The sequence below is a fragment of the Salvelinus fontinalis genome, chromosome 18 (assembly GCF_029448725.1).
Source record: "Salvelinus fontinalis isolate EN_2023a chromosome 18, ASM2944872v1, whole genome shotgun sequence".
Taxonomy (NCBI): domain Eukaryota; kingdom Metazoa; phylum Chordata; class Actinopteri; order Salmoniformes; family Salmonidae; genus Salvelinus; species Salvelinus fontinalis.
The window spans coordinates 53,007,127-53,151,305 of record NC_074682.1 but is presented as its reverse complement, the minus strand read 5'-3'; the positions used below and the strand labels follow the sequence as shown (position 1 = coordinate 53,151,305).

The 144,179-nt window shown below is 44.9% G+C and overlaps 2 protein-coding genes and 1 long non-coding RNA gene across 3 annotated transcripts; 1 reads left to right on the top strand and 2 right to left on the bottom strand.

The window, feature by feature from the left end:
- Positions 1–88,972: 88,972 nt before the first annotated feature.
- Positions 88,973–92,398, bottom strand: lsm3 (LSM3 homolog, U6 small nuclear RNA and mRNA degradation associated). Its single transcript, XM_055869844.1, has 4 exons — positions 92,298–92,398; positions 91,273–91,383; positions 90,780–90,875; positions 88,973–89,551 (listed from the first exon to the last, which is right to left on the bottom strand). The coding sequence occupies exons 1-4, from the start codon at positions 92,316–92,318 to the stop codon at positions 89,471–89,473; spliced, it is 309 nt and encodes a 102-aa protein (XP_055725819.1). The 5' UTR covers positions 92,319–92,398; the 3' UTR covers positions 88,973–89,470.
- A 619-nt stretch (positions 92,399–93,017) lies between these two features.
- LOC129815754 (uncharacterized) lies at positions 93,018–94,243 on the top strand. The gene is made up of 2 exons (XR_008753467.1): positions 93,018–93,144; positions 94,129–94,243. It is a non-coding gene; the product is annotated as an uncharacterized LOC129815754 (long non-coding RNA).
- A 5,053-nt stretch (positions 94,244–99,296) lies between these two features.
- Positions 99,297–143,834, bottom strand: LOC129815752 (podocalyxin-like protein 2). Its single transcript, XM_055869842.1, has 9 exons — positions 143,543–143,834; positions 115,737–115,877; positions 115,280–115,477; positions 112,059–112,825; positions 111,430–111,504; positions 109,270–109,426; positions 108,990–109,051; positions 105,271–105,450; positions 99,297–102,771 (listed from the first exon to the last, which is right to left on the bottom strand). The coding sequence occupies exons 1-9, from the start codon at positions 143,571–143,573 to the stop codon at positions 102,529–102,531; spliced, it is 1,854 nt and encodes a 617-aa protein (XP_055725817.1). The 5' UTR covers positions 143,574–143,834; the 3' UTR covers positions 99,297–102,528.
- Positions 143,835–144,179: the final 345 nt, after the last annotated feature.

Sequence of the window (144,179 nt, the reverse complement as noted above, 5' to 3'; positions counted from 1 at the left end):
AAAACATATTTTCAAAGCTTTACTTGTTTGTTAAAAGCTTGTTGAAAGCATACAGTACCTTCGGAAAGTATTCAGACCCCTTGACTTTTTCCACATTTTGTTACGTTACAGCCTTATTCTCAAATTGTAAAAAATATTTTTTTCCTCATCAGTCTACACACAATACCAAAGCAAAGCAAAAACAGTTTTTTTTTTATGTTTGCTAATTTACATGATTATAATTTTTTTAAATGTAACATTTACATAAGTATTCAGACCCTTTACTCAGTACTTTGTTGAAGCACCTTTGGCAATGATTACAGCATCGAGTCTTCTTGGGTATGACGCTATAAGTTTGGCACACCTGTATTTGGGGAGTTTCTCCCATTCTTCCCTGCAGATCCTCTCAAGCTCTGTCAGGTTTGCTGGGGAGCGTCACTGCACAGCTATTTTTAGGTCTCTCCAGAGTTGTTTGATCGGGATCAAGTCCGGGCTCTGGCTGGGCCACTCAAGAACATTCAGAGACTTGTCCCAAAGCAACTCTTGCGTTGTCTTTGCTGTGTGCTTAGGGTCGTTGTCCTGTTGGAAGGTGAACCTTCACCCCAGTCTGAGGTCTTGAGCGCTCTGGAGCAAGTTTTCATTAATTATCTCTCTGTACTTTGCTCCGTTCATCTTTGCCTTCGAAAACTGGGTAAATTGGGTTGTCGGCCTGTTACCCCTTTCAGTATGTCAGTAAATCCTATGCACATTCCATGTGTTTTTGATGATGCTGTTGCTGTTTATAAATATTGTTCTCCCAAATGCTACTCAGGCCTGTTGTTTGGTAGGCACGTAGATCCTACAGTATTTTTCAATCAACATCCCTTGTCTTCATCGGCCAACTAACCTTAATAAACACTGACTGACAGACTTACCTGGTGTCATTGTGGCGTCCAACAGTTAGAGCTGCTGACCCTGGCACACATACTGTATATGCCAGTATGCGTGTTGGTATGAGTTGAAATCCGACCCACTGCCCTCAAATTCCTCCTACCTCTACTGTCCCATCTTTTCAAAAAAAGCACAAACAATATGAAAGGAGTGGCCCACTCTTAAAATAAAAAAACAACAACGAAGATATGGTTTTAACAAGCATGATTCGCTACACCCGCAATAACATCTGCAAAACACGTGTATGTGACAAATAACATTTGATTTGGTTAGATTTGAAATGAGCCCTCTTGGATAGATACATGATAACAAAGTTAGCTACTTTTACTTTCAGAGGATAAGAAAATAATACCGGAGAAATTAACAAACAAAGCCTTTTTTTGTTAGGATACACTGAAACAGAACTTAAGGCTGAATGACTGGGTTTGAAACAACGTTCTCTAAACAGCAGTAGACTTTTGCTGTTCATAATCAACTCTTAATAGCAATTTTCCCTGTCCCACAGCAAGAGGATAATACTAGCCTGCTACCCAATGTCCAGAGAGAGAGCGAGAGAGAGTGGCGTGTGTTTGCTCTGAGTGAACAGAACACTGAAGATCAGAGATAAGTATCAAGCAGACAGAACATCCTGGTATTTTAGCTCCCACCTCATTTCCTGTCAGCACAGGAAAGATCAGGTTGCAGATTTCTGACTGTTGGGTGAAACACCCAGATATCACTCCTCACCCTCCACACGGATTGTGTCCCAAATAGCACCCTATTCCCTATATAGTGCACTACATTTGAACAGAGCCCTATAGAACCCTATTCCCTATATAGTGCACTACATTTGAACAGAGCCCTATGTGCAAAAAGACATGTTGTGCTGCAATCTTCATTGATCTTGCGAAAGCATTTGACACTTCGGACCATTCCATTCTTGTGGGTCGACTAAACAGTATTGGTGCCTCTGAGCAGTCGCTGGCCTGGTTTGCTAATTACCTGTCTCATAGAGTACAATTGGTTAAATCTGAACATCTGCTCTTTCAGCTCCTGCCTATCGCTGAATCCTAGGCCCCACGCTCTTCTCAATTTACATCAACAACATAGCTCAGGCAGTTGGAAGCTGTCTAACCCTATTCCAACTAATCCACTGAAAGAGCTGCTTCCTGTGCTTGGCACTCCAATGTTGAACATAATAAGCTGCTCTCTATCCACCGGATGTGTACCAAACTCACTAAAAGTGGCAGTAATAAAGCCTCTCTTGAAAAAGCCTAACCTTGACCCGGAAAATATAAAAAACTATCGGCCTATATCTAATCTCCCATTCCTCTCAAACATTTTTGAAAAAGCTGTTGTGCATCAACTCACTGCCTTCCTGAAGACAAACAATGTATACGAAACGCTTCAGTCTTGTTTTAGACCCAATCATAGCACTGAGACTCCACTTGTGAAGGTGGGAAATTATCTTTTAATGGCGTCAGACCGAAGCTCTGCATCTGTCCTCGTGCTACAAGACCTTAGTGCTGCTTTTGATACCATCGATCACCACATTATTTTGGAGAGATTGGAAACCTAAATTGGTCTACACGGACAAGTTCTGGCCTGGTTTAGATGTTATCTGTTAGAAAGATATCAGTTTGTCTCTCTGGATGGTTTGTCCTCTGACAAATCAACTGTAAATGTTGGTGTTCCTCAAGGCTCCGCTTTAGGACCACTATTGTTTTCACTATATATTTTACCTCTTGGTGATGTCATTCGGAAACATAATGTTAACTTTCACTGCTATGTGGATGTAACAGTTTAGCTTCCGTCCTTCTCCTCGCCCCTACCTGGGCTCGAACCAGGGACCCTCTGCACACAGACAACAGTCACCCTCGAAGCATTGTTACCCATCGCTCCACAAAAGCCGTGGCTATTGCAGAGCAAGGGGAACAACTACTTCAGGTCTCAGAGCCAGTGACGTCACCGACTGAAACGCTATTAGCGCACACCACCGCTAACTAGCTAGCCATTTCACATCGGTTACACGGACGACACACAGCTGTACATATCGGTGAAACATGGTGAAGCACCAAAATTGCCCTCCCTGTGTTTCAGACATAGGGAAGGACAAAACAGAGATGCTAGATCTAGGTCCCAAGAAACAAAGAGACCTTCTGTTGAATCTGGCAATTAATCATGATGGTTATACAGTCGTCTCAAATAAAACTGTGAAGGACCTTTGCGTTACTCTGGACCCTGATTTCTCTTTTGACGAACATATCAAGACTGTTTCAAGGACAGCTTTTTTCCATCTACGTAACATTGCAAAAATCATAAACTTTCTGTCCAAAAATGCAGAAAAATGAATCCATGCTTTTGTCGCTTCTAGGTTAGACTACTGCAATGCTCTACTTTCCGGCTACCCGGATAAAGCACTAAATTAACTTCAGTTAGTGCTAAACACGGCTGCTAGAATCTTGACTAGAACCAAAAAAAAATATTATATTACTCCAGTGCTAGCCTCTCTACACTGGCTTCCTGTTAAGGCAAGGGCTGATTTCAAGGTTTTACTGCTAACCTGCAAAGCATTACGGGGAGCTCTTTCGATTGGTTCTGCCGTACATACCTACACGTAAGCCACGGTCACAAGACGCAGGCCTCCTTACTGTCCCTAGAATTTCTAAGCAAACAGCTGGAGGCAGGGCTTTCTCCTATAGAGCTCCATTTTTATGGAATGGTCTGCCTATCCATGTGAGAGACACAGACACGGTTTCAACCTTTAAGTCTTCACTGACGACTCATCTCTTCAGTAGGTTCTATGATTGAGTGTAGTCTGGCCCAGGAGTGTGAAGGTGAATGGAAAGGCACTGGAGCAACAAACCGCCCTTGCTGTCTCTGCCTGGCCGGTTCCCCTCTCTCCACTGGGATTCTCTGCCTCAAACCCTATTACAGGGGCTGAGTCACTGGCTTACTGGTGCTCTTTCATGTCGTCCCTAGAAGAGGTGCGTCACCTGAGTGGGTTGAGTCACTGACGTGATCTTCCTGTCCTGGTTGGACTCCCCCCTTGAGTTGTGCCGTGGCGGAGATCTTGGTGGGCTATACTCGGCCTTGTCTCAGGATGGTAAGTTGGTGGTTCAAGATATCCCTCTAGTGGCGTGGGGGCTGTGCTTTGGCAAAGTGGGTGGGGTTATATCCTGCCTGTTTGGCCCTGTCCGGGAGTATCATTGGACGGGGCCACAGTGTCTCCCAACCCCTCCTGTCTCAGCCTCCAGTATTTATGCTGCAATAATTTATGTGTCGGGGGGCTAGGGTCAGTCTATTATATCTGGAGTACTTCTCCTGTGTACATTTTAGTATGTTTTCTCTAATTCTCTCTCTCTTTTTCTCTTTATTTCTTTCTTTCTTTCTCTCTTTCTTTCTTTCTCTCTTTCTCTCTTTCATTCTTTCTTTCTTTCTCTCTCTCTCTCGGAGGACTTGAGCGCTAGGACCATGTCTCAGGACTACCTGGCCTGATGACTCCTTGCTGTCCCCAGTCCACCTGGCCGTGCTGCTGCTCCAGGTTCAACTGTTCTGCCTGCGGCTATGAAACCCTGACCTGTTCACTGGACGTGCTACCTGTCCCAGACCTGCTGTTTTCAACTCTACTCTCTAGAGACAGCAGGAGCGGTAGAGATACTCTGAATGATCAGATATGAAAAGTCAACTGACAAAGGTTTCTTCCTAGGTTCTGGCCTTTCTAGGGAGTTTTTCCTAGCCAACATGCTTTTACACCTGCATTGCTTGCTGTTTGGGGTTTTAGGCTGGGTTTCTGTACAGCACTTTGTGACATCAGCTGATGTAAGAAGGGCTTTATAAATACATTTAATTGATTGATTGATCCACTTCTATGGAAATAATCACATAATGTCACTAATCACATAACCAAGCTGCAGGCTAATGTTAAATCTAGACTCGGTTTTATTTACCGCAATTGCTCCTCCATCACCCCAGCTGCCAAACTAACCTTTGATTCAGATGTCCATCCTACCCATGTTAGATTACGCAGACGGAATTTACAGATCAGTAGGTAAGGATGCACTTGAGCAGCTAGATGTTCTGTACCATTCGGTCATCAGATTTGCCATCAATGCTTCTTATAGAACACGTCACTGTGCTTTGTATTCCTCTGTAAACAGGCCTTCTCTTTATATGAGATGCAAAACCCACTGGTTAATGCTCATCTACAAAATCCCTCTTAGGCCACACTCTCCCTTACCTGAGATACCAACCCTTATCCTATACACACAGCACCCGTTCCAAAGCAAACATTCCTGTGCCGCTGCTTTTTCAGTTTGCTGCAGCTAGCGACTGAAACGATTTACAAAAATCCCTTAAACTAGAAAATGTTGTCTCTTTCCCAGCTTTCAGGGACTCGGACTTTGACATTTTTCCTGAGTTGTAGCTGTTTTGTGAACTAAAAACTGTTGCTAATATTATTTGGTGTCTGCCCACTCAAGTTTAACATTGTTATCATCTATCGCCCACCAGGTGCCCTTGGAGAGCTCCTCAATGAGACTTACACCTTGGTAAGCTAATTTCCTGATGATAGCTCACCTCATCATACTGGGCGACTTCAACCTCCCTACGCCGGACTTCAATTAACTTCTTTCCACTCCTTTCGTCTTTTGACCTAACCCTTTCCCACTCACCTCCCACTCACATTGCAGGCAATAAGCTTGATCTCATCTTTACTAGAGGCTGTTTACCTACTAATCTTACTGTAACCCCCCTCCAGGTCTCTGATCACTACTTTGTTTCCTTTTCTGTCTCTCTCTCCTCCAATCCTACCCACTCAGCCCCTACCCAGATGGTCATTTTGCATTGTATTGTATTGTATTGTATTGTATTGTATTGTATTGTATTGTATTTATTATGGATCCCCATTAGCTGCCAAAGCAGCAGCTACTCTTCTTGGGGTCCAGCAAAATTAAGGCAGTTTATACCATTTAAAAAACATTACAATACATTCACAGATTTCACAACACAGTGTGTGCCCTCAGGCCCCTACTCCACCACTACCACATATCTACAGTAATAAATCCATGTGTATGTATAGGGCATATGTTATCGTGCGTGTGTGCGTGTGTGTGTGCGCGTGTGCGTGTGTGTATGTGTATGTGTATGTGTATGTGTATGTGTGTGTGTGTGTGTGTGTGTGTGTGTGTGTGTGTGTGTGTGTGTGTGTGTGTGTGTGTGTGTGTGTGTGTGTGTGTGTGTGTGTGTGCCAATGTTTGTGTTGCTTCACAGTCCCCGCTGTTCCACAAGGTGTTTTTTTAATCTGTTTTTTAAATCTAATTTTGGTGCTTGTGTCAGTTACTTGATGTGGAATACAGTTCCATGTTGTCATGGCTCTATGTAGTACTGTCACGCCCTGACCTTAGAGAGACTTTTTTTATTCTCTATTTGGTTAGGTCAGGGTGTGACTTGGGTGGGCAAATCTATGTGTTCTAATTCTTTGTTGGCCGGATATGGTTCCCAATCAGAGGCAGCTGTCTATCGTTGTCTCTGATTGGGGATCATACTTAGGCAGCCTGTTTCCCCACCTGAGTTTGTGGGATATTGTTTTTGCATAGTTGCTGTCTAGCCCTGCAGAACTTTACGTTAGTTTATATTTTGTTGTTTTTTGGTGTTCTTCTAATAAAGTACGATGTACGCTTATAACGCTGCACCTTGGTTTTATTCCAACACCTGACGTAACAAGTACTGTGTGCCTCCCATAGTATGCATGGGTGTCCGAGCTGTGTGCCAATAGTTTGGACAGACAGCTAGGTGCATTCAACATGTCAATACCTCTCGTAAATAAAAGTAGTGATGAAGTCAATCTCTCCTCCACTTTCGCCACTGCAATCTTCACTCTCTCTCTCCCACTACTCTCCCCAATTCTATCCTATCCTCTCTTCCTTCTGCTAAATCCTTCTCCCTCCTGTCTACTGATGCTGCCTCTTCCACCCTATTCTCTTCCCTTTCTGCATCCTTTGACTCTTACTGTTTCCTTTCCTCATGGCCAGCCCAACCTTCCCCTTACTGTGTGCTAACAGAGCAGGGCTTTAGGCAGCTGAGCGGAAACGGAGGAAAATTAAACTTCCGAAGGACCTATTATCCTTTCACCCCCTCCTCTGTATCTTCTCTTCCTCTGTATCCGCTGTTAAAGCCACTTTCTATTAGTCTAAATTTCAAGCTTTGCCTCCAACCCTGGGAAACTCTTCTCCACTTTCTCATCCCTTCTTAATCTTCCACCTCCTCCCCCTCTCTCCTCCCTCTCTGCGGATCATTTTGTTAACCTCTTTGAAAAAAAGGTTGATGACATCCACTCTTTCACTCAGCCCACTGAGTCTACTGGTCCCGCTCACACAGAACTACCATGCGCCTTGACCTCTTTCTCCCCTCTCTCTCCAGGTGAAATCCTGCGACTAGTGATGTCCGGCCGCCCGACAACCTGCCCACTTGACCCCATCCCCTCCTCCCTTCTCCAGACTATTTCTACAGACCTTTTCTCATTCCTCACTTCCATCATCAACTCATCCCTGACCACTGGCTGCGTCCCCTCTGACTTCAAAATGGCCAGTCGCTCCCCTCCGCAAGAAACCAACACCTGACTCCTCTAATGTCAAAAACTACAGACTGGTATCCCTTCTTTCTTTTCTTTCCAAAACACTTGAGCATGTTGACTCTAACCAACTCTCACATTATCTCTCTCAGAACAATTTTCTTGACCCTAACTAGTCAGGCTTTAAGGTGACTTTCCACCCTCTCAGGGCTGGGTGTCTCAGGCTCTGCACACTCCTGGATTGCATCCTAACTCGCAGGTCGCTCCTACCAGGTGGTGTGGAGAGGATCTGTGTCTGCACCACGTGCTCTCACTATTTGTGTCCCTCAGAGTTCGGTTCTAGGCCATCTCCTCTTTTCTCTTTACACCAAGTCACTCGACTCTGTCATATCCTCACATGGTCTCTCCTTTCATTGCTGTGCAGATTGCACTCAACTACTCTTCTTCTTCCCCCGTTCTGACAACCAGGTTACAACACACATCCCTGGAAAGCTCATCACCTCCAGCTCAGCCTCGACAAAACAGAGCTGTTCTTCCTCCCGGGAAAAGCCTGCCCTGTCCAAGACCTCTCCATCACAGTAACAACTCCACAGTGCCCCCCCCCCCCACACAGAGTGATCTTGGCGTGGCCTAGGACAACACCCTGTCGTTCTCTGTAAACATCAAAACAGTGACTCGCCTTTGCAGGTTCATGCTCTACCACATCCATAGAGTCCGACCTTTGCTCACACAGAAAGTCTTCCTAAGTTCTCTCATGTCACCCTAGTTCTCCACTCATTCCACTGGCTTCCAGTCGAAGCTTGCAGCATCTTCAAGACCCTGGTGCTTGACAACAGAGCGATAAGGGCAACTGCACCTGCTTACCTTCAGACTATGTTCAAACCCTACATCTCAACCGGAGCACTCCGTTCAGCCCCCTCTGGTCTCTCACCCCTACAGGAGGGCAGCTCCGTTCAGCCCCCTCTGGTCTCCCACCCCTACGGGAGGGCAGCTCCGTTCAGCCCCCTCTGGTCTCCCACCCCTACGGGAGGGCAGTTCCGTTCAGCCCCCTCTGGTCTCCCACCCCTACGGGAGGGCAGCTCCGTTCAGCCCCCTCTGGTCTCCCACCCCTACGGGAGGGCAGCTCCGTTCAGCCCCCTCTGGTGTCCCACCCCTACGGGAGGGCAGCTCCGTTCAGCCCCCTCTGGTGTCCCACCCCTACGGGAGGGCAGCTCCGTTCAGCCCCCTCTGGTCTCCCACCCCTACGGGAGGGCAGCTCCATTCAGCCCCCTCTGGTCTCCCACCCCTACGGAGGGCAGCTCCGTTCAGCCCCCTCTGGTCTCCCACCCCTACGGGAGGGCAGCTCCGTTCAGCCCCCTCTGGTCTCCCACTCCTACGGGAGGGCAGCTCCGTTCAGCCCCCTCTGGTCTCCCACCCCTACGGGAGGGCAGCTCCGTTCAGCCCCCTCTGATCTCCCACTCCTACGGGAGGGCAGCTCCGTTCAGTCCCCTCTGGTCTCCCACTCCTACGGTAGGGCAGCTCCGTTCAGCCCCCTCTGATCTCCCACTCCTACGGGAGGGCAGCTCCGTTCAGCCCCCTCTGATCTCCCACTCCTACGGGAGGGCAGCTCCGTTCAGCCCCCTCTGGTCTCCCACCCCTACGGGAGGGCAGCTCCGTTCAGCCCCCTCTGATCTCCCACTCCTACGGGAGGGCAGCTCCGTTCAGTCCCCTCTGGTCTCCCACTCCTACGGTAGGGCAGCTCCGTTCAGCCCCCTCTGATCTCCCACTCCTACGGGAGGGCAGCTCCGTTCAGCCCCCTCTGATCTCCCACCCCTACGGGAGGGCAGCTCCCGCTCAGCGCAGTCAAAGCTCTTCTCTGTTCTGGCACCTAAATGGTGGTTTCCCCTAAAGTCAGGACAATGGAGTCCCTGCCCATCTTTTGAAAAATGTCAGAAACCCTACCTCTTTGAAGACTATCTTAAAAAACTCTCACAGTGCCTCCGACTCCTTTACTACCCACCCCCCACTACCACTAACTTTGCTGATACATTTGCCTAGAACTAACGCTACAGATAGCAATACTGGGTGATTTGAAAAGCCATAGTCAATCAATCAATAATATAATAATTATTTTAGCCAAAAAAATATATTTTTAATTTACAATCTGTAGAAGCTATGATAATAGGAAGGTTCAATTATTTTGTGAAGCATCACAGCACAGCTGACAAATATATGGCAAATAGAAATCCGAAATGGATGATGTTGAGAGATAGATGGGAGGGTTTGAATGGAGCCTGTCTGTCTCTTTGTCTGTCTCTGTGTCTCTGTCTGTCTGTCTGTCTGTCTGTCTGTCTGTCTCTTTGTCTGTCTCTCTGTCTGTGTCTCGCTCTGTCTGTCTGCCTGTCTGTCTCTTTGTCTGTCTCTGTGTCTATGTCTGTCTGTCTGTCTGTCTGTCTGTCTGTCTGTCTGTCTGTCTGTCTGTGTCTCGCTCTGTCTGTCTGTCTGTCTGTCTGTCTCTGTCTGTCTCTTTGTCTGTCTCTCTGTCTGTGTCTCGCTCTGTCTGTCTGCCTGTCTGTCTCTTTGTCTGTCTCTGTGTCTATCTCTCTGTCTGTCTGTCTGTCTGTCTGTCTGTCTGTCTGTGTCTCGCTCTGTCTGTCTGTCTGTCTGTCTATCTGTCTGTCTGTCTGTCTGTCTGTCTGTCTCTGTCTGTCTCTTTGTCTGTCTCTCTGTCTGTGTCTCGCTCTGTCTGTCTGCCTGTCTGTCTCTTTGTCTGTCTCTGTGTCTGTCTGTCTGTCTGTCTGTCTGTCTGTCTGTCTGTGTCTCGCTCTGTCTGTCTGACTGTCTGTCTCTTTGTCTGTCTGTCTGCCTGTCTGTCTCTTTGTCTGTCTGTCTGTCTGTCTGTCTGTCTGTCTGTCTGCCTGCCTGCTTGTCTGCCTATCTGCCGGTTTCTGTCAGTCAGTCAGTCAGTCTGTCTGTCTGTCTGTCTGTGTCTCGCTCTGTCTGTCTGTCTGTCTGTCTATCTGTCTGTCTGTCTGTCTGTCTGTCTGTCTGTCTCTGTCTGTCTCTTTGTCTGTCTCTCTGTCTGTGTCTCGCTCTGTCTGTCTGCCTGTCTGTCTCTTTGTCTGTCTCTGTGTCTGTCTGTCTGTCTGTCTGTCTGTCTGTCTGTCTGTCTGTGTCTCGCTCTGTCTGTCTGACTGTCTGTCTCTTTGTCTGTCTGTCTGCCTGTCTGTCTCTTTGTCTGTCTGTCTGTCTGTCTGTCTGTCTGTCTGCCTGCCTGCCTGCCTGCTTGTCTGCCTATCTGCCGGTTTCTGTCAGTCAGTCAGTCAGTCTGTCTGTCTGTCTGTCTGTCTGTCTGTCTTTTAGAAAGCACCCTGGAATTATACTCCAACCTGGAGAGAAAGTCTTGATATCCTGTCTGTCTGGCATCAGCTGACATTTTCCATCCTGTTGCTTGACATAATCCTTTTCAAAACTGCACCAGCATAAACAAAAAATTTCAGTTGTATTACATTGAAATGAAACTACAATTTACAGCATTTTAGTACTTTTACATTATGTTTATAAACTTAAAATACTTCAGGCCCTATTCAGTCAAAACCTCCAGCCAGGTTTCTGGTATAGGTCAAAAACAATGCACTCTCATTCATGTACTGTGTGTTAACAGTGTGAAAGAAATGAACCCTTATTGGATATTCCAGTGATTTCAGACATGCTTCCTAGCTAGGTTGATAATAATATTGTTTTGTATTAACAATAGTTCAATCAGGACGGCTGGTTCTGAATGGATCGTCACTTTCCATTCATCTAGTAAACTCATTTAATTCACATCGCTTCCAATCTCACTCATCAGCATAATGTTACCTGATCAGCACAATGATACCTCATCAGCATAATGTTACCTGATCAGCACAATGATACCTCATCAGCATAATGTTACCTGATCAGCATAATGTTACCTGATCAGCATAATGTTACCTGATCAGCATAATGATACCTCATCAGCATAGCATGTGTCTACAATGTAGACACATGCTATGTAGACACATGCTATGTAGACACATGCTAGACTCTACATAGTAGTGTCATAATGTTACCTCATCAGCATAATGTTACCTGATCAGCATAATGATACCTCATCAGCATAGCATGTGTCTACATAGTAGTGTCATAATGTTACCTCATCAGCATAATGTTACCTGATCAGCATAAGGATACCTCATCAGCATAGCATGTGTCTACATAGTAGTATCATAATGTTACCTCATCAGCATAATGTTACCTGATCAGCATAATGATACCTCATCAGCATAGCATGTGTCTACATAGTAGTATCATAATGTTACCTCATCAGCATAATGTTACCTGATCAGCATAATGATACCTCATCAGCATAGCATGTGTCTACATAGTAGTGTCACGCCCTGAACTTAGAGATCCTTTTATTTCTCTATTTGGTTAGGTCAGGGAGTGATTAGGGTGGGCATTCTATTTTTTTCGTTTCTATGTTGGCCTGGTATGGTTCCCAATCAGAGGCAGACGTCTATCGTTGTCTCTGATTAGGGATCATATTTAGGCAGCCTTTTGTTTGTGGGATCTTGTTTTTGTGTCTATATAGTAGGGTCATAATGTTACCTCATCAGCATAGCATGTATCTATGTAGTAGTGTCATAATGCTACCTCATCAGCATAGCATTTTTCTATGTAGTATTGTCATAATGCTACCTCATTGCCGATTAACCTATGGGGGGCTTCGATGCCAGCTGCCCAGCATAGGGCAACCTGTCATCAGCATCATGCTCTAAGGAGCATTCCTCGGAGACTAGGCCTGTTGTCATACAGTTAAGCCTATAATCGATCTAGCTGGATTTCAATCTGATTTCAGTGTATATTTCTGTATTCTAATGTGATTGCTTTTGTACTTTGATGAAATACCTGGTTGTCAAACATGGAACATGCCTGTTGTTATGGGGCCATCACCTTTCAATATCCCTTTTATAGAAAATACCTGGTTGTCAAACATGGAACATGCCTGTTGTTATGGGGCCATCACCTTTCAATATCCCTTTTATAGAAAATACCTGGTTGTCAAACATGGAACATGCCTGTTGTTATGGGGGCATCGCCTTTCAATATCCCTTTTATAGAAAATGCCTGCTGCTCTATGATTTTCTGTGAAAATGGTACCATCTGATAATACTTTTAAAGATTTACAATGTGTCTGCTGACTTTTGATGGTAACTATTTCTAGCCTTAATGCGAAATCCTAAACAGAGTAGAAAACACAGTCGTGTTATTATGAAATCAGTCGTGTGATTATGAAATCAGTCATGTGATTATGAAATCAGTCATGTGATTATGAAATCAGTCATATGATTATGAAACACAGTCGTGTGATTATGAAATCAGTCGTGTTATTGTAAAATCAGTCATGTAATTATGAAATCAGTCTTGTTATTGTAAAATCAGTCACCTTAATTATGAAATCAGTCATGTTATTGTAAAATCTGTCACATTAATTGTGAAATCAGTCTTGTTATTATGAAATCAGTCATGTGATTATGAAATCAGTCGTGTTATTGTAAAATCAGTCACCTTAATTATGAAATCAGTCATGTGATTATGAAATCAGTCGTGTTATTGTAAAATCAGTCACCTTAATTATGAAATCAGTCATGTGATTATGAAATCAGTCGTGTTATTGTAAAATCAGTCACCTTAATTATGAAATCAGTCATGTGATCATGAAATCAGTCGTGTTATTGTAAAATCAGTCACCTTAATTATGAAATCAGTCATGTGATTATGAAATCAGTCGTGTTATTGTAAAATCAGTCACCTTAATTATGAAATCAGTCATGTGATTATGAAATCAGTCGTGTTATTGTAAAATCAGTCACCTTAATTATGAAATCAGTCATGTGATTATGAAATCAGTCGTGTTATTATGAAATCAGTCACCTTAATTATGACAGTCACATTGGAGAAGTACCTTGTACCTTGTTATTTCCAAGTCAATTTAGTTTCTGTTGACTAACTGAGAGAACATTTACAATACCCCCCAGCTGTTGACCAAAAAGTAAGAGGGTGCTCACTTTGTTGTTATTTGAATCCCAGCATATCCCTTTAATAACAGAGCTCAAAATGTGACTTATTATCAAATCAAATCAAATTGTCACATGCGCCGAATACAACAGGTGTAGACCTTAAAGTCAAATATTTACTTATATGCCCTTAACCAACAATACAGTTTTAAGCAAAATACCCCCCCAAAATGTTTTTTTTTTTTAAAGTAACAAATAATTAAAGAGCAGCAGTAAAATAACAATGGTGAGGCTATATATACAGGGGGTACCGGTACAGAGTCAATGTGCGGTGGCACCGGTACAGAGTCAATGTGCGGGGGCACCGGTACAGAGTCACTGTGCGGTGGCACCGGTACAGAGTCAATGTGCGGGGGCACCGGTACAGAGTCAATGTGCGGGGGCACCGGTACAGAGTCAATGTGCGGGGGCACCGGTACAGAGTCAATGTGCGGGGGCACCGGTAAGTCGAGGTAATTGAGGTAATATGTACATGTAGGTAGAGTGATTAAAGTGACTATGCATCATAATAGACGTTAGCAGCAACATTATGTACAAAATAAGTTACAAACAATGCGAAAAAACAAACAAAACAGCCCGGTTGGTTAAGAGCCCATAAAACGGCAGCCATTTCCTCCGGCGCCATTACCAGCTCTGATACGAGTTGGTGAAAAAAACAGTCCTGTGGAGTCGGGTCCTGTCCTCAGGGTGCTTTGCAGTACCTCATTAGCAAAACGACTATCAGCAGGGGTCATATACACACACACACGCACACACGCACACACACCCACACACACAGAGAAAATCACCCAAAAAAACACTATTAGTAGGGGTCATTGTGGTCACTGGAGCTGTCTCCTTGGCAGAGCAGCCACGGTTGAGACTTGCAGGGCTTCATTGAGGAACCCGTACAATAACAAGTGGTTACAGATGGAAAGCCAACAATTATTATTATAATCCATGGGATGAGTCCCAACTGCCACCCAATTCTTTATATACTTCACTACTTTTGACCAGGGCCTATAGGGTTCCAGGGACAAGGCTATATAGTTCACTACTTTTGACCAGGGCCTATAGGGTTCCAGGGACAAGGCTATATAGTTCACTACTTTTGACCAGGGCCTATAGCGTTCCAGGGAAAAGGCTATATAGTTCACTACTTTGGACCAGGGCCTATAGGGTTCCAGGGAATAGGCTATATACTTCACTACTTTTGACCAGGGCCTATAGGGTTCCAGGGAATAGGCTGCCATTTGTGACGCGGACCATGTCAAACATGATAACTGGGAGGCATAGTTACATTTGAGGACTCTGTAGTTTGACTCTGTGAGGTTTGATGAAGGCAGAAACACGTCCATAACATGTGGCGGTTAAACTTTGCTTACGATCGCTGTCCATCTTCATAATAGTCAGAATACTACTGGGCTACAGCCCCCAAACACTCATTAACTTAATGCTAACGACCTTTGTTTGAGTAAGCGTCGCAAAATTAAATTCCCTGGTTTTCAAGAAATCTGTGTTGGAGGATTCAGGATTTCCTACTTATTCCCTCCTGGATCTGGGAATCGTCCAACTGAGATTTCAGGAAAACCAGGGATTTGATTGAAAGTTCCCGAAGTTCCCACGAGAGAGGTGGATGTAATGTGGCCTCAGTATGTTGTAAATCCTCCTCTGTGTGGACTGCTGACAGGCAGGTACTCATGTTTCACAGAGATAGGGGAGTAAAGCGAGAGACCTTCACGGCTTCATCACACTGAAGTGAGTTGGTAAAACAAACAACTCTGTGCCCAAAATAACTCAGACACACACAGACACACACACAGAGAGAGAGAGAGAGAGAGAGAGAGAGAGAGAGAGAGAGAGAGAGAGAGAGAGAGAGAGAGAGAGAGGAGAGAGAGAGGAGAGAGAGAGAGAGAGAGAGAGAGAGAGAGAGAGAGAGAGAGGAGAGAGAGAGAGAGAGAGAGAGAGAGAGAGAGAGAGAGAGAGAGAGAGAGAGAGAGAGAGAGAGAGAGAATGTGTTCGTGCAGGGATTGGGCTATATATATTCTCTGGTGACACACACATCCCACAACAAATAAAGTACAACGGTAGTGAAGAGGGATTCATGTCTGTGGAGAGACCAAACATTAGCTTCCATTTTGTCTGGATGACAGCCACAATACTCATTATATGACCCTGTGGACCTGCTGACTTGACCTTCAATAGATCCTGGACTATGAACAGTATTCTTTATGGTTGAAATGTATCTGAACAGTAACTGTGTTGTTCTGAACAGATTGGTTGTCTGCTGTTAGCATGCATAGACAATTGCTCAAATGGCTCCTAGGTGAAGTATCCCCTAGGTACTAATCTAGGGTTAGCTTCCCCTCCTATTTATACATTTTAGTCAATTAGAAACTTCTATTTATACATTTTATCCAGAGAAATTTACAGTAGTGAGTGTATACATTTTTCATACTTTTTCATACTGGACCCCCCCAATCCTAACCTTAAGTGGAGGAAACGCAAAACTCACCCAAGATCAGTACCTAGAGGCAACTGCACCCTACTCTATGCTCTAAGGCATGAAAAACTATGAACAGAATGTGAATCAACAAAGGTAGATTTAGGAGCACGTCTGACTCCACAGAACAATCATGTAAATCTCCTTCCCCTGTGGGCATACATCTTCTTCTTTTTTTTTAAGTCTACAGTTTGGAATTACAGTTGGATTACAGTTGGCATTCACATATAACAGGGCGTCAGGTAGCCTAGCGGTTAGAGCGTTGGGCCAGTAACCGAAAGGTCGCTGGTTTGAATAGCTGAGCGGACAAGGTGAACATTTGTCAATGTGCCCTTGAGCAAGGCACTTAACTGTAATTTGCTCCAGAGGCGACATACTGACACTTTAAAAAAAATGTATAATGAATCATTTCATTGCGCCTTGTATGTGGCAATATTTTTTTTTTAATGGTCATGGGGTGAGTTCCAAATGGTACCCTATTCCCACCAGGGGTCAAAAGTAGTGCACTATATTTTGGGACGTAGATTCAAGGCTAAGGTCTTGAATTGCATCAATGATGGTGGATTACATTTGGCCTTCACAGATTTTAGTGAACTGTATCACAGTATTGTCACGGCTCCTCCTCTGCATTGTAGGGATGGTTCCTCCTGCAGGCAGAGGAGGGTTGTTAGTGATTGGAGTCACCTGGGCTCAGGGTATTTAAACTTGCTTCACTAATCTCTCTCTCTCTCTCTGCTCCTCCAAGTATGATCCTGTTTTGTTTGTTCCTTTGTAGTTTTGCATAGTTTTCACTCAGTCATGTTCACACACACACAGATTCACGCATCCCTGCACTTTACATACACCTTACATTACGATACGTCCACACCTCATTCCTATTTCTTTGTTTAAAGTTAATAGTTTTGGTGTAGAATAAAGAACCGTTTTAATTGGCCTATACCTGTTGTTTGTGTCCCCTCATTTTTGTCACATTTTTGTCACATGCCGCTATGAGCCGGCCTGTGACAGTATTGAGACAAAAAAAAACGATCTGTCTATATTTGGCACAATCTGGACATCATCATGACAATCCATTAACATTAATACACATAACATGTTTTAATCCCTCTAAAAAATCTCAGATCTTGTGTAAACTCTTTGAAATATATCATACGGCACATCGTCTAGAAATCTGTCTCAGGTTCAGCTTTTGGGTTAACATTTAGCAACCAGTAACAAAGTTTAGTTACATTTTTTTATTATGAACCCAGCCACCACCCCCCCCCCCCCCCCCCGCCCCCAACCCCCCCCCCCCCCCCCCCCCCCCCACCACCCCCCTCGGAGGACACATATATATACACTGCTCAAAAAAATAAAGGGAGCACTTAAACAACACAATGTAACTCCAAGTCAATCACACTTCTGTGAAATCAAACTGTCCACTTAGGAAGCAACACTGAATGACAATGCATTTCACATGCTGTTGTGCAAATGGAATAGACAAAAGGTGGAAATTATAGGCAATTAGCAAGATTAGCACCCCCAAAAAAGGAGTGATTCTGCAGGTGGTGACCACAGACCACTTCTCAGTTCCTATGCTTCCTGGCTGATGTTTTGGTCACTTTTGAATGCTGGCGGTGCTCTCACTCTAGTGGTAGCATGAGACGGAGTCTACAACCCACACAAGTGGCTCAGGTAGTGCAGTTCATCCAGGATGGCGCATCAATGCGAGGTGTGGCAAAAAGGTTTGCTGTGTCTGTCAGCGTAGTGTCCAGAGCATGGAGGCGCTACCAGGAGACAGGCCAGTACACCAGGAGACGTGGAGGAGGCCGTAGGAGGGCAACAACCCAGCAGCAGGACCGCTACCTCCGCCTTTGTGCAAGGAGGTGCACTGCCAGCGCCCTGCAAAATGACCTCCAGCAGGCCACAAATGTGCATGTATATGCCAAATAGATTTAAACTCAGATTTTCACATTTAATCCTAGTAAAAATTCCCTGTCTAAGGTCAGGTAGGATGACCACTTTATTTTAAGAATGCTAAATATCAGAATAATAGTAGAGAAAATTATTTATTTAAGCTTTTATTTATTTCATCACATTCCCAGCAGGTCAGAAGTTGACATACACTCAATTTGTGTTTGGTAGCATTGCCTTAAAATTGTTTAACTTGGGTCAAACATTTCCGGTAGCCTTCCACAAGCTTCCCATAATAAGTTGGGTGACGTTTGTCCCATTCCTCCTGACAGAGCTGGTGTAACTGAATCACGATTGTAGGTCTCCTTGCTCGCGCACGCTTTTTTAGTTCTACTCACAAATGCTCTATAGGATTGAGGTCAGGGGTTTGTGATGGCCACTCCAATACCTTGACTTTGTTGTCCTTAAGCCATTTTGCCACAACTTTGGAAGTATGCTTGGGGTCATTGTCCATTTGAAAGACCCATTTGCGACCAAGCTTTAACCTCCTGACTGATGTCTTGAGATGTTGCTTCAATATATCCACATAATTTTCCTTCCCCATTAAGCCATCTAGTTTGTGTTGTGCATTAGTCCTTCCTGCAGCAAAGCACCCCCACAACATGATGCTGCCACCTCCGTGCTTCACGGTTGGGATGGTGTTCTTCGGCTTGCAAGCCTCCCCCTTTTTCCTCCAAACATAACAATGCTCATTATGACCAAACAGTTCTATTTTTGTTTCACCAGACCAGAGGACATTTCTCCAAAAAGTACGATCTTTGTCCCCATGTGCAGTTGCAAACCGTAGTGACTTTTTTATGGCAGTTTTGGAGCAGTGGCTTCTTCCTTGCTGAGCGGCCTTTCAGGTTATGTCGATATAGGACTCGTTTACTGTGGATATAGATGCTTTTGTACTTGTTCCTCCAGCATCTTCACAAGGTCCTTTGCTGTTGTTCTGGGATTGATTTGCACTTTTTACACCAAAGTACGTTCATCTCTAGGAGACAGAATGCGTCTCCTTCCTGAGCGGTATGACAGCTGCATCATCCCATGGTGTTTATACTTGCGTACTATTGTTTGTACAGATGAACGTGGTACCTTCAGGTGGAAATTGCTCCCAAGGATGAACCAGACTTGTGGTCTACAATTTTATTTCTGAGGTCTTGGCTGAATTCTTTTGGTTTTCCCATGATGTCAAGCAAAGAGGCACTGAGTTTGAAGGTCGGCCTTGAAATACATCCACAGGTACACCTCTAATTGACTCAAATTATGCCAATTAGTCTATCAGAAGCTTCTAAAACCATGACATCGTTTTCTGGAATTTTCCAAGATGTTTAAAGGCGCAGTCAACTTAGTGTATGTAAACTTCTGACACACTGGAATTGTGATACAGTGAATTATAAGTGAAATAATCTGTCTGTAAACAATTGTTGGAAAATTGCCTGTGTCATGCACAAAGTAGATGTCCTAACCGACTTGCCAAAACTATAGTTTGTTAACAAGAAATTTGTGGAATGGTTGAAAAATCTGTTTTTGAGTTTAAGCATAATATTTGTTTTCATATATTTTCTGGAGGATAGAACTGAAATTGTAACCAGATTTGTATGGCTTGTTTAAGAAAGGGACATACTTTCAACAACATTTCATTTTCAATTGGTCGGAAATGAGAAGTTGTAATCTCTATGAAGGCTATTTTGGAAAAAAGGATGAGCCTTTCTTAATAATCTACTGGAAAACCATTTGGGGTTTAAGTATAACTTATGTGCGAGTGATGTTTTTAGTGAGAGGTTTAAAGCTTTAATATTGAATCATTTTAGCTCACCAAACACATATTCATTATATAAATAGGCATGTTTAATTTTGTCTGGTTTAGCATTCCAAATAAAATGAAATCTGTTTGCTCATATGATTTAAAAAACGAGTTGTCTGGAGTAGGCAGCGCCATTAGTAAGTAAGTAAACTGTGATAGGACCAAAAGTTAATCAATATAATTTTGCCATAATTAGACAAGTATCTACCTCTCCATGGTTGCAGAATCATTTCTATTTTGGCAAACGTTATATTCAAATTGATTGTGGTAAGTTAATTTATATTTTTGGAGATATGAATACCATATGAATACTACGTCACCATCTGCCCATTTTATTGGTAAACTACAAGGTAGTGTAAGCACTGTGTTTTTAACAATCCAATACGTAATATGGTACACTTGTCATAATTAGGTTTTAGTGCAGAGAGGCTAGAAAACTGATCTTCAATGAGACTGTGCAGGGATCCAGATTGCGAACTTGACTCATCGGCATACATTGGCACTTTTGTTTTTATCCCCTTCATTTCAAATTCCTAAAAAAAAAAATTGATAGCATTTCAATGGCCATAATAAATAGATAGGGAGACAACATACAGCCTTGTTTAACTCCTCTTAAAAGCTCAATACTTTCTTTGACCATTATTTGCCATTTTATTTTATTCTACTGGTATACTGTCAAGCCCTGGTGTTTTTCCAGACTGAAAATATTTTATTGCCTGAAAAAGTTTCTCTTCTGTAAGGTGGCCTTCACAGGTCTGTAAATGTGTTGATTTTACCTTATTATTATATTTAGAAAATACATCCTTACGGTTAACATCATTCAGTGGGAATTAAATCCACTAACACCTCACTACACAACACCTCACTACACCTCACCTCACCTTATTTTTCCACACCACACCTCACCTAATTAGGTGAGGTGTGGTGTGGTGTGGTTAGGTAAGGTGTCGTGTGGAAAGGTAAGGTGTGGTGAGGTGAGGTGTGATGTGGTTAGGTGAGGTGTGGTGTGGTGTGATGTGGTTAGGTGAGGTGTGGTGTGGAAAGGTAAGGTGTGGTGAGGTGAGGTGTGATGTGGTTAGGTGAGGTGTGGTGTGGTGTGATGTGGTTAGGTGAGGTGTGGTGTGGAAAGGTAACACCTCACCTAACCACATCACACCTCACCTCACCTCACCTCACCTTACCTCTAACCACACCACACCTCACCTCACCCCACCACACCTCACTACACCTCACCACACCACACCTTAACTCATCTCACCACACCACACCACACCTCACCTTATCTCACCTCACCTCACCTTACCACACCACACCTTACCACATCTCACCTTACCACACCTCACCTTACCACACCACACCTTACCTCAACTTACCACACCTCAACTCATCTCACATCAACTCACTACACCTTACCACACCTCACCTCACGGCACCTCACCTCACTTCACCTTACCTCACCACGCCTCACCTCACCTAACCACATCTCATCACACCTCACCACACCTCACCACCTCTCCCCTCACCACACCTTACCACACCTCACCACACCTTACCACACCTCACCACCCCTCACCTCAAATCACCTCACTACACTTCACCACACCTCACCTCACACCACTACACCTAACCACACCTCACCTCACCACCTCTAACCTCACCACACAACAGCTCATCTCAACTCACCACACCACAACTCACCTCACCTCACCCCACTACAGCTTACGTCAACTCACCACACTCTCCACACCTCATCTGACCTCACTTACCCCACTACACCTCACCTCACCATACCTCAGCACACCTAGCCACATTCAACTCACCCCACTACACCACACCTCAATTCACCTCACCACACCTCCCCACACCCCACCACACCTCACAACACCACACCACACCTCACCTCCTCTCACCACACCACATCCCACCCCACCACACCCTACCTTATCTCACCTCACCACACCTCACCACACCTCACCTCACCACACCACAGCTCACCTCACCTCACCACACCTTACCACAACTAACGTCACTACACCTCATCACACCTCACCCTACCTCACCTCACCATACCTTACCACACCTCACCTCACCTCAACATAGCTCACCACACCTCACCTCACCTCACACCACTACAACTCACCTCATCTCACCACAGTTCAGCTCACCACATCTCACCTTACCACACGACACCACAGCTCACCTCAGCACACCTCAGCTCACCTCACCACACCTCATCTCACCACACATCACCTCACCTCACCACACCACAGCTCACCTCACCTCACCACAGCTCACCTCACCACACCTCACCCCACTACACCTCACCACACCTCACATCACCTCACCACAACTCAGCTCACCACACCTCACCACACCACAGCTCACCACACCTCACGTCACCACACCTCACCACACCTCAACTCAAAACACCACACCTCAACTCAACTCATCTCACCTCACCACACCACACCTCACCACACCTCACCACACGTCACCTCACCACAACTCACCACACCATATCTTAGCTCACCTCACAACAACTCACCTCACCACACCACAGGTCATATCACCTTACCTCACCACACCACACCTTACCACATCTCACCTTACCACACCTCAACTCACCTCAACTCACCACACCTCACCTCACCTCACCTCTCCCCACCACACCACACCTCACCTCACAACACGTCACCTCACCTCCACTCACCTTACCTCACCTTACCACACCTCACCTCACCTTACCACACCTCACCACACCACACCTCACCTCATCACACCTCACCTCACCTCACCACACCTCACCGCACCATATCACACCTCACCTTACCTTACCACACCACAGCTCACCACACCACACCTCACCACACCTCACCACACCTTACCACATCACACACAATGTCACCACACCATATGCATCACCACACCACACACAATGTCACCGCAACACACACAACGTCACCACACCATATACATCACCACACCACCCACAACGTCACCACACCACCCACAACATCACCACACGTCACCTCACCACAACTCACCACACCACACCATATCTTAGCTCACCTCACAACAACTCACCTCACCACACCACAGGTCATATCACCTTACCTCACCACACCACACCTTACCACATCTCACCTTACCACACCTCAACTCACCTCAACTCACCACACCTCACCTCACCTCACCTCACCTCATCACACCTCACCTCACCTCACAACACCTCACCGCACCATATCACACCTCACCTTACCTTACCACACCACAGCTCACCACACCACACCTCACCACACCACACCACACCTTAACTCACCTCACCTCATCACACCTCACCTCACCACACCACAGCTCACCACACCACACCTCACCACACCTCACCACACCTCACCACACCTTACCACATCGCACACAATGTCACCACACCATATGCATCACCACACCACACACAATGTCACCGCAACACACACAACGTCACCACACCATATACATCACCACACCACCCACAACGTCACCACACCACCCACAACATCACCACACCACCCACCACGTCAACACACCACACAACGTCAACACACCACACCACACGCACCGTCACCACACCACACACAAGGTCACCACACACAACGTCACCACACCACACACAAGGTCACCACACACAACGTCAACACACCACACACAAGGTCACCACACACAACATCAACACACCACACACAACGTCACCACACACAACGTCAACACACCACACACAAGATCACTACACCACACACAAGGTCACCACACCACACAAAAGTCACAACATCACACCCCACCACACCAGACAACGTTACCACACCACACAGACAACACAACACCCCACACCACGTCACCATATAAGGGCTCTGGCATGGCACTAGCCCTCTTGTCGTTAGAGAAATGTGCCTAGCCAATTCCACGACACGCCTGTGAACACAATGACATCACTGCTGCAGCCTGCAGTGGCTAGGAGGTCACATGCATAATGGTGGTCTGAGGGTGCGTCACCAATGGCACCCAATGGCACCCTATTCTCTGTATAGTGCACTACTTTTGTCCAGAGTCCTATGGGCCAAAGGGAACAAGGTGCCGTTTGGGGCTCAGCCTGGGCTTGGCAGGTTAGTACGGCTGTAAAAGGAAGCTATCTCAGGCAGTGGCACAACACAAGATAAGGGATACCTCCTGAATGGCACCCTATTCCCTATATACAATACTACTTTTAACTAGGGCCCATAACACCAAAATAGGGAATAGGGTGCCATTTGGGATACACACAAGATAAGAAGAATGCACTCGGACATAACAGTCTCTTGACTCGTATCTGTATGTTATGACAGAGTGAAGCGGAAGTGTAACGAGAGAAGAGCTCTTAGGGTTTTATAGCTCATGGTTTGCGTCCCAAATGCCTTCTATCTGAAGTGTGCACTTGCTCACTCCCTCTCGTTGATATAAGAAGCATTGGCTTGATTTTAGCAGGGTGACCCGTCAAGAGTGAGCGGCCAAACAGGATTAGGGCTGAGGTTAGGGTTTTGTTTGGCTGCCCACTTTTGGCTGCTCCCGTGACTGCTGGAAATGAATCTGTCAGCCAGCCAGCCCTAGTAACTAGAAACACTTGGTATTGTTCAAATTCCTTATAGATAAAGACTTGATGAGTTTGTTTACAGTGTTGGTGAGTAAGTAGGCTTACCAGAGGTAGATTACAACACCTTCCAGTTTATGAACATATCTGGGTAAATGGAAGACCTCGGTCAAAACATAATGTCTAATTATTTTAAATACTTAGAAGTATTTGAGGAGCACCTGATGATTCATTTGAGAGTTTTGATTAGGATAGAAAATTTCACAGTAACTTTCCCAGATTTCCCTGAATTCCTGGTTGCATTTCCTAGATTTATTTTATTTTTTATTTTACTAGGCAAGTCAGTTAAGAACAAATTCTTATTTTCAATGACGGCCAAGGAACAGTGGGTTAACTGCCTTGTTCATGGGCAGAACGACAGATTTGTACCTTGTCAGCTCAGGGATTTGATCTGGCAACCTTCCAGTTACTAGTCCAACGCTTTAACCACTAGGCTACCTGCCACCCCCACTTCTTCTTCCAACCATGATTTATAAGAAAACTGGGGAATTTTGGGTAGGTTTGCCCGATAGGTACAATGGCATCCACAGAACAGTGAGAACTAGAGTTGCAAACTTCTGGTAACTAGTTTTCACTTTCAAAAATGTTCTGTGGATGCCATTGTACCTACCGGGCAGTGCAAGTATTTGAAAGTATGTATTTCACTCAGGCTGGAGTCATGTCACTTGACTTGTTTTGGTTGTGTCCCAAATAGCATCCAATTCCCTATATAGCGCACTTGTCTTGACTAACAGAAACAGAGCCCTATGGGCCCATGACGACCTCCCGGGTGGCGCAGTGGTCTAGGGCACTGCATCGCAGTGCTAGCTGCGCCACCAGAGTCTCTGGGTTCACGCCCAGGCTCTGTCGCAGCCGGCCGCAACCGGGAGGTCCGTGGGGCGACGCACAATTGGCATAGCGTCGTCCGGGTTAGGGAGGGTTTGGCCGGTAGGGATATCCTTGTCTTAGTATGTAAATGGAATAAAATGTATGCACTCTACTGTAAGTCGCTCTGCATAAGAGCGTCTGCTAAATGACAAAAAATGTAAATGTAAAAAATGAAGACTTGGTTGTGATTAACAGTACAGTAGTAGTGCCTGCAGATTGCCTGTAGATTCTAGTAATCTTTTGCACATGTTCTCGGGTGTATGTAATATACAGGTATACAATACCTTCTGAAAGTATTCAGAACCCTTGACTTTGTCCACATTTTGTTACTTTACAGCATTATTCTCAAATTTATTAAATTCTATTTTTCCTCATCAGTCTACACAAAATACCCCATAATGATAAAGCAGAAACAGGTTTTTAGAATATTTTAGCTAATTTATGAAACCTTTTTAAATTTTATTATATCACATTTACATAAGTATTCAGACCCTTTACTCAATACTTTGTTGAAGCACCTTTGGCAGCGATTATAGCCTCGAGTCTTCTTGGGTACAAGCTTGACACACCTGTATTTGGGGGGTTTCTCCCGTTCTTCGCTGCCGATCCTCTCAAGCTCTGTCAAGTTGGATGGGGAGCTTTGCTGCACAGCTATTTTCAGGTCTCTCCAGAGATGTTGGATCGGGTTCAAGTCCGGGCTCTGGCTAGGTGACTCAGGGACATTCAGAGACCTGTCCCGAAGCCACTCATCCATTGTCTTGGCTGTGTGCTTAATAAGGTCGTGGACTTGTGAACCTTTTCCCAAGTCTGAGGTCCTGAGTGCTCTGGAGATGGATTTCATCAAGGATTTCTCTGTACTTTGCTCCGTTCATCTCTGCATCGATCCTGACTAGTATCCCAGTCCCTGCCACTGAAAAACATCCCCACAGCATGATGCTGCCACCACCATGCTTCACCGTAGGGATGGTGCCAGGTTTCCTCCAGAAGTGAAGCTTGGCATTCAGGCCAAAGAGTTCAATCTTGGTTTCATCAGATCAGAGAATCTTGTTTGTCATGGTCTGAGAGTCTTTAGGTATCTTTTGACAAACTCCAAGCTGGCTGTCATGTGCCTTTTACTGAGGAGTGGCTTCCGTCTGGCCACTACCATAAAGGCCTGATTGGTGGAGGGCTGCAGAGATGGTTGTCCTTCTGGAAGGTTTTCCCATCTTCACAGAGGAACTCTAGAGCTCTAGAGCTATTCTGTGGACTTGAAAGTCCAGTCGTCTGTTCTGTTCTGTGGACTTTAAAAAGTCCAGTCATTGAAATGTTGGTCATGAAAACATGAAAGAAAGGATATATGTTTAATTTGCCTTCATATCATACCATGGTTAAGTGTGTATTGTCACTCCAATATGTGCAATACACGTGACTTGAAATGCCTTCAAGTGACTTCACGATCCAACAGAACTAAAACAATGACAGGCAATACTGTATATGTCAAAGTCTCAGGGACATAGAGATAACATATCTCTCTAAGTGGGGCTCGTAGCACATCACAGGGACTAGTTTTGCCAAGGCCAGCCGAATGACTTCACCCTTTCACTAAGTCAGTCAGTCAGTCAGTCAGTCAGTCATAGAAAAGCTTTGCATCTACTGGGAAAGTGTCAAAGCCCTGAGCACACTAACCCTAACCTTAACCCTCCTCCCTCTTGGTTTGAGCACACTAACCCTAACGCCAATCTTAATTCTCCTACTCCTCTTCCACCTCCCCCACCTCCTCCTCCCCACCTCCACCTCCTCCTCTTCCACCTCCCCCACCTCCTCCTCCCCACCTCAACCTCCTCCACTTCATCCCCACCTCTTCTTCCATTTCCACCTCCTCCACCTCATCCCCACCGCCTCCTCCTCACCTCTTCCACCTCCTCCACCTCATCCCCATCGCCTCCTCCTCACCTCTTCCACCTCCTCCACCTCATCCCCACCGCCTCCTCCTCACCTCTTCCACCTCCTCCACTTCATCCCCACCTCTTCTTCCATTTCCACCTCCTCCACCTCATCCCCACCGCCTCCTCCTCACCTCTTCCACCTCCTCCACCTCATCCCCATCGCCTCCTCCTCACCTCTTCCACCTCCTCCACCTCATCCCCACCGCCTCCTCCTCACCTCTTCCACCTCCTCCACCTCATCCCCACCGCCTCCTCCTCACCTCTTCCACCTCCTCCACCTCATCCCCACCGCCTCCTCCTCACCTCTTCCACCTCCTCCACCTCATCCCCACCGCCTCCTCCTCACCTCTTCCACCTCCTCCACCTCATCCCCACCGCCTCCTCCTCACCTCTTCCACCTCCTCCACCTCATCCCCATCTCCTCCTCCTCACCTCTTCCACCTCCTCCACCTCATCCCCACCGCCTCCTCCTCACCTCTTCCACCTCCTCCACCTCATCCCCACCGCCTCCTCCTCACCTCTTCCACCTCCTCCACCTCATCCCCACCTCCTCCTTCTCACCTCTTCCACCTCCTCCCCACCTCCTCCTCTTCCACCTCCTCCACCTCATCCCCACCTCCTCCTCTTCCACCTCATCCACCTCATCCCCACCTCCTCATCCACTTCCTCCACTTCCTCCACCTCCTTCCGACCTCCTCCTCACCACCTCCTCTACCTCCTCTTCCTCCTCTTCCTCTACCTCCTCCTACACATCTTCCCCACTTCCTCTTCTGCCCCACCTCCTTCAGTCAACCCTCCTGTTCTGAGCACACTAACAAACAAGGAGACCTCTTGGGGGGAGGGGAAAATACGGCACTCGCTTGTTTTGTAGATGGACAAACCAGTTGTCCTGGCAGATCTAAAACTGCATAGTTGTGTTCACAGCCCAGAGTCCCAAATGGAGCCCTATTCTCTATCAACCCTCCTATCAACCCTCCTCTCTAGTGCGCTACTTTAGACCAGGGTTAATCCCAATAAATTATACTACTTTAGTCCAGGGTTATTCCCTATATAACTACTTTAGACCAGGGTTATTCCATATAAAGGATACTACTTTAGACCAGGGTTAATCCCTATACATTATACTACTTTAGACCAGGGTTAATCCCTATACATTATACTACTTTAGACCAGGGTTAATCCCTATACATTATAATACTTTAGACCAGGGTTAATCCCTATACATTATACTACTTTAGACCAGGGTTAATCCCTATACATTATACTACTTTAGACCAGGGTTAATCCCTATACATTATACTACTTTAGACCAGGGTTAATCCCTATACATTATACTACTTTAGACCAGGGCCCCATAGGGAATGAGGTGCCATTTGGGACACAACCTCAGACAACAACATGAATGCACCTCAGTATCAGACTGCAACAATGTTGTTTTATCCAATGTGATTTTTATCAAGAAAATAATCATCTTCTACTAATTAGAGCTATTGGTAATAATAATAATACTTCACTCGATGGCAATATTATGGCGATGTGTCCAGTCTGTTCTCTGCTGGTGCGTCATAGACTGCTTAGTAATGAAGCTTTTCCTTTTTTACACCCCCCCCCTCCCCGAGTCACTGCATTACTCATGCTCACACAGTATTATGCAATCAAGCTGTATGCATTAGGTCAGGATTTAACAGCGCACAGAGCTTGAGTTTCCTATTGAATATTCATCTCACAGAATAAGTACGAGTATTATAAACTGGACATTTGTCATTTAAAATTAAACTAAATGCAAATTTCCAATTCTGCACGTTTCTAAACAGGAGGTTGGTGGCAGCTTAATTGGGGAGGATGGGCTCTTGGTAATGGCCGGAGCGGTATGAGTGGAAAGGTATCAAACACATGGTATCTACCGGTATGTGTCTGATGCCATTCCATTTGCTCCGTTCCAGCAGTTATTATGGTGAAACCCAAGGAAGCTATGTATGCAGAGCACAAGTGAAACAAAGGTTCCTTGACCTTCATGTCTGTAGGCCTGGTGAAGATAAGGGCATGCATACAGGGAGGTGGGACACGCAGTACCTCTCAAGACCTCACTGCAGGGTCAAGGCCCTTCAGCAACAAACACTCTTGGGCACCCAGCTCTGGTCAAAAGTAGTACACTATGTAGGGAATAGGCTGCCATTTTTGGACGCAAGCTTACAGTTCCCTCCAATGGCACTATCGCAAGCTACAGATCCACATCCTGCTGTTTGAAAACGTGATTATAACATTTTTTTTTAAACATATATATATTGTTTTCAATGTGAATCACATTTTTATTTGGCGTACCCCCGACGGCATTGTGCAAACCCCAGCTTGATGTACCCTATCTAGGATGTACCCTGTCTATAATGTACCCTATCTATGATGTACCCTATCTATGATGTACCCTATCTATGATGTACCATGTCTGTGATGTACCATGTCTGTGATGTATCCTATCTATAATGTATCCTATCTATGATGTATCCTATCTATGATGTACCCTATATATAATATACCTTATCTATGGTGTACCCGGTCTATGATGTACCCTATCTATGATGTACCCTATCTATGATGTACCCTATCTATGATGTACCCTATCTATGATGTACCCTATCTATGATGTACCCTATCTACGATGTACCCTATCTACGATGTACCCTATCTATGATGTACCCTGTCTATGATGTACCCTATCTATGATGTACCCTATCTATGATGTACCCTATCTATGATGTACCCTATCTATGATGTACCCTATCTATGAAGTACCCTATCTACGATGTACCCTATCTATGATGTACCCTATCTATGATGTACCCTGTCTATAATAATAATATCTATCTATGATGTACCCTATCTATGACGTACCCTGTCTATAATAATAATATCTATCTATGATGTGCCCTATCTCTGATGTACCCTGTCTATAATAATAATATCTATCTATGATGTACCCTGTCTATGATGTACCCTGTCTATAATAATAATATCTATCTATGATGTACCCTATCTATGACGTACCCTGTCTATAATAATAATATCTATCTATGATGTGCCCTCTCTATGATGTACCCTGTCTATGATGTACCCTATCTATGATGTACCCTATCTATGATGTGCCCTATCTATGATGTACCCTATCTATGATGTACCCTATCTATGATGTGCCCTATCTATGATGTACCCTGTCTATGATGTACCCTGTCTATGATGTACCCTGTCTATAATAATAATATCTATCTATGATGTACCCTATCTATGACGTACCCTGTCTATAATAATAATATCTATCTATGATGTGCCCTCTCTATGATGTACCCTGTCTATGATGTACCCTATCTATGATGTACCCTATCTATGATGTACCCTATCTATGATGTGCCCTATCTATGATGTACCCTATCTATGATGTACCCTATCTATGATGTGCCCTATCTATGATGTACCCTATCTATGATGTACCCTATCTATGATGTACCCTATCTATGATGTACCCTATCTGTGATGTACCCTATCTATGATGTACCCTATCTATGATGTGCCCTATCTATGATGTACCCTATCTATGATGTACCCTATCTATGATGTACCCTATCTATGATGTGCCCTATCTATGATATACCCTATCTATGACGTACCCTGTCTATAATAATAATATCTATCTATGATGTACCCTATCTATGATGTAGCCTGTCTATAATAATAATATCTATCTATGATGTGCCCTATCTATGATGTACCCTATCTATGACGTACCCTGTCTATAATAATAATATCTATCTATGACGTACCCTGTCAATGATGTACCCTGTCTATGATGTACCCTGTCTATAATAATAATATCTATCTATGATGTGCCCTATCTATGCTGTACACTATCATTGATATACCTTATCTATGACGTACCCTGTCTTGGTCACCAAATTATGATATAATGTTTTTTCCTTATTCTCCTTTTCTTTGAGGTTTATCAGCAGTTGGCATCCAATATGTTGCATCACCGCCCCCAACGGAACTATAGTACAAATCTATTACACTTTGTGATACAAAATAGGAAAGGGTAACCCAAAACAAATCTCTCTGTATATATATCAGGTATGAAGGTAAGATTCGGATGCAGACAACGTCAAATTAACAATGATTTAATAATCCAAAAGGGGCAGGCAATAGACAGGTCAAGGCAAGCAGGGATCAGTAAATCAGAGGTGGGGCAACCGTACCGGACAGCAGGCAGGGTCAGGGTAGGCAGACGAACTGGCAACAGACAAACAGAGAACACAGGTATAAATACACAGGGGATAATGGGGAAGATAGGCGACACCTGGAGGGGGGTGGAGACAATCACAAAGACAGGTGAAACATATCTGGGTGTGACAGTACCCCACCCCCCCACCCCCCAACCCCCTCCAGGCACATAAATGGCTGACCGGGGTGCCGGCGGTGGAAGATGGCGATGAGGGCTGGGTCCAGGATGTCTCCAGCGGGGACCCAGCACCTCTCCTCCGGACCATAAACCTCCCAGTCAACCAGGTACTGGAAACCCCTGCACCGTGATCGAACACTCAGGAGGCCGGAAGGCCATCGACTCAGGAAGCCGGATGGCCATCAATGATACAGGGAGGAGGGGGGGCGTGGAAACAGAAGACAAATGGCTGTGAGACACGGTCTTAATCCTAGACACATGGAAAGTTGGGTGAATACAGAGGGTACGGGGTAACAAAAGACGAACAGCAGTGGGGCTAATGACTCTAGAGTTGGGGAACGGGCATATGAAACTGGGGGGAAAGTTTACGGGACTCCACCTGGAGGGGGAGAGCCGATAGCGTGGAGCAAGGATGCGGTGGCGATCCGCTTGTCGCCTATACCTGGTAGTGGTCCTCATCAGAGCGGCCCGGGATCTCTAAGAGGTATGGCGACAGTGGAGGATGAACATCTGGGCAGAGGGATTGCTGACTTCTTCCTCTTGTTCGGGGAAGAGCGGAGGCTAATATCCCAAGGAACACTCGAAAGGCGAGAGACCCGTGGCATAGCAAGGAAGGGTTTTGCAGGCGTACTAAACCCATACCAGTTGCTGACTCCAGGTGGTATGGTTGGCGGAGACTAGGCAGCGATTCAACATGTCGTGGAGAACATCATTCACCAGAGCCTGGAATACTTCAGGGGCGTTGGTGAGACCAAATGGCATGACCAGATATTCGTAGTGGCCATGTTGAAGGCGGTCTTCCACTCGTCCCCCTCTCATATCCGCACCAGGCGGTAGGCGTTACGTAGATCCAGCTTGCAGAAAAAAAGTGGCCCCCTGGAGCAGCTCAAAGGAAGAGGAAATGAGGGGTAGCAGATAACGCTTCTTCAGAGTAATGTCATTGAGTCCCTGGTAATCAACACGGGCGCAGGGTCTTGTCCTTTTTCTCCACGAAGAAGAACCCTGCGCCAGCGGGAGAGGAAGGACGTATAAATCCAGTAGCTAGGGAGTCCCCAATGTAGGTCTCCATAGCCTTGGTCTCTGGTCCCGACAGAGAGTACAGACGTCCCGGGGCAGCCTGGTGCTAGGGAGAAGGTCAATCCTGCAGTCATAGGGGCAGTGGGGCGGAAGGGAAGTGGCCCGGGACTCGCTGAACAACTCCTGGAGGTCCTGGTACTCCGCGGGAATGGCGGAGAGGTCCGTAGCAGCTTCCGAGCCGCCAGGAAGACGACCAGGGGCAGATTGCGCCGACTTCAGACAATGGGCGTGGCAGAACGGACTCCAGCCCATGATAGCACCCGTAGACCAGTTGATGAGGGGATTGTGTCGCTGTAGCCAGGAGAATCCCAAAACCATGGGAATCTGGGGGGACTTGATGAGCAGGAAATGAATGGTCTTACTGTGATTCCCTGACACATGTAGGTTTATGGGAGTGGTGTTATGGGTGACCCGACCTATAGAGCGCCCGTCCAGCACTCTAACATCGATGGGAATGGAAAGGGGCTAAGTGGGGATGTTCAGCTCGGAAGCCAGTGTGGCGTCCAAAAAGCACTCATCGGCTCCAGAGTCAATGAGGACCCGGAGAGATTTTGACTTTCCCCACAGGAGAATGACAATGAAAAGGGGTGTGAGTAAGGGAAGCAGAAGATTTCTTCATATGGCCCACCAGAGTACCTCTCCTACCGGTGAGCCTGGTCTTTTACCGGGAAAGAGGACACAAAATGACCAAAAGTCCCGCAATACAGAAAGCTCCTTGTGTTGATCCTGTGTTGCTGTTCCGCTGGTGACAGCTCAGCTCTGCCTGGTTGCATAGACTTGGGAAACAGTGCCCTGGCCATCTTCGGTGAATCTCGAGGAAGGTCGGGAAACCTCGGGTGCTCTCGGCAACGGGACCATCGGAGACTTCCGGGATGACTCGGAGGCGAGGTAGAATCCCTGGACATTCGAGCAAAATCAAATTTCCTCTCTCTCCGTCAGTCCCGCAATCACCCATCGATGTGGATGGTCAAAGCAATGAGGGAGTCAAGATCCGTGGGTAACTCCCGAGCAGCAAGCTCGTCCTCAACCTCAACCACCGTGCAGGAACATGTCGAACAGTCCTTCCTGGTTCCAATCACTCTCCGCTGCCAACGTGCGGAAATCCACCGCATAGTCGGCCACCCTGCGGGCGTCCTCCCGGAGCTGGATTAACTTCTCTCCCGGAGAACGGGGCATCATAAACCTTCCTCACCTCTCCCAAGAACCCTTCCAGACTCATGTACATGGCCAGCTGTTGTTCCTATATGGCGTTAACCCAGTTGAGAGCCCACCCAGACATCACCGTGATGAGGTAGGCTATCTTGGAGCGATCCGAGGGGAGGAAGGAGAGCTGAAGCTCGAAAATGAGGGCACATTGAGCTAAAAATGCCCAACGGGTGCTCTGCTCTGCATTAAAGCGTTCCGGGGGAGGTAAACAGTAAACAGGGCTCCCGGGAAGGTGGAGTGGCCGGTGGGGCGGCACTGCTCTAGGAGACAGAATGCGTCTCCTTCCTGAGCAGTATGACGTCTGCTTGGCCCCATGGTGTTTATACTTGCGTATTATTGTTTGTACAGATGAACGTGGTACCTTTAGGCGTTTGGAAATTGCTCCCAAGGATGAACCAGACTTGTGGAGGTCTGCAATTTTATTTCTGAGGTCTTGGCTGATTTCTTTTGATTTTCCCATGATGTCAAGCAAAGAGGCACTGAGTTTGAAGGTAGGCCTTGAAATATATCCACAAGTACACCTCCAATTGACTCAAATTATGTCAATTAGCCTATCAGAAGCTTGTAAAGCCATGACATCATTTTCTGGAATTTTCCAAGTTGTTTAAAGGCACAGTTCAGTAATTGTGATACAGTGAATTATAAGTGAAATAAACTGTCTGTAAACAATTGTTGGAAAATGACTTGTGTCATGCACAAAGTAGATGTCCTAACCGACTTGTCAAAACTATAGTTTGTTAACAAGAAATTTGTGAAGTGGTTGAAAAACGAGTTTTAATGACTCCAACCTAAGTGTATGTTAACTTCCAACTTCAACTGTATACAAAAATAACAAATACATATATTTTAATTGCCCTACCAACTAACGTTATTCTAATTAAAACCCATCACCTTATTTACTTATTTTTTTAACCTTTATTTAGCTAGGCAAGTCAGTTAAAAACAAATTCTTATTTACAATGATAGCCTACCCCGTCAAACCCGGACCACGCTGGGCCAATTGTGCGCCGCCCTATGGGACTCCCAATCACGGCCGGATGTGATATTCCACTACCTCAACCCTATCTGATCCTACCCCAGGCCAACGGCTGAGAAGACGGGACACAGCAGGCTGCTGACGGAAGAAGGGCTCATAATAATGTCCGGAACGGAGCAACTGGAATGGCACCATGTGTTTAATGTATTTGATACCATTCCACCTTTTCCGCTCCACTCATTGACATGAGCCCATTCTCCCCAATTAAGGTGCCACCAACCTCCGGTGCACTCAACACGCCCTCTAACTCTTCTGAAGTTAAATCTCGTACCCCCAAGTACTTCTCTACAGCTGCCACCATAAGGTTAACACACACAAATGTATCCACCGAACCTTCACAATCCTGCTGTACATTTCCCACATTGTGGAATCTCCCTCCTACACACTGCTGCGACATGACCATAAACGTTTCACCTGAAACACTGCAGTGGATTCGCCACAAGCGCTCTAATAGGATATCTGATATATCCGAATATTACCATGGAGGAATAATGCCATCTATCAGAGGGGATAGATGGAGGAATAATGCCATCTATCAGAGGGGATAAATGGAGGAATAATGAGAGACTATCTATCTGAACTCTAGCCACCATCGCCAGCCTCTGACCAGTTACCGTAGCTGCTTTCCAAATGGCCCCCTATTCCCTATGTAGTGCATTTATTTTGATCCATTGTACCCTATCTATGATGTGCACTGTCAATGACGTACCCTATCTATGATAGGATGCTGTTTGGTATACAGACATCATAACAATGTTATGTATGACATGACAACGATAGGAGAGTTGGCTACAGTATATATACAGAATGGCACCAGGCTAACATTGTAATAAAAGCTTATGGTCTTATATTATCTGAAATATTGTAACAGTGTTAAAAAAAAAATGTCTGTATGTTTTTCACTAATCTCGTTCCCAGCTGGCTCTCTCTCTCTATATATATATATATATATTGGGTAGCTATTGAGCTTGGGGACAAGGTTAGTTTTTCACTGAACAGGAATCAAGTAGTTTGAGAATGAAAGAGTATTGCTTTGGGTTGGTTATGCCTGTTTCTGCTGCATAGAGATGCCCATCCCAGCCCACAACCTTCTAACCAGAACTCATAAATAGTTCAAATGAGGACAATCTAGAGTTTGTTTCCATCGTTCTCAAGGAGTAATTTATGAGCATATTATTCAAACTTATCTTTGTGGGGGTTTTTAGACAACTTTTTATTTTTTACTATCCAAGGCCGCTGAGTATTCGCCACAAGGTTTAGTTCTATTCTCGATTACAGATCAAGGTTTCACTTTACGTGTGTGTGTGTGTGTGTGTGTGTGTGTGTGTGTGTGTGTGTGTGTGTGTGTGTGTGTGCGTGTGCGTGTGCGTGCGCGTGCGTGTGCGTGCGTGTCTGCGTGGTAGGTGCTTGCGTGTGTTTAAAGGCAATCTCTCTAAAAACGTCAGTAATGATTTTGTCATTTTGTTCCTCCTGATATAACGTCAGATGTCCTTCCAAGGCCGCTGAGCCTTCACCAATAGAAACAAGGCCCAGTTCTCTTTAGCTTTATACAAAGACAATTTCTAAAGACTTCAGTGATGATTTTTCTCATTTTGCGAGTTCTGTTGTACCTTCCAAAGCCACAATATTTAGTTGTCTTGTCCATTACATACATACCGAGGTTCAGCTTAACTTAGTCTGTAAACATGTTTTTATTACCAGGCTGTTAGTCACTTCTCGTTAGAGATCAAACCGATTCCTCTATCCACCCCACCCTTAAAATAACTCTCTACTTAAATGCAATACTTCTCTCTTTGAATACAGCTCAGCTATGCAGCGCTGCCCTCATTTCTCATAAAACAGGAGTCAAGGGCATTGTATACAGCCCTGCCAATAGCAGAATAGGCCCGCTTGCCTCAACACCATCGTAATCCGATAGATAGAAGGGCCATTGGAGTGTTTTCTACGAAAGGTGCAGTAAGCCACGTTTCCATCCACAGTTTTTAAACGAGTAAAGTCATACCATATACAAAAAATCATGATAGCTGTGATGGAAACAGGAAGTTTGGGTACAATTTTAAAAAATACCAACAGATACAGTAATTTGTTCATTCGACATGGTGGGATCTTTTTGTGTCGGTAAAAGTAATTATGGAGGTGGAAACGCCTTCATGACAAATATTGATATACTAACCATCATATCGAAGTGAAGTTGACAAGCGATGATATGGTGCGTGCTCCTCCCACTACGACTCATGAAAGCATGACGTTTATTAGGCTACAGACTAAATAAATGATGATGAACTTCACATGGTGGGGAAAGTGCACAGTGATGAGTTTGATGCTTGATGCTCCTTTGCGATAAATATCGAGGGTCTTATTCTGGTGACGTGAAGATCAATGATTGACTGCCGTTTAACAAATACAAGTATTCTCACTCTTATCCATAATAATCTCAAGATATTGGCTAGAGCGCACGTACCAAAACCAGAGTGGGCACATTTGCTATATAACGCAACAGGTTTTTTTTGTGACAAAACTATCAATAGAGTTGAAAATGAGATGGAAACACAATTAACTTTATATTTTTATTCGGTACATGAAAACCTAAGTGATCAAACGAATTCCTCTACCCTTAAAATATGATATTTTCATGTTTCATTCCCGCACTGATTTTAATATGCAACAAATCAGTTTGATGGAAACATACCACTGAGAAAATGCGCATATTTTATTAATGCAGATTTTTGAATATTCGCATGAAAATCTGTTCGCCAATTGGATGGTAGAAATCTACCTATGGAACCCGTGCCTGTTCACCGGACGTGCTACCTGTCCCAGACCTGCCGTTTTCAACTCTCTAGAGACAGCAGGAGTGGTAGAGATACTCTGAATGATCGGCTATGAAAAGCAAACTGACATTTACTCCTGAGGTGTTCACCTGTTGCACACTCGACCACCACTGTGATTATTATTATTTGATCCTGCCGGTCATCTATGAACATTTGAACATCTTGGCCATGTTCTGTTATAATCTCCACCCGGCACATCCAGAAGAGGACTGGCCACCCCTCATAGCCTGGTTTCTTCCTAGGTTCTGGCCTTTCTAGGGAGTTTTTCCTAGCCACTGTGCTTCTACACCTGCATTGCTTGCTGTTTGGGGTTTTAGGCTGGGTTTCTATACAGCACTTTGTGACATCAGCTTATGTAAGAAGGGCTTTATAAATACATTTGATTTGATTTGTCACAGCTCACAGATACAGTGTGGTTAGGCTAGTCTACATGCTGAGGTTATTATGGATAAGAGCAGGATTATTTGTATGTGTCAAACGGCAGCCAAGCATCGATCATCATGTCACCAGAATAAGACCTTCAATATTTATTGAAAGGAGCATCAAGCTCATCGCCGTGCACTTTCACCACCCTGTGAAGTTCATCGTAACTTATTTAATATATAACCTAATAAACTGCATGGTTTCCTGACGAGTCGACGTGGGAGGACAACACACCATGTCATCGCGTGACTCCATGTTTACTTTGATATGATGGTCATTATATTAATTTTTGCACATAAAGGCGTTTCCACCGCCATTTCTCGCATAGATCATTTTACAGACACAAAAGGATCCCACCTTGTCTAGCGTATTTTCTTTTGGCTTACAACCAGTGGAAATGGATAGTTGTGTACTTTGTCTAAGGCCTATGTTCTATGCTGACCTATCGACCACCATATTGGTTTTAAATAAATAACACATGAATAGAAGGGCAATGATGATTATGTGATATCGTGCAGATTAAGAATATTACTGTCTTTATCCTATTGCACAAAGTATCACTAGCAATGTCTGTTAGTTTCATGTGGACATATGGTTGTCATACAGTAGGTACATTCTGGATGGAACAATGGAGAAAATACACATTTTCCTAACTGCATGTTCTACTGTCACTTTGCCCATTTAATAAATGTAAATGGCCTCTCAACTACACATCCAAAACACTGGTACATTTATCTACCACTCAATTTCAGTTGTCTTGACTGTCACTGTGCTCTAGCAATTGGGGCTAAAAAACAGATTGCCCTACTTTACTATGTTATTATCTTAAACGTTCTTGGAATTCAACAAACTCATCTGGCTGCTGCTGCTGCCATACAGACCAGAATAGAGGTCTGGTGTTGGGGTTGGTTGGGTCTGGCAAATCGTGTGGTTACTACTAAAACACATGATTGTAAGCTCACTCACGTGTCACAGTTTCACAACAGTTTGTGTAAACAATGAAAGAATTCCCATGAGCACTCAACACAGTAGCTAGTTATCTTCCTACAACAGGCACCATTAGTTATCTTGCTATAGCTGGCACCATTAGTTATCTTCCTATAGCTGGCACCATTAGTAATCTTCCTATTGCTGGCACCATTAGTTATTTTCCTACAGCAGGCACCATTAGTTATCTTCCTATAGCTTGGACCATTAGTTACCTTCCTACAGCTGGCACCATTAGTTACCTTCCTTTAGCTAGCACCATTAGTTACAGTACCTTCCTTTAGCTGGTACCACTAGTTACCTTCCTATAGCTGGTACCACTAGTTACCTTCCTATAGCTGGCACCATTAGTTACCTTCCTTTAGCTGGCCCCATTAGTTATCTTCCTATAGCTGGCACCATTAGTTACCTTCCTACAGCTGGCACCATTAGTTACCTTCCTTTAGCTGGCACCATTAGTTACAGTACCTTCCTTTAGCTGGTACCATTAGTTACCTTCCTATAGCTGACACCATTAGTTACCTTCCTATAGCTGGCACCATTAGTTACCTTCCTTTAGCTGGCACCATTAGTTACCATCCTATAGCTGGCACAATTGGTTACCTTCCTTCAGCAGGCACCATTAGTTACCTTCATATAGCTGGCACCATTAGTTACCTTCCTATAGCTGGCACCATTAGTTACCTTCCTATAGCTGGCACCATTAGTTACCTTCCTTTAGCTGGCACCATTAGTTATCTTCCTATAGCTTGGACCATTAGTTACCTTCCTACAGCTGGCACCATTAGTTACCTTCCTTTAGCTGGCACCATTAGTTACAGTACCTTCCTTTAGCTGGCACCATTAGTTACCTTCCTTCAGCAGGCACCATTAGTTACCTTCCTATAGCTGGCAACATTAGTTACCTTCCAATAGCTGGCACCATTAGTTACCTTCCTAACGCTGGCACCATTAGTTACCTTCCTAACGATGGCACCATTAGTTACCTTCCTATAGCTGGCACCATTAGTTACCTTCCTATTGCTGGCACCATTAGTTACCTTCCTATTGCTGGCACCATTAGTTACCTTCCTATAGCTGGCACCATTAGTTACCTTCCTATTGCTGGCACCATTAGTTACCTTCCTTTAGCTGGCACCATTAGTTACCTTCCTATAGCTGGCACCATTAGTTACCTTCCTAACGCTGGCACCATTTGTTACCTTCCTAACGCTGGCACCATTAGTTACCTTCCTATAGCTGGCACCATTAGTTACCTTCCTAACGCTGGCACCATTAGTTACCTTCCTAACGCTGGCACCATTAGTCACCTTCCTATTGCTGGCACCACTAGTTACCTTCCTATAGCTGGCACCGTTAGTTACCTTCCTTTAGCTGGCACCATTAGTTACCTTCCTATAGCTTGGACCATTAGTTACCTTCCTATAGCTGGCACCGCTAGTTACCTTCCTTTAGATGGCACCATTAGTTACCTTCCAATAACTGGCACCATTAGTTACATTCCAATAACTGGCACCATTAGTTACCTTCCTTTAGCTGGCACAATTAGTTACCTTCCTTTAGCTGGCACCATTAGTTACCTTCCTATTGCTGGCACCATTAGTTACAGTACCTTCCTATAGCTGGCACCATTATTTACAGTACCTTCCTATTGCTGGCACCATTAGTTACCTTCCTATAGCTGGCACAATTAGTTACCTTCCTTTACCTGGCACAATTAGTTACCTTCCTATTGCTGGCAACATTAGTTACAGTACCTTCCTATAGCTGGCACCATTAGTTACCTTCCTTTAGCTGGCACCATTAGTTACAGTACCTTCCTACAGCTGGCACCATTAGTTACCTTCCTATTGCTGGCACCATTAGTTACAGTACCTTCCTATAGCTGGCACCATTATTTACAGTACCTTCCTATTGCTGGCACAATTAGTTACCTTCATATTGCTGGCACAATTAGTTACCTTCCTTTACCTGGCACAATTAGTTACCTTCCTATTGCTGGCAACATTAGTTACAGTACCTTCCTATAGCTGGCACCATTAGTTACCTTCCTTTAGCTGGCACCATTAGTTACCTTCCTATAGCTGGCACAATTAGGTACCTTCCTTTAGCTGGCACAATTAGTTACCTTCCTTTAGCTGGCACAAAATAATTTGCAATGTAAAGCCTGCATCCTAAATGTACTCTATTCCCTATGTAGTGCACTACTTTTGACCAGGGCACATAGGTCTCTGGTCAAACACTGTGCACTATATGGGGAATCGGGTCCCATTTGGTACACAGACAAGCAGTCAATGGACTATTTACTGTTCCATTGCCAGCAGGACTGAAATGCTCTGTTTTTAGCCCACTTAATCCAGCTGGAAGTCAGTCGGAGCAACTGTGTTTGTTAGCTGTGCATCACAACACGACAGTGTTAACCTGCTGATCTAAAGCCTAAAACAGGTATGGGCAACTCCAGTCCTCTGGGACCTGATTGGGGACACACATTTGCCCCAGCCTCTGCTAACACATCTAACCATGGTCTTCAGTTTAGAATGCAATTTTAGGCGAAATTAATAACACGAGGAGTAACGATAACTTGGCTACCAATACAGAGTCGATGTGCAGGCATACGAGGGAATTGACGTAGATATGTACATATAGGTAGGGATAAAGTGACTAGGCAACAGCATAGATAATAGACAGTGGTAGCAGTGTATGTGATGAATGAAACGAGTGCAAAAGGGTCAATGCAGATAGTCCGGGTTGCTATTTGCTCAACTATTTAGTAGCATTGTGGCTTGGGTGTACAAGTTGTTCAGGTTCCTATTGGTTCCAGACTTGGTGCATTGGTACCACTTGCCGTGCGGTAGCAGAGAGAACAGTCTATGACTTGGGTGACTGGAATCTTTGGCAAATTTTAGGGCCTTCCTTTGACACCGCCTGGTAAAGAGATCCTGGATAGCAGGGAGCTCAGCCCCAGTGATGTACTGGGCAGTACGCGGTGTAAATCCCAGCAGTGGAAAAGATTTCAAATACAATTTCAAACCAGGTCTGAAGGTTCTACAGTGGCCGCTCCACTCCCAACCTGATTATCCCACGGCATGACCTAATTCAGCCTGGGCTCAATTAGTGTATGATTAGATTAGATAGAGAGAGAGAGAGCGAGGGAGCGAGAAAGTGAGTTTAGTTTAGTTTATCAGGATCCCAAATAGCTACTGCAAATGTAGGAGCTACTCTTCCTGGGGTCCACATAAAATGTACAGTGCCTTGCAAAAGTATTCATCCCCCTTGGCGTTTTTCCTATTTGTTGCATTACAACCTGTAATTTCAACTGATTTTTATTTGGATTTCATGTAATGGACATACACAAAATAGTCAAAATTGGTGAAGTGAAATGAAAAAAAGAAGTTGTTTCAAAAATTCAAGAAAATATAAAACGGAAAAGTGGTGCGTGCATATGTATTCACCCCCTTTGCTGTGAAGTCCCTAAATAAGATCTGGTTCAACCAATTACCTTCAGAAGTCACATAATTAGTTAAATAAAGTCCTCCTGTGTGCAATCTAAGTGTCACATGATCTGTCACATGATCTCAGTATATGCACCTGTTCTGAAAGGCCCCAGAGTCTGCAACACCACTAAGCAAGGGGCACCACCAAGCAAGCGGCACCATGAAGACCAAGGAGCTCTCCAAACAGGTCAGGGACAAAGTTGTGCAGAAGTACAGATCAGGGTTGGGTTATAATATATATATATATTTCTAATAATAATAATAATAATTAAATCTATTATTAAATAATCAGAGTGGCGACATCCAACTTGAAGGAGCTGGAGCAGTTTTGCCTTGAAGAATGGGCAAAAATCCCAGTGGCTAGATGTGCCAAGCTTATAAAAACATACCCCAAGAGACTTGCAGCTGTAATTTCTGCAAAAGGTGGCTCTACAAAGTATACGTTCGCAAGGCACTGTACAAATACATGACAAAGTACAGAACAGTTATAGACAAGAACAACTTAAGATATTACATTAAATTCAAAATAAAAACCGAAATATATGAATATTCATATGTATATATATATATATATATACACTACCGGTCAAAAGTTTTAGAACACCTACTCATTCAAGGTTTTTTGTTTATTTTTACTTTTTTCTACGTTGCAGAATAATAGTGAAGACATCAAACTATGACATCAAACACAAAGAATCATGTAGTAACCAAAAAAGTGTTAAACAAATCAAATGAGATTCTTCAAATAGCCACCCTTTGCCTTGATGACAGCTTTGCACATTCTTGGCATTCTCTCAACCAGCTTCATCTGGAATGCTTTTCCAACGGTCTTGAAGGAGTTCCCACATATGCTGAGCACTTGTTGGCTTCTTTTCCTTCACTATGCGGTCCAACTCATCCCAAACCATCTCAATTGGGTTGAGGTTGGGTGATTATGGAGGCCAGGTCATCTGATGCAGCACTCCATCACTCTCCTTCTTGGTCAAATAGCCCTTACACAGCCTGGAGGTGTGTTGGGTCATTGTCCTGTTGAAAAACAAATGATTGTCACACTAAGCCCAAACCAGATGGGATGGCGTATCGCTGCAGAATGCTGTGGTAGCCATGCTGGTTAAGTGTGCCTTGAATTCTAAATAAATCACAGACAGTGTCACCAACAAAGCACCCCCACACCATCACACCTCCTCCTCCATGCTTCACGGTGGGAAATACACATGCCGAGATCATCCGATCACCCACACCGCGTCTCACAAAGACACAGCGTTTGGACCCAAAAATCTAAAATTTGGACTCCGGACCAAAGGACAAATTTCCACCGGTCTAATGTCCATTACTCGTGTTTCTTGGCCCAAGCAAGTCTCTTCTTATTATTGGTGATCTTTAGTAGTGGTTTCTTTGCAGTAATTCGACCATGAAGGCCTGATTCAAACAGTCTCCTCTGAACAGTTGATGTTGAGATGTGTCTGTTACTTGAACTCTGAAGCATTTATTTGGGTTGCAATTTCTGAGGCTGGTAACTCTAATGAACTTGTCCTCTGCAGCGGAGGTAACTCTGGGTCTTCCATTCCTACGGCGGTCCTCATGAGAGCAAGTTTCATTATAGTGCTTAATGGTTTTTGCGACTGCTCTTGAAGAAACGTTCAAAGTTCTTGAAATTTTCCGGATTGACTAACCTTCATGTCTTAAAGTAATGATGGACTGTCTTTTCACTTTGCTTATTTGAGCTGTTATTGCCATAATATGGACTTGATCTTTTACCAAATAGGGCTATCTTCTGTGTAACCCCTTACCTTGTCACAACACAACAGAGTGGCTGGAACGCATTAAGACGGAAAGAGATTCCACAAATTCACTTTTAAGTTAATTGTTTATTGTTAATTGAAATGCATTCCAGGTGACTACCTCATGAAGCTGGTTGAGAGAATGCCAAGAGTGTGCAAAGCTGTCATCAAGGCAAAGGGTGGCTAGAATCTCTAATATAAAATGTATTTTGATTTGTTTAACACTTTTTTGGTTACTACATTACTACAAGTGTTATTTCATAGTTTTGATTTCTTCACTATTATTCTACAATGTAGAAATAATGAAAATAAAGAAAAACACTTGTATGAGTAGGTGTTCTAAAACGTTTGACCGGCAGTGTATATATTAATATTTATATATACAAATTAATATTCATACAGTGGCTTGCAAAAGTATTCACCCCCTTGGCATTTTTCCTATTTTGTTGCCTTACAACCTGGAATTAAAATGGATTTTGGGGGGGTTTGTATCATTTGATTTGCACAACATGCCTACCACTTTGAAGATGCTAAATATTTTTTCTTGTGAAACAAACAAGAAATAAGACTTGAACGTGCACAACTATTCACCCCCCCCCCAAAGTCAATACTTTGTAGAGCCACCTTTTGCAGCAAGTACCGCTGCAAGTCTCTTGCTGTATGTTTCTATAAGCTTGGCACATCTAGCCACTGGGATTTTTGCCCATTCTTCAAGGCAAAACTGCTCCAGCTTCTTCAAGTTGGATGGGTTCCGCTGATATACAGCAATTTTAAATCATACCACAGATTCTCAATTGGATTGAGGTCTGGGCTTTGACTAGGCCATTCCAAGACATTTAAATGTTTCCCCTTAAACCATTCAAGTGTTGCTTTAACGGTATGCTTTGGGCAAATCTCTCAAATCTCTCAAATCTCTGGAAGACTTAAACAGGTTTCCCTCAAGAATTTCCCTGTATTTAGTGCCATCCATCATTCCTTCCATTCTGACCAGTTCCCAGTCCCTGCCGATGAAAAACATCACCACAGCATGATGCTGCCACCACCATGATTCACTGTGGGGATGGTGTTCTCAGGGTGATGAGAGGTGTTGGGTTTACGCCAGACATATCGTTTTTCTTGATGGCCAAAAAAGCTACATTTTAGTCTCATCTGATCAGAGTACCTTCTTCCATATGTTTGGGGAGTCTCCCACATGCCTTTTGGCAAACACCAAATGTGTTTGCTTATATTTTTCTTTACGCAATGGCTTGTTTCTGGCCACTCTTCCGTAAAGCCCAGCTCTGTAGAGTGTATGGCTTAAAGTGGTCCTATGGACAGATACTCCAATCTCCTCTGTGGAGCTTTGCAGCTCCTTCATGGTTATGTTTGGTCTCTTTGTTGCCTTTCTGATTAATGCCCTCCTTGCCTGGTCCTTGAGTTTTGCTGGGCAGCCCTCTCTTGGCAGGTTTGTTGTGGTGCAATATTCTTTCCATTTTTTAATAATGGATTTAATCGTGCTCCATGGGATGTTCAAAGTTTCAATAAGTATTCAATCCTTTTGTTATGTCAAGCTTAAATTAATTCAGGAGTAAAAATGTGTGGGTCAATGTCCAGGCAGACAGGTGAAAAGTTCCTGGGCTGATCTCCTCAGCCCCTGGCCAGGAATTAAAGAAGACTGATAAGTGCCACACACTACAATTAAACTATTGGGTCTCATGCACTTAATGCAGTATGAATGGATGATACAGACAGATACAGTGCTTTGAGCGGACGTGATAAAACTGAAGAGAGCTTTTGGGGTTATACTTTGCCTGCATTATGTAATGCAAACCCTCCCAGTGCTTACAACATAGAGGAGTCCAGGTATCAAACTATTCTATTCTATCCTATTTTATTCTATTGTATTCTACTCTATTCTGTTCTGTTGTATTATATTGTATTATATTATATTGTGTTGTGTAGTGTATCAAGCCAAATTAAATCCAGAAAGTATCAGATCAAGTACAGCTATTGGCAGTTGTCAAATGAGACACTGTACACGTTCAGCCAGGTCACTTGTGATACAAGTCAGTATTCGACGTCTATCCTTGTCTGAGGATGTCGGGAGATTATGCCAAACCCGGCCACTAGGGTCAACAGTGAGCCCTGTTACTTTAAAGTAAGTTTGGCATTTGCTATGGCGTTGTAGACTGGAATACGCATCTGCCTTTGGTGCCAAAGGCTCCATGTTTGAATCGAGTGACAGCAAGTTTTCTTTGAAATGTTTTTTAAAAACCCATCCCAAACCTTAATCTGGGTCTGGGAAACGGTTACAGGGGGATGAGAAGGGGTTTTAATCTGGGTCTGGGAAACGGTTACAGGGGGATGAGAAGGGGTTTTAATCTGGGTCTGGGAAACGGTTACAGGGGGATGAGAAGGGGTTTTAATCTGGGTCTGGGAAATGGTTACAGGGAGATGAGAAGGGGTTCGTCTGGGTCTGGGAAACTGGTCTTTAGAAGGTATTGTACAGCATCTGACAATGGAACAGGCATATTGGTGTATTCCATGTAGCTATGTTGTAATAATCTGTGTCTCAAATGGCACCCTATTCCCTATAAAGTGCACTACGTTTGACCAAAGCCCTATGGGTGCACTAAATAGGTAATAGGGTGCCATTTGGGACTCAGGTATAGTGTTTGTATCAAGAGGACGAGAGGATAAGAGGATAAGAGGATGATAGGATGATAGGACGAGAGGATGAGAGGATGAGAGGATGAGAGGATGATAGGATGATAGGACGAGAGGACGAGAGGATGAGAGGACGAGAGGATGAGAGAGAGACAGAATGAAAAGCAGTGAAAACATATGGTCTACAGACCCGGGTTCAAATACTATTAGAAATCTTTAAATGAATTGAAAGGTTTGCTTTTGGCCTTTCTGCGGTGCCAGATGACTGTTTTTTGGGGGACTATTCCATTGTGCCAGGCAAGCACCGTCAAGCACAGATCAAGTATTTTAAATCATTTCAAATACTATTTGAAACCAGGTCTGCCACAGACAGACTGTAAGGTTCCGTGCAGCAGTAGACACCAAGCCACAGACTATTAGCACTGGCTTGACCACAACCACAGCCAGAGATATTCCTTGGCAACTTGTCCTTATTGCTTTACTGAGTTGTTTTGAAGTCGAGTTCACATGGAAAAGTAATACGGTTTGTGGCGAGACAGAGTTATCCTGAGAATGTCCCACGAACCCTGCTCTGTTTTGTTTTGACACACTGGATATTTTTCTTTCTGTCCAGCTCCCAGAGTTGTAGACCATTATCGAACGATGGAGTTTAGGCATTAACTTCGAAATCTTAAGGTTAGGCATTAACTCCGAATGATTAAGGAAAGGGTTAAAACCCTTTCTCATCCCCCTGTAACCGTTTCCCAGACCCAGATTAATAACCCCTTCTCATCCCCCTGTAACTGTTTCCCAGACCCAGTTGAACCCCTTCTCATCCCCCTGTAACCATTTCCCAGACCCAGATGAACCCCTTCTCATCCCCCCGTAACCGTTTCCCAGACCCAGATCCCCTTCTCATCCCCCTGTAACCGTTTCCCAGACCCAGATGAACCCCTTCTCATCCCCCTGTAACCATTTCCCAGACCCAGATGAACCCCTTCTCATCCCCCTGTAACCATTTCCCAGACCCAGATTAAACCCCTTCTCATCCCCCTGTAACCGTTTCCCAGACCCAGTTGAACCCCTTCTCATCCCCCTTTAACCGTTTCCCAGACCCAGATGAACCCTTTCTCATCCCCCTGTAACCGTTTCCCAGACCCAGATGAACCCCTTCTCACCCCCCTGTAACCATTTCCCAGACCCAGATGAACCCCTTCTCATCCCCCTGTAACCATTTCCCAGACCCAGATGAACCCCTTCTCATCCCCCCTGTAACCGTTTCCCAGACCCAGATGAACCCCTTCTCATCCCCCTGTAACCGTTTCCCAGACCCAGATTAAACCCCTTCTCATCCCCATGTAACCGTTTCCCAGACCCAGATGAACCCCTTCTCATCCCCATGTAACCGTTTCCCAGACCCAGATTAAACCCCTTCTCATCCCCATGTAACCGTTTCCCAGACCCAGATGAACCCCTTCTCATCCCCCTGTAACTGACTGGATAGATACTGATCCCTGAATATGCTTATTGAATGTTATATTTCAGGTATTTTAAATGTATGTACTGTCTACTTGTTAATGTTTTTTTGTTTTTTTTATGTATGTAAATTGTAAAGTATTTTTGTCTGTAATGTTGTTGTTTTTTGTTATGAGTCGGAAACCAGGAAGACTAGCTGTCATCATGGCGTCAGTTTATGTTGGGGATCCTTAAAAAATACAATCAAAATGAAATATGTTCTTAGTCAATTTATCTGGTAAAATAAGGGTTAATACATAACCCTAGTCATAGTCTAATAAGTATGCCCAATGGAGGATTCCTATTAAAAGTGTCTTTCAGGAGTAGGCTTAATAATCTGGGTCTGGGAAACGGTTACAGGGGGATGAGAAGGGGTTTTAACCAGAACTGTTAACATAACAACATTCACCTCTCTTCAGAGATACAGTATTTCTCCCCAAAGAAGTCATGTGTTGGCAGAGCAGGACTGAACCCCAAATGAATCACTTTCAATGACACCAGTTTTTTGACACCTGGAGTCTAAGTGCACTAAAACTTTGTCAGATGTGTGTGAGTGGACATGATTGCAGATGAATGACGATGTTGGACGGCATTGGATGGACTGTACAGAGCGTGTTCAACATAGAACATAGGCGTTAGACAAACACTTCAGCGCCCCTTTCAAATGCCTGTATCCTGCATCACTGTCCACATTTAAAAAGCCTCAATGTTATATAGCTGTATCTGTAAGTGCACACACACACACACACACACACACACACACACACACACACACACACACACACACACACACACACACACACACACACACACACACACACACACACACACACACACACACACACACACACACACAGACACGCAGCCACTCATTTTGTGGAACAACCCCTTTCCTGTCAACAGTCCCTGACTATCAGTATCATGGCAGGCTAGTTATCTAACACCACACTAACTAGCCATGCCGACAGACAGACAGGGCCATTGGCTTAATCACTACTGTTGAACCTCCTGACACAGGTATCCCCGACCAGGATTGGAACCCTGGTCCAGCAACTGTCATGTGATCAGTTGATCTTGGCATAGCCGTTTATGCCAAGAGATCTGAACCTCTAGATGAGGTCACTGAGTGTTGGGTTAAGGTCTCTACAGTCTACAGTATATTCCATTCAGCAGATACTGCATGCCATACATGTCACCCATTGAGCATGTTTGGAATGCTCTGGATCGACGTGTACGACAGCGTGTCCATTGAAGAGGAGCGGTTTTAAGCGGAGCGGTTTTAAGCGGAGCGGTTTTAAGCGGAGGGGTTTTAAGCGGAGCGGTTTTAAGCGGAGCGGTTTTAAGAGGAGCGGATTTAAAGGAGCGGTTTTAAGCTTAAAACCACTCTTAAAACCGCTCCGCTTAAAACCGCTCTGTTTAAAACCGCTCTGCTTAAAACCGCTCCTCTTTAAACCGCTCCGCTTAAAACCGCTCTGCTTAAAACCGCTCTGCTTAAAACCGCTCCGCTTAAAACCGCTCCTCTTAAAACCGCTCTGCTTAAAACCGCTCTGCTTAAAACCGCTCTGTTTAAAACCGCTCTGTTTAAAACCGCTCTGTTTAAAACCGCTCTGCTTAAAACCTATCCTCTTAAAACCGCTCTTAAAACCGCTCTGCTTAAAACCGCTCTGCTTAAAACGCTCTGTTTAAAACCGCTCCGCTTAAAACCGCTCCTCTTAAAACCGCTTTTAAAACCGCTCTGCTTAAAACCGCTCTGCTTAAAACCGCTCTGTTTAAAACCGCTCTGTTTAAAACCGCTCTGCTTAAAACCGCTCTGTTTAAAACCGCTCTGTTTAAAACCGCTCTGTTTAAAACCGCTCTGCTTAAAACCGCTCTTAAAACCGCTCTGCTTAAAACCGCTCTGTTTAAAACCGCTCTGTTTAAAACCGCTCTGTTTAAAACCGCTCTGCTTAAAACCGCTCTGCTTAAAACCGCTCCTCTTAAAACCGCTCTGCTTAAAACCGCTCCTCTTAAAACCCCTCCTCTTAAAACCGCTCTGTTTAAAACCGCTCTGTTTAAAACCGCTCTGTTTAAAAGCGCTCTGCTTAAAACCGCTCTTAAAACCGCTCTGCTTAAAACCGCTCTGCTTAAAACCGCTCTGCTTAAAACCGCTCTGTTTAAAAGCGCTCTGCTTAAAACCTATCCTCTTAAAACCGCTCTGTTTAAAACCGCTCTGCTTAAAACCGCTCTTAAAACCGCTCTGTTTAAAACCGCTCTGCTTAAAACCGCTCTGCTTAAAACCGCTCTGCTTAAAACCTATCCTCTTAAAACCGCTCTGCTTAAAACCGCTCTGCTTAAAACCGCTCTGTTTAAAACCGCTCTGCTTAAAACCGCTCTGCTTAAAACCGCTCTGCTTAAAACCTATCCTCTTAAAACCGCTCTGCTTAAAACCGCTCTGCTTAAAACCGCTCTGCTTAAAACCGCTCTGCTTAAAACCGCTCTGTTTAAAAGCGCTCTGCTTAAAACCTATCCTCTTAAAACCGCTCTGTTTAAAACCGCTCTGCTTAAAACCGCTCTTAAAACCGCTCTGTTTAAAACCGCTCTGCTTAAAACCGCTCTGCTTAAAACCGCTCTGCTTAAAACCTATCCTCTTAAAACCGCTCTGCTTAAAACCGCTCTGCTAAAACCGCTCTGTTTAAAACCGCTCTGCTTAAAACCGCTCTGCTTAAAACCGCTCTGCTTAAAACCTATCCTCTTAAAACCGCTCTGCTTAAAACCGCTCTGCTTAAAACCGCTCTTAAAACCGCTCTGCTTAAAACCCATCCTCTTAAAGCAGCATACCACCCTGCATACCACTGCTGGCTTGCTTCTGAAGCTCAGCAGGGTTGGTCCTGGTCAGTCCCTGGATGGGAGACCAGATGCTGCTGGAAGTGGTGTTGGAGGGCCAGTAGGAGGCACTCTTTCCTCTGGTCTAAAAAAATATCCCAATGCCCCAGGGCAGTGATTGGGGACACTGTCCTGTATAGGGTGCCGTCTTTCGGATGGGACGTTAAACGGGTGTCCTGACTCTCTGAGGTCATTAAAGATCCCATGGCACTTATCGTAAGAGTAGGGGTGTTAACCCCGGTGTCCTGGCTAAATTCCCAATCTGACCCTCAAACCATCATGGTCACCTAATAATCCCCAGTTTACAATTGGCTCATTCATCCCCCTCCTCTCCCCTGTAACTATTCCCCAGGTCGTTGCTGCAAATGAGAACGTGTTCTCAGTCAACTTACCTGGTAAAATAACGGTAAAATAAAAAAATAAAAAAATAAAATTAAAACCGCTCTGTTTAAAACCGCTCTTAAAACCGCTCTGTGCTCACAGGAAGAAGAAAAAAACTGCTGCTCCAAATTCGCTCTATTTATTAAAATCACAATTTAACCAACACCCATCTATTTTTGTGACTAGCCTCTGAACCTACCAATTGGTTTTTGAAGCATTGAACCTAAACCATATGGATTTGAATGAAAAGTATTTCAATAAACATGAAAAGGTGCATGTAAGAAGCGCTCATTATTTCAAATAGGCCACATGTCGAATTAAACAGCATAGAAACACTCTAAATAGGTCAGGAGCCAGACAGGGAGACTAAGAAGGAAGAACAATTAATTATTTAAGCTATATGATTTCAAGGCTGTAGCAAATAAAGAAATACATTGTGAAGCATTTGCGAGTGTGACACACTAGGCTGGTAGGAACATAAAAGGCTTAGCATTTAAACAACATTTTGTTGTACTAAATCATTAACTGTGCATATAGGCTGAGAATTAAATTACTTAGAATGAAATACAAACTAAACGCAAAATTACTTATTAGTGCCTTTGAATTCATTTTTAGAAACAGGAGTTTTGCCAGTCTGTGGCTTCAGGCTCATGTGATGGTGCCTGGAGAGCCGGCCAGCAGAGGAGAACATCCTCCCATAACTCGCAGAGCCACTGGGGATGCTAAATACCCTTTTGGCATCTCTTTCCAGGCTGGGCAGAGATGCAGAGTCTATAGGTAGACCTAAAGATCTTTAGGCAAAATAACCCAATCAATACTGAAAGCTCCTTGAACTTGGGAATATTCCAGTCCTATTGGGCCAAAATCAATTATGGCCTATTGTATGGATAATAGAACAACAATGAACAAAATGTTTAAGAGATCAGATTTTTAATTTATAAATACTTTGCTACAATGGCACAGTTATCTACCCCCCTTGTTCCGTTCTTTTAGCAAACATACAGTTGAAGTTGGAAGTTTACATGCACTTAGGTTGGAGTCATTAAAACTCATTTTTTAACCACTCCACAAATTTCTTGTTATTAAACAAACTATAGTTTTGGCAAGTCAGTTAGGACATCTACTTTATGCATGACACAAGTAATTTTTCCAACAATTGTTTACACAGATTATTTCACTTATAATTCACTGTATCACAATTCCAGTGGGTCAGAAGTTTACATACACTAAGTTGACTGTGCCTTTAAACAGCTTGGAAAATTCCAGAAAATGATGTCATGGCTTTAGAAGCTTCTGATAAGCTATGATGCGAAAAGTGCAAATCAATCCCAGAACAACAGCAAAGGACCTTGTGAAGATGCTGGAGAAAACAGGTACAAAGGTATCCATATCCACAGTAAAAATGTGTCAGCAAGGAAGAAGCCACTGCTCCAAAACCGCCTTTAAAAAGCCAGACTATGGTTTGCAACTGCACATGGGGACAAAGATCGTACTTTTTGGAGAAATGTTCCCTGGTCTGATGAAACAAAAATAGAACTGTTTGGCCATAAATACCATCACTATGTTTGGAGGAAAAATGGGGAGGCTTGCAAGCCAAAGAACACCATCCCAACCGTGAAGAACGGGGGTGGCAGCATCATGTTGTGGTGGTGCTTTGCTGCAGGAGGGACTGGTGTACAACACAAAATATATGGCATCATGAGTAAGGAAAATTATGTGGATATATTGAAGCAACATCTCAAGACATCAGTCAGGAAGTTAAAGCTTGGTCGCAAATGGGTCTTCCAAATGGACAATGACCCCAAGCATACTTCCAAAATTGTGGCAAAATGGCTTAAGGACAACAAAGTCAAGGTATTGGAGTGGCCATCACAAACCCCTGACCTCAAGCCTATAGAACATTTGTGGGCAGAACTGAAAAGGCGTGTGCGAGCAAGGAGGCCTTACATACCTGACTCAGTTACACCAGCTCTGTCAGGAGGAATGGGCCAAACTTCACCCAACTTATTGTGGGAAGCTTGTGTTAGGCTACCCGAAACATTAGACCCAAGTTAAACAATTTCAAGGCAATGCTACCAAACACAAATTGAGTGTATGTAAACTTCTGACCCACTGGGAATGTGATGAAAAAAATACAATTTGAAATAAATAATTCTCTCTACTATTATTCTGACATTTCACATTCTTAAAATAAAGTGGTGATCCTAACTGACCTAAGACAGGGAATCTTTACTCAGATCAAATGTCAGGAATTGTGAAAATCTGAGTTTAAATGTATTTGGCTAAGGTGTATGTCACGACTTCCACCGAAGTCGGGTCCTCTCCTTGTTCGGGCGGTGCTCGGCGATCGGCGTAGCCGGTCTTCTAGCCATCATCGATCCACTTTTCATTTTCCATGTGTTTTGTCTTGTTTTTCCTTACACCTGGTTTCAATTCCCTCAATCATTTGTTGTGTATTTAACCCTCTGTTCCCCCCATGTCTTTGTGTGGGATTGTTTATTGTAGTGCTTGTGCACGTTCCCTGTGAGCGCACAACGGGTTATTTTTGTGGCCATTTATCTTGTTGTTCTGGATGCTGTTGGTTTTTTGCATAATAAATCTCTGCTTATCACCCAGTTCTGCTCTCATGCGCCTGACTTCTCTGCCGCCAATTACGCACACGCTAGAGTGTATGTAAACTTCCGACTTCAACTGTAGTAAGTGCACCATTGTGCTTTCGAGATATGTGTCTTTTCAGATTCCACAATGATTATTTTCTTGTGGACACTACATCATCTCACTCCCTCTCTTGCTGTGGTCCTCATCTTTGCACGTCATCTTGATTTAGCACCTGTGTGTTTTATCAGTTTCTTAATGAAAATATTTAGACAATAACTAAAGCAAGGGGCTGTAGATAGCAGCACACAAGTAGACTACAAATTAATTCTGGGCCGGGCATACCCTGAGCTCATGAAGTGAGTGTTACTGGCCTGAGCTCATGAAGTGAGCGTTACTGGTCTGAGCTCATGAAGTGAGTGTTACTGGTCTGAGCTCATGAAGTGAGTGTTACTGGCCTGAGCTTATGAAGTGAGCGTTACTGGTCTGAGCTCATGAAGTGAGTGTTACTGGTCTGAGCTCATGAAGTGAGTGTTACTGGTCTGAGCTCATGAAGTGAGTGTTACTGGCCTGAGCTCATGAAGTGAGTGTTACTGGCCTGAGCTCATGAAGTGAGTGTTACTGGTCTGAGCTCATGAAGTGAGTGTTACTGGTCTGAGCTCATGAAGTGAGCGTTACTGGTCTGAGCTCATGAAGTGAGTGTTACTGGCCTGAGCTCATGAAGTGAGTGTTACTGGTCTGAGCTCATGAAGTGAGCGTTACTGGTCTGAGCTCATGAAGTGAGCGTTACTGGTCTGAGCTCATGAAGTGAGCGTTACTGGTCTGAGCTCATGAAGTGAGCGTTACTGGTCTGAGGTCATGAAGTGAGTGTTACTGGTCTGAGCTCATGAAGTGAGTGTTACTGGCCTGAGCTCATGAAGTGAGTGTTACTGGCCTGAGCTCATGAAGTGAGTGTTACTGGTCTGAGCTCATGAAGTGAGTGTTACTGGTCTGAGCTCATGAAGTGAGTGTTACTGGTCTGAGCTCATGAAGTGAGCGTTACTGGTCTGAGCTCATGAAGTGAGTGTTACTGGCCTGAGCTCATGAAGTGAGTGTTACTGGCCTGAGCTCATGAAGTGAGTGTTACTGGTCTGAGCTCATGAAGTGAGTGTTACTGGTCTGAGCTCATGAAGTGAGTGTTACTGGCCTGAGCTCATGAAGTGAGTGTTACTGGTCTGAGCTCATGAAGTGAGCGTTACTGGTCTGAGCTCATGAAGTGAGTGTTACTGGCCTGAGCTCATGAAGTGAGCGTTACTGGTCTGAGCTCATGAAGTGAGCGTTACTGGTCTGAGCTCATGAAGTGAGTGTTACTGGTCTGAGCTCATGAAGTGAGTGTTACTGGCCTGAGCTCATGAAGTGAGCGTTACTGGTCTGAGCTCATGAAGTGAGCGTTACTGGTCTGAGCTCATGAAGTGAGTGTTACTGGCCTGAGCTCATGAAGTGAGTGTTACTGGCCTGAGCTCATGAAGTGAGTGTTACTGGGCTTAGTTCATGAAGTGAGCGTTACTGGCCTGAGCTCATGAAGTGAGTGTTACTGGCCTGAGCTCATGAAGTGAGTGTTACTGGCCTGAGCTCATGAAGTGAGTGTTACTGGGCTTAGTTCATGAAGTGAGCGTTACTGGTCTGAGCTCATGAAGTGAGCGTTACTGGTCTGAGCTCATGAAGTGAGCGTTACTGGTCTGAGCTCATGAAGTGAGTGTTACTGGTCTGAGCTCATGAAGTGAGTGTTACTGGCCTGAGCTCATGAAGTGAGCGTTACTGGAACGCTACTGGAGAGAAATTAGAGCTGGTGAGAAGGCCAAAGCTCCAGCCTCTGGGAATCTCGATCCACACTGCAGTCAAATTGGGCACGCTCTGCTCACATACTCTGATCTGTATTCCCAGTCATGTGAAATCCATAGATTTCATAGATCCATAGGCCTAATTTTAATTTATTTCAACCGACTGATTTCCTTATATGAACTGTAACTCTGTAAAACCTTTGAAATTGTTGCATGTTGCGTTTATATTGTTGTACAGTATGTATACTATGGCCTATGGAGTCTGCTATTTTGTATGCATAACATTTACTATAGGAACTCAGCATAACTTCTGACATAACAGAAAACACTCCAAAAGCGTCATCAACAGACTGTACAGGTTCTATACAGATTCAGGGTCTGGTTCGGCACTGGGAGTGGTCTATAGCATACAGTATGTCACGCACAATGCTCATTGGGCTTTGTAATGCTCATTAGGCTTTGTAATGCTCGTTGGGCTTTGTAATGCTCATTAGGATTTGTAATGCTCGTTGGGCTTTGTAATGCACATTGGTCTGGATCGGCAAAGGAGTAGCTCACAGTACGTTATGCGTGCTGAGCTAAAAACACAAACAGAAGCATTTCAAGTCTTGTTTTTCTCACGCTGCCAGTCCTCTTCTCTGCTGCCAGTCCTCTTCTCCGCTGCCAGTCCTCTTCTCCGCTGCCAGTCCTCTTCTCTGCTGCCAGTCCTCTTCTCCGCTGCCAGTCCTCTTCTCCGCTGCCAGTCCTCTTCTCCGCTGCCAGTCCTCTTCTCCGCTGCCAGTCCTCTTCTCCGCTGCCAGTCCTCTTCTCCGCTGCCAGTCCTCTTCTCCGCTACCAGTCCTCTTCTCCGCTGCCAGTCTTCCTCTCTGCTGCCAGTCTTCCTCTCTGCTGCCAGTCCTCCTCTCTGCTGCCAGTCGTCCTCTCTGCTGCCAGTCCTCCTCTCCGCTGCCAGTCCTCCTCTCCGCTGCCAGTCTTCCTCTCCGCTGTCAGTCCTCCTCTCTGCTGCCAGTCCTCCTCCCTGCTGCCAGTCCTCCCCCCTGCTGCCAGTCTTCCTCTCTGCTGCCAGTCCTCCTCTCTACTGCCAGTCTTCCTCTCTACTGCCAGTCCTCCTCTCTGCTGCCAGTCCTCCTCTCTGCTGCCAGTATTCCTCTCTGCTGCCAGTCCTCCTCTCTACTGCCAGTCTTCCCCTCTACTGCCAGTCTTCCTCTCTCCTGCCAGTCTTCCCCTCTCCTGCCAGTCTTCCTCTCTACTGCCAGTCCTCCTCTCTACTGCCAGTCCTCCTCTCTCCTGCCAGTCTTCCTCTCTACTGCCAGTCCTCCTCTCTACTGCGAGTCTTCCTCTCCGCTGCAAGTCTTCTTCTCTCCTGCCAGTCCTCTTCTCCGCTGCCAGTCCTCCTCTCCGCTGCCAGTCTTCCCATCTGCTGCCAGTCTTGCCAGTCCTCCTCTCTGCTGCCAGTCTTCCTCTCCGCTGCCAGTCTTCCCCTCTCCTGCCAGTCATCCTCTCTGCTGCCAGTCTTCCTCTCCGCTGCCAGTCTTCCCCTCTGCTGCCAGTCTTCCTCTCCGCTGCCAGTCCTCCTCTCTGCTGCCAGTCCTCCTCTCTGCTGCCAGTCTTCCTCTCCGCTGCCAGTCTTCCCCGCTGATGCTAGTCCTCCTCTCCGCTGCCAGTCCTCCTCTCCGCTGCCAGTGTTCTTCTCTACTGCCAGTGTTCTTCTCTACTGCCAGTCCTCTTCTCCGCTGCCAGTCCTCCTCTCCGCTGCCAGTCTTCCCCGCTGATGCTAGTCCTCCTCTCCGCTGCCAGTCCTCCTCTCCGCTGCCAGTGTTCTTCTCTACTGCCAGTGTTCTTCTCTACTGCCAGTCCTCTTCTCCGCTGCCAGTCTTCCTCTCTCCTGCTAGTCCTCCTCTCCGCTGCCAGTCCTCCTCTCCGCTGCCAGTCTTCTTCTCTCCTGCCAGTCCTCCTCTCCGCTGCCAGTCTTCTTCTCTCCTGCCAGTCTTCCTCTCTCCTGCCAGTCCTCCCCTCTGCTGCCAGTCCTCTTCTCCGCTGCCAGTCTTCCTCTCCGCTGCCAGTCCTCTTCTCCGCTGCCAGTCCTCTTCTCTGCTGCCAGTCCTCCTCTCCGCTGCCAGTCTTCCTCTCTGCTGCCAGTCTTCCTCTCTGCTGCCAGTCCTCTTCTCCGCTGCCAGTCCTCTTCTCCGCTGCCAGTCCTCTTCTCCGCTGCCAGTCCTCTTCTCCGCTGCCAGTCCTCTTCTCCGCTGCCAGTCTTCCTCTCTGCTGCCAGTCCTCCTCTCCACTGCCAGTCTTCCTCTCTGCTGCCAGTCCTCCTCTCTGCTGCCAGTCGTCCTCTCTGCTGCCAGTCCTCCTCTCCGCTGCCAGTCCTCCTCTCCGCTGCCAGTCTTCCTCTCCGCTGCCAGTCCTCCTCTCTGCTGCCAGTCCTCCTCCCTGCTGCCAGTCCTCCCCCCTGCTGCCAGTCTTCCTCTCTGCTGCCAGTCCTCCTCTCTACTGCCAGTCTTCCTCTCTACTGCCAGTCCTCCTCTCTACTGCCAGTCCTCCTCTCTGCTGCCAGTCCTCCTCTCTGCTGCCAGTATTCCTCTCTGCTGCCAGTCCTCCTCTCTACTGCCAGTCTTCCCCTCTACTGCCAGTCTTCCTCTCTCCTGCCAGTCTTCCCCTCTCCTGCCAGTCTTCCTCTCTACTGCCAGTCCTCCTCTCTACTGCCAGTCCTCCTCTCTCCTGCCAGTCTTCCTCTCTACTGCCAGTCCTCCTCTCTACTGCGAGTCTTCCTCTCCGCTGCAAGTCTTCTTCTCTCCTGCCAGTCCTCTTCTCCGCTGCCAGTCCTCCTCTCCGCTGCCAGTCTTCCCATCTGCTGCCAGTCTTGCCAGTCCTCCTCTCTGCTGCCAGTCTTCCTCTCCGCTGCCAGTCTTCCCCTCTCCTGCCAGTCATCCTCTCTGCTGCCAGTCTTCCTCTCCGCTGCCAGTCTTCCCCTCTGCTGCCAGTCTTCCTCTCCGCTGCCAGTCCTCCTCTCTGCTGCCAGTCCTCCTCTCTGCTGCCAGTCTTCCTCTCCGCTGCCAGTCTTCCCCGCTGATGCTAGTCCTCCTCTCCGCTGCCAGTCCTCCTCTCCGCTGCCAGTGTTCTTCTCTACTGCCAGTGTTCTTCTCTACTGCCAGTCCTCTTCTCCGCTGCCAGTCCTCCTCTCCGCTGCCAGTCTTCCCCGCTGATGCTAGTCCTCCTCTCCGCTGCCAGTCCTCCTCTCCGCTGCCAGTGTTCTTCTCTACTGCCAGTGTTCTTCTCTACTGCCAGTCCTCTTCTCCGCTGCCAGTCCTCCTCTCCGCTGCCAGTCTTCCTCTCTCCTGCTAGTCCTCCTCTCCGCTGCCAGTCCTCCTCTCCGCTGCCAGTCTTCTTCTCTCCTGCCAGTCCTCCTCTCCGCTGCCAGTCTTCTTCTCTCCTGCCAGTCTTCCTCTCTCCTGCCAGTCCTCCCCTCTGCTGCCAGTCCTCTTCTCCGGGGCCAGTCTTCCTCTCTGCTGCCAGTCTTCCTCTCTGCTGCCAGTCTTCCTCTCTCCTGCCAGTCTTCCTCTCTGCTGCCAGTCTTCCCCTCTGCTGCCAGTCTTCCTCTCTGCTGCCAGTCTTTCCCTCTGCTGCCAGTCTTCCCCTCTGCTGCCAGTCCTCCTCTCTGCTGCCAGTCCTCCCCTCTGCTGCCAGTCTTCTTCTCTGCTGCCAGTCTTCTTCTCTGCTGCCAGTCTTCCTCTCTACTGCCAGTCTTCCTCTCTGCTGCCAGTCTTCCTCTCTGCTGCCAGTCCTCTTCTCCGCTGCCAGTCTTCCTCTCTGCTGCCAGTCCTCCTGTCCGCTGCCAGTCTTCCTCTCTGCTGCCAGTCCTCTTCTCCGCTGCCAGTCCTCCTCTCTGCTGCCAGTCTTCCTCTCTCCTGCTAGTCCTCCTCTCCGCTGCCAGTCCTCCTCTCCGCTGCCAGTCTTCTTCTCTCCTGCCAGTCCTCCTCTCCGCTGCTAGTCTTCATCTCTGCTGCTAGTCTTCCTCTCCGCTGCCAGTCTTCCTCTCTGCTGCCAGTCTTCCTCTCCGCTGCCAGTCTTCCCCTCTGCTGCCAGTCTTCTTCTCCGCTGCCAGTCTTCTTCTCTCCTGCCAGTCCTCCTCTCTGCTGCCAGTCCTCCTCTCTGCTGCCAGTCCTCCTCTCTGCTGCCAGTCTTCTTCTCTCCTGCCAGTCCTCTTCTCCGCTGCCAGTCTTCCTCTCTGCTGCCAGTCGTCCTCTCTGCTGCCAGTCTTCCTCTCTGCTGCCAGTCCTCTTCTCCGCTGCCAGTCTTCCTCTCTGCTGCCAGTCTTCCTCTCTGCTGCCAGTCCTCCTCTCCGCTGCCAGTCTTCCTCTCTGCTGCCAGTCCTCTTCTCCGCTGCCAGTCTTCCTCTCTGCTGCCCATCATATGTGGTGAACCACACTTTTATTGTTGCATGAACAATGAAGACTTGGACTGCGTCTCAAACTCCACTCTATTCCCCCCTGGTCAAAAGTAGTGCACTATAAAGGGAATAGTGTCGCGCCCTGACCGTAGAGATCTTTTTATGTCTCTATTTTGGTTTGGTCAGGGTGTGATTTGGGTGGGCATTCTATGTTCATTTTCTATGTTTTGTATTTATTTGTGTTTGGCCGGGTGTGGTTCTCAATCAGAGGCAGCTGTCTATCATTGTCTCTGATTGAGAATCATACTTAGGTAGCTTTTCCCCACCGATGCTTTGTGGGTAGTTATTTTCTGTTTAGTGTTTTGCACCTTACAGGACTGTTTCGGTTTCGGTTATTCTTGTATTAGTGTTCAGTTTTCAATAAAAAGCATGAACACTTACCACGCTGCGCTTTGGTCCGATTCCTCTTCATCAGACGACGAAAACCGTTACAAATAGGGTGCCATTTGGGATGCAGCCTCTACATTGGCTTTGAAAGGCCCAAGGAACAGTTGACCTAAAGTAAACAACCGATGTAAACAACAAAAGCATTGTTTTATTACAGTCATGATCTAGAGCAATATTCCTTGCCTTGGTCTGTCTGTCTGTCTGTCTGTCTGTCTGTCTGTCTGTCTGTCTGTCTGTCTGTCTGTCTGTCTGTCTGTCTGTCTGTCTAACATTTCATTAACAAGAAGGGCATTCCAATTGAAATTATTATTTACATCGTTAAAAATAACCCAGGATAATCCAACCGTAATGATCGCTGCAGAATTTGCACATATCCCCATCATTGTTCCTGGCAGGCTTCACAAAAACCTTAGGAATCACAACAATGAGAAATGAGAGAACTAGTCATGCTGTGCATAGCAGAATAATACTAACAGAGTCTGCGATCCCAAATGAAACCCCACGTAGGGCTCTGGTCAAACGTAGTGCACTACATAGGGAATAGGGTGTAATTTGGGGACAAGACAGACAGACATTCATCCTGTTGTTCACAGTACAAACAACGAGAGCAATGCCAGGGAGGGAGGGAAGCTGCCACATTGTACAATTTACTTTTTACAAACAACGCTTTAGAAAGATTAGCTTCCCACAATGGACATATCCTCTTCCAACACAGTTTCAAATGCCTGGGGCAAAGCCAGTACAATGGACATATCCTCTTCCAACACAGTTTCAAATGCCTGGGGCAAAGCCAGTACAATGGACATATCCTCTTCCAACACAGTTTCAAATGCCTGGGGCAAAGCCAGTACCGGGAAACATTCAGGTATTTAGTCCAGCTTTGGTGTTGCCATGGTCTGGCAGAGCAGACAGGCCTAACCTAAACCTACACAACAGGCCAGATTCACAACACAACTTTGGTGAACACTGAGAATACAAGTTGTCTCTGTCTCTGTCTCTGTGTCTGTGTCTGTGTCTGTGTCTGTGTCTGTGTCTGTGTCAGTGTCTGTCCGTATTGGTGTCTGTTTCTGTCTGTTTCTGTCTGTGTCTGGGTCCTGTGTCTGTTCCTGTGCAGTACACAGATCTATCATGAGTTTGGTGCCCCGAATGTCTGTGTTTGTGTCTGTGTCTGTGGTGTATTGGAGTTGTGTCGCAGAGCATCATGGGTTTTGTGTGTGTTGAGATGATCACATACCAGATAAATGGTTAAACTGATTCCTGTCTCCCATCTCATCATTAATGAACTGCTATAAAGACGTGCTTATGAAACCCACCAGAGGTTCTGATGCTGAGCTTCTATTTCCTCAGCTTTGTTATGAAACATGGTGTCTTTGTGTGGAGTCACATTTGATCTCTGACGCGTATAGCCAATGATAACGACACAGAGTAGTCCTGTACAAGTCTTCCAAGCCAAAGCTTCTTTAATCAGCACCGTAGCACACACAGACACACTCAGGGCTTCTGAAATCAGTTACTATAATCTTTTAAACGAGCAGCTGTGGTTCTGAGAGGTTATGCAAGACAAGGCAGACCAGACCAGAGCAGAGCAGACCAGAGCAGGCCAGACCAGAGCAGGCCAGACTAGAGCAGTCCAGACAAGAAAGACCAGACCAGAGCAGGCCAGACGAGGCTAGACCAGACCAGAGCAGACCAGACCAGAGCAGGCCAGACGAGGCTAGACCAGACAAGGCAGACCAAACCAGAGCAGGCCAGACGAGGCTAGACCAGACCAGAGCAGAGCAGAGCAGACCAGAGCAGGCCAGACCAGAGCAGGCCAGACTAGAGCAGTCCAGACAAGAAAGACCAGACCAGAGCAGACCAGACGAGGCTAGACCAGACAAGGCAGACCAAACCAGAGCAGGCCAGACGAGGCTAGACCAGACCAGAGCAGAGCAGACCAGAGCAGGCCAGACGAGGTTAGACCAGACAAGGCAGACCAAACCAGAGCAGGCCAGACAAGGCAGACCAAACCAGAGCAGGCCAGATGAGGCTAGACCAGACCAGAGCAGACCAGACCAGAGCAGGCCAGACGAGGCTAGACCAGACAAGGCAGACCAAACCAGTGCAGGCCAGACGAGGCTAGACCAGACCAGAGCAGACCAGACCAGAGCAGGCCAGACGAGGCTAGACCAGAAAAGGCAGACCAAACGAGAGCAGGCCAGACGAGGCTAGACCAGACCAGGGCAGACCAGACTAGAGCAGGCCAGACGAGGCTAGACCAGACCAGAGCAGACCAGACCAGAGCAGGCCAGACGAGGCTAGACCAGACCAGAGCAGACCAGACCAGAGCAGGCCAGACGAGGCTAGACCAGACCAGAGCAGACCAGACCAGAGCAGGCCAGACGAGGCTAGACCAGACCAGAGCAGACCAGACCAGAGCAGGCCAGACGAGGCTAGACCAGACAAGGCAGACCAAACCAGAGCAGGCCAGACGAGGCTAGACCAGACAAGGCAGACCAAACCAGAGCAGGCCAGACGAGGGAAGAAGACAAAAACTATCTGAAATCAAAGCAAACATTCAAACTATTTGCATGCTCAAAATACTCTGATGAAGACGTCATGTGATGTCAAAACATCAGTATACCTGTCAAAACATCGGTATGCCTGTCAAAACATCAGTATACCTGTCAAAACATCACTATATCTGTCAAAACATCAGTATATCTGTCAAAACATCAGTATATCTGTAAAAACATCAGTATATCTGTCAAAACATCAGTATATCTGTCAAAACATCAGTATACCTGTCAAAACATCAGTATACCTGTCAAAACATCAGTATGTCTGTCAAAACATCGGTATGTCTGTCAAAACACCGGTATGTCTGTCAAAACATCAGTATACCTGTCAAAACATCAGTATATCTGTCAAAACATCAGTATACCTGTCAAAACATCAGTATACCTGTCAAAACATCAGTATACCTGTCAAAACATCTGTATACCTGTCAAAACATCAATATGTCTGTCAAAACATTGGTATACCTGTCAAAACATCGGTATATCTGTCAAAACATCGGTATATCTGTCAAAACATCGGTATACCTGTCAAAACATCGGTGTGTCTGTCAAAACATCAGTATACCTGTCAAAACATCAGTATATCTGTCAAAACATCAGTATATTTGTCAAAACATCAGTATACCTGTCAAAACATCAGTATACCTGTCAAAACATCAGTATACCTGTCAAAACATCAGTATACCTGTCAAAACATCAGTATGTCTGTCAAAACATCGGTATACCTGTCAAAACATCAGTATACCTGTCAAAACATCGGTATACCTGTCAAAACATCAGTAAATCTGTCAAAACATCAGTATACCTGTCAAAACATCAGTATACCTGTCAAAACATCAGTATACCTGTCAAAACATCGGTATGTCTGTCAAAACATCAGTATACCTGTCAAAACATCGGTATACCTGTCAAAACATCGGTATGTCTGTCAAAACATCAGTATACCTGTCAAAACATCAGTATATCTGTCAAAACATCAGTATACCTGTCAAAACATCGGTATACCTGTCAAAACATCGGTATACCTGTCAAAACATCAGTATACCTGTCAAAACATCAGTATATCTGTCAAAACATCAGTATACCTGTCAAAACATCGGTATACCTGTCAAAACATCAGTATGTCTGTCAAAACATCGGTATACCTGTCAAAACATCAGTATACCTGTCAAAACATCGGTATACCTGTCAAAACATCAGTATATCTGTCAAAACATCAGTATACCTGTCAAAACATCAGTATACCTGTCAAAACATCAGTATACCTGTCAAAACATCAGTATACCTGTCAAAACATCAGTATACCTGTCAAAACATCGGTATGTCTGTCAAAACATCGGTATACCTGTCAAAACATCGGTATGTCTGTCAAAACATCGGTATACCTGTCAAAACATCAGTATACCTGTCAAAACATTAGTATACCTGTCAAAACATCGGTATGTCTGTCAAAACATCAGTATGTCTGTCAAAACATCGGTATACCTGTCAAAACATCAGTATACCTGTCAAAACATCGGTATACCTGTCAAAACATCAGTATATCTGTCAAAACATCAGTATACCTGTCAAAACATCAGTATACCTGTCAAAACATCAGTATACCTGTCAAAACATCAGTATACCTGTCAAAACATCAGTATACCTGTCAAAACATCGGTATGTCTGTCAAAACATCGGTATACCTGTCAAAACATCGGTATGTCTGTCAAAACATCGGTATACCTGTCAAAACATCAGTATACCTGTCAAAACATTAGTATACCTGTCAAAACATCGGTATGTCTGTCAAAACATCAGTAAATCTGTCAAAACATCAGTATGTCTGTCAAAACATCGGTATATCTGTCATAACATCAATATACCTGTCAAAACATCGGTATACCTGTCAAAACATCAGTATATCTGTCAAAACATCAGTATACATGTCAAAACATCAGTATACCTGTCAAAACATCAGTATACCTGTCAAAACATCGGTATGTCTGTCAAAACATCGGTATACCTGTCAAAACCTCGGTATGTCTGTCAAAACATCAGTATACCTGTCAAAACATCGGTATACCTGTCAAAACATCGGTATATCTGTCAAAACATCAGTATACCTGTCAAAACATCAGTATACCTGTCAAAACATCAGTATACCTGTCAAAACATCGGTATGTCTGTCAAAACATCGGTATACCTGTCAAAACCTCGGTATGTCTGTCAAAACATCGGTATACCTGTCAAAACATCAGTATACCTGTCAAAACATTAGTATACCTGTCAAAACATCGGTATGTCTGTCAAAACATCAGTATACCTGTCAAAACATTGGTATACCTGTCAAAACATCGGTATGTCTGTCAAAACATCAGTATACCTGTCAAAACATCAGTATATCTGTCAAAACATCAGTATACCTGTCAAAACATCAGTATATCTGTCAAAACATCAGTATACCTGTCAAAACATCGGTATACCTGTCAAAACATCAGTATGTCTGTCAAAACAACGGTATACCTGTCAAAACATCAGTATACCTAACAAAACATCGGTATACCTGTCAAAACATCAGTATATCTGTCAAAACATCAGTATATCTGTCAAAACATCAGTATACCTGTCAAAACATCAGTATACCTGTCAAAACATCAGTATACCTGTCAAAACATCAGTATACCTGTCAAAACATCGGTATGTCTGTCAAAACATCGGTATACCTGTCAAAACATCGGTATGTCTGTCAAAACATCGGTATACCTGTCAAAACATCAGTATACCTGTCAAAACATTAGTATACCTGTCAAAACATCGGTATGTCTGTCAAAACATCAGTAAATCTGTCAAAACATCAGTATGTCTGTCAAAACATCGGTATATCTGTCAAAACATCAATATACCTGTCAAAACATTGGTATACCTGTCAAAACATCGGTATGTCTGTCAAAACATCAGTATACCTGTCAAAACATCAGTATATCTGTCAAAACATCAGTATACCTGTCAAAACATCAGTATATCTGTCAAAACATCAGTATACCTGTCAAAACATCGGTATACCTGTCAAAACATCAGTATGTCTGTCAAAACATCGGTATACCTGTCAAAACATCAGTATACCTGTCAAAACATCGGTATACCTGTCAAAACATCAGTATATCTGTCAAAACATCAGTATACCTGTCAAAACATCAGTATACCTGTCAAAACATCAGTATACCTGTCAAAACATCAGTATACCTGTCAAAACATCAGTATACCTGTCAAAACATCAGTATACCTGTCAAAACATCGGTATGTCTGTCAAAACATCGGTATACCTGTCAAAACATCGGTATGTCTGTCAAAACATCGGCATACCTGTCAAAACATCAGTATACCTGTCAAAACATTAGTATACCTGTCAAAACATCGGTATGTCTGTCAAAACATCAGTAAATCTGTCAAAACATCAGTATGTCTGTCAAAACATCGGTATATCTGTCAAAACATCAATATACCTGTCAAAACATCGGTATACCTGTCAAAACATCAGTATATCTGTCAAAACATCAGTATACATGTCAAAACATCAGTATACCTGTCAAAACATCAGTATACCTGTCAAAACATCGGTATGTCTGTCAAAACATCGGTATACCTGTCAAAACCTCGGTATGTCTGTCAAAACATCAGTATACCTGTCAAAACATCGGTATACCTGTCAAAACATCGGTATATCTGTCAAAACATCAGTATACCTGTCAAAACATCAGTATACCTGTCAAAACATCAGTATACCTGTCAAAACATCAGTATACCTGTCAAAACATCGGTATGTCTGTCAAAACATCGGTATACCTGTCAACACCTCGGTATGTCTGTCAAAACATCGGTATACCTGTCAAAACTTCAGTATACCTGTCAAAACATTAGTATACCTGTCAAAACATCGGTATGTCTGTCAAAACATCAGTATACCTGTCAAAACATTGGTATACCTGTCAAAACATCGGTATGTCTGTCAAAACATCAGTATACCTGTCAAAACATCAGTATATCTGTCAAAACATCAGTATACCTGTCAAAACATCGGTATACCTGTCAAAACATCGGTATACCTGTCAAAACATCAGTATACCTGTCAAAACATCAGTATATCTGTCAAAACATCAGTATACCTGACAAAACATCGGTATACCTGTCAAAACATCAGTATGTCTGTCAAAACATCGGTATACCTGTCAAAACATCAATATACCTGTCAAAACATCGGTATACCTGTCAAAACATCAGTATATCTGTCAAAACATCAGTATACATGTCAAAACATCAGTATACATGTCAAAACATCAGTATACCTGTCAAAACATCAGTATACCTGTCAAAACATCGGTATACCTGTCAAAACCTCGGTATGTCTGTCAAAACATCAGTATACCTGTCAAAACATCAGTATACCTGTCAAAACATCGGTATACCTGTCAAAACATCGGTATGTCTGTCAAAACATCGGTATACCTGTCAAAACATCAGTATATCTGTCAAAACATCAGTATACCTGTCAAAACATCAGTATACCTGTCAAAACATCAATATACCTGTCAAAACATCGGTATGTCTGTCAAAACCTCGGTTTACCTGTCAAAATATCAGTATATCTGTCAAAACATCAGTATACCTGTCAAAACATCAGTATACCTGTCAAAACATCAGTATACCTGTCAAAACATCGGTATGTCTGTCAAAACCTCGGTTTACCTGTCAAAATATCAGTATACCTGTCAAAACATCAGTATACCTGTCAAAACATCAGTATACCTGTCAAAACATCGGTATACCTGTCAAAACATCGGTATATCTGTCAAAACATCGGTATACCTGTCAAAACATCAGTATACCTGTCAAAACATCAGTATACCTGTCAAAACATCAGTATACCTGTCAAAACATCGGTATGTCTGTCAAAACATCGGTATACCTGTCAAAACCTCGGTATGTCTGTCAAAACATCGGTATACCTGTCAAAACTTCAGTATACCTGTCAAAACATTAGTATACCTGTCAAAACATCGGTATGTCTGTCAAAACATCAGTATACCTGTCAAAACATTGGTATACCTGTCAAAACATCGGTATGTCTGTCAAAACATCAGTATACCTGTCAAAACATCAGTATATCTGTCAAAACATCAGTATACCTGTCAAAACATCGGTATACCTGTCAAAACATCGGTATACCTGTCAAAACATCAGTATACCTGTCAAAACATCAGTATATCTGTCAAAACATCAGTATACCTGACAAAACATCGGTATACCTGTCAAAACATCAGTATGTCTGTCAAAACATCGGTATACCTGTCAAAACATCAATATACCTGTCAAAACATCGGTATACCTGTCAAAACATCAGTATATCTGTCAAAACATCAGTATACATGTCAAAACATCAGTATACATGTCAAAACATCAGTATACCTGTCAAAACATCAGTATACCTGTCAAAACATCGGTATACCTGTCAAAACCTCGGTATGTCTGTCAAAACATCAGTATACCTGTCAAAACATCAGTATACCTGTCAAAACATCGGTATACCTGTCAAAACATCGGTATGTCTGTCAAAACATCGGTATACCTGTCAAAACATCAGTATATCTGTCAAAACATCAGTATACATGTCAAAACATCAGTATACCTGTCAAAACATCAGTATACCTGTCAAAACATCGGTATGTCTGTCAAAACATCGGTATACCTGTCAAAACCTCGGTATGTCTGTCAAAACATCAGTATACCTGTCAAAACATCGGTATACCTGTCAAAACATCGGTATATCTGTCAAAACATCAGTATACCTGTCAAAACATCAGTATACCTGTCAAAACATCAGTATACCTGTCAAAACATCGGTATGTCTGTCAAAACATCGGTATACCTGTCAAAACCTCGGTATGTCTGTCAAAACATCGGTATACCTGTCAAAACATCAGTATACCTGTCAAAACATTAGTATACCTGTCAAAACATCGGTATGTCTGTCAAAACATCAGTATACCTGTCAAAACATTGGTATACCTGTCAAAACATCGGTATGTCTGTCAAAACATCAGTATACCTGTCAAAACATCAGTATATCTGTCAAAACATCAGTATACCTGTCAAAACATCAGTATATCTGTCAAAACATCAGTATACCTGTCAAAACATCGGTATACCTGTCAAAACATCAGTATGTCTGTCAAAACAACGGTATACCTGTCAAAACATCAGTATACCTAACAAAACATCGGTATACCTGTCAAAACATCAGTATATCTGTCAAAACATCAGTATATCTGTCAAAACATCAGTATACCTGTCAAAACATCAGTATACCTGTCAAAACATCAGTATACCTGTCAAAACATCAGTATACCTGTCAAAACATCGGTATGTCTGTCAAAACATCGGTATACCTGTCAAAACATCGGTATGTCTGTCAAAACATCGGTATACCTGTCAAAACATCAGTATACCTGTCAAAACATTAGTATACCTGTCAAAACATCGGTATGTCTGTCAAAACATCAGTAAATCTGTCAAAACATCAGTATGTCTGTCAAAACATCGGTATATCTGTCAAAACATCAATATACCTGTCAAAACATTGGTATACCTGTCAAAACATCGGTATGTCTGTCAAAACATCAGTATACCTGTCAAAACATCAGTATATCTGTCAAAACATCAGTATACCTGTCAAAACATCAGTATATCTGTCAAAACATCAGTATACCTGTCAAAACATCGGTATACCTGTCAAAACATCAGTATGTCTGTCAAAACATCGGTATACCTGTCAAAACATCAGTATACCTGTCAAAACATCGGTATACCTGTCAAAACATCAGTATATCTGTCAAAACATCAGTATACCTGTCAAAACATCAGTATACCTGTCAAAACATCAGTATACCTGTCAAAACATCAGTATACCTGTCAAAACATCAGTATACCTGTCAAAACATCGGTATGTCTGTCAAAACATCGGTATACCTGTCAAAACATCGGTATGTCTGTCAAAACATCGGCATACCTGTCAAAACATCAGTATACCTGTCAAAACATTAGTATACCTGTCAAAACATCGGTATGTCTGTCAAAACATCAGTAAATCTGTCAAAACATCAGTATGTCTGTCAAAACATCGGTATATCTGTCAAAACATCAATATACCTGTCAAAACATCGGTATACCTGTCAAAACATCAGTATATCTGTCAAAACATCAGTATACATGTCAAAACATCAGTATACCTGTCAAAACATCAGTATACCTGTCAAAACATCGGTATGTCTGTCAAAACATCGGTATACCTGTCAAAACCTCGGTATGTCTGTCAAAACATCAGTATACCTGTCAAAACATCGGTATACCTGTCAAAACATCGGTATATCTGTCAAAACATCAGTATACCTGTCAAAACATCAGTATACCTGTCAAAACATCAGTATACCTGTCAAAACATCAGTATACCTGTCAAAACATCGGTATGTCTGTCAAAACATCGGTATACCTGTCAAAACCTCGGTATGTCTGTCAAAACATCGGTATACCTGTCAAAACTTCAGTATACCTGTCAAAACATTAGTATACCTGTCAAAACATCGGTATGTCTGTCAAAACATCAGTATACCTGTCAAAACATTGGTATACCTGTCAAAACATCGGTATGTCTGTCAAAACATCAGTATACCTGTCAAAACATCAGTATATCTGTCAAAACATCAGTATACCTGTCAAAACATCGGTATACCTGTCAAAACATCGGTATACCTGTCAAAACATCAGTATACCTGTCAAAACATCAGTATATCTGTCAAAACATCAGTATACCTGACAAAACATCGGTATACCTGTCAAAACATCAGTATGTCTGTCAAAACATCGGTATACCTGTCAAAACATCAATATACCTGTCAAAACATCGGTATACCTGTCAAAACATCAGTATATCTGTCAAAACATCAGTATACATGTCAAAACATCAGTATACATGTCAAAACATCAGTATACCTGTCAAAACATCAGTATACCTGTCAAAACATCGGTATACCTGTCAAAACCTCGGTATGTCTGTCAAAACATCAGTATACCTGTCAAAACATCAGTATACCTGTCAAAACATCGGTATACCTGTCAAAACATCGGTATGTCTGTCAAAACATCGGTATACCTGTCAAAACATCAGTATATCTGTCAAAACATCAGTATACCTGTCAAAACATCAGTATACCTGTCAAAACATCAATATACCTGTCAAAACATCGGTATGTCTGTCAAAACCTCGGTTTACCTGTCAAATTTTCAGTATATCTGTCAAAACATCAGTATACCTGTCAAAACATCAGTATACCTGTCAAAACATCAGTATACCTGTCAAAACATCGGTATGTCTGTCAAAACCTCGGTTTACCTGTCAAAATATCAGTATACCTGTCAAAACATCAGTATACCTGTCAAAACATCAGTATACCTGTCAAAACATCGGTATACCTGTCAAAACATCGGTATATCTGTCAAAACATCGGTATACCTGTCAAAACATCAGTATACCTGTCAAAACATCAGTATACCTGTCAAAACATCAGTATACCTGTCAAAACATCGGTATGTCTGTCAAAACATCGGTATACCTGTCAAAACCTCGGTATGTCTGTCAAAACATCGGTATACCTGTCAAAACTTCAGTATACCTGTCAAAACATTAGTATACCTGTCAAAACATCGGTATGTCTGTCAAAACATCAGTATACCTGTCAAAACATTGGTATACCTGTCAAAACATCGGTATGTCTGTCAAAACATCAGTATACCTGTCAAAACATCAGTATATCTGTCAAAACATCAGTATACCTGTCAAAACATCGGTATACCTGTCAAAACATCGGTATACCTGTCAAAACATCAGTATACCTGTCAAAACATCAGTATATCTGTCAAAACATCAGTATACCTGACAAAACATCGGTATACCTGTCAAAACATCAGTATGTCTGTCAAAACATCGGTATACCTGTCAAAACATCAATATACCTGTCAAAACATCGGTATACCTGTCAAAACATCAGTATATCTGTCAAAACATCAGTATACATGTCAAAACATCAGTATACATGTCAAAACATCAGTATACCTGTCAAAACATCAGTATACCTGTCAAAACATCGGTATACCTGTCAAAACCTCGGTATGTCTGTCAAAACATCAGTATACCTGTCAAAACATCAGTATACCTGTCAAAACATCGGTATACCTGTCAAAACATCGGTATGTCTGTCAAAACATCGGTATACCTGTCAAAACATCAGTATATCTGTCAAAACATCAGTATACCTGTCAAAACATCAGTATACCTGTCAAAACATCAATATACCTGTCAAAACATCGGTATGTCTGTCAAAACCTCGGTTTACCTGTCAAAATATCAGTATATCTGTCAAAACATCAGTATACCTGTCAAAACATCAGTATACCTGTCAAAACATCAGTATACCTGTCAAAACATCGGTATGTCTGTCAAAACCTCGGTTTACCTGTCAAAATATCAGTATACCTGTCAAAACATCAGTATACCTGTCAAAACATCAGTATACCTGTCAAAACATCAGTATACCTGTCAAAACATCGGTATATGTGTGTTCATCCGATCATGGAATAAAGCCTGAACTAAGAAGATATATATCCCTGTCTGTTGAGTTCTGCAACCTGTTTACCATGAATGAGTCCTTTCTGGAAAGTTATTTATTGGGTAAGCCCTATCGCTAGATATCCAATAGTATTTGAACCCAGGTCTGTAGTCTGGCTGGAGTACACTAATATGATAATGCAAAACCATAAATACCCCAGCATAACCTAAACAGCTTCTAATGGTGTTATTCAAATCAACCTAAACGGCTTCTAATGGTGTTATTCAAATCAACCTAAACGGCTTCTAATGGTGTTATTCAAATCAACCTAAACGGCTTCTAATGGTGTTATTCAAATCAACCTTAACGGCTTCTAATGGTGTTATTCAAATCAACCTAAACAGCTTCTAATGGTGTTATTCAAATCAACCTAAACAGCTTCTAATGGTGTTATTCAAATCAACCTAAACGGCTTCTAATGGTGTTATTCAAATCAACCTAAACAGCTTCTAATGGTGTTATTCAAATCAACCTAAACGGCTTCTAATGGTGTTATTCAAATCAACCTAAACGGCTTCTAATGGTGTTATTCAAATCAACCTAAACGGCTTCTAATGGTGTTATTCAAATCAACCTAAACGGCTTCTAATGGTGTTATTCAAATCAACCTAAACGGCTTCTAATGGTGTTATTCAAATCAACCTAAACGGCTTCTAATGGTGTTATTCAAATCAACCTAAACGGCTTCTAATGGTGTTATTCAAATCAACCTAAACGGCTTCTAATGGTGTTATTCAAATCAACCTAAACGGCTTCTAATGGTGTTATTCAAATCAACCTAAACGGCTTCTAATGGTGTTATTCAAATCAACCTAAACGGCTTCTAATGGTGTTATTCAAATCAACCTAAACGGCTTCTAATGGTGTTATTCAAATCAACCTAAACGGCTTCTAATGGTGTTATTCAAATCAACCTAAACGGCTTCTAATGGTGTTATTCAAATCAACCTAAACAGCTTCTAATGGTGTTATTCAAATCAACCTAAACGGCTTCTAATGGTGTTATTCAAATCAACCTAAACGGCTTCTAATGGTGTTATTCAAATCAACCTAAACAGCTTCTAATGGTGTTATTCAAAACAGCAACTTCAAGTTCAAGTTTATTTTTTCATATGCACAGGATACACATGGTGTAGACACTCCAATTAAATGCTTACCGGCAGGTTCCCAACAACAAGAAAGTAGTCGACAGCACATGAATAGCGTCAGGGCCCACCTTGAACAAGCTGCTCCAACACAGCTGCTATAAGGGCCCACCTTGAACAAACTGCTCCAACACAGCTGCTATAAGGGCCCACCTTGAACAAACTGCTCCAACACTGCTGCCATAAGGGCCCACCTTGAACAAACTGCTCCAACACTGCTGCTATAAGGGCCCACCTTGAACAAACTGCCCCAACACTGCTGCCATAAGGGCCCACCTTGAACAAGCTGCTCCAACACTGCTGCTATAAGGGCCCACCTTGAACAAGCTGCTCCAACACTGCTGCCATAAGGGCCCACCTTGAACAAGCTGCTCCAACACTGCTGCCATAAGGGCCCACCTTGAACAAGCTGCTCCAACACTGCTGCCATAAGGGCCCACCTTGAACAAACTGCTCCAACACTGCTGCTATAAGGGCCCACCTTGAACAAGCTGCTCCAACACTGCTGCCATAAGGGCCCACCTTGAACAAACTGCTCCAACACTGCTGCCATAAGGGCCCACCTTGAACAAACTGCTCCAACACTGCTGCCATAAGGGCCCACCTTGAACAAACTGCTCCAACACTGCTGCTATAAGGGCCCACCTTGAACAAGCTGCTCCAACACTGCTGCTATAAGGGCCCACCTTGAACAAACTGCTCCAACACTGCTGCTATAAGGGCCCACCTTGAACAAGCTGCTCCAACACTGCTGCTATAAGGGCCCACCTTGAACAAACTGCTCCAACACTGCTGCCATAAGGGCCCACCTTGAACAAGCTGCTCCAACACTGCTGCCATAAGGGCCCACCTTGAACAAACTGCTCCAACACTGCTGCCATAAGGGCCCACCTTGAACAAACTGCTCCAACACTGCTGCCATAAGGGCCCACCTTGAACAAGCTGCTCCAACACTGCTGCCATAAGGGCCCACCTTGAACAAACTGCTCCAACACTGCTGCTATAAGGGCCCACCTTGAACAAACTGCTCCAACACTGCTGCCATAAGGGCCCACCTTGAACAAACTGCTCCAACACTGCTGCCATAAGGGCCCACCTTGAACAAACTGCTCCAACACTGCTGCCATAAGGGCCCACCTTGAACAAGCTGCTCCAACACTGCTGCTATAAGGGCCCACCTTGAACAAACTGCTCCAACACTGCTGCCATAAGGGCCCACCTTGAACAAGCTGCTCCAACACTGCTGCTATAAGGGCCCACCTTGAACAAACTGCTCCAATACTGCTGCCATAAGGGCCCACCTTGAACAAACTGCTCCAACACTGCTGCCATAAGGGCCCACCTTGAACAAACTGCTCCAACACTGCTGCCATAAGGGCCCACCTTGAACAAACTGCTCCAACACTGCTGCCATAAGGGCCCACCTTGAACAAACTGCTCCAACACTGCTGCCATAAGGGCCCACCTTGAACAAACTGCTCCAACACTGCTGCCATAAGGGCCCACCTTGAACAAACTGCTCCAACACTGCTGCCATAAGGGCCCACCTTGAACAAACTGCTCCAACACTGCTGCTATAAGGGCCCACCTTGAACAAACTGCTCCAACACTGCTGCCATAAGGGCCACCTTGAACAAACTGCTCCAACACTGCTGCCATAAGGGCCCACCTTGAACAAGCTGCTCCAACACTGCTGCTATAAGGGCCCACCTTGAACAAACTGCTCCAATACTGCTGCCATAAGGGCCCACCTTGAACAAACTGCTCCAACACTGCTGCCATAAGGGCCCACCTTGAACAAACTGCTCCAACACTGCTGCCATAAGGGCCCACCTTGAACAAACTGCTCCAACACTGCTGCCATAAGGGCCCACCTTGAACAAACTGCTCCAACACTGCTGCCATAAGGGCCCACCTTGAACAAACTGCTCCAACACTGCTGCCATAAGGGCCCACCTTGAACAAACTGCTCCAACACTGCTGCCATAAGGGCCCACCTTGAACAAACTGCTCCAACACTGCTGCTATAAGGGCCCACCTTGAACAAACTGCTCCAACACTGCTGCCATAAGGGCCACCTTGAACAAACTGCTCCAACACTGATGCCATAAGGGCCCACCTTGAACAAACTGCTCCAACACTGCTGCCATAAGGGCCCACCTTGAACAAACTGCTCCAACACTGCTGCCATAAGGGCCCACCTTGAACAAGCTGCTCCAACACTGCTGCTATAAGGGCCCACCTTGAACAAACTGCTCCAACACTGCTGCCATAAGGGCCCACCTTGAACAAACTGCTCCAACACTGCTGCTATAAGGGCCCACCTTGAACAAACTGCTCCAACACTGCTGCCATAAGGGCCCACCTTGAACAAACTGCTCCAACACTGCTGCCATAAGGGCCCACCTTGAACAAACTGCTCCAACACTGCTGCCATAAGGGCCCACCTTGAACAAGCTGCTCCAACACTGCTGCCATAAGGGCCCACCTTGAACAAGCTGCTCCAACACTGCTGCCATAAGGGCCCACCTTGAACAAACTGCTCCAACACTGCTGCCATAAGGGCCCACCTTGAACAAACTGCTCCAACACTGCTGCCATAAGGGCCCACCTTGAACAAACTGCTCCAACACTGCTGCCATAAGGGCCCACCTTGAACAAACTGCTCCAACACTGCTGCCATAAGGGCCCACCTTGAACAAGCTGCTCCAACACTGCTGCTATAAGGGCCCACCTTGAACAAGCTGCTCCAACACTGCTGCCATAAGGGCCCACCTTGAACAAGCTGCTCCAACACTGCTGCTATAAGGGCCCACCTTGAACAAACTGCTCCAACACTGCTGCCATAAGGGCCCACCTTGAACAAACTGCTCCAACACTGCTGCCATAAGGGCCCACCTTGAACAAACTGCTCCAACACTGCTGCCATAAGGGCCCACCTTGAACAAACTGCTCCAACACTGCTGCCATAAGGGCCCACCTTGAACAAACTGCTCCAACACTGCTGCCATAAGAGCCCACCTTGAACAAACTGCTCCAACACTGCTGCCATAAGGGCCCACCTTGAACAAGCTGCTCCAACACTGCTGCTATAAGGGCCCACCTTGAACAAGCTGCTCCAACACTGCTGCTATAAGGGCCCACCTTGAACAAACTGCTCCAACACTGCTGCTATAAGGGCCCACCTTGAACAAACTGCTCCAACACTGCTGCCATAAGGGCCCACCTTGAACAAGCTGCTCCAACACTGCTGCTATAAGGGCCCACCTTGAACAAACTGCTCCAACACTGCTGCTATAAGGGCCCACCTTGAACAAACTGCTCCAACACTGCTGCCATAAGGGCCCACCTTGAACAAACTGCTCCAACACTGCTGCCATAAGGGCCCACCTTGAACAAACTGCTCCAACACTGCTGCCATAAGGGCCCACCTTGAACAAGCTGCTCCAACACTGCTGCTATAAGGGCCCACCTTGAACAAGCTGCTCCAACACTGCTGCTATAAGGGCCCACCTTGAACAAGCTGCTCCAACACTGCTGCTATAAGGGCCCACCTTGAACAAACTGCTCCAACACTGCTGCCATAAGGGCCCACCTTGAACAAGCTGCTCCAACACTGCTGCTATAAGGGCCCAACTTGAACAAACTGCTCCAACACTGCTGCTATAAGGGCCCAACTTGAACAAACTGCTACAACACTGCTGCTATAAGGGCCCACCTTGAACAAACTGCTCCAACACTGCTGCTATAAGGGCCCAACTTGAACAAACTGAAGGTGCATGTTCACCACCAGCCTCCTGCTCCAGCAAGTCATAACCTATACCATGAGAGGCATATTAGTATTTTTATATTACCAGGTAAGTTGACTGAGAACACATTCTCATTTACAGCAAAGACCTGGGGAATAGTTACAGGGTGGGGGGGGGGGGGGGGGGGGGGGGGGGGGGTGATTGGGCCAGATTGGGAATTTAGCCAGGACACCAGGGTTAACACTCTTACGATAAGTGCCATGGGATCTTTAGTGACCACAGAGAGTCAGGACACCCGTTTAACATCCCATCCAAAAGACAGCACCCTACACAGGGCAATGTCCCCAATCACTGCCCTGGGGCTTTGGGATATTATTGTTTTAGACCAGAGAAAAGGGTGCCTCCTACAGCACTTCTAGCAGCACCTGGTCTCCCATCCAGGGACAGACCAGAAACAACCCTGCTTAGCTACAGAAGTAAGCCAGCAGTGGGATGCAGGGTGGTATGCTGCTGGTTTAGGCTTTGCCCTTCTCGGCCTGACACAAATTATATATTCTTTTCAACCATACGTGACTGGGCACAACAACAAAAAAGAATCCCACTGCACATTAGATACTGGTCAAGTGGACTACACACACACAACCACACACACACACACACACACACACACACACACACACACACACACACACACACACACACACACACACACACACACACACACACACACACACACACACACACACACACACACACACACGCGCAGTCGTAACCTTCTCAAATGGCACCACAAGTCTAGATGTAGACGTTTTTCACATTTTTAGAAGGCAAATTTTTTCAGAAGGCTACTTACTGATGAGTCACTGTTCCCCTCCAGCTCAATGAGGAGACACTTATAAACCTTTACACACGCCTGAGCTGAGTCAAACCAAGCCAAACGGTACTAAGATGGCCTGTTTAGATGTACTGGTTATGACTAGCAGTGACAACCAGCAGCACGCTACACTGGTTATTGTCAACCAGCAGCACGCTACACTGGTTATTGTCAACCAGCAGCACGCTACATTGGTTATTGTCAACCAGCAGCACGCTACATTGGTTATTGTCAACCAGCAGCACGCTACACTGGTTATTGTCAACCAGCAGCACGCTACATTGGTTATTGTCAACCAGCAGCACGCTACACTGGTTATTGTCAACCAGCAGCACGCTACATTGGTTATTGTCAACCAGCAGCACGCTACATTGGTTATTGTCAACCAGCAGCACGCTACATTGGTTATTGTCAACCAGCAGCACGCTACATTGGTTATTGTCAACCAGCAGCACGCTACATTGGTTATTGTCAACCAGCAGCACGCTACACTGGTTATTGTCAACCAGCAGCACGCTACATTGGTTATTGTCAACCAGCAGCACGCTACATTGGTTATTGTCAACCAGCAGCACGCTACATTGGTTATTGTCAACCAGCAGCACGCTACATTGGCTATTGTCAACCAGCAGCACGCTACATTGGTTATTGTCAACCAGCAGCACTCTACATTGGTTATTGTCAACCAGCAGCACGCTACACTGGTCATTGTCAACCAGCAGCACGCTACATTGGTTATTGTCAACCAGCAGCACTCTACATTGGTTATTGTCAACCAGCAGCACGCTACATTGGTTATTGTCAACCAGCAGCACGCTACACTGGTTATTGTCAACCAGCAGCACGCTACACTGGTTATTGTCAACCAGCAGCACGCTACATTGGTTATTGTCAACCAGCAGCACGCTACATTGGTTATTGTCAACCAGCAGCACGCTACACTGGTTATTGTCAACCAGCAGCACGCTGCATTGGTTATTGTCAACCAGCAGCACGCTACATTGGTTATTGTCAACCAGCAGCACGCTACATTGGTTATTGTCAACCAGCAGCACGCTACACTGGTTATTGTCAACCAGCAGCACGCTACATTGGTTATTGTCAACCAGCAGCACGCTACACTGGTTATTGTCAACCAGCAGCACGCTACATTGGTTATTGTCAACCAGCAGCACGCTACACTGGTTATTGTCAACCAGCAGCACGCTACATTGGACCAACACACAATGACATAAAAATTCCAAGTATTGTTTTATTTAACTAGGCAAGTCAGTTAAGAACAAATTCATATTTCCAATGATGGCCTACCCCAGCCAAACCCGGATGATGCTGGGCCAATTGTGCGCCACACTGTAGGACTCCCAATCACGGCCGGTTGTGATGCAGCCTGGATTCAAACCACTGTAGTGACACCTCTTTCACTGAGATGCCGTGCCTTAGACCCCTGCGCCACTCAGGAGCTATATCAGATAGACTATGTGAAAAATGATTAGAAGCAGGTCTATGAAGAGAACTGAGTTATATTTGGGATGCAATCTCACATAAATGGATGTGTTGACAGTAAATCTGCCAATGCTCGTTGACATGGTGGTGAGGTGAGAGAATGGCTTTATACCGGCTAGCCAGGAGATTGTGGTGATGGATAGCTACAAACCTATTTGCAATATAAAAAAACGATGTGCAATATCCGGTATTTGGGGACACCATTAACATAAAGTACACTGGCATGCACAGCATGAGGGTTTTGTGTTGGCGGTTTATGTCAGTGATAATGTTTTGGGATTGTGTTGTTTTTCAAACAGTTCGTAGTAAATTCCTTCTGGGTATTATCGTAAATATCCACCATTAGGCCTAGACTTTTTGGAATAGATAAAACTGTTGTTGTGCAAGAAGCTGGTTACATGCATATTATCCAACCACACGACATAGACCACAAACACAAAACCAGACTGTCTTTTTTTGCTTTCTCCAGTTCCTTCTGTTGTTAGTCACTACAGTATATTGTTTTGATTGGTTAATTATTTTTGGAAAAGCAGTTTAATTTAAAACTCTTTAATAAACATATAAATCACCTTGAGAGAGACACAGTTTAATAAACAAATCACCTTGAGAGAGACACAGTATAAATCAACCACATTAAATCATGGTCAGTTTCAGGACACCACAGTAGCCCTTTAAATACAGACAGACCCAAACGATTTGATTCCAACCTTTTACAAGTAAATAAACTTTATAGAATTCCTTTGGTTGAGTTCCTAAGGCTACTGGCAGTCTGGTTTAACTCATTCCAGATTTCCATTTTACATAACAAAGTTTGTTAGATGCCTAACACATTGTAACGTAGTAAATGGTGAAGCTGGTTGAGAGAATGCCAAGAGTGTGCAAAGCTGTCATCAAGGCAAAGGGTGGCTACTTTGACGAATCTCAAATATAAAATATATTTTGATTTGTTTAACACTTTTTTTGGTTACTACATGATTCCATATGTGTTATTTCATAGTTTTGACATCTTCACTATTATTCTACAATGTAGAAAATAGTAAAACAATTAAGAAAAACCCTTGAATGAGTAGGTGTGTCCAATATATGATTGGATGTATAGACATTATGGACAGTATGTTGATAGAATATTTAGTATATCTGTAGAATACATAGGATAGAATACTATATATACAGCAATAGTTGAATAGGATGGCATTGACTGGAATACAGTGTATACTGTGTATATGAAATGGATAAAATAGTATGTAAACATTACCAGTGTTCCATTATTAAAGGGACCAGTGTTCCATGTCTATGTACATAGGGCAGCAGCCTCTAAGTTGCAGGGTTCAGTAACCGGATGGTAGCCGGCTAGTAACAGTGACTAAAGTTCAGAGCAGGGTACTGGGTGGAGGCCGGCTAGTGGTGACTATTTAACAGTCTGATGGCCTTGAGATAGAAGCTGTTTTTCAGTCTCTCTGTCCCAGCTTTGATGCACCTGTACTGACCTTGCCTTATGGATGGTAGCGGATTGAACAGGCTGTGGCTCGAGTGGCTGAGGTCTTTGATTATCTTCTTGGCCTTTCTGTGACACCAGGTGCTGTAGATGTCCTGGACGGGAGGCACTCTCTCAATTCAATTCTATTTCAATTCAAGGGGCTTTATTGGTATGGGAAACAGATGTTAACATTGCCAAAGCACTCTCTCTGTCCCTCTCACTCTCTCATTCTCTGTCTCTCTGTCTCTCTCTCTCTCTCATTCTCTCTTTACATTCACCCACTCAAAAAAGACAGCCAGAAGTTAGTTGAATTCCCAATGTGTTATCACTATGCTTTCAATTATCCAAGAGGACAACCAAATTCCAATGTAAAAACAATGTCTGGTTTTTGGTTTAGTTGTCACCCAAATGTCTATCACTGTGCTTTCAACCATTTAAAAGCACAGTGAAGTTCAAATGTCAGATATTTCGTTTATTTATACAACAGATAAATGTGATATCACTGTGGTACTTCATTTATGAAGATAAAACACCAGGTAAAAAAAACCTAGGTGTCATTTTAGTTTTCTGAACATTAGGAATGTGACTAAAATAGCTTTATACCACCTGAGAAACATTGCCAAAGTACGGCCCTTTCTGTCTCCGGCTGATACAGAGAGACTCATCCATGCTTTTATTACAAGCAGGTTTGACTACTGTAATTCTCTCCTGTCTGGTCTACCAAAGAAATCATTGGTCAGCTGCAAAACATACAGAATGATGCAGAAAGGGTACTGATCAAGACCAGACGGAGAGCACACATTACCCCAGGTTCACACATTATACATTACACTGTGGTTAAGGTCTCTGCATTAGCTGCCTGTGAGTTTTATAATTCATTTTAAGATTCTTCTATTGGTTTTTAAGTCAATCCACGATTGTGCAACCCAATACATGTCAGATGTGCTTTTAAGTGATGTACCCAGTAGGTCCCTCAGGGTCCTCTGGCACTGGCCTTTTAACTATCCCAAAGCCTAGGACCAAGAGGCATGGAGAGACAGCATTTAGATATTATGCCCCCAGCCTCTGGAATAGTCTGCCAGAGAACCTGAGGGGGGCCGAAACTGTGGACATTTTTAAAAGAGATCTTAAAACACACCTTTTTAGTTTTGCTTTTCCTTAGGGTGGTTTTTAGTCATTCAGTTTTTATTGATATTCTTCAGTTTATCTTCTTATGTTTGTTGTGTAGTAAATAATTCCATTTTTATTTCCATTGTTTTTATTTGTTTTTTCTTGTGAAGAACATTGTGTTGCATTTCACATCTGAAATGTGCTGAATAAATAAAGCTTGATTTGATTTGAATAGCAGGACCAAATGACCTGGATTGCATTTGAGATTACATTAAAAGTACATGGTGCAAATATCAACATTTGAAGGATATTTATCTTCTGCTTGGATAGTTCCAAATGTGCCACTGACTTAGTTTGTCTTTAATCTACAAATGAATCATTGAGATGTTGGATTCACGTCTCCATCTCATCCTAAAATCTAAGTTGAAGTATAGGACTAAATCAAATAAAATTTTAAATGCACTTTAAATATAGTTTTATTTGATTTAATCCTATTCTTTAACTTAGATTGTTGGTTGAGATGGAGACGTGAATCCAACATATCAATGATTTATTTGTAGACAAACTGGAATTAAAGCCAGACTAAGTCAGTGGCTCAGATGGAACTATCCAATCAGAAGATACATCTCCTTCAATTGTTGATATCTGGTTGCGTTGACAACCGAAAAAAATTCAATATCACTCAATATCATTACCTTTTAAATCAACCAGAGCTGGAAGCACTAGGCCTATTGTACTGTCTACGTTTAGTTCAATTTGCAACTGCTATACAGGCCTAAATAGCATCATTGATGATTGATAAAGTACGGTCACATTTCATTTGCTCTGTTAAACCTACCCTCCGGAATGACTTCAATAGCAACAGTGAATCTATTTAGTTTTTAAGTGGAGATCTATAAACAATCATTCTCACATTTGCACATTGGTAATAGTCAGTGACAAATATCATAGCAGGGCTTGGTTAAAACCTTAGATGGGAGAGCAAAGGGTAGCTGTAGAGAGATTTTAAAAAATTCTGAAGGTGAATATAACATTGCATTTCAGTTTTTGTAAAGGTACAAATTTAACATTCGTTATAGAAGGTTTGTCTATGTTGAAATATGGTTACCGCACATTCAAATCCAATGTGTTTTCCATATAGATTCCAGTTTTGCCCAGTGGGAGAGGTTATTGTTTCTGTGGGAGTATTATTATTTTATGAATAATTAGCTGACTGGGATTTTATTTATTCCCAGAATGCATCCCAAGGACACACAGAGAGAGACGCTATGGGTAATACATTGTTATCTTCAAAATAAGTTGCCTTTCATCTCTAAACCAGTGGCCAGCCATATTAATGAAGACAGACAGACAGACAGACAGACAGACAGACAGACAGACAGACAGACAGACAGACAGACAGACAGACAGACAGAGAGACGGCTACTGTACGAAAGAGGATATACATTTTGTAGCCTACTAGTTTTCCACTCTCTCTGACTGTACTGTAAAGTATTGTTACAGTACCTACTGCACAGTCACAGTGACCCTATTCGCCATATAGCGCACTACTTTTGACCAGGGCCCTATGAGTCGGTCCCCATGGGACCTGGTCAAAGGTAGTGCACTATAGGGAACAGGGTGCCATTTGTAACACAGCTATAAATCTGACATTTTAAATAAACCTGGAAAATGTCCTAAACTCCTAAGGCCATTCCTGTTGCTGTTGTGGTCGGCTGAATTGGCATCACTGCTCACGTGGCTCTTTCTCCTGCAACTGTCCTCTCTCTCTCTCTCGTTATATAATCTACCAGGTTTAACAACATATTTGCAATATGAAGTGACACACCCACAAAGGGGGAGAACCATGAAAAATACAAATCACTCATCTCAATAGAACTACAATCTATTTCACTTGTTTTTGCAATGTAACATTTTCCCATCGCCAATAAAACCCTTGAACTGAATTGAAATGAGAGAGAGATGTAACATGTTCCCATCGCCAATAAAACCCTTGAACTGAATTAAAATGAGAGATTTATTTATTTTCCCTTTTGTACTATTTGCACATGATATGACATTTGAAATGTCTTTATTCTTTTGGAACTTTTGTGAGTGTAATGTTTACTGTTCATGTTGTATTGTTTATTTCACTTTTGTTTATTATCTACTTCACTTGCTTTGGCATAGTTAACATATGTTTCCCATGCCAATAAAGCCCATTGAATTGACATTGATAGAGAGACAGGGTTTATCCATGTCTGTGCATAGTAACAAATGCATTTACATAGTACCAGTGAATTCAGAGGTCATTATAACCCAATGATGCAGCCAAAGACACACATGGCACCCTTTTCTCAGTGACTTGGACTGAAACAGGTGCCGGTACTCAATTTGGGTGCAGGAGCTCCACAATACTTTTCCGCCAACATTCTACAAAAGGAACAGGAGCTCAAGCAGTAGAACATTTCAAGTGCTGGTACGGTGAGCTCCTGCCCAAGTCAACCACTGCCTATTCTCTATATAGTGCACTACTTCACCAGGGCCCATAAGCTCTGGTCAAGATTAGTGCACTATACAGGGAATGGGGTGCCATTTGGGATGTGAACAAGGCTAATGTTGTCTTTACACAAGAAGACAGTGGAGTGAGTGTATCTGGTAGTACTGAAGCACAACTGGCAACGGGATAGAGAAAGATGGTTTCTTGGGATTTCACCCGGTGAGGTTCACATGCCTCACCACTGTATCAACCCAGGCCCCCGCCCAATCTCAGCTATATTCGGTGATAAACTGCTGTCACATGGTTATTATTAGTCTGTGGGAAGATGAGTTGGGTATGCATCCCAAATGGCAACCTATTCCCTTTATAGTGCACTACTTTTGACCGGGACCCATAATGCTCTGGTCGGAAGTAGTTCACTTTATGGTGAATAGAGTGTCATTTGGGACACAGATTGGTCCTCCTAGCTGGAGAATAAGTTACTTTTCTATTCTCTAAAGAACAAACTGTCAGGGAGGGAACGCAAATATCTTGCATCTATTTTCTGAAACATCGCTCCTCTACACTACTAATCACTGGTGGGCAGGCCTGTTGAGGGAATTCTGTGATTCCTTATAGACAGGTGGACCTACAGGGTCGGGGTCTCAAGAGGTCATGTCTCAGAGTAGGAGTGCTGATCTAGGATCAGTTTTGCATTTAAGATCACAATGAATATACAGTCATTACATGAACAGGGGGGGGGGGGGGGGGGGGGGCTGATCATAGATCCGAAATCCTGCTCTGAGACACTAGATACATACTGTGTCTTCGGAAAGTATTCAGACAAATTTACTTTTTCCATTTTGTTACATTACAGCTTTATTATAAAATTGATTTAAAACGTTTTTTTCATCATCAATATACACACAATAGCCCATAATGACAAAACAAAAACAGTTATTTAAAAAAAAGCACATTTATCAAAAATAAAAAAAACCTGAAATATCACATTTACATAAGTATTCAGATCCTTTACGCAGTACTTTGTTGAAGGACCTTTGGCAGCGATTACATCCTCGAGTCTTCTTGGGTACAAGCTTGGCACACCTGTTTTTGTGGAGTTTCTCCCATTCTTCTCTGCAGATCCTCTCAAACTCTGTCAATTTGGATGGGGAGCTTTGCTGCACAGCTATTTTCAGGTCTCTCCAGAGATGTTCAATTGGGTTTAGTCCTGGCTATGGCTGGGCCACAAAGAGAATTAAAGACTTGTCCCGAAGCCACTCCTGTGTTGTCTTGGCTGGGTGCTTAGGGTCGTTATCCTGTTGGAAGGTGAACCTTTTCCCCAGTCTGAGATCCTGAGAGCTCTGGAGCAGGTTTTCATCAAGGATCTCTCTGTACTTTGCTCCGTTCATCTTTGCCTCGATCCTGACTAGTCTCCCAGTCCCTTCCGCTGAAAAACATCCCCACAGCATGATGCTGCCACCACCATGTTTCACCGTAGGGATGGTCCCAGGTTTCCTCCAGATGTGATGCTTGGCATTCAGGCCAAAGACTTCAATCTTGGTTTAATCAGATCAGAGAATCTTGTTTCTCATGGTCTGAGAGACATTAGGTGTCTTTTGGCAAACTCTAAGCCGGCTGTCAGGCTCTAGAGCTCTGTCAGAGTGACCCTCGGGTTATTGGTCACCTTCCTGACCAAGGCTCTTCTCCACCGACTGCAGTTTGGCCAGATGGCCAGCTATAGGAAGAGTTTTGGTGGTTCCAAATTTCTATTTAAGAATGATGGAGGCCACTGTGTTCTTGGGGACCTTCAATGCTGCAGAATATTTTTTGGTACCCTTCCCCAGATCTGTGCCTCATCACAATCCTGTCTCAGAGCTCAACAGACAATTCCTTCAACCTCATGGCTTGGGTTTTGCTCTGAGATGCACTGTCAACTGTGGGACCTTTATATAGACAGGTGTGTGCCTTTCCAAACCATGTCCAATCAATTGAATTTACCACAGGTGGACTCCAATCAAGTTGTAGAAACATCTCAAGGATGATCAATGGAAACAGGATGCACCTGAATACTTATGTAAATAAGGTATTTCTGTTTTTATTTTTATGAAATTTGCCTAAACCTGTTTTCGCATTGTCATTATGGGGCATTGTGTGTAGATTGATGGGTCATGGGGTGTGAATACTTCCTGAAGGCACTGGTCTTGACCCCATCTCTGCACCTAATACAATATAACTGGAGTTTTTTGGTATTGTATCCACGTAGACACGTTTAACATTTCAATTAAGTGTCAAATCAAATTGATTCATCAGGTCTGCCCAGTAACAGCAGTAGTCTTTATAGCCTGTCAAAACATAAGCCAAAGATAAATGCTCTGAACTTTGTCATCGTTCCACTTTGTCAAACTGCTTCGTTATTTCAGAGTCGTTTGTAACGTTTCTCTGTGGCTATTAGCATAGTTGGTTCAAAGGGAGATCAAAAGGAACTGATTGCCAGTCTGATTATATTTGTAATGATTTGATACTCAACTAATGTAATAATTGATACTCTGCAGCAAGCTACATGTGATTATTACAGAATTGAAATGCACCCAATTATTTGCCTTTTGAAATAATCCGATGGGGCACGTGTGAACATGAAAGATTGTTTATCGGAGTCTTAATGACAGCAGTCCTTTGCACACAAGATTTCACTTTTGGGGGGGGTTGTTAACCCATGTGTTTGAATAGAGGCAGAATAAATATATTGAAGATGTCTACAAGAGAGCCTTACAAAAGAAAGCTAAATGCATTCTGTTTCATCCGCCTCTGCTATACAATGCATATTGAACAGGCACGCTCTCAAAGTGAAACTCTGCAAGTGCAGACTTCAGCCTGCTCCTCAAGTGGATTTTAAGTCAAAACACAAATTTGCTATCTCCTCCACCCCAAGCAATGGAAAATTACAGAGGTGTGTGGCTGGTGAGACACTAGACGTGTAGAGGATGTGTTAATACTGCCATCTTGTGGTTCTAGTAGTAATGGATAGCCTTCTCAGTGTGCATTCCCTCCCCCTTGTGAATTTCAAAAATGAATGGACCGATAAAAACGTGCCATGAAAAATGCTATGCTTTAAAATTTGTATTCGCTATGCTATTTTTGACATTAATACATTTGATCATTCATATTAATACTATAACCTCCTTCAAAACGCTTTACAAGGTTGGTCGTAATTCATCTTTGTTGGTGAAAATGGTGATTTTTTTTTGCAAGGCTGAGAAAGAAAATACAGGACTCAAGTCTTAGCTTTATTAACATGGTTTTCCTTTTTGTATTCAAGTGACCATCAGACCGAACTTAATAACAAAATGACTACTGGAGCGTCTGAGGACATGATTTCTTGTCTCAGCGTAGTTAACATGTTCATTACAAAAACATAAAAGCCCACAAACTTTGACAGAAACGCAAATACTGTGCAGTAGAGTGGAGCTTGTAAGATTAAAACAACCTAACATGTTGAGGAATAGACGTGGAATTTGGAACAATTTCAAACCTGAATGAAACCATTACCTTGGTTAATGCATTTAATTTTATGGGGTAATATCAATGTTTTACACAATTCCCAGAGCGATCTAACTAAAATACCAGGCCAAATAATACTTCTGCATTAACTTAAAAACCATTGGTCATTCAAAACTCACAAAAGGTAACGACTAAATAATTCTCTGCGATTTGTCAACAAAACCATTTTTATCCTTCAGGATCCAGGAAAGCAGCAGAACATGGTGAGCTGCTAGCCCACCCTGAGCGGAGGAGCTACCAAGACGACTCCGTCACCTCTCACAAACAACATGGGGATGTTCCTCTTCGTTGACTGAAAAATAGAAAACCACATGGATGGAATTATGTTGCCGTTCTGAACCTTCTTTCAGCATTTCAGTGTTACATTCCTAGAGATGTCTGAGCACCTCGTCGGGGATCCAGATATCTTGGTAAGAGGAGCGCCAGCACACTACCGACTATAAAGACACGTATTTAAACAATGCAGAATTTCACGAAAATAGATTTCAAATCGTAACTTCGACTTGGTTTGGAGATCCGTGACAAACAAGAACCCCAATTCCTTTTCTAGGGGTAATGAGTGTAAATGTTTTTACAAATACCTACAAATCACTTCTCCAGGGGGACATTTAATGACAGAAAGACATTTCAGACACAACAGCTATTCTTGGGTTAGATCTCAGACACACAGTTGACAATGAAGTGAAAAACGCAGAGGGTGGTTGCCCTATCACTGATAGGACAATCTAGGGCCCCCCCTATGGTGCATTTCCTCTCAGTAGGATAATCTAGGGCCCCCCCTATGGTGCATCTCCTCTCAGTAGGGCATCTAGGGCCCCCCGATGGTGCATCTCCTCTCAGTAGGACAATCTAGGGCCCAGCATGGTGCATTTCCTCTCAATAGGACAATCTAGGGCCCCCCCATGGTGCATCTCCTCTCAGTAGGACAATCTAGGGGCCCCCCTATGGTGCATCTCCTCTCAGTAGGACAATCTAGGGCCCCCCCTATGGTGCATCTCCTCTCAGTAGGGCATCTAGGGCCCCCCTATGGTGCATTTCCTCTCAGTAGGACAATCTAGGGGCCCCCCTGTGGTGCATCTCCTCTCAGTAGGACAATCTAGGGCCCCCCCTATGGTGCATCTCCTCTCAGTAGGGCATCTAGGGCCCCCCCTATGGTGCATTTCCTCTCAGTAGGACAATCTATGGCCCAGCATGGTGCATTTCCTCTCAATAGGACAATCTAGGGCCCCCCTATGGTGTATCTCCTCTCAGTAGGGCATATAGGGCCCAGCATGGTGCATTTTCTCTCAGTAGGATAATATAGGGGGCCCCTATGGTGTAACTAGCCTGATTCAGCTTATCAACCAGATAATTATTAGAAGCAGGTGTGCTAGATTAGGGTTGGAGTTAAAACCTACAGGAGGGCAGCCCTCTAGTGAAGGGTTCTCCAACCCTGTTCCTGAAGTCTGAGACTTTAGGCCAAGCCCTGGTGTAGCCGAAATTTCTGCAGTTGAAAAGGTGGCGGAAGCCCTTTTTCATACCTTATAAATTTCTTCATACGTCTCCTCATCAATCTCTACTGTTGTCACCGTCTCCTCAACATCTCCCAAGATCATGTTCAAGTGCTGATCATAGGCCTGGAACAAAGATAAACCGCATTAGACTTATGCAGGCCTATAGTTTGGCGAGACAAGATGATAAAGCTCGCATTCAGGATGACAGCTGTACACAACATTATAAACTAGGTGAATCTTGCCCTGAATGCTGATTTTCTGACAACCGTGGTATATCAAGGTATGATAAAACCTTTATTTTTAATGATCTAATTACGTTGATAAGCATTTTATAATAGCAATAAGGCACCTCAGGGATTTGTGATATATGGCCAATATACCATGGCTAAGGGCTTAGCGGTGGTATAATGGACATATCACATCCCCTTGTACCTTATTGCTTAGACTACATCATTGTTCAAACATTTGTCAACATTTACAAAAGCAACCAAGATGATCACCAGGTCATACAACTACCTACATTCAATCTGCCCCTGAGTTCTCGGTCGTTTCTCATCTTAACATATATCCTTTCATCCAAACTGAGCCTGATCAGATCCAGTGGCTCCTCCACTGTGTTGGTGGTCGTTTGCTGCAACACAAAAGCAACATGGGAAGGAAGTTGTTCACACTAGATATCGGTTTCATGATAACTAGCTAACTTACTACTTTTCATTGTTGTCAATAAGTAGCCTAACTGCTGTTAGAATCACTTTTCAAGCATAGACTATAGATTTGAATACATTTAACGTTACAAGAACACTGGGGGGGGAAATGCAACGTCGTTGTATTTCGCGTAAATGTTCAACACCTAGCTTTGGTCCAGGGTGTTAGTGCGCTGGACTACATCTATTCAAACCCATTACCCTTACCTGGGGACCAGACGGTGAATTTCTAAATATACCGTCTTGAACATGACAGTGTTTTTATTCTGGAAATGTGCCTCTAAAGTCCTCTACAAGCCGGAAGGTTTAAAACCTAATATTTACACGTACTCTGCCTATTGTCCATGGTGTTAATCCTTCAACTACTCGACATTTTCTATAAAATATCTACAGTATCCAAAGTCGTTTACCCGAATTGTTATAGCACGTGCCTTTGTTCATGAGCAAAACATATTTGCCATCATCTTAAACCGGTGTTTTGAAGTTGGGTTATCAATAGCGTTACTTAACGATGGATATTTTAACTCAAATTTCGACCAACACCACGGACAATCGGCAGAGTAAGTTTCAATATAATTGTATTCAACATTCGTGTCTGGTTAGCGAATTGACTAATATACAAGCTAGCTTGCTTGCTACGATTGATAGCGATGGCTGCTATTCACCATGCTAACTAGCCACTGTTGCCTCCACAAATAAAACCCCCACCCATGTTTTGCAATGATGCTGTTTGCGTAATCTACTGATACAAACCGGTGTACAAGTATATTTCTCTACTCGAGTATAAATAAATGTTTTGCACAGATAAAGATTGACAATAAAACTTTTAGCTAACGCCAACCTGTTCAACTTCATCCGCCATTTTTTAACAGTTTCCCAGAATTCCTTGTGGTGAAGGGTATGTTCGATTTGTTCACGGAAGTAGACTGCGAAGCAAGTAGATTTACGTGAAATGCACATGCAGAGTACCAGCGCTGCGTACATTCAGTATCCTACAAATGTAAATAATGTTGATTTCATTCATTTTGATTAATAATTTACCTACCTCAGCTCGACCCTGATAAACAATAAATAACAGTCAATCAATGCAAAAGCGCCCCGCAAAACCACGCAGATGGGTGCGTTCCAGAGTGTATCAGATTTGGGAGGTCTAAAGTTTTTTGAACGTGCGATTTTCCCAGCCTTTCATGTTATTATTAGCCTACTTTAGCTTTTGCCTTTTCTGTTATAGTCCGGTTGCGATATGTCGCGCATATCCATATGATTTGTGTCATTAGGTGGGTTTTCATGATTGCACACGTGACTGAAACCGAGATGCGATTTTTTTCCCGCATGTCCTCGCGACGCGGGAGAGAATCTAGAGCTGTTTCTGTGTAGAATGCAGGGATTAGTCATGCAACCGCAGTAGACTGCACCGCGCATCATCCTTCTCACCTATACCATCCTCATACCGCGCTGCTGATAATTTAAGCAGGAGGACAAGAGTGTCTGGGAATTATATATGTTTTTATGTTATTTATTGTATGTTTGCGTGGTAGGCTATCCGGGGTAAATGAGTTCTCCGGTGGCGGTTCTTGTGGTGCTTGCCGCTTGCCTTTGCGGTGTGCTTCTCCCGGTGGCTTGTAGGGACCATCTAAATTACAGACCAATCATTGGTAAGCCATTCGAGATCCATCTAGGGTGAATGGGTATGTATGTGTCTCAGAAATGCTCCTTATGTAACGTCTTGATCTGTTTCATTCTAGGATGTTCTGGGACCATATTGTACCAATGTCAGCCTGTAACTGTCAATTTTATAGGAAGTGGAAAGGGAGAACTCTCACTTCAGAATGACATCTTGACTGTAGATTGTATCGATTTTTTATATTTATTTTTAATTCTTAGATTTCGTGTTTTTCATTGATCAACACGAATCCTCATGTAGCCATTGGATAGTTATAGACTTTTCAATATTTACATAGGGAGTTCCTTTTGTGTAGCCAAGCAGGCTAAATGGCATTCATTAATAAAGGTTGATAGTAGGAAAGCAGGTTTTGTGAAAGTAGGTTTTAAAGCAGTTTATATATGTAAATGCCCCCAAAGGAATGTAGGGCTAAGCAACTAAATACTCTTGAAATCACCTATAGATGTTGCCAATCATGACTGAGAGAGAGGACAGTTAAGGGTTAACGATGAATCTGTGAGATGATGATGGTTCTATTAAACACACATCTTTACATTAAGGCCATCCTTATTGTAACATGTATGGTATTGTAATGTATTGTAATGTTAAGTGTATTGTAATCTAGAGTGTATGGTATTGTAATGGATTGTAATGTAGAGTGTATTGTCAAGTGTATGGTATTGTATTGTAATGTAGAGTGTATTGTAAAGTGCATGGTGTTGTAATGTAATGTAATGTAGAGTGTATTGTAAAGTGCATGGTATTGTAATGTAATGTAATGTAGAGTGTATTGTAAAGTGCATGGTATTGTAATGTATTGTAATGTAGAGTGTATTGTAAAGTGCATGGTATTGTAATGTAGAGTGTATTGTAAAGTGCATGGTATTGTAATGTAATGTAGAGTGTATTGTAAAGTGCATGGTATTGTAATGTAGAGTGTATTGTAAAGTGCATGGTATTGTAATGTAATGTAAAGTGTAATGTAATATAGAGTGTATTGTTATTTCAGGGGTCCTGGCCCAGGAGAACATAGTGGGAGACCCTCATGCTCAGGGATCCTGCTACATCGCTGCTTCCTATGTAAAGTACCTGGAGAGTGCTGGAGCCAGGGTTGTCCCCATAAGGTATGTGTGACTGACGTGCTTTGAACCAGGGCCTCTTGAATGCCAGTGCATTATCCCGGATAATCCAAAGCCTAGTGATTTTCTAGGAAATAAGGCACAATGAAAGGCTTTGTAATCCACCTCACAGTTTTTTCTCAGTGTCTGTTGAGTGGCAAAAGTATGTTGGCTGATTGTAATCATTTACTTCCTTCATTCCTTCCTCTGATAGAATAAACAAAACCGATGAAGAGTATGAGAAGATATTTAACTCAATAAACGGGTGAGTGAAATTATTGTTCACTTATTTATATAACTAATCAGATACCTTCGTGGGAATAATTAAAATGTGAAGGACTATAGGCTATTTGGTTGGTTGATTGATTGATTGATTGGTTGTTGTAGGCTGCTGCTACCAGGTGGGGGTGTAGATCTGCAGACTTCCCAGTTCAGTCTTCTGTCAAAGATCTTCTATGATCTGGCTATCAAGATATTCCATACCCAAATCAAATTGGTCACATACACCTGGTTAGCAGATGTTAATGCGAGTGTAGCGAAATGCTTGTGCTTCTAGGTCCGACCGTGCAGTAATATCTAACAAGTAATCTAACAATTTCACAACAACTACCTTATACACACAAATGTAAAGGAATGAATAAGAATACGTACATAAAAATATATGGCTGAGCGATGGCCGAACGTCATAGACAAGATGCAGTAAATGGTAGGGTATGTAAACATTGTTTAAAGTGGCTAGTGATACATTAAAATGATATTTTGTTTTTATCGTTCATTGACAATAAATGTATTGAATTGTTCTCAATAATTATAAAATGGTTTCAAAGAATTAATAAATAGTTAAATGTCCAATATATGGTACCCACAGTTTACGACACTGACAGCGGGTTCCATTTTGCTCCCTACCTCTTCCCCTTGTCCCTAATTTGTCTATGTTTACAGATCTGAAGTGTCTGGTTTAGGCATCAGCAGTGTAGTGGTTCAGCTTCCACTATATTACTTCTACCTGTTGAGCAGTACTCCTGTCGTTTCATGCTCGTGTTTTGTCTTCCAGACCAACGATGCGTCTGATTACTTCCCCATATGGGGCACGTGCCAGGGCCTCCAACAGATGACAGTACTGACCAGGGCCTCCAACAGATGACAGTACTGACCAGCAACAAGAACCTTCTGACTCTGACAGAGACCAAGGCTGTGGCCCTGCCTCTCACATTCACCCCAGGTCAGAGACAACACTGTGTTTCTGCATTCTCTATGTGTATTGGCCTGTGTTTGTCTATGAATATTGATATTCAGTGGTGTAAAATACTTAAGTAAAAATACTTTCAAGTACTACTTAAGTAGTTTTTGGGGTATCTGTACTTTACTATACTATTAATATTTTTGACTGGATGACTGACTGACTACAGGTTCTGACTGACTGACTGACTACAGGTTCTGGCTGACTGACTGACTTACTGACTACAGGTTCTGACTGACTGGCTGGCTGACTGACTTGCTGACTGACTGCCTGGCTGACTACAGGTTCTGACTGGCTGGCTGACTGACTTACTAACTAATTGTTCTGACTGGCTGGCTGGCTGACTAACGTTTCTGACTGGCTGGCTGACTGACTTACTAACTAATGGTTCTGACTGGTTGGCTGACTGACTTACTGGCTGACTACAGGTTCTGACTGGCTGGCTGACTGACCTACTAACTAATGGTTCTGACTGGCTGGCTCGCTGACTAACGTTTCTGACTGGCTGGCTGACTGACTGACTTACTAACTAACGGTTCTGACTGGCTGGCTGACTAACTAACGGTTCTGACTGACTGGCTGACTGACTGACTAACGGTTCTGACTGGCTGGCTGACTGACTAACTAAAGGTTCTGACTGGCTGACTGACTGGCTGACTACAGGTTCTGACTGGCTGGCTGGCTAACTTACTAACTAACGGTTCTGACTGGCTGACTATCCGACTGGCTGACTAACTAACGGTTCTTACTGAAAAAGGCTAGAACAAGTAATACTATTTCTGAGAATTAAAATAACTTTTCAAACCACTGCGACATAATACCACCTGAACCCGTCCCTGTCTGAAGCTATCTGAAAATGTTTTGAAAATCTGTGCGTCAGAGTTACCAGAATATAGCTAATTCCATCCTCTTCTGTTCTCCCATGACCTAGACTAGAGCAAGGAACTTCCTTCTCAGCCTCACTATAGTGTAACGTAGAGAGACATTCAATTATGTGTTCTATTCAATTATATCACTGTAACATTTTTGATTCCAGAACGTTAAAAAAGAACTAATGAACGTCGTGATTCATGTCAGCAGAACTACAGCCGGAATGCCAAGCTGAAACATTTCTACACGGTTCTGACCACCAACACAGACGGACGGAGAAAGTTCATTTCTACCATGGAAGGTACTGTACAGTGTCTGAACATGGCTAGAGAGACTTCATTTGGCCATCAAGTAAGAGGTGTTGTAACCATGGGATACTTGCAGCGGCATGTGTGTAAAATGCATTCACTTCAGTGTATTGATTATCAAGAACCCAGGTCCGTGTTAGCCACACTGTAACCGGAGCCTCGAGGTTCTATTGACAAGCTGAATGTTTTCATTGGTCTGCTCTCTTGTTGTAGGGAATCACTACCCATTGTAGACTGTTCCAGTGGCTATACTGTAAATAGAGCCTAGATTGTACATTTTCATCTGTTTCCTCTCTGGAAGCGACTCGCTATCCGTTCTATGCTGTCCAGTGGCACCCTGAGAAGAGTCCCTTTGAGTGGGTAGATAAGCCAGGTATGGTCCACTCTGCTGCGTCCGTCAGAGCATCCTTCTACACAGCACACTTCTTTGTCTCCGAGGGTGAGTTATTTTAGTCCACCTTTCTTTAACCAGGTAAATCGGTTAAGAACAAATTCTTATTTACAACGCTGGCCTGGGGAGTGACTGTAGATTAGATATTGGACTGTACAATGCTGGCCTGGTGAGTGACTTTAGATGACAGTCCAGTTATTGGATTGTACAACTCTGGCCTGGTGAGTGACTGTAGATGACAGTCCAGCTATTGGATTGTACAACTCTGGCCTGGTGAGTGACTGTAGATGACAGTCCAGCTATTGGATTGTAGCTGTATTGGACCATTAACCTTTACATGACCTGTAGATGACCTGTCATCATGACACTAATCCTACATTACACAAGTTCTCTTCAGCCAGTGAGGAGGAGAGAGCTTTCATCTACAACTATTCTCTTGTCTTCACAGGTCTAGATGGTATATTCCTGCAAAATTATTACTTTGATTAGAATCAATTGTAAATCTAATCACTGTACCTTTGCTATTGTAAAAGATTGTATGGATTTTCTGTGAAATTTACATTTGTATTTGAGCTCTGATTGTAGCTGTAAAAACTCTTGTTGGAATCAGTGGTTATTGCAGTTGATGCAAGTTGTTGCTTTTGTATGATATAATTGTAAAAAGGTTAGCCTTTTTGATGTGATTTCAAGTCTTGAGAACTTTGTTGTTGGGGGAAAAAAAGTTTGTTTAAATGTACTACCATTGGATGTTGTGATGCAGTGTTTTATTAACGGGAGAATATGTCAATTCTACCATCTTCCATGTGAGAACTATTACAACAACATGACTGGAACATCTGAAAATAGAACGAAACTGCCTGCACACAAATCTGTATGAAATCAGTTTTTTTTCTGCATAGAAAAGTCTTGGCCTGAAGGTTTTTTTCAGTCTACCTATCTCCGATAATTTCCGGAATGGTAAAACTTTTTGAGTGTAAACTTAAACAACTTAAACCAGATATAAAGTATGTAGAAAATATAACAGAAAAGATAACAGAAGATAACAGATAATATTTTTCAATAAGATCATCTTTAAGAACTTAACAATCACCACAATAACAGTCAGGGAGAATTTAAAATTCCCAAATTTATGCATTCAGGAGTATTTTGTTATGGCATGGGGCCCCCATTGATTTTGTTATCATTTTTTGAGTCACTCAGATAGCACAAGCCATGTCAAATTTGTGGCCTGCTGGAGGTCATTTTGCAGGGCTCTGGCAGTGCACCTCCTTGCACAAAGGCGGAGGTAGCGGTCCTGCTGCTGGGTTGTTGCCCTCCTACGGCCTCCTCCACGTCTCCTGATGTACTGGCCTGTCTCCTGGTAGCGCCTCCATGCTCTGGACACTACGCTGACAGACACAGCAAACCTTTTTGCCACAGCTCGCATTGATGTGCCATCCTGGATGAACTGCACTACCTGAGCCACTTGTGTGGGTTGTAGACTCCGTCTCATGCTACCACTAGATTGAGAGCACCGCCAGCATTCAAAAGTGACCAAAACATCAGCCAGGAAGCATAGGAACTGAGAAGTGGTCTATGGTCACCACCTGCAGAATCACTCCTTTTTTGGGGGTGTCTTGCTAATTGCCTATAATTTCCACCTTTTGTCTATTCCATTTGCACAACAGCATGTGAAATTTATTGTCAATCAGTGTTGCTTCCTAGTGGACAATTTCATTTCACAGAAGTGTGATTGACTTGGAGTTACATTGTGTTGTTTAAGTGTTCCCTTTATTTTTTTGAGCAGTGTATATATATATATATATATATATTCTTTTTTTTATCCCCTTCCCCGCAGGAGGCCTTTTGCCTTTTGGTAGGCCGTCATTGTAAATAAGAATGTGTTCTTAACTTACTTGTCTGGTTAAATAAATAAAATCAGCAGACAAAACCTTGTTGACATTGTTTCTTATCGTCTATTGGGCCAATCAGCTGACATTGTCAAGCCATCTTCAACCAATGAGCTGACATTATCAAGCCATCATCAACCAATCAGCTGACATCGTCAAGCCATCAAGCAGTCAGCTGACATCATCAAGCCATCATCAACCAATCAGATGGTGTCGTCAAGCCATCGTCAAAAAGTCATGAATATTCAGATTCAAGTACACATGCTTCCAGAACGGGGAGTTTACTTTTATAGTATACACTAGATGGTGCTATTGTAGCATTTTACAATATCACAAAGGCTGTAAGCAGTCCTACCAAAGGAACATTTCCCAGACGTTTATTTTCTATATATTGCATGATACATAAATCCAAAACAGTGAAAGATTAATAAACTAATATGAATTTAAAAAACAAAATTTCGCACAAAAAGTTGTGGGAAAAACTAGAAATCATGTTAATTTATAAATCCAAATAACAAATCTTCTAATCTCATCTCCAGCCATCTCCCTCTCTCTCTCTGTCGTAGCAATGGAGCCTCGGGACAAGGTCAGTACACTTCTAATAGAAATAACACACACAAAACTTGATGACACTCAAAGATGCGATATTACTTCATCAATAACATCGACATTTTAACGACACTGAGCCACACTTATCTCAGTGTAGCTTTCAAGTGGATAGAGACAACACTGCACGAGCAATACATCGGAGCAGCCCACACAGACCTACTGCTGATTTCTCAGACCAATGCTACGTATTGGCCATTGAGAGGTTTTTGAAGCCTTCGGGACGCCATATTGGTACTCCCCTGTAGGAGCAGTCCTCCACAGGAATGAATGGAATTCTACAGCATTTCAAATAAATGTTTCAAGGACAAAATTACATTTTAAAGTAGTTTTTGTTGTTGTAGTGGGGACAGTAACATTAGTAATCTCAAAATAGTATGTTTTATTTATATATATTATGTTTAGCTCACATAATATAATTTAAAACGAATGTAGACATTAATAAATGGATTTATATAGCTTCCCGAAAAATGTTTTACAATGGAGGAGTACCAAGATGGCTGTGCATTGGCTTCATTATAATGGAGGAGGAGTACCAAGATGGATCTGCGGTGGCTTCATTACAATGGAGGAGGAGTACCAAGATGGCTGTGCATTGGCTTCAACACAGCGCCCCCTATCAGTCATTTAGTGTATATATAAATAATTGGTTCTCCTATTCTCTGAACTTTCCTCTTGTCGTGTTCATTAGGGAACGCAACAACGGAAAATGATCTTGCGACGGAATATTAAAATGTGTGTTTCTTATTGGACAAGTCAAGTAGTCCCTCCCTGATTCAGTCAGTTTTCTTCCGTTTGATGCCTAATGAACACGACCCTGGCGAGGTCAACCCTCCAATACAGAATTTAAAACATAGTGGCTATCTGCTTGTTTAGTCATGCGAAATACAACAAATGAGGAGGGGACAGCATTCGTTTAGTAGCCTATCCCTCCAATATAAGATCTTACTATTTTTGGAAGCTAACCCCCCCCCCCCCCCAACCCCCCCACACACACACACAAAAACAGTTTTAGCTTGTGATACTGATTTAAGCGTTTCAAATACTTATAGGCCAAGCACAGTGTAGGCTATGGGAGATGTGTGCCAGCATGCCTGCTTGGTGATATTGTTCCCTTTCTGTAAAATAAGCTGACCTCAAGCTGACTCTGCACTAAAAACATATCCCACCATTTTGAAGCAGTGGCAATACTGTCAGGCGGAGAAGATATATTGTTCACATTTAAATGACAGAATGTCATTAACGCCACAGAAGAAATTATAGCAGCATGACTTCAAATTACATTCATATTTACAGGCCTTCACTTCTACAGTTAATAGCCCAAAACAATATTAGCTGTGCTTATAATCAGTTAATTCAGTGTGATATATATAACTATAACTGAAAGCATTTTAAATATTGCCAGCCTCCCTCTGTTGTTTTGCAGTCTGGTTGCCAGACTGTTTTAGCCAACCCCTTGTTTGTTACCATGCCACAGCAGCCAGAGATCAGTTTGCAAAAAGCAATCAAATCCGGCAACCAAACTAGTTATTTTGTTGATTTATTCTTGATTGTAAGGAGGCTGAGAGTAATGGCTGCTTCCAAATTATTGTGTGATTTTGAACTAAGATCAGTGTGAACTGACCAGATACAGAGCAGCCATTCCAACTTTACACAATACAGAATAGCTAGCATATAGCGTTTAAGTCTGCATTCAACATGTTAAATACAATATCCTAACTTCCGGAGTTCCACTATGAACATTCATACTCATAACAGAGGGATACCACCTCTATTCAATCTGATTGGGTAATCTAACATTCAATGTTTCAACATTCTGAAACGTCCCTGTAGCTGTACAGTGTTTAGTAATAGATGTGAATCATGCTTAGTTGACAAAAAAGGAAAGCAGAGTAGATGATCAAGTCCATATCATATAATCATAGTCAATAGATAAAACATCTAAGTAGCTTAAAGAAGTTGTTTCTTCTGATAAGTTTACTTCATGTGTGTTTCTAATTTGACAGCCGATGCATTCACAAGTTTCACAACACTGATGATTTTTTGCGTCTTCATCATGAGTTCTCTTTCTAGCCCAGTCCGACTGCCAGATCTGTTTGTGCCGTCTTTACCAAGCCAAATGTGACAATGACCATAGAAGTCGGCAAGACAGCACAAAAAGATCTGGATCCAGGCTACCCGTTTTCCATCCTCCTTCACTCTTCTTCTTCTCTTTACTAAAGGTGTGTATCCTCTTCCACTCTTCTTCTCTTTACTAAAGGTGTGTATCCTCTTCCACTCTTCTTCTTCTCTTTACTAAAGGTGTGTATCCTCTTCCACTCTTCTTCTTCTCTTTACTAAAGGTGTGTATCCTCTTCCACTCTTCTTCTTCTCTTTACTAAAGGTGTGTATCCTCTTCCACTCTTCTTCTCTTTACTAAAGGTGTGTATCCTCTTCCACTCTTCTTCATCTCTTTACTAAAGGTGTGTATCCTCTTCCACTCTTCTTCTTCTCTTTACTAAAGGTGTGTATCCTCTTCCACTCTTCTTCTCTCTACTAAAGGTGTGTATCCTCTTCTTCTCTCTACTAAAGGTGTGTATCCTCTTCCACTCTTCTTCTCTCTACTAAAGGTGTGTATCCTCTTCTTCTCTCTACTAAAGGTGTGTATCCTCTTCCACTCTTCACTAAAGGTGTGTATCCTCTTCCACTCTTCTTCATCTCTTTACTAAAGGTGTGTATCCTCTTCCACTCTTCTTCTTCTCTTTACTAAAGGTGTGTATCCTCTTCCACTCTTCTTCTCTCTACTAAAGGTGTGTATCCTCTTCTTCTCTCTACTAAAGGTGTGTATCCTCTTCCACTCTTCTTCTCTCTACTAAAGGTGTGTATCCTCTTCTTCTCTCTACTAAAGGTGTGTATCCTCTTCCACTCTTCTTCTCTCTACTAAAGGTGTGTATCCTCTTCCACTCTTCTTCTCTTTACTAAAGGTGTGTATCCTCTTCTTCTCTCTACTAAAGGTGTGTGTCCTCTTCCATATTATCCTCTTCCTTCCCTCCAGGTTTGTTGACCAGGACCTGCCAGCCACTGCTCCCTCCCTCCCCCCCGGCCATCCCCCCAGACCCGGTCCCAGCCGTCAGTCCATTAGCGTGGTGGTACGGGTGGTGTTTCTTCTCCTGCATCTCTGGCTGCCCCCCGTCCAGGGTGGGGTTGTCATGGCAGCCGTTCTCCACAAAATGGAGCTCCTCGCCTCGTGTCTTGGGAGAGACCAGGAGAGAAAAAAAATGTTTTAATAACATCAATAATATAAAATGACTTACACATGAACAAACTGGAATGCAAGTATTTTGTTGCATTGGTAAAACTAGTCAAATCAAATCTAATCAAAGTTTATTGGTCGAGTACACTGTTTAGCAGATGTTATAGCGGTTGCAGCGAAAAACTCGTTATGTTAATAGCTCCTAACAGTGCATTCAAATGTCAAACAAGTACACAAATAATCCAAAACTAGAAACGAGAAATCAAGAATGTCAGAACAAATATCCAATTAACAAACCAAATAACACTGTCAGTAATCCACAATCTATGAGTATGTACACCAACAATGTGTACTAAGAATGATATGTACACAGGAAATATATTACAGTGAACTATGTTAGGAATCCACTATATAAATACGTGGTGTATATAAATAGTGTAACAAAATGCCACGTACATTTGTATATATATTAGAATAAGCTATGTGAATAATCCACTATATGAATACACACAGTCTGAAAAACTGTATAAAATAAATGGGCTTAGGCAGTCATCAAGCTGGTCTTACCATAGTCTCTAGCTTAGGCAGTCATCAAGCTGGTCTTACCATAGTCTCTAGCTTAGGCAGTTATCAAGCTGACAAAGCCCGCTACCAAAACCTGTGGGCTCTCCTTCACCGCAGCCAATGTGAGTAAAACATTTAAAGGTGTTAACCCTCGCAAGGCTGCCGGCCCAGACGGCATCCCTAGCCGCGTCCTCAGAGCATGTGCAGCTGGCTGGTGTGTTTACGGACATATTCAATCAATCCCTATCCCAGACTGCTGTTCCCACATGCTTCAAGAGGGCCACCATTGTTCCTGTTCCCAAGAAAGCTAAGGTAACTGAGTTAAACGACTATCGCCCCGTAGCACTCACTTCCGTCATCATGAAGTGCTTTAAGAGACTAGTCAAGGATCATATCACCTCCACCCTACCTGACACACTAGACCCACTCCAATTTGCTTACCGCCCCAATAGGTCCACAGACGACGCAATCACACTGCACACTGCACACTGCCCTAACCCATCTGGACAAGAGGAATACCTATGTAAGAATGCTGTCCATCGACTACAGCTCAGCATTTAACACCATAGTACCCTCCAAACTCATCATTAAGCTCGAGACCCTGGGTCTCGACCCCACCCTGTGCAACTGGGTCCTGGACTTTCTGATGGGCCGCCCCCCAGGTGGTGAAGGTAGGAAACAACATCTCCACCCCGCTGATCCTCAACACTGGGGTGGATTCAAGGGTGAGTTCTCAGCCCTCTCCTGTACTCCCTGTTCACCCATGACTGCGTGGCCATGCACGCCTCCAACACAATCATCAAGTTTGCAGACGACACTACAGTGGTAGGCTTGATTACAAACAATGACGAGACAGCCTACAGGGAGGAGGTGAGGGCCCTCGGAGTGTGGTGTCAGGAAAATAACCTCACACTCAAAGTCAACAAAACAAAGGAGATGATTGTGGACTTCAGGAAACAGCAGAGGGAGCACCCCCCCTATCCACATTGACAGGACAGTAGTGGAGAAGGTGGAAAGTTTTAAGTTCCTCGGCGTACACATCACGGACAAACTGAAATGGTCCACCCACACAGACAGCGTGGTGAAGAAGGCGCAACAGCGCCTCTTCAACCTCAGGAGGCCGATGAAATTTGCCTTGTCATCGAAAACACGCAAACTTTTACAGATGCACAATCGAGAGCATCCTGTCGGGCTGTATCACCGCCTGGTATGGCAACTGCTCCGCCCACAACCGTAAGGCTCTCCAGAGGGTAGTGCGGTCTGCACAACGCATCACCGGGGGCAAACTAACTGCCCTTCAGGACACCTACACCACCCGATGTCACAGGAAGACCAAAAAGATCATCAAGGACAACAACCACCCGAACTACTGCCTGTTCACCCCGCAATCATCCAGAAGGCGAGGTCAGTACAGGTGCATCAAAGCAGGGACCGAGAGACTGAAAAACAGCTTCTATCTCAAGGCCATCAGACTGTTAAAACAGCCATCACTAACATTGAGTGGCTGCTGCCAACATACTGACTCAAATCTCTAGCCACATAATAATTCAAATTGGATGTAATAAATGTATCACTAGTCACTTTAAAAAATGCCACTTTATATAATGTTTACATATCCTACATTACTCATCTCATATGTATATACTGTACACTATAGCATCTACTGCATCTTGCCTATGCCGTTCGGCCATCGCTCATCCATATATTTACATGTACATATTCTTATTCATTCCTTTACACGGTAGGTAAGGTAGTTGTTGTGAAATTGTTAGATTATTGTTAGATATTACTGCATGGTCGGAACTAGAAGCACAAGCATTTCGCTACACTCACATTAACATCTGCTAACCACGTGTATGTGACCAATTTGATTTGATTTGATTTAATTTCTTACCCTAGTCTTCAGCTTAGGCAGTTATCAAGCTGGTCTTACCCTAGTCTTCAGCGTAGGCAGGCGTCTCTGCCAGCAGATATAGATTAGACCAGAGGCGATGATGACCACACAGACAGAACCTATGATCACCAGGACCACAAACAGCTTCCCGTAGTCGCTACGCGTCTGACTGGGTCTGGAGTGACAGGTGCTAGCACTGCTGTAGCTCTGGATGCCAATCTGGAACCAGAACCAGACATATGGAACAGTTCAGTTTCATCCAGACAGTTTAATTAGTAGCCTGGTCCAGACAGATGAATATACAGTGCCTTGCAAAAGTATTCACCCCCCTTGCCGTTTTTCCTGTTTTGTTGCATTACAGCCTGTAATTTAAATTGATTTTCATTTGGATTTCATGTAATGGAGACACACAAAATAGGCCAAATTGTTGAAGTGAAATGAAAAAAAATTACTTGTTTCAGAAAATTTAACAAAAAAATTTTGCGGAAAAGTGGTCTGTGCATATGTATTCACCCCTTTGCTATGAAGCCCCTAAATAAGATCTGGTGCAACCAATTACCTTCAGAAGTCAAATAATTAGTTAAATAAAGTTCACCTGTGTGCAATCTAAGTGTCACATGATCTGTCATATGATCTCAGCATATATACACCTGTTCTGAAAGGCCCCAGAGTCTGCAACACCACTAAGCAAGGGCCGCCACCAAGCAAGCGGCACCATGAAGACTAAGGAGCTCTCCAAACAGGTCAGGGACAAAGTTGTGGAGAAGTACAGATCAGGGTTGGGTTATAAATAAATATCCAAAACTTTGAACATCCCACAGAGCACCATTAAATCCATTATTATAAAATGGAAAGAATATGGCACTACAACAAACCTGCCAAGAGAGGGCCGCCCACCAAAACTCAAGGACCAGGCAAGGAGGGCATTAATCAGAGAGGAAACGAAAGAGACCAAAGATAACCCTGAAGGAGCTCCACAGCAGAGAATAGAGTATTCGTCCATAGGACCACGTTAAGCCATACACTCCACAGAGCTGGGCTTTACGGAAGTGGCCAGAAAAAAGACAATACTTAAAAATAAAAAATAAAAACATTTGCCAAACGGCATGTGGGAGACCCCCCAAACATATGGAAGAAAATACTCTGGTCAGATGAGACTAAAATGTTGCTTTTTGGCCATCAAGGAAAACGCTGGCACAAACCCAACACCTCTCATCACCCCGAGAACACCATCCCCACAGTGAAGCATGGTGGTGGCAGCATCATGCCTAGTGGTTAGAGCGTTGGACAAGTAACCGAAAGGTTGCAAGATCGAATCCCCGAGCTGACAAGGTAAAAAATATGTTGTTCTGTCCCTGAACAAGGCAGTTAACCCACTGTTCCTAGGCTGTCATTGAAAATAAGAATTTGTTCATCATCAGGGTCTGGGAAACTGGTCAGAATTGAAGGAATGATGGATGGCGCTAAATACAGGGAATTCTTGAGGGAAACCTGTTTCAGTCTTCCAGAGATTTGAGACTGGGACGGAGGTTCAACTTCCAGCAGGACAATGACCCTAAGCATACTGCTAAAGCAACACTCGAGTGGTTTAAGGGGAAACATTTAAATGTCTTGGAATGGCCTAGTCAAAGCCCAGACCTCAATCCAAACAATTGAGAATATGTGGTATGACTTAAAGATTGCTGTACACTCCAAAAGGGTTCTTTGGCTGTTCCCATTGGAGAACCCTTTTTGGTTCCATGTTGTACCCTATGTGAAATGATTCTACATGGAACCCAAAAGAGTTCTACCTGGAACCAAAATGGTTCTACATTGAACCAAAAAGGGTTCTTCAGTGTTATTTTATGGGGACAGCTGAAGAACCCTTTTGTTCCAGGTAGAACCCCATGTAGAGCCCTTTTTACAGAGGGGTCTACATGGAACCCCAAAAGGGTTCTACCTGGAACCAAAAAGGGTTCTCCTATGGGGACAGCTGAAGAACCCTTTTGGAACCCTTTTTTTTTCTAACAGTGTAGCTCCAGGAGCTGGTCCCCACTCTCCACACGGATCTCATCCTGATAACAACAGGAGAGGTCAAAGGTCAGGGTCACAGTGAAAACAGGGGAACCAGGTAGCCTGATTGCTGTCAGATCAGTTTGCTTTGTGCTTTTAGCCAACTCCTACGAAGTTAAGGGACTAGCGGAAACAAAAACAGATCTGGGGCCTGAGGATAGGGTAGAGTAAACAGACAGACAGACAAACAGGAACCCATCCAACTTGAGGAGCTGGAGCAGTTTTGTCTTAAAAAATGGGTAAAAATCCCAGTGGCTAGATGTGCGAAGCTTATAGAGACATATCTCAAGAGAATTGCAGCTATAATTGCTGCAAAAGGTGGCTCTACAAAGTATTGACTTTGGGGGGGGGGGGGGGTGAATAGTTATGCATGGTCAAGTTTTCAGTGTTTTTGTCTTATTTCTTGTTTGTTTTACAATAAAAAATATTTTGCATCTTCAAAGTGGTAGGCGTGTTGTGTAAATCAAATGATACAAACCCCCCAAAAAATATATTTTAATTCCAGGTTGTAAGGCAACAATATAGGAAAAATGCCAAGGGGGGTGAATACTTTTGCAAGGCACTGTATTAGCCTGGTCCAGCCAGATGAATTACTAGCCTGGTCCAGACAGATGAATTACTAGCCTGGTCCAGACAGATGAATTACTAGCCTGGTCCAGCCAGATGAATTACTAGCCTGGTCCAGACAGATGAATTACTAGCCTGGTCCAGACAGATGAATTACTAGCCTGGTCCAGCCAGATGAATTACTAGCCTGGTCCAGACAGATGAATTACTAGCCTGGTCCATACAGATGAATTACTAGCCTGGTCCATACAGATGAATTACTAGCTTGGTCCAGACAGATGAATTACTAGCCTGGTCCAGACAGATGAATTACTAGCCTGGTCCAGACAGATGAATTACTAGCCTGGTCCAGACAGATGAATTACTAGCCTGGTCCAGACAGATGAATTACTAGCCTGGTCCAGACAGATGAATTACTAGCCTGGTCCAGACAGATGAATTACTAGCCTGGTCCAGACAGATGAATTACTAGCCTGGTCCAGACAGATGAATTACTAGCCTGGTCCAGACAGATGAATTACTAGCCTGGTCCAGACAGATGAATTACTAGCCTGGTCCAGACAGATGAATTACTAGCCTGGTCCAGACAGATGAATTACTAGCCTGGTCCAGACAGATGAATTACTAGCCTGGTCCAGACAGATGAATTACTAGCCTGGTCCATACAGATGAATTACTAGCCTGGTCCAGACAGATGAATTACTAGCCTGGTCCAGACAGATGAATTACTAGCCTGGTCCAGACAGATGAATTACTAGCCTGGTCCAGACAGATGAATTACTAGCCTGGTCCAGACAGATGAATTACTAGCCTGGTCCAGACAGATGAATTATTAGCCTGGTCCAGCCAGATGAATTACTAGCCTGGTCCAGACAGATGAATTACTAGCCTGGTCCAGACAGATGAATTACTAGCCTGGTCCAGCCAGATGAATTACTTGCCTGGTCCAGACAGATGAATTACTAGCCTGGTCCAGACAGATGAATTACTAGCCTGGTCCAGACAGATGAATCACTAGCCTGGTCCCAGAGGTGCTGTTTGTGCTCAGTCTACTCCTACCATGTGGATCAGATTAACAAACTACTATACAGCTGTAACATATATAAGGTTGTAAATTCCAAGAAACAAAAGCATCTTACCTCGTGTAAACCTTTCCTTATTTCACCTAACATCGATAGCACATCCTTGGTGGCAATAACTCCTAAAAGACAGGCAGATTTCAGAAATAGTAAGCAAGTTTTGTACTCCACTCCAGAAAAACTCAACACAAAATCAAACATTCCCTAATGATCTCCAGTAGAAACATAAGTAGGCCTGGAACTTGAATGACGGGAGAACGTGAACCAGAGCTGGGTCCTACACACAGTCATAGGTCCTACGCAATGACGTCATACAGTATGTCTGTAGACGTCCTCTTACCGTGTTCACTGGCCAGTGTGATGAGCAGCTGGTGGTCCTGCATGGTGGGTTTAGAGAGAGAGATGAGCCAGGAGCCCTGAGGACTGTCCATCTTCCTAGAGAAGGCTGTTTCTAGTAGCTCCAGGAGCCGGTCCCCACTCTCCACACGGAACTCATCCTGACCAGGAGACAGAGATGTCACAGGGTTAGGGCAAAGTTAGTTAGTTAGAAGAAGGCTGTCTCTACACTTAAAAGCTACACTCCAAAAGGGTTCTTCGGTTGTCCCCCATAAGGAGAACCCTTTTTGGTTCCAGGTAGAAACCTTTTGTTTTCCATGTTGTACTCTATGTGAAATGATTCTACATGGAACCAAAATGGATCTACATGGAACCAAAAAGGGTTCTTCAAAGTATTATTTTTGGGGGACAGCCGAAGAACCCTTTTAGGTTCTACAATGTATCTAGAACCTAAGATGGTTCTTCGGCTGTCCCCATAAGAGAACCAAAACAGGTTCTACCTGGAACCAAAAAGGGTTCTCCTATGGGGACAGCTGAAGAACCCTTTTGGAACCCTTTTTTCTAACAGTGTAGCTCCAGGAGCTTGTCCCCACTCTCCACACGGATCTCATCCTGATAACAACAGGAGAGGTCAAAGGTCAGGGTCACAGTGAAAACAGGGGAACCAGGTAGCCTGATTGCTGTCAGATCAGTTTGCTTTGTGCTTTTAATCAACTCCTATGAAGTTAAGGAACTAGCCGAAACAAAAACAGATCTGGGGCCTGAGGATAGGGTAGAGTAAACAGACAGACAGACAAACAAATACACAACTGTTTAACAGTGGAGGATAAAAGAAAAGGCCAGGTGGTGATGTTTTCTGTTGTTTTAATAAATCTATCTACTGCCAAGTATGGTGTTGAATTAATCACAGTCCTGTGTAGGAGCTTCTGTTTCCAAAACAAAACATGTCGTTCTGTGGATCTGAGAGTTTCTCTCTTCCTCCCTGCTGGGTACTACTGGTTACTCTGCAGCGGTTGGCGTGACAACCCAAAAGGTCACATTGATTATAATCGCATTGCTTTGTGCTGTTTCCATGGTGACGGAGGACTCTTGGGTGATGGAGGGGGTGTGACGGATGGCGAGGAGGATGTTGTGTTTAAGGACCGACTGTCAGAGGACAGAAAGGGCTGTCTTCTTCTGTCTGTCTACTAGCTCCTGTTTGTCTCACAGTGAAGGACAACAATGGAGCTAATCTGAATCTATTGGCTAGCCTGGTTAAAAACAGACTGAATACTACACTCATTACAGTTTAACCAGGCTACCATCTGATGGCATCCCGTCATGCCATATTGATTCAATTATAGATTCAACTAGTAGGCATGAAATTATTGTAGGGAATTGTCTAAGAAACAGCAGCAATATAGTGCTGCATTACTATGGTCCAATAAAATCGGTATGATGTAAACGCAGCAAGAAAGAAACGTCCCTTTTTCAGGACCCTGTCTTTCAAAGATAATTCGTAAAAATCCAAATAACTTCACAGCATCATCGGACTGAGCTTGTTGTCATTGCAGACAATCTCAACGCTGTGCATTACAGGGAAGACATCCTCCTCCCTCATGTGGTACCCTTCCTGCAAGCTCATCCTGACATGACCCTCCAGCATGACAATGCCACCAGCCATACTGCTCGTTCTGTGCGTGATTTCCTGCAAGACAGGAATGTCAGTGTTCTGCCATGGCCAGCGAAGAGCCCGGATCCCAATCCCATTGAGCATGTCTGGACCTGTCACCTGTCATTCCCCCCAGAAATGTCCGGGAACTTGCCTGTGCCTTGGTGAAAGAGTGGTGTAACATCTCACAGCAAGAAATGGCAAATCTGGTGCTGTCCATGAGGAGGAGATGCACTGCAGTACTTAATGCAGCTGGTGGCTACACCAGATACTGACTGTTACTTTTGATTTTGACCCCCCCTTTGTTCAGGGACACATTATTCAATTTCTGTTAGTCACACGTCTGTGGAACTTGTTCAGTTTATGCCTCAGTAGTTGAATCTTGATATGTTCATACAAATATTTACACATGTTAAGTTTTCTGAAAATAAACGCAGTTGACAGTGAGAGGACTTTTCTTTTTTTGCTGAGTTTAGTTAGTCACGTTATGTTCCTCAACGTTGTGGTACTCACACAGTCAACGCTGTCTGACATGTTGAGAATGATGTAGCCATTCCCAGCCAGATCGCTCCAGTCCACACAGATCACCTGGTGGTTACACGAAGAGAGGAATTAATATGAGCAAGTACGAGGTTGTTAAACCAATCACAACCCTAAAAATATACAGTTCAATAGTGTGACAGAGTGCGTTCAATTAGAGTCTCCTAAGTGGTAACCCTCTGAACTAAAGCTTGGGCATTACCTCAGGGAGCTAACAAAGTCTTCAGGTCTCAGGTTACTCATCATATAGTTTATAGTTTACTGAACTACATGAGAGATACTTGAGAGGTACAGAGGTACAGATACTACCGAACCCGTACCTGAACCTGTACCCGTACCCAAACCCGTACCCGTACTCGTACCTGAACTTGAACCTGTACCCAAACCCGTACCTGTACCCATACCTGAACTTGAACCTGTACCTGAACCTGTACTCGTACCTGTACCCGAACTTGTACCCAAACTTGTACCTGTACCTGAACTTGTACCTGAACCTGAACCTGTACCTGAACCTATACCTGTACCTGAACCTGAACCTGTACCTGAACCTATACCTGTACCTGAACCTATACCTGTACCTATATCTGTACCTGAACATGTACCTGCTGTATCTCCTGTGAGAAGTGTGCACCATGGAGGATATCTGTCTCTGTTAACAGCTCTGTTCCTCCATTTTTGACCTCCTGCTCCTCCTGCCCCCTCTCCTCCTCCTCCCGGCCCTCCCTCCCGTCCTCCTGACGATCCCAGGAGTCCTCTGTGAAGCCGACTGTGGGGGCCAAAGACGCAGAGGGGACCGTGGTCAGGGGAGAGATGGCCCCTCCTCTCCCCCTGTCACTCCCAGGTCCTCCAAGGACCACTGTCTCCTCTTCCTCTTCATCCTCTTCGTCACCTTCCTCCACCACCTCCTCCCGGTCTTCTGTATGAATGTTGTCTGGCTGTAAGGGCCCAAAGCTGGGGAAGACACCCACCTCTGGGAGGGTGGGTCTGGAGGAGGCGATGGAGACGTCAGGCTCAGTGGTGGTACTCTCCCTTTTCATCTCCCTATCCATCTCCTCTTCCTTCTCTGCTACCTCTACCTCCACTGTGTCCCCCGGAGGTGATTCCTGGCCCCCGTGTACAGGGACATATTGTGGGTCTAAGGTGGTGAAGTCTACCGGAACCACCGGGTCAGCAGCAGGGATGGTGGTGGTAGACAGGCCCTGGTTCTGGGCATAGCCAGGCTCTACGGGGAGGCCGCTGGACTCTCTCTCCATCTCCCATAACTCCCGCTCCAGGTTCTCCATCGCAGTCATGAAAGGAGAAGTGTGGTTCCCCTGTCTGGGTTCCTCCATGGGAGAGGTGGAGGACTGGGAGAGGGTTTGACTGTAACCTGAGAAAATCAAGAAGAAATGGTAGTACTTTTTTTTTTACAGTACAGAGATGACCAGGTATTTACTAGTACATACAGTAATAACCAATGAATTACTTGTTATTTTATTTGGAATGCCGTAACAGATTAGGTTTAACTCAGGAAGGCTCTTTAACTCTGTGATGTGACAGTGTGACTGGGACAGATGTATTATCCACATCACAGACAATCCCTCCTGAAAAAGTTTGTTATGAGCCCTCAAATCCTTTAGCTTCATTTCTCGTGTTCTTCTTATTTCTATTTCTCATGTGTTTTGTTCTACTGTACTTTATAATATTTTTTTGTACTGATATTGATTAATGCATTGTTGGGAAAAAGCTTGCAACAAAGGCATTTCACTGTACTTGCACACATAACAATACGAAACTAGAAACTAGTCTTGCTTGGATTACAATAGGCTGGGTGGCAGCCCCCCCCCCCCCCCCCCCCAGGATTACAATAGGCAGGGTGGCAGCCCCCCCCCCCCCCAGGATTACAATAGGCAGAGTGGCAGCCCCCCAACAGGATTACAATAGGCTGGGTGGCAGCCCCCCCCAGGATTACAATAGGCTGGGTGGCAGCCCCCCCCCAGGATTACAATAGGCTGGGTGGCAGCCCCCCCAGGATTACAATAGGCAGAGTGGCAGCCCCCCCACAGGATTACAATAGGCTGGGTGGCAGCCCCCCCCCAGGATTACAATAGGCTGGGTGGCAGCCCCCCCCCAGGATTACAATAGGCTGGGTGGCAGCCCCCCCCCCCCCAGGATTACAATAGGCAGGGTGGCAGCCCCCCCCCAGGATTACAATAGGCTGGGTGGCAGCCCCCCCAGGATTACAATAGGATGGGTGGCAGCCCCCCCAGGATTACAATAGGCTGGGTGGCAGCCCCCCCCCAGGATTACAATAGGCAGGGTGGCAGCCCCCCCACAGGATTACAATAGGCAGGGTGGCAGCCCCCCCCCCCCCAGGATTACAATAGGCTGGGTGGCAGCCCCCCCCCCCCAGGATTACAATAGGCTGGGTGGCAGCCCCGCCCCCAGGATTACAATAGGCTGGATGGCAGCCCCCCCCAGGATTACAATAGGCTGGCTGCCCCCCCCCCAAGATTACAGTCAGTCCCATTGAAACATGATGTACATTCAGAAACGATTTCCCAGACACAGATGAAACCCCATCGTTCTGGAATAGAAAACAGAGAGTGACAGCATGTCCCACGTGGATTCCTTTGTGTCATCTGTTCAGTGATCTCTGAGTTCAGTGGGTTAAAGAGAGATGCTCAGTACTAAGAAAGAGAGGAGGACTGAGCTAATGCTGAAAGACAACTGGCATAACAATGAGTCTGGTACTGTACTGTAGACACTGTAACTCTTCTATCTCTGTCGAGTCATTCATGTTCGCCATGACGTTGAAACGAACAAAGACAGAGAGGACCTAGCTAAAACACAAACAGACTCGGTTCCAAAACCATAGCCTGGTACCAGATCTGTTTGTGCTGTCTTGCCAACTCCTATAGACAGCACATAGACTGAACCACCAGGCTAAGCTAGGCTATATAACAACAGAGGCTACAGAGACTAAAACTGCTGCTGGTGCTTTTTGCCTGAAAGTCGACTCCACCCGATATCTGCAGCGTGGAATCCCATTTGCCACCGCGGTACAGGCCTGGGTTCAAATACTAACTGAAGTCATTCAGATATTTTAGTGTCTGCTCTAGCCTGCCTGGAGTACCAGGTGGGCGGGGATTTGCCCTTTTGGGACTATTCCATTTGTCTTTTAAGCTAGAGTTCAATCAAGCACAGATCAAGTATTTTTAATTATTTCAAATATCATTTGAACCCAGGTGTGCCACATTGGCCTGTGAGTGCCTGTTTGGGCAGTGAAAGCTATTCCCATTCCCCCTTCTGCATAATGCAACGAGTCAGACTTTCTCTGCAGTGCTCTGCCTGTGCCCAGCCTACCAAAATAAACAGTTCTGAGCCAAACTATACCCATTTCAGCAAAACCATAATCACTTCTACAGTGTGTCTAGTGCTGCTGTTTGAGACACGTTACCTGCTGCCATGTATTCCCCGCTATCGAGGGTCTTCCCTGTCTTTCTCCTGTCCTTGGTGTAACAGTATAACTTTAGTACGTCCCCTCGCCCCGACCTCGGGCGCGAACCAGGGACCCTCTGCACACATCAACAACTGACACCCACGAAGCGTCGTTACCCATCGCTCCACAAAAGCCGCGGCCCTTGCAGAGCAAGGGGCAACACTACTTCTAGGTTTCAGAGCAAGTGACGTAACTGATTGAAATGCTAGTAGCGCGTACCCGCTAACTAGCTAGCCATTTCACATCCGTTACACTGGCACGAAATAATGGACAAGATGTAGCAGGGGAGCTCTGAAGTCTGACAGGAAGGACATACCACTGTCATATACATAGTCTACGTACCTCTGAGGGAGTTCCTGTCTAGATCAGTGATGTTGACTTGGTCTCTGACATCGTCCCAGAGATTAACAGAGGACTGGAGAGGCTTGTTGTCTTCACCGTCCTCAGTGAAGAACCCTGAGGCCTCCTGGGACGTGTCCTGCTGGGAGGTCTCCCGTCCCTGGGAGGTTAGGCCTGGTACCGTGGTGGGGCTGCCTGGAACTACAGAGAAAAAATTATACTTTATTGTCTTGATTTATTATTTACTTTATTGTCAATCCACAGACATTTGTATTTTGCTTATAGCCCAACCCCAAAGACACAAACACTCTCCCTGGACCAGTTTCTCAGGGATTAAATATCTTGCTCAAAAGGCACAACGGCAGGCGATTGCATCTAGGGTACTGATGCCAGTGAGGCTCCGGTTGCCATGCCCCACCAGATTTTTCAGTCGGATATTGGGCCCGCTTCTTTAACCTACCGGTCATCATCTCAGGCTGCTCCTCCACATCTAGGTCCAGGTCAATGAGGGACAGAGGAGAGGGCTGGGAGGTGGACAGCAGGGTGGGTGGTCCATCACTCAACAGGGCGTCACAGGACAACAGGAACAACAGTGTGGAGCCTGGAAAGAAAGAGTGAAGGAAGGAAAGATTTCCACACAGTTCTTAGTTAATACCAGGTAAGTACCAGCTTAAATCAGCTGTGAAATAAACCAAGACAAGATTTTCACTGTCAACTGTTTTTTGGTAAAATAAATAGCAGTCAAATAGCCTTGTTCTCTGTGATTTTTCTACAGTGTTCAATTGTGGCTACATACTGTAGAGCTGTCTTATATGGCCCGGGTGCATTTAAAGCAGCTTTCTTATATGGCCCGTGTGTATTTAAAGCAGCTGTCTTATATGGCCCGGGTGCATTTAAAGCAGCTGTCTTATATGGCCCGGGTGCATTTAAAGCAGCTGTCTTGTATGACCCGGGTGCATTTAAAGCAGCTGTCTTATATGGCCCGGGTGCATTTAAAGCAGCTGTCTTATATGGCCCGGGTGCATTTAAAGCAGCTGTCTTATATGGCCCGGGTGCATTTAAAGCAGCTGTCTTATATGGCCCGGGTGCATTTAAAGCAGCTGTCTTATATGGCCCGGGTGCATTTAAAGCAGCTGTCTTATATGGCCCGGGTGTTTTTAAAGCAGCTGTCTTATATGGCCCAGGTGCATTTAAAGCAGCTGTCTTATATGGCCCGGGTGCATTTAAGGCAGCTGTCTTATATGGCCCGGGTGCATTTAAAGCAGCCGTCTTATATGGCCCGGGTGTTTTTAAAGCAGCTGTCTTATATGGCCCGGGTGCATTTAAAGCAGCTGTCTTATATGGCCCGGGTGCATTTAAAGCAGCTGTCTTATATGGCCCGGGTGCATTTAAGGCAGCTGTCTTATATGGCCCGGGTGCATTTAAAGCAGCTGTCTTATATGGCCCGGGTGCATTTAAAGCAGCTGTCTTATATGGCCCGTGTGCATTTAAAGCAGCTGTCTTATATGGCACGGGTGCATTTAAAGCAGCTGTCTTATATGGCCCGGGTGCATTTAAAGCAGCTGTCTTATATGGCCCGGGTGCATTTAAAGCAGCTGTCTTATATGCTGTCTTATATTATATCCGCTGTGCCCTCAACCGGCCTCCGTCTGAGCAGACCCCCTCCGTCTGAGCAGACCACCCCCCGGGCTACTAACTTTAAACGCCGCGGGCTAGCTTAGTGGAGGCCTCACTGCTCCATCTACGGCTGCCCCCTGGACACTATGATCACTCGGCTACATAGCTGATGCCTGCTTGACTGTCCATTAATTCATGGTACTCCATTCCGTTTATTTGTGTTTTATCTGTCGGCTCTGTGCTTTAACTCAGGATCTGTGTGTAGTTAATCCGACCCTCTCTGCCTGGTCGTCGCCATTTTTACCTGATGTTGCTGTGTTAGCTGACTAGCTGCTGTTATCTCACCTGTTGTTTTAGCTAGCTCTCCCAATCAAGACCTGCAATCACTTTATGCCTTATTGTATGTCTCTCTCAAATATCAATATGCCTTGCATACTGTTGTTCAGGCTAGTTATCATTGTTTTGGTTTGCAATGGACCCCATAGTTCCACTCTCCGTACCTCTGATACCTCCTTTGTCCCACCCCCCACACATGCGGTGACCTCACCCATTGAGACCAGCAGGTCCAGAGATACAACCTCTCTTATCATCACCCAGTGCCTGGGCTTGCCTCCGCTGTACCCGTGCCCCACCATACCCTGGTCTGCACATTATGCCCAGAATCTTTTCTACCACGCCCATAAATCTGCTCCTTTTATTCCTTGTCCCCAACGCTCTAGGCGACCAGTTTTGATAGCCTTTAGCCGCACCCTCATCCTACTACTCCTCTGTTCCTCGGGTGATGTGGAGGTAAACCCAGGCCCTGCATGTCCCCAGTCACCCTCATTTGTTGACTTCTGTGATCGAAAAAGCCTTGGCCTTATGCATGTCAACATCAGAAGCCTCCTCCCTAAGTTTGCCTTACTCACCGCTTTAGCACACTCTGCCAACCCTGATGTCCTTGCCGTTTCCGAATCCTGGTTTAGGAAGGCCACCAAAAATTCTGAGATTTCCATACCCAACTATAACACTTTCCGTCAAGATAGAACTGCCAAAGGGGGAGGAGTTGCAATCTACTGCAGAGATAGCCTGCAAAGTTCTGTCATACTTTCCAGGTCTATGCCCAAACAGTTCGAACTTCTAATTTTAAAAATTAATCTCTCCAGAAATAAGTCTCTCACTGTTGCCGCCTGCTACCGACCCCCCTCAGCTCCCAGCTGTGCCCTGGACACCATCTGTGAATTGATCGCCCCCCATCTAGCTTCAGAGTTTGTTCTGTTAGGTGACCTAAACTGGGATATGCTTAACACCCCGGCAGTCCTACAATCTAAGCTTGATGCCCTCAATCTCACTCAAATCATCAAGGAACCCACCAGGTACAACCCTAAATCCGTAAACATGGGCACCCTAATAGACATTATCCTGACCAACTTGCCCTCCAAATACACCTCTGCTGTCTTCAATCAAGATCTCAGCGATCACTGCCTCATTGCCTGTATCCGCCACGGGTCCGCGTCCAAACGACCACCCCTCATCACTGTCAAACGCTCCCTAAAACACTTCTGCGAGCAGGCCTTTCTAATCGACCTGGCCCGGGTACCCTGGAAGGATATTGACCTCATCCCGTCAGTTGAGGATGCCTGGTCATTCTTTAAAAGTTACTTCCTCACCATATTAGACAAGCATGCTCCGTTCAAAAAATGCAGAACCAAGAACAGATATAGCCCTTGGTTCACTCCAGACCTGACTGCCCTCGACCAGCACAAAAACATCCTGTGGCGAACTGCAATAGCATCGAAGAGCCCCCGCGATATTCAACTGTTCAGGGAAGTCAGGAACCAATACACGCAGTCAGTCAGGAAAGCAAAGGCCAGCTTTTTCAAGCAGAAACTTGCATCCTGTAGCTCTAACTCCAAAAAGTTCTGGGATACTGTAAAGTCCATGGAAAACAAGAGCACCTCCTCCCAGCTGCCCACTTCACTGAGGCTAGGTAACACGGTCACCACTGATAAGTCCGTGATAATCGAAAACTTCAACAAACATTTCTCAATGGCTGGCCATGCCTTCCTCCTGGCGACTCCAACCCTGGCCAACAGCCCCGCCCCCCCCCCCCCCGCTGCTACTCGCCCAAGCCTCCCCAGCTTCTCCTTTACCCATATCCAGATAGCAGATGTTCTGAAAGAGCTGGAAAACCTGGACCCATACAAATCAGCTGGGCTTGACAATCTGGACCCCCTATTTCTGAAACTGTCCGCCGCCATTGTCGCACCCCCTATTACCAGCCTGTTCAACCTCTCCTTCGTATCATCTGAGATCCCCAAGGATTGGAAAGCTGCCGCGGTCATCCCCCTCTTCAAAGGGGGAGACACCCTGGACCCAAACTGTTACAGACCTATATCCATCCTGCCCTGCCTATCTAAGGTCTTCGAAAGCCAAGTCAACAAACAGATCACTGACCATCTCGAATCCCACCGTACCTTCTCCGCTGTGCAATCCGGTTTCCGAGCCGGTCACGGGTGCACCTCAGCCACGCTCAAGGTACTAAACGATGTCATAACCGCCATCGATAAAAGACATTACTGTGCAGCCGTCTTCATCGACCTGGCCAAGGCTTTCGACTCTGTCAATCACCATATTCTTATCGGCAGACTCAGTAGCCTCGGTTTTTCTAATGACTGCCTTGCCTGGTTCACCAACTACTTTGCAGACAGAGTTCATTGTGTCAAATCGGAGGGCATGTTGTCCGGTCCTCTGGCAGTCTCTATGGGGGTACCACAGGGTTCAATTCTCGGGCCGACTCTTTTCTCTGTATACATCAATGATGTTGCTCTTGCTGCGGGCGATTCCCTGATCCACCTCTATGCAGACGACACCATTCTGTATACTTCCGGCCCTTCCTTGGACACTGTGCTATCTAACCTCCAAACGAGCTTCAATGCCATACAACACTCCTTCCGTGGCCTCCAACTGCTCTTAAACGCTAGTAAAACCAAATGCATGCTTTTCAACCGTTCGCTGCCTGCACCCGCACGCCCGACTAGCATCACCACCCTGAACGGTTCCGACCTAGAATATGTGGACATCTATAAGTACCTAGGTGTCTGGCTAGACTGCAAACTCTCCTTTCAGACTCATATCAAACATCTCCAATCCAAAATCAAATCTAGAGTCGGCTTTCTATTCCGCAACAAAGCCTCCTTCACTCACGCCGCCAAACTTACCCTAGTAAAACTGACTATCCTACCGATCCTCGACTTTGGCGATGTCATCTACAAAATAGCTTCCAATACTCTACTCAGCAAACTGGATGCAGTTTATCACAGTGCCATCCGTTTTGTTACTAAAGCATCTTATACGACCCACCACTGCGACCTGTATGCCCTAGTCGGCTGGCCCTCGCTACATGTTCGTCGTCAGACCCACTGGCTCCAGGTCATCTACAAGGCTATGCTAGGTAAAGTGCCGCCTTATCTCAGCTCACTGGTCACGATGGCTACACCCACCCGTAGCACGCGCTCCAGCAGGTGTATCTCACTGATCATCCCTAAAGCCAAAACCTCATTTGGACGCCTTTCCTTCCAGCTCTCTGCTGCCTGCGACTGGAACGAATTGCAAAAATCTCTGAAGTTGGAGACTTTTATCTCCCTCAACAACTTTAAAAATCTGCTATCCGAGCAGCTAACCGATCGCTGCAGCTGTACATAGTCCATCTGTAAACTACCCACCCAATTTACCTACCTCACCCCCCATACTGCTTTTATTTATTTACTTTTCTGCTCTTTTGCACACCAGTATCTCTTCTTGCACATGATCATCTGATGATTTATCACTCCAGTGTTAATCTGCTAAATTGTAATTACTCGATTTATTGCCAACCTCATGCCTTTTGCACACATTGTATATAGATTCTCTTTTTTTTTCTACCATGTTATTGACTTGTTTATTGTTTACTCCATGTGTAACTCTGTGTTGTTGTCTGTTCACACTGCTATGCTTTATCTTGGCCAGGTTGCAGTTGCAAATGAGAACTTGTTCTCAACTAGCCTACCTGGTTAAATAAAGGTGAAATAAAAAAATAAAAAAATAAAATATGGTCCGGGTGCATTTAAAGCAGCTGTCTTATATTGCTCGGATGCATTTAAAGCAGCTGTTGTATGTGACTGGCCACAGGATAGGACGCTGGCATGGCCGAGACAGATGGACACGAGGTAACTAAGCACTTAACCTGCTAAGACACTTTCTCCTGTCTAGTACACTCTACTGCCACTTCCCTGCCTCCTTAACCCCAGTCTCTCCCCAGTCTAGTCAACCCCAGCCTTTCCCCAGCTTATTATTAACCCCAACCTGTCCCCAGCCTAGTCTTAACCCCAGTCTCTCCCCAGTCTAGTCAACCCCAGCCTTTCCCCAGCTTATTATTAACCCCAACCTGTCCCCAGCCTAGTCTTAACCCCAGTCTCTCCCCAGTCTAGTCAACCCCAGCCTTTCCCCAGCTTATTATTAACCCCAACCTGTCCCCAGCCTAGTCTTAACCCCAGTCTCTCCCCAGTCTAGTCAACCCCAGCCTTTCCCCAGCTTATTATTAACCCCAACCTGTCCCCAGCCTAGTCTTAACCCCAGTCTCTCCCCAGTCTAGTCAACCCCAGCCTTTCCCCAGCTTATTATTAACCCCAACCTGTCCCCAGCCTAGTCTTAACCCCAGTCTCTCCCCAGTCTAGTCAACCCCAGCCTTTCCCCAGCTTATTATTAACCCCAACCTGTCCCCAGCCTAGTCTTAACCCCAGTCTCTCCCCAGTCTAGTCAACCCCAGCCTTTCCCCAGCTTATTATTAACCCCAACCTGTCCCCAGCCTAGTCTTAACCCCAGTCTCTCCCCAGTCTAGTCAACCCCAGCCTTTCCCCAGCTTATTATTAACCCCAACCTGTCCCCAGCCTAGTCTTAACCCCAGTCTCTCCCCAGTCTAGTCAACCCCAGCCTTTCCCCAGCTTATTATTAACCCCAACCTGTCCCCAGCCTAGTCTTAACCCCAGTCTCTCCCCAGTCTAGTCAACCCCAGCCTTTCCCCAGCTTATTATTAACCCCAACCTGTCCCCAGCCTAGTCTTAACCCCAGTCTCTCCCCAGTCTAGTCAACCCCAGCCTTTCCCCAGCTTATTATTAACCCCAACCTGTCCCCAGCCTAGTCTTAACCCCAGTCTCTCCCCAGTCTAGTCAACCCCAGCCTTTCCCCAGCTTATTATTAACCCCAACCTGTCCCCAGCCTAGTCTTAACCCCAGTCTCTCCCCAGTCTAGTCAACCCCAGCCTTTCCCCAGCTTATTATTAACCCCAACCTGTCCCCAGCCTAGTCTTAACCCCAGTCTCTCCCCAGTCTAGTCAACCCCAGCCTTTCCCCAGCTTATTATTAACCCCAACCTGTCCCCAGCCTAGTCTTAACCCCAGCAGTCCGCTGCCTGTCCCCAGCCTAGTCTAAACCCCAGCCTGTCCCAGATGGCTTAGTAAGGCCTAGAGTCCAACCAGCTTAGTATCACACTCCACACTGTCTGAACACGCTTACTACACTATGGTGTCACACTGGGCTTAATCCCCTGTGTCTCTGTCACCAGGCCAGGCCACCGACCACATGGCAAGAAGTGTCACCAAGAGGCAAGACAGTAATACCAATCGTGGAACATAGAACCAAATATTGTGTGTGCAGGCCAGCTACCTCGATTAAGTTAACAGTCTGTTAAGAGAGACTACCAAAACAGGTTTATTCCATATTCCCCAAATACATTTTCCATCCTAGCCGTGGTTTTCTCTATGCAGAGTCACGGAGTCTTGTAAAACAGGCTTTTTTACCACGCCAGGACACCGGCCCAGCCACATGGCAGAAAGAGTTACCAAGACAAGACAGAGGTTTATTCCTTCAAAACACATTTTCCATTTACCAAGCCGTGGCTTTTATATGCAGAGTCACAGAGGCTTGTATTTAGATAAGGTGAGCAGAGGCACATAAGCAAAGCAAAAAATGAGGCTCATGGCACTGTATGTGCCAGAAATCTTCAATCCCTCCCAGCCACAAGCTAAAAATCTTCAATCCCTCCCAGCCACAAGCTAAAAATCTTCAATCCCTCCCAGCCACATGCTAAAAATCTTCAATCCCTCCCAGCCACAAGCTAAAAATCTTCAATCTCTCCCAGCCACAAGCTAAAAATCTTCAATCCCTCCCAGCCACAAGCTAAAATCTTCGATCCCTCCCAGCTAAATAGCTCCAATCTCTCCCAGCCACCAGCTAAATAGCTCAAATCCCTCCCAGCTGCAAGATAAAAAGCTTCACAGAGAAGTAAACATTTAAATCCCTTCACTGATACAGCCAGAGCGGATGTTCAGAAGCAAGTGCCAAGCAGCAAGTGACTTTTCTGGGTCTCTTCCTCTCAGCAGCTAATGCATAAATAAAAGTTAGCAGAAGCGAGAAAGCCCCAAACCTCCACTGGCTAACTTGCAAGTCTGCAGGGGCTAGGGGTTTAGGGGTACAGGAGCTAGGGGTTTAGGGGTTTATGGGTTTAGGGGCTAGGGGCTTAGGGGTACAGGAGCTAGGGGTTCAGGAGCTAGGGGTTTAGGGGTACAGGATCTAGGGGTTCAGGAGCTAGGGGTTTAGGGGTTTAGGGGTACAGGATCTAGGGGTTCAGGAGCTAGGGGTACAGGAGCTAAGGGTTCAGGAGCTAGGTGGTTTAGGGGCTAGGGGTTTAGGGGTACAGGAGCTAGGGGTTTAGGGGCTAGGGGTTTAGGGGTACAGGATCTAGGGGTTCAGGGGTACAGGAGCTAGGGGTTAGGGGTACAGGAGCTAGGGGTTAGGGGTACAGGAGCTAGGGTGTCACGTTCCTGACCGGTTTTCTGTTATTTTGTATGTGTTTGACGGTCAGGGCGTGAGTTTGGGTGGGTAGTCTATGTTATGTGTTTCTATGTTGGTTAAAGGGGTGACCTGATATGGCTCTCAATTAGAGGCAGGTGGTTTTCATTTCCTCTGATTGAGAGCCATATTAAGGTAGGTGTTTTCACACTGTTTGTTTGTGGGTGGTTGTCTCCTGTGTCTGTGTCTATGTACGTTGCGCCACACAGGACTGTTTTCGGTTTGTTTGTTCGGTTTATGTAGTCTGTTCCTGTTTCATGCGTTCTTCGTGTCATGTAAGTTCTTATGTTCAGGTGCGTCTACGTCGTTTGTTGTTTTGTAGTTTGTTAAAGTGTATTTCGTTTCGTCTTCGTCTTGTTAAATAAATTCATCATGTCAAGTTACAACGCTGCGTCTTGGTTCAATCCATGCTCCTCCTCTTCGGATGAAGAGGAAGAGGAAAGCCGTTACATAGGGGTTTAGGGGCTAGGAGTTTAGGGGCTAGGAGTTTAGGGGCTTAGGGGTTTAGGGGTACAGGAGCTAGGGGTTTAGGGGCTAGGGGTTTAGGATCTAGGGGTTCAGGGGTACAGGAGCTAGGGGTTCAGGGGTACAGGAGCTAGGGGTTTAGGGGCTAGGGGTTCAGGGGTACAGGGGCTCGGGTTTAGGGGTTTAGGGGTACAGGAGCTAGGGGTTTAGGGGTACAGGAGCTCGGGGTTTAGTGGTACAGGGCCTCGGGGTTTAGGGGTACAGGGGCTAGGGGTTTAGGGGCTAGGGGTTTAGGGGTACAGGAGCTCGGGATTTAGGGGAACAGGGGCTTAGGGGTTTAGGGGTTTATGTTGGTATCTCTGTTGGTAGGCAACATAGCATGCCTTGGTTTTAGCTCAGCGGGCTAACACTGCTACTGTGATCAACTGGGTGTGAACCTATGTCTCCTGAACAGTCACACCATACGGCTTGTGTTAGCCCGCCGAGCTAAAGGCTAGAGCTCAGGGAGCTAACACAAGCCTTCAGGCAGGTCTCAGGCAACGTATGGCATCATGGAAACATGTTCCACTGAACCACATCCATTACACTGGTGCTATTGGTCAACTATCATAGTACTGCTCTGGCTCTGTAAGTTCCCACATGGCTGCGCCTGTGGCTAACCTTGGGTACCTTCCCAATGACTCCCCATTACCTACATAGTGGCTCTGGTCAAAGGAAGTGCACTATGCAGGGAACAGGGTGCCATTTGGAAAGCAGCTCTTCATCACTGAGGGGCTGACGTATACAACAGTGCTGTGTTCTACATTTAGCTTCAAGGACAAGACTTGAAGGTCACAGGAGAAAGACTATGGCACAGGTCCAATCAAATCAAGCGTTAACTGGCGATAGCAGACACCCGATTAGCGGATGTTTTGGCAATGTTGGAGGTGGAACTGCGTTGGAAGCCGTCTTGCGATCATTGCCACACCCGTCCCACTCACGTTACAAGTTCAGAAGGAGAAAGTGTAGGCTGAATAGAAAATAGAAAAATCATTCAACTAAATAATGAGGGTTTCTATCATCATAATGGAGGTGTAGATTCCATCTCACATTCCAGTGTTCCTAATGGAGGTGTAGATTACATCTCACATTCCAGTGTTCCTAATGGAGGTGTAGATTACATCTCACATTCCAGTGTTCCTAATGGAGGTGTAGATTCCATCTCACATTCCAGTGTTCCTAATGAAGGTGTAGATTCCATATCACATTCCAGTGTTCCTTATGGAGGTGTAGATTACATCTCACATTCCAGTGTTCCTAATGGAGGTGTAGATTACATCTCACATTCCAGTGTTCCTAATGGAGGTGTAGATTCCATATCACATTCCAGTGTTCCTTATGGAGGTGTAGATTCCATATCACATTCCAGTGTTCCTAATGAAGGTGTAGATTACATCTCACATTCCAGTGTTCCTAATGAAGGTGTAGATTCCATATCACATTCCAGTGTTCCTTATGGAGGTGTAGATTACATCTCACATTCCAGTGTTCCTAATGAAGGTGTAGATTCCATATCACATTCCAGTGTTCCTAATGAAGGTGTAGATTCCATATCACATTCCAGTGTTCCTAATGAAGGTGTAGATTCCATGTCACATTCCAGTGTTCCAATGTGTTAACCAGGCTGTATTCTGTTAATTTGACTCCCTGCAGCCAATGGCAATGTCCGCTTTAGGTATAATGCCAGGAGCCACTTGTGGATTTGACAGTTCTAACGCAGTTCCACCTCAGACACTCCAAAACAACCACTATGACCATGTTTCTGGAGTTTTACCACTCACAAAACGTTACTTTCAACGTAATTTCATTGACCAATATGTGATGTGAAAGGACACTACAGACCTCACATGTAGTTAACTCAGACATGCCCAATGCACATAAACAACAGCAACAAGAACGGCATCAATGATAGTCATTGTGGATTAAATCAAATTGATACTCTTGATAATTGTTTCTTTACTTGGAACAGGATTTTAGGATGATCCTAAAATGAGTGATTGTGCAAAATCTTTTGCTTCTTCAGTTGATCCTATTCTCTCTTCCCTCTAAATCTCCCTGATGGAGTCAGATTCCCTCTAAATCTCCCTGTTGGAGTCAGATTCTCTCTAAATCCCCCTGTTGGAGTCAGATTCCCTCTAAATCTCCCTGTTGGAGTCAGATTCCCTCTAAATCTCCATGTTGGAGTCAGATTCCCTCTAAATCTCCCTGTTGGAGTCAGATTGCCTCTAAATCTCCCTGTTGGAGTCAGATTCCCTCTAAATCTCCCTGTTGGAGTCAGATTCCCTCTAAATCTCCCTGTTGGAGTCAGATTGCCTCTAAATCTCCCTGTTGGAGTCAGATTGCCTCTAAATCTCCCTGTTGGAGTCAGATTCCCTCTAAATCTCCCTGTTGGAGTCAGATTGCCTCTAAATCTCCCTGTTGGAATCAGATTCTCTCTAAATCTCCCAGTTGGAGTCAGATTCCCTGTAAATCTCCCTGTTGGAGTCAGATTCCCTCTAAATCCCCCTGATGGAGTCAGATTCCCTCTAAATCCCCCTGATGGAGTCAGATTCCCTCTGTTCACTGGATCAGATAGCAGCCAATTTTATATGTTTTATTTAACCTTTATTTAACTAGGCAAGTCAGTTAAGAACAAATTCTTATTTATAATGACGGCCTACCCCAGCCAAACCCGGACGACGCTGGGCCAATTGTGCGCCGCCCTATGGGACTCCCAATCACTGCCGGTTGTGATGCAGCTTGGATTCAAACCAGGGTGTCTGTAGTGACGCCTCAAACACTGAGATGCAGTGCTTTAGACCGCTGTGCCACTCGGGAGCCCGAGTTGCAGGGGAATCATGTGGAGTATCAAATCAAATTTACAGCAGGTATAAAAGTTGTGCGCTAGCTCCCTCAACATTACAGTAGTAGTCAACATTACAGTAGTCAACTTTACAGTAATAGTCAACATTACAGTAATCAACATTACAGTACAGTAATCAACATTACAGTACAGTAGTCAACATTACAGTACAGTAGTCAACATTACAGTAATCGTCAACATTACAGTAATCGTCAACATTACAGTAATCAACATTACAGTAATCAACATTACAGTAATCAACATTACAGTACAGTAGTCAACATTACAGTAGTCAACATTACAGTAGTCAACATTACAGTAGTCAACATTACAGTAGTCGTCAACATTACAGTAGTAGTCAACATTACAGTAGTCAACATTACAGTAGTAGTCAACATTACAGTAGTAGTCAACATTACAGTAACCTACAATAATCCATCAATAATAAAGAGTCAAATAAAAATTACAATAAGTAAAATAAGTATGAAGTACAAGCGTTACAGTAGTGATGTTCAGGATAGATTGTCATTTTGACTGACTCCTCTCTGCTCTCCTGATGATCTCTGTAAGGGCCAATGTTGTTAACCATCTGGAAGTGAACCGTATGCTTCACTTTTTGGACTGTTCTCACAACCAGTGGCCCCACACTGCAAGGGAATTCTTCACATGTGCAATCGCTGCTCTGCACCCCACTGGACATTGATTTTGTGTGTGATTCTTCATCTTTAGTTGAAGGCCACACACATGTCTTTGTGAGTGTGTGTGGGGCGTGTATGTGTGCCTGCATCTGTCTGTCTGTGTGTGCGTGTGCGTGTGCGTGTGTGTGTGTGTGTGTGTGTGGTAGAATGACACAGGTTCCAGCTATTTTGTTATCTGCATTACAGGATTTTCATAGGCGTCTTCCCATCATGGTGGTCAATAGCATGATAAATGACTATTCTCTGCTCTCAATAGTTTCCAGGATCCTGCTGTCTGCTCTAGGTGCACTCACAATCACTGCACCGCATTGGACATCCTTCATACAGATATATTCAATATCTCCCTATCCCAGTCTGTTGTCCCCACATGCTTCAAGATGGCCACCATTGTCCCTGTACCTAAGAAAGCAAAGGTAATTTAACTAAATTACTATCGCCCCGTAGCACTCACCTCTGTCATCATGAAATGCTTTGAGAGACTAGTCAAGGATCATATCACCTCCACCTTACCTGCCACCCTAGACTCACTTCAATTTGCATACCGCCCCAATAGATCCACAGACAATGCAATCGCCATCACACTGCACACTGCCCTATCCCATCTGGACAAGAGGCCTACCTTTGTAAGAATGCTGTTCATTGACTACAGCTCAGCCTTCAACACCATAGTACCCTCCAAGCTCATCATCAAGCCGGAGGCCCTGGGTCTGAACCCCGCCCTGTGCAACTGGGTCCTGGATTTCCTGACGGGCCGCCCCCCAGGTGGTGAAGGTAGAAAACAACACCTCATCTTCGCTGATCCTCAACACTGGGGCTCCACAAGGGTGCGTGCTCAGCCCCTTCCTGTACTCCCTGTTCACCCATGACTGTGTGGCCATGCACGCCTCCAGCTCAATCATCAAGTTTGCGGACTACACAACAGTAGTAGGCTTGATTACCAACAACAATGACACAGCCTACAGGGAGGAGGTGAGGGCTCTGGGAGTGTGGTGCCAGAAAAATAACCTCTCACTCAACGTCAACAAAACTAAGGAGATGACCGTGGACTTAAGGAAACAGCAGAGGGACCGCAGTGGTGAAGGTGGAAAGCTTCAAGTTCCTCGGCATACACATCACGGACAAACTAAAATGGTCCACCCACACAGATAGTGTGGTGAAGAAGGCGCAACAGCGAGCGTTCGAGAGCATCCTGTCAGGCTGTATCACCGCTTGGTATGGCAACTGCATCAACAATCGCAAAATTGTTGCGGTCTGCCCAACGCATCACCGGGGGCAAACTTTCTGCCCTCCAGGACACCTACAGCACTCAATGCCACAGGAAGGCCAAGAAGATCATCAAGGACAACAACCACCCGAGCCACTGCCTGTTCACCCTGCTATCATCCAGAAGGCGAGGTTAGTACAGGTGCATCAAAGATGGGCCTGAGAGACTTTAAATTGGCCTATACCTGTTGTTCGTGTCCCCTCATTCTTGTCACAAGCTATGAGCCGGCCTGGGGACACGAACAACAGGTATAGGCCAATTAAAAGTGTTCTTTATTATAAACAAAACTATTCATTTTAAACTAAGGAAAAGGAATGAGGTGTGGATGTATCATAATGTAAGGTGTATGTAAAGTGCATGGGTGCGTGAATATGTGTGTGTGAACATGACTGAGTGAAAACTATGCAAAACCACAAAGGAACAAACAAAACATGATCATACCTGGAGGAGCAGAGAGAGAGCCAGAGATTAGTGAAGCAGCAGTTTAAATACCCTGAGCCCAGGTGACTCCAATCACTAACGACCCTCCTCTGCCTGCAGGAGGAACCTCCCCCTGCACTGCAGAGGAGGAGCCGTGACACTATAGACATAGATTAGGAAACACTGGCCACTTTAAGGAAATGAAATACTAGCCACTTTAATAATGTCTCCGTATCTGCATTACTCATCTCATATGTATATACTGTACTCTATACTATGCCACTGTATCTTAAAACTAAAACTAAATGCATGCTCTTCAACCAATTGCTGCCCGCACCCGCCCGCCCGACTAGCATCACTACTCTGGATGGTTCTGACTTAGAATATGTGGACAACTACAATTACCTAGGTGTCTGGCTAGACTGTAAACTCTCCTTCCAGACTCACATTAAGCATCTCCAATCCAAAATTAAATCTAGAATCGGCTTCCTATTTCGCAACAAAGCCTCCTTCACTCATGCTGCCAAACATACCCTCGTAAAACTGACTATCCTACCAATCCTTGACTTCGGCGATGTCATTTACAAAATAGCCTCCAACACTCTACTCAGCAAATTGGACGTAGTCTATCACAGTGCCATCCGTTTTGTCACCAAAGCCCCATATACTACCCACCACTACGACCTTGATGCTCTTGTTGGCTGGCCCTCGCTAAATATTTGTCACCAAACCCACTGGCTCCAGGTCATCTATAAGTCTTTGCTATGACAGTTTGCGCTGTTCTGCGAAGGGAGTAGTACACAGCATTGTACGAGATCTTCAGTTTCTTGGCAATTTCTCACATGGAATAGCCTTCATTTCTCAGAACAAGAATAGACTGACGAGTTTCAGAAGAAAGGTCTTTGAGTAACGGCAGCCTTCCTCCTCTTCGTTTGAAGAAGAGGTGTAGCAGGGATCGGACCAAGACGCAGCGTAGCTCGTGTTCAACATGACTTTAATAAACAAGACGAAACTGTGAACACTTACAACTAACAAAATAACAAACGTGGCAAACCGAAACAGCCCTATCTGGTGCAGAGAAAACACAGACAGGAAACAACCACCCACAAAATCCCAACACAAAACAAGCCATCTATATATGATTCCCAATCAGAGACAACACAAAACATCTGCCTCTGATTGAGAACCATATTAGGCCAAACATAGAAACAGACAAACTAGACACACAACATAGAATGCCCACCCAGCTCACGTCTTGACCAACACTAAAACAAGCACAACACACAAGAACTCTGGTCAGAACGTGACACTTTGTTTCTAGATATTTGGAGCCTGTAATCGAACCAACAAATGCTGATGCTCCAGATACTCAACTAGGCCAGTTGTATTGCTTCTTTAATCAGAACAACAGTTTTCAGCTGTGCTAACAAAATTGCAAAAGGGTTTTCTAATGATCAATTAGCCTTTTAAAATGATAAACTTGGATTAGCTAACACAACGTGCCATTGGATCACAGGAGTGATGGTGACTGATAATGGGCCTCTGTACGCCTATGTAGATATTCCATTAAAAATCTGCCGTTTCCAGCTACAATAGTGATTTACAACATTAACAATGTCTACACTGTATTTCTGATAAATTTTATGTTATTTTAATGGACCAAAAAATGTGCTTTTCTTTCAAAAACAAGGACATTTCTAAGTGACCCCAAACTTTTGAACGGTAGTGTATATTTTTAATCCATTCCTTACTTCGATTTGTGTGTATCGAGTGTATGTTGTGAAACTGTTAGATATTACATGTTAGATACTACTGCACTGTCGGAGCTAGAAGCACAAGCATTTCGCTACACCCGCAATAACATCTGCTAAACGCGTGTATGTGACCAATAAAATTATATTTGATTTGATCCTTCATATTTGATCCTTCACAATCACTGCATCACAGTGGACAACCTTCATATCCTTTACAATCACTGCATCACAATGGACAACCTTCATATCCTTTACAATCACTGCATCACAATGGACAACCTTCATATCCTTCACAATCACTGCATCACAATGGACAACCTTCATATCCTTTACAATCACTGCATCACAGTGGACAACCTTCATATCCTTTACAATCACTGCATCACAATGGACAACCTTCATATCCTTCACAATCACTGCATCACAATGGACAACCTTCATATCCTTTACAATCACTGCATCACAGTGGACAACCTTCATATCCTTTACAAGGATGAAGTAGCCAAACCACACGGTCAGAGTCAGTGTACATGTGAATGGTTTCGGGTTGTTACACTACCAACTGTTATCTCCATCAGTAATCAATCAGTTATCTGTCCTACAATGTGCATTCATGATTAATTACTATTCTACCTGCTCTGCATGGGTTCCAGGATGCTGGCTGCTTGCTGTAGGAGGACGGCTGGGCTGCAGACAGACAGAGGCTGACTTTGCAGCACTGCGTAGGCTGCTAGGTAGCTTTAACTGTGGGTAGTAGTAAGATTTATAGTCCCTGGTCTCTGCATGGCTGCCAGCAGTGCACATTGCTCACAGCAGAAAACTGTGAGCTGGTGGGAACGTGGACAGAGACTCAAACACAAAGGTCAATATGAGCCTGACTCGGGATATCTCGGATATCTGCCTGACTCGGGATATCTCGGATATCTGCCTGACTCGGGATATCTCGGATATCTGCCTGACTCGGGATATCTCGGATATCTGCCTGACTCGGGATATCTCGGATATCTGCCTGACTCGGGATATCTCGGATATCTGCCTGACTCGGGATATCTCGGATATCTGCCTGACTCGGGATATCTCGGATATCTGCCTGACTCGGGATATCTCGGATATCTGCCTGACTCGGGATATCTCGGATATCTGCCTGACTCGGGATATCTCGGATATCTGCCTGACTCGGGATATCTCGGATATCTGCCTGACTCGGGATATCTCGGATATCTGCCTGACTCGGGATATCTCGGATATCTGCCTGACTCGGGATATCTCGGATATCTGCCTGACTCGGGATATCTCGGATATCTGCCTGACTCGGGATATCTCGGATATCTGCCTGACTCGGGATATCTCGGATATCTGCCTGACTCGGGATATCTCGGATATCTGCCTGACTCGGGATATCTCGGATATCTGCCTGACTCGGGATATCTCGGATATCTGCCTGACTCGGGATATCTCGGATATCTGCCTGACTCGGGATATCTCGGATATCTGCCTGACTCGGGATATCTCGGATATCTGCCTGACTCGGGATATCTCGGATATCTGCCTGACTCGGGATATCTCGGATATCTGCCTGACTCGGGATATCTCGGATATCTGCCTGACTCGGGATATCTCGGATATCTGCCTGACTCGGGATATCTCGGATATCTGCCTGACTCGGGATATCTCGGATATCTGCCTGACTCGGGATATCTCGGATATCTGCCTGACTCGGGATATCTCGGATATCTGCCTGACTCGGGATATCTCGGATATCTGCCTGACTCGGGATATCTCGGATATCTGCCTGACTCGGGATATCTCGGATATCTGCCTGACTCGGGATATCTCGGATATCTGCCTGACTCGGGATATCTCGGATATCTGCCTGACTCGGGATATCTCGGATATCTGCCTGACTCGGGATATCTCGGATATCTGCCTGACTCGGGATATCTCGGATATCTGCCTGACTCGGGATATCTCGGATATCTGCCTGACTCGGGATATCTCGGATATCTGCCTGACTCGGGATATCTCGGATATCTGCCTGACTCGGGATATCTCGGATATCTGCCTGACTCGGGATATCTCGGATATCTGCCTGACTCGGGATATCTCGGATATCTGCCTGACTCGGGATATCTCGGATATCTGCCTGACTCGGGATATCTCGGATATCTGCCTGACTCGGGATATCTCGGATATCTGCCTGACTCGGGATATCTCGGATATCTGCCTGACTCGGGATATCTCGGATATCTGCCTGACTCGGGATATCTCGGATATCTGCCTGACTCGGGATATCTCGGATATCTGCCTGACTCGGGATATCTCGGATATCTGCCTGACTCGGGATATCTCGGATATCTGCCTGACTCGGGATATCTCGGATATCTGCCTGACTCGGGATATCTCGGATATCTGCCTGACTCGGGATATCTCGGATATCTGCCTGACTCGGGATATCTCGGATATCTGCCTGACTCGGGATATCTCGGATATCTGCCTGACTCGGGATATCTCGGATATCTGCCTGACTCGGGATATCTCGGATATCTGCCTGACTCGGGATATCTCGGATATCTGCCTGACTCGGGATATCTCGGATATCTGCCTGACTCGGGATATCTCGGATATCTGCCTGACTCGGGATATCTCGGATATCTGCCTGACTCGGGATATCTCGGATATCTGCCTGACTCGGGATATCTCGGATATCTGCCTGACTCGGGATATCTCGGATATCTGCCTGACTCGGGATATCTCGGATATCTGCCTGACTCGGGATATCTCGGATATCTGCCTGACTCGGGATATCTCGGATATCTGCCTGACTCGGGATATCTCGGATATCTGCCTGACTCGGGATATCTCGGATATCTGCCTGACTCGGGATATCTCGGATATCTGCCTGACTCGGGATATCTCGGATATCTGCCTGACTCGGGATATCTCGGATATCTGCCTGACTCGGGATATCTCGGATATCTGCCTGACTCGGGATATCTCGGATATCTGCCTGACTCGGGATATCTCGGATATCTGCCTGACTCGGGATATCTCGGATATCTGCCTGACTCGGGATATCTCGGATATCTGCCTGACTCGGGATATCTCGGATATCTGCCTGACTCGGGATATCTCGGATATCTGCCTGACTCGGGATATCTCGGATATCTGCCTGACTCGGGATATCTCGGATATCTGCCTGACTCGGGATATCTCGGATATCTGCCTGACTCGGGATATCTCGGATATCTGCCTGACTCGGGATATCTCGGATATCTGCCTGACTCGGGATATCTCGGATATCTGCCTGACTCGGGATATCTCGGATATCTGCCTGACTCGGGATATCTCGGATATCTGCCTGACTCGGGATATCTCGGATATCTGCCTGACTCGGGATATCTCGGATATCTGCCTGACTCGGGATATCTCGGATATCTGCCTGACTCGGGATATCTCGGATATCTGCCTGACTCGGGATATCTCGGATATCTGCCTGACTCGGGATATCTCGGATATCTGCCTGACTCGGGATATCTCGGATATCTGCCTGACTCGGGATATCTCGGATATCTGCCTGACTCGGGATATCTCGGATATCTGCCTGACTCGGGATATCTCGGATATCTGCCTGACTCGGGATATCTCGGATATCTGCCTGACTCGGGATATCTCGGATATCTGCCTGACTCGGGATATCTCGGATATCTGCCTGACTCGGGATATCTCGGATATCTGCCTGACTCGGGATATCTCGGATATCTGCCTGACTCGGGATATCTCGGATATCTGCCTGACTCGGGATATCTCGGATATCTGCCTGACTCGGGATATCTCGGATATCTGCCTGACTCGGGATATCTCGGATATCTGCCTGACTCGGGATATCTCGGATATCTGCCTGACTCGGGATATCTCGGATATCTGCCTGACTCGGGATATCTCGGATATCTGCCTGACTCGGGATATCTCGGATATCTGCCTGACTCGGGATATCTCGGATATCTGCCTGACTCGGGATATCTCGGATATCTGCCTGACTCGGGATATCTCGGATATCTGCCTGACTCGGGATATCTCGGATATCTGCCTGACTCGGGATATCTCGGATATCTGCCTGACTCGGGATATCTCGGATATCTGCCTGACTCGGGATATCTCGGATATCTGCCTGACTCGGGATATCTCGGATATCTGCCTGACTCGGGATATCTCGGATATCTGCCTGACTCGGGATATCTCGGATATCTGCCTGACTCGGGATATCTCGGATATCTGCCTGACTCGGGATATCTCGGATATCTGCCTGACTCGGGATATCTCGGATATCTGCCTGACTCGGGATATCTCGGATATCTGCCTGACTCGGGATATCTCGGATATCTGCCTGACTCGGGATATCTCGGATATCTGCCTGACTCGGGATATCTCGGATATCTGCCTGACTCGGGATATCTCGGATATCTGCCTGACTCGGGATATCTCGGATATCTGCCTGACTCGGGATATCTCGGATATCTGCCTGACTCGGGATATCTCGGATATCTGCCTGACTCGGGATATCTCGGATATCTGCCTGACTCGGGATATCTCGGATATCTGCCTGACTCGGGATATCTCGGATATCTGCCTGACTCGGGATATCTCGGATATCTGCCTGACTCGGGATATCTCGGATATCTGCCTGACTCGGGATATCTCGGATATCTGCCTGACTCGGGATATCTCGGATATCTGCCTGACTCGGGATATCTCGGATATCTGCCTGACTCGGGATATCTCGGATATCTGCCTGACTCGGGATATCTCGGATATCTGCCTGACTCGGGATATCTCGGATATCTGCCTGACTCGGGATATCTCGGATATCTGCCTGACTCGGGATATCTCGGATATCTGCCTGACTCGGGATATCTCGGATATCTGCCTGACTCGGGATATCTCGGATATCTGCCTGACTCGGGATATCTCGGATATCTGCCTGACTCGGGATATCTCGGATATCTGCCTGACTCGGGATATCTCGGATATCTGCCTGACTCGGGATATCTCGGATATCTGCCTGACTCGGGATATCTCGGATATCTGCCTGACTCGGGATATCTCGGATATCTGCCTGACTCGGGATATCTCGGATATCTGCCTGACTCGGGATATCTCGGATATCTGCCTGACTCGGGATATCTCGGATATCTGCCTGACTCGGGATATCTCGGATATCTGCCTGACTCGGGATATCTCGGATATCTGCCTGACTCGGGATATCTCGGATATCTGCCTGACTCGGGATATCTCGGATATCTGCCTGACTCGGGATATCTCGGATATCTGCCTGACTCGGGATATCTCGGATATCTGCCTGACTCGGGATATCTCGGATATCTGCCTGACTCGGGATATCTCGGATATCTGCCTGACTCGGGATATCTCGGATATCTGCCTGACTCGGGATATCTCGGATATCTGCCTGACTCGGGATATCTCGGATATCTGCCTGACTCGGGATATCTCGGATATCTGCCTGACTCGGGATATCTCGGATATCTGCCTGACTCGGGATATCTCGGATATCTGCCTGACTCGGGATATCTCGGATATCTGCCTGACTCGGGATATCTCGGATATCTGCCTGACTCGGGATATCTCGGATATCTGCCTGACTCGGGATATCTCGGATATCTGCCTGACTCGGGATATCTCGGATATCTGCCTGACTCGGGATATCTCGGATATCTGCCTGACTCGGGATATCTCGGATATCTGCCTGACTCGGGATATCTCGGATATCTGCCTGACTCGGGATATCTCGGATATCTGCCTGACTCGGGATATCTCGGATATCTGCCTGACTCGGGATATCTCGGATATCTGCCTGACTCGGGATATCTCGGATATCTGCCTGACTCGGGATATCTCGGATATCTGCCTGACTCGGGATATCTCGGATATCTGCCTGACTCGGGATATCTCGGATATCTGCCTGACTCGGGATAGGGCTGATATCTGCCTGACTCGGGATAGGGCTGATATCTGCCTGACTCGGGATAGGGCTGATATCTGCCTGACTCGGGATAGGGCTGATATCTGCCTGACTCGGGATAGGGCTGATATCTGCCTGACTCGGGATAGGGCTGATATCTGCCTGACTCGGGATAGGGCTGATATCTGCCTGACTCGGGATAGGGCTGATATCTGCCTGACTCGGGATAGGGCTGATATCTGCCTGACTCGGGATAGGGCTGATATCTGCCTGACTCGGGATAGGGCTGATATCTGCCTGACTCGGGATAGGGCTGATATCTGCCTGACTCGGGATAGGGCTGATATCTGCCTGACTCGGGATAGGGCTGATATCTGCCTGACTCGGGATAGGGCTGATATCTGCCTGACTCGGGATAGGGCTGATATCTGCCTGACTCGGGATAGGGCTGATATCTGCCTGACTCGGGATAGGGCTGATATCTGCCTGACTCGGGATAGGGCTGATATCTGCCTGACTCGGGATAGGGCTGATATCTGCCTGACTCGGGATAGGGCTGATATCTGCCTGACTCGGGATAGGGCTGATATCTGCCTGACTCGGGATAGGGCTGATATCTGCCTGACTCGGGATAGGGCTGATATCTGCCTGACTCGGGATAGGGCTGATATCTGCCTGACTCGGGATAGGGCTGATATCTGCCTGACTCGGGATAGGGCTGATATCTGCCTGACTCGGGATAGGGCTGATATCTGCCTGACTCGGGATAGGGCTGATATCTGCCTGACTCGGGATAGGGCTGATATCTGCCTGACTCGGGATAGGGCTGATATCTGCCTGACTCGGGATAGGGCTGATATCTGCCTGACTCGGGATAGGGCTGATATCTGCCTGACTCGGGATAGGGCTGATATCTGCCTGACTCGGGATAGGGCTGATATCTGCCTGACTCGGGATAGGGCTGATATCTGCCTGACTCGGGATAGGGCTGATATCTGCCTGACTCGGGATAGGGCTGATATCTGCCTGACTCGGGATAGGGCTGATATCTGCCTGACTCGGGATAGGGCTGATATCTGCCTGACTCGGGATAGGGCTGATATCTGCCTGACTCGGGATAGGGCTGATATCTGCCTGACTCGGGATAGGGCTGATATCTGCCTGACTCGGGATAGGGCTGATATCTGCCTGACTCGGGATAGGGCTGATATCTGCCTGACTCGGGATAGGGCTGATATCTGCCTGACTCGGGATAGGGCTGATATCTGCCTGACTCGGGATAGGGCTGATATCTGCCTGACTCGGGATAGGGCTGATATCTGCCTGACTCGGGATAGGGCTGATATCTGCCTGACTCGGGATAGGGCTGATATCTGCCTGACTCGGGATAGGGCTGATATCTGCCTGACTCGGGATAGGGCTGATATCTGCCTGACTCGGGATAGGGCTGATATCTGCCTGACTCGGGATAGGGCTGATATCTGCCTGACTCGGGATAGGGCTGATATCTGCCTGACTCGGGATAGGGCTGATATCTGCCTGACTCGGGATAGGGCTGATATCTGCCTGACTCGGGATAGGGCTGATATCTGCCTGACTCGGGATAGGGCTGATATCTGCCTGACTCGGGATAGGGCTGATATCTGCCTGACTCGGGATAGGGCTGATATCTGCCTGACTCGGGATAGGGCTGATATCTGCCTGACTCGGGATAGGGCTGATATCTGCCTGACTCGGGATAGGGCTGATATCTGCCTGACTCGGGATAGGGCTGATATCTGCCTGACTCGGGATAGGGCTGATATCTGCCTGACTCGGGATAGGGCTGATATCTGCCTGACTCGGGATAGGGCTGATATCTGCCTGACTCGGGATAGGGCTGATATCTGCCTGACTCGGGATAGGGCTGATATCTGCCTGACTCGGGATAGGGCTGATATCTGCCTGACTCGGGATAGGGCTGATATCTGCCTGACTCGGGATAGGGCTGATATCTGCCTGACTCGGGATAGGGCTGATATCTGCCTGACTCGGGATAGGGCTGATATCTGCCTGACTCGGGATAGGGCTGATATCTGCCTGACTCGGGATAGGGCTGATATCTGCCTGACTCGGGATAGGGCTGATATCTGCCTGACTCGGGATAGGGCTGATATCTGCCTGACTCGGGATAGGGCTGATATCTGCCTGACTCGGGATAGGGCTGATATCTGCCTGACTCGGGATAGGGCTGATATCTGCCTGACTCGGGATAGGGCTGATATCTGCCTGACTCGGGATAGGGCTGATATCTGCCTGACTCGGGATAGGGCTGATATCTGCCTGACTCGGGATAGGGCTGATATCTGCCTGACTCGGGATAGGGCTGATATCTGCCTGACTCGGGATAGGGCTGATATCTGCCTGACTCGGGATAGGGCTGATATCTGCCTGACTCGGGATAGGGCTGATATCTGCCTGACTCGGGATAGGGCTGATATCTGCCTGACTCGGGATAGGGCTGATATCTGCCTGACTCGGGATAGGGCTGATATCTGCCTGACTCGGGATAGGGCTGATATCTGCCTGACTCGGGATAGGGCTGATATCTGCCTGACTCGGGATAGGGCTGATATCTGCCTGACTCGGGATAGGGCTGATATCTGCCTGACTCGGGATAGGGCTGATATCTGCCTGACTCGGGATAGGGCTGATATCTGCCTGACTCGGGATAGGGCTGATATCTGCCTGACTCGGGATAGGGTTGATATCTGCCTGACTCGGGATAGGGCTGATATCTGCCTGACTCGGGATAGGGCTGATATCTGCCTGACTCGGGATAGGGCTGATATCTGCCTGACTCGGGATAGGGCTGATATCTGCCTGACTCGGGATAGGGCTGATATCTGCCTGACTCGGGATAGGGCTGATATCTGCTTGACTCGGGATAGGGCTGATATCTGCCTGACTCGGGATAGGTCTGATATCTGCCTGACTCGGGATAGGTCTGATATCTGCCTGACTCGGGATAGGTGTGATATCTGCCTGACTCGGGATAGGTGTGATATCTGCCTGACTCAGGATAGGTGTGATATCTGCCTGGATGTCAGAGGTAGAAGAGAACCCTATCCTGGTTCCTTCTGAAGCAGTCAGTGAAATACAGGATGGAGAAGCATAAATCGCTACACATCTCTATCAGCATAGTAAATAACCATGTAATAAGGCTTAATATCTCTATCAGTATAGTAAATAACCATGTAATAAGGCTTAATATCTCTGTCCCTCCATAGCTAGCTTCTTGTATAAAAGGAGCATTCAGGCAAGGTTATTTCCATTTGGGGGAACATCGGCATTACAGTATTTTGGATATTGAATCATTCCTCATGTTGTGAGCCAGTCAGCCAGCCAGCCAGCCAGCCAGCCAGCCAGCTAACCATCCAACTAGTCAGCTAGCCAGCCGGTCAGCCAGGCATTCAGCTAGCCAGCCAGCCAGCCAGCCAGCCAGCCAACTAGTCAGCTAGCCAGGCAGTCAGCCAGCCAACCAGTTAGCCAATCAGCTAGCCAGCCAGTCAGCTAGCCAGCCAGTCAGCCAGCCAGCCAACTAGTCAGCTAGCCAGCCAACCAGTTAGCCAGACAGCCAGCCAGCCAACTAGTCAGCTAGCCAGCCAGTCAGCCAGCCAACCAGTTAGCCAGCCAGTCAGCCAGCCAGCCAACTAGTCAGCTAGCCAGCCAGTCAGCCAGCCAACCAACCAGTTAGCCAGCCAGTCAGCCAGCCAGCCAACTAGTCAGCTAGTCAGCTAGCAAGCCAGCCAACCAGTTAGCCAGTCAGCCAGCCAGTCAGCCAACTAGTCAGCTAGCCAGCCAGTCAGCCAGCCAACCAGTTAGCCAGTCAGCCAGCCAGTCAGTCAGCCAGCCAGCCAGCCAGCCAGTCAGCCAGCCAACCAGTTAGCCAGTCAGCCAGCCAGTCAGCCAGTCAGCCAGTCAGCCAGCCAGCCAATGCAGAGGAAGGCAATGTGTTGAGGTAAATGTATATCACAGAGCTGGTGAAGCGAGGGAGTTGGAGAGATAGAGGCCTATACTGTACAGAAGTGCTGTCCTTGTTCTGTCTGGCCCTGTGCTAGAACCCAAATGTATTATACGGTGTGTCACAGCACTGGACCAATAGAACAACGGGGTAATACCAGTCTTAGAGAACAACGGGTTAATATCAGTCATAGAGATCAACGGGGTAATACCAGTCATAGAGAACAACGGGGTAATATCAGTCATAGAGAACAACGGGGTAATATCAGTCTTAGAGAACAACGGGGTAATATCAGTCATAGAGAACAACGGGGTAATATCAGTCAGAGAACAACGGGGTAATATCAGTCATAGAGAACAACGGGGTAATACCAGTCATAGAGAACAACGGGGTAATATCAGTCATAGAGAACAACGGGGTAATACCAGTCATAGAGAACAACGGGGTAATATCAGTCATAGAGAACAACGGGGTAATACCAGTCATAGAGAACAACGGGGTAATATCAGTCATAGAGAACAACGGGGTAATATCAGTCATAGAGAACAACGGGGTAATACCAGTCATAGAGAACAACGGGGTAATACCAGTCATAGAGAACAACGGGGTAATTTCAGTCATAGAGAACAACGGGGTAATTTCAGTCATAGAGAACAACGGGGTAATACCAGTCATAGAGAACAACGGGGTAATATCAGTCATATAGAACAACGGGGTAATACCAGTCATAGAGAACAACGGGGTAATATCAGTCATAGAGAACAACGGGGTAATATCAGTCATAGAGAACAACGGGGTAATATCAGTCATAGAGAACAACGGGGTAATACCAGTCATAGAGAACAACGGGGTAATACCAGTCATAGAGAACAACGGGGTAATATCAGTCATAGAGAACAACGGGGTAACACTACTTAAGTCTCAGAGCAAGTGACGTAACTGATTGAAATGCTACTAGCGCGTACCCGCTAACTAGCTAGCCATTTCACATCCGTTACATACAGACATGCTTCATTCACAGTTTTGAACAGTAACCATTATACTAAAATTTTAAGCGTGTGATGATTCTAGATTATAATCTGAAGATTGTCATGATTCTAAACATTTTAAGCATGTTTAATTTTCTTTGTTATTTTTTAAAACTTGGTCAAGTCAGTTAATAACAAATTCTTATTTACAATGATGGCCTAACGCGGCCAAACCCTAAACCGGACGACGCTGGGCCAATTGTGCGCCGCTCAAACACGGCTGGTTGTGATACAGCCTGGAATCGAACCAGGGTCTGTAGTGACGGCTCTAGCACTGAGATGCAGTGCCTTAGACCGCTCCGCCACTCGGGAGCCCATGATTCTAGATGATCATATGAAGCGTGTCATGATTCTAGATGATCATATGAAGCGTGTCATGATTCTAGATGATCATAAGAAGCGTGCCATGATTCTAGATGATCATATGAAGCGTGTCATGATTCTAGATTATCATATGAAGCGTGTCATGATTCTAGATGATTATATGAAGCGTGTCATGATTCTAGATGATTATATGAAGCGTGTCATGATTCTAGATGATCATCTGAAGCGTGTCATGATTCTAGATGATCATCTGAAGCGTGTCATGATTCTAGATGATCATCTGAAGCGTGTCATGATTCTAGATGATCATATGAAGCATGTCATGATTCTAGATTATAATCTGAAGCGTGTCATGATTCTAGATGATCATATGAAGCGTGTCATGATTCTAGATTACGAAAAGGTTAAAGAACTAAATTCTAATTACGATTATTTAATGTTCTTAGAACATTATTGTAAATTCCCTAAAATGACACTTCTCTTACTTGGACAGATTTAGGTTTCAAGTTCAAACACGGGTCTTCTTGAATTCACTCTATTGCAACAATCAGTGCACTTATAATGAACCTCACGTTCAACAAAGCAGTTTGTTGCCATTGATAGATTGAACCTACATGGATTTTTCTTTCCTTCTTTACATGCAGGCCTCTTGGGCATTAGAATGATGTTGACAGTTTTATGCGTCTGTAGATATTGCTTTGGAAAATACGGTAGCAGCCTTATGATCACTATAAATCCTATAATGTCAGGGTTTATTTTGGCTTCTGTTGATAATCCACAGTCATCATCATGTGAGAATAAACAATTGCAATGATAATTGAAACAATAGATTCATTCATAATCTTGTATCAGCCAATGTTTCAACAACCAAATGCAACAAATGGAAGAGTAGACTAAATCGACCGCGTATGCAATCATGCGACACTGATATAGCGGCGCAGAACTGCCATAATAAAAAACAATACTTACCGAATATTAACGTGCGATGCAGGCCTGCCATAACTGCAGCATAAACACTTCTAAAATGTTTAAATTGAGATCTTTGATTGTTGTTTTTCAGCTGCGGTAGCGGACAGATGGGAGGCACGTCATCGCAAATAGTCTGGCTGGTTAAGACGTAAGGACCGCTAGGCGTGATAAACGGCTGAACTTGGATGCACCGGTTCACGATTATCTGCAATTGAGCGCTGTGGCTGCGTGGAGACAAGTTTGCTGTGACAGACGCTGCTACCACAGAGTTTCTAATCCCAGAGGCGCAACATCGCGAGACTTCCGGGAACGTTTACAAGGCAGACCAGACCAAGCAGACCAGGCCGGGGTTTGGGAAGTCAATGAGAGAGGTGGCATAATAAGCATTAGTATTACAAGCTAGGTTTTCATCCAATTGGCGACAGATTTTCATACGAATATTAAAAAAAATCTGCATAAAGAAAATACGTGTTCATGTACTGAATAAAAATATAAAGTTCAATGTGTTTCCATCACATTTTCAACTATACCGATAGTGTTGTAAAATTGTTTTTTTTGCATACATAGCAAATGTGCCTACATGGTCTTGGCATGTGCACTCTAGCCAACAGCTAGCAAATACAGTGGGGATAGGACA

What these genes read in the sequence shown, in the direction of transcription:
- lsm3 (XM_055869844.1), bottom strand. Translation starts at nt 92,318, where the DNA reads ATGGCGGATGAAGTTGAACAG. An exon ending in TGGCGGATGAAGTTGAACAG is followed by an intron (nt 91,384 to 92,297) that starts GTTGGCGTTAGC and finishes TTTGTGTTGCAG; the next exon opens with CAAACGACCACCAACACAGT. An exon ending in AACTCAGGGGCAGATTGAAT is followed by an intron (nt 90,876 to 91,272) that starts GTAGGTAGTTGT and finishes TCTTTGTTCCAG; the next exon opens with GCCTATGATCAGCACTTGAA.
- LOC129815752 (XM_055869842.1), bottom strand. Translation starts at nt 143,573, where the DNA reads ATGGCAGGCCTGCATCGCACGTTAATATTCG. An exon ending in AGACAGGAACTCCCTCAGAG is followed by an intron (nt 112,826 to 115,279) that starts GTACGTAGACTA and finishes TGATTTTCTCAG; the next exon opens with GTTACAGTCAAACCCTCTCC. An exon ending in TAAGGAAAGGTTTACACGAG is followed by an intron (nt 105,451 to 108,989) that starts GTAAGATGCTTT and finishes TTCTGGTTCCAG; the next exon opens with ATTGGCATCCAGAGCTACAG.